The 144179-nt window shown below is 44.8% G+C and overlaps 1 protein-coding gene across 3 annotated transcripts; it reads right to left on the reverse strand.

The window, feature by feature from the left end:
- Positions 1–23976: 23976 nt before the first annotated feature.
- RABGEF1 (RAB guanine nucleotide exchange factor 1) lies at positions 23977–114233 on the reverse strand. 3 transcript variants are annotated; one of them, XM_082244956.1, is made up of 10 exons: positions 114151–114233; positions 98983–99168; positions 85563–85732; positions 73309–73428; positions 64253–64419; positions 54162–54243; positions 45970–46102; positions 43965–44056; positions 42413–42669; positions 23977–24642 (listed from the first exon to the last, which is right to left on the reverse strand). In XM_082244956.1, the coding sequence occupies exons 2-10, from the start codon at positions 99159–99161 to the stop codon at positions 24244–24246; spliced, it is 1599 nt and encodes a 532-aa protein (XP_082101082.1). In that variant the 5' UTR covers positions 99162–99168; positions 114151–114233; the 3' UTR covers positions 23977–24243. The 3 variants fall into 3 exon arrangements, with proteins under 3 accessions (XP_082101082.1, XP_082101083.1, XP_082101084.1); XM_082244957.1 differs by having other exon boundaries at positions 98983–99165; positions 114151–114222; XM_082244958.1 differs by lacking the exon at positions 73309–73428.
- Positions 114234–144179: the final 29946 nt, after the last annotated feature.

Genomic DNA, 144179 nt, shown 5'->3' on the forward strand with positions numbered 1-144179 from the left:
ATTGACCTGGCACTCCAAACATGTGAAGTCAGAAAATTAGATGCATTATTTATGATTCTTGGAAGCCCAAAGGTACTTCTTGGATTAGGAGCCCCTCTATGTATCTAGGCAGTGAAAAAGTTGTAAATGAGCTATATAAATGTGTTATCCTCATACTTGGGAGGAGTGGAGAAATGTATTTTGGGGAGGAGTGGAGAAATGTATTTTGGGGTGTAACTGCAAGTATTCTTACGCTGTGTGTGAGAAATAACCTAAAATGACAATTTTGTGAAATAAAATCAAGTTTTATTTACTTTCTTAATTTTCCAAAAAAATGCAGTAAAAATTTAAAACTTCAAAAAACTCACCATGCCTATTACTACAGTATATACCTTAGACTGTTCACTTTCAAAAAAAAAAAATGAGACAGGTAGTCAGTCAGCTGACTAATTTCACATATACAGTATATAACGGAATTTTTGTAAAATCTTACCTGTAAAATTCCTTTCTCTGAGTCCTCCGACAGTCGCCGCCTCTTCATATTCGTCACATATGGGGTATTAGACTTTGCTCCGAAGGAGTAGCTAGGCAACAGAATATGTTAACAATAAAGCTTTAACATATCCCACCCTCAAGGGGTGGTCCCCTCAGTCAATACCCTCCTACTTCCTGCAACCATATCTCAGTTTTAGTGGAATAGCAGTAGAGTATACATTCAAACCCCAAAAGAGGGGCGGGGGCGGCGACTGTCGGAGGACTCAGAGAAAGGAATTTTACAGGTAAGATTTTACAAAAATTCCGTTTTCTCTTACGTCCTCCGACAGTCGCCGCCTCTTCATATTCGTCACATATGGGGACGTCCCAAAGCAGTGCAAACATGAGGGGTGGGAAACGCATCCGCGCCGAAAGGCAACGCAGTCTCCACATCAAAGAAAGGAACCTTACCAAAGGAAGGAAACCAGCTGGGCAACAGCAAAAATAAGTGCTCAACAGGAGCAACAACCCAGGAAAAGACAAAAAACCAGGGGATACAAAACTTATCCCAACAGCCAGGAGTCCCCAACAAGGGACCCTAGGGAACAGCCGCACTAAGAACCTTGCGGCCAAAGGAAGCATCCGCCGATGCCTGAACATCTACTTTGTAGAATTTTGTGAAAGTGTGTACGGTCGACCAAGTCGCCGCCTTACACACCTGGGCTACAGAAGCCCCATGACGACAGGCCCAAGACGTACTCAGAGATCTAGTAGAGTGCGCCTTCACAGGCACAGGGGGAACCTTCCCCTGCAAGGCATAGGCCTGTTCAATGGTCTGCCTGATCCATTTGGCAATGGTAGAGGCGGAAGCCGCCATGCCCTTCCGAGGACCCTCTGGAAGAACAAACAAGGAGTCCGTCTTTCGAAAAGACTCAGTCGATTTAAGGTAAACCCTAATCGCCCGAACAACATCCAGAGAATGCAATCTCACCTCCTTTGGATGTTCAGGCTTCGTGCACAACGAAGGCAAAACAATATCCTCGTTAAGATGGAATTCCGAAACTCGTTTCGGCAGAAAAGAAGGATTAGGTCGCAAGACCACCTTATCCAAATGAACAACCAGGTACGGAGACTTGCAGGACAAAGCCGCCAGTTCCGACACTCTGCGAGCCGAAGTGATCGCCACCAAAAAGGCGACCTTTTTGGACAACATAGACAACGAGATCTCCCTGATCTGTTCAAAAGGAGCACGTTGGAACACAGATAGGACTAGATTCAAGTCCCAAGGGGGCAAAGGATCCCTCCTAGGAGGAACCAGATGCCGCACACCCTGAATAAAAGTGCCAACCAAGGAGTTGGAAGCCACGGGACGTTGAAACAGAACGGCCAGCGCAGACACCTGACCCTTTATCGTAGCCAGCGCCAAACGCTGATCGACACCCGTCTGAAGGAAAGACAGCACACGGGAAACCGAGTACGTGCGGGGTGAAAACCCCCTGGACTCACACCAGGCAAAATAGGCCTTCCAAGTACGGTAATAAACCTTTCCCGAGGAAGACTTCCTCGCGTTGATCAAGGTATGAACAACCTCTGGAGAGAGACCCTTCTCCTTCAGGACCTCGGTCTCAACAGCCAGGCCGTCAAAGCCAGCGACTGTAAAGCAGGATGGTAAATCGGTCCTTGAGACAGTAGATCGTCCCGAAGAGGCAGACGCCAGGGGGCGTCGACCGCCAGATTCACGAGGTCTGCGTACCAGGACCGGCGAGGCCAGTCCGGTGCCACAAGAATCACCGTGCTGCGTTCCGAGTGTAACCTGCGAAGGAACCGGGACAGCAACTGAATCGGTGGAAACGCGTACATCAGCCTGTACTGATGCCACGGGGCCACTAACGCGTCCGACGCGTCTGCTCGAGGGTCGCGCGTCCTTGCCACGAACCTCTTCACCTTGTAGTTGAGGCGAGACGCGAACAGGTCCACATCTGGAAGACCCCACTTCGCGCACAACATCTGGAAGACAGCCGGATGGAGAGACCATTCCCCCTGATCCAGGGTCTGGCGACTCAGATAGTCCGCCTGCCAGTTCTCCACTCCCGGAATGTGAACCGCCGTTATCGCCGGGACATGAGTCTCGGCCCAAGACAGAATGTCGGCCACTTCTCGAGCCGCTCGGGCACTCCTGGTGCCCCCTTGGTGGTTGATGTAGGCCACCGCCGTGGCATTGTCCGTCTGCACCCGAACCGGGCAGCCCTGCAGCCGGTCCGTCCAGCGATGAAGACAGAGCCTTATCGCACGCAATTCCAGAATGTTGATCGGGAGGGAAGACTCCCCCTCCGACCAGGTCCCCTGGGCGGACAGAACGCCCAGAACACCACCCCAGCCCGACAGGCTGGCATCCGTGGTGATTATCGTCCACGAGATCGGACGAAACGACTTGCCCCCGGACACCAACGGGGACTGGAGCCACCACAGAAGGTTTTCCCTGGTGCGATGACTCAACGAGATCTGAAGATCCAGAGATTGAGGACGCCCGTCCCACTTGGACAAGATCTCCGCCTGGAGACCCCGCGTGTGAAACTGCGCGAAAGGAATCGCCTCGAAAGCCGAGACCATCAATCCCAGACATCTCATACATGTCCGCAGAGACGAGTTCGGAACGTCCCTGAGGGACCTGACTTCCTCCTGAAGAGTCCTGAGTTTGTCTTCCGGCAGGAAGACCTTCGCCTGCACCGAGTCCAGTATCATTCCCAGATAGGGAAGACGAACCGACGGACTCAGTGTCGACTTTGGAACATTTATCGTCCAACCGAACTCCTGCAGAGTTTGCATCGTGACAGACAGGTCCTTCTCCAGACCCTGACTGGTCGCAGACCGAATCAGAATGTCGTCCAGATACCCCAGGACAGAAATGCCCTGGGCCCTCAATAATGCCAGAACCGGTGCAAGCACCTTGGTGAAGACCCGCGGAGCCGAGGCGAGCCCAAAGGGCAACGCCACGAACTGGTAGTGATCCTCCGCAATGGCAAATCGAAGGTATCTCTGATGACCCTCGAATATGGGGATGTGAAGATACGCATCCTTCAAATCGATGGAGGCCATGAATTCCCCCGGAACCAGGGCAGCCACCACCGAGCGCAGGGATTCCATGCGGAACTTGCGAACCCGCACAGAGCGGTTCAGAGCTTTCAAGTCCAGAATTGGACGAACCTTGCCCTCCTTTCTGGGCACGGTGAACAGATTGGAATAAAACCCCCGAAATCTGTCCCGATGAGGCACCGGAACCACCACTCCCTGAGCCCTCAGGTCCCGCACCGCCAGGTGCAGATCCCGCAGGCGCTCTGGAGACAGTTGTAGATTTGAGGGAAAAAATCTGCTCTCTGGCCGAGAGAGAAACTCGATCTTGTAACCAGATCGAACGATTTCCAGAACCCATCTGTCCCGCACACGGGCCAACCAGGGCTGAAGAAAACCGAGCAAGCGTCCCCCCACCCCAAAACTGGGTGAGGGCGCCCCTGCAGGCCGAACTGTTATGGGCCGCAGGTCCGGATTGGCCGGACTTCTGTTTCCCAGACCAGGGTTTCTTCTGAGAGCCCTGGCCTTTGAACGGTTTGCCCTTGTAGTGCGGCCGAAAGGCACGAAAGGACCCCTGAGGGGGCCGAAAATTCGCATGCTTCTTCCCAGAAGCCCCCTTAGCCTTGGGGAAATGGGGCAAGAGAGTGCTCTTACCCCCGGTGATCCCCTTAATCAACACATCCAGGGACTCCCCAAAAAGGCGAGACCCATCATAAGGCAGATTGGCTAAGGTTTTACGTGAAGATTGGTCCACCGACCAACATTTCAACCAAACCAGGCGGCGAGACAACACCGCCACGCTGTGCACACGTGCAGCCAACGGAATCAGGTCCAGGTCCGCATCACACAGATACATGACACCCTGGTGGATCTGATCCACCATGTCCAGGGTCGCCGCCGAGGCCGAATCGGCCACTAGGACGCGCCTAAGCATCTGCGTCCAACTTGCGATCGCCTGGGCCGCCATGAGAGAAGCAAATAGAGCCTTAAGCATAGAACCCGTAACAGAATAAGTATGACGGGCAAGAGACTCCAGTCTCCTATCCGTGGCATCACGGAAAACAGGGGATCCCTCTGCAGGAATCGCAGTGGCTTTGTTCAAAACCGCAATTGCATGATCCACTGGTGGAGGCTGTAAACCATGCGGCCGGAGCGGGCGCCGGTAAAATGGCGTCGTTTGGCGCCGAAACCGCCGCTCCACAGTGCATAAAAACACACACAAATTCATCCCATTATATGGATACATGTTAGATCGCCGCAGCGATCGCTGTATATGCCCCAACATGCCATTAAAAACATGCCCCACAGCACACAGCTTCCCACACTGCCCAGCCTGACACACACAGTGTCATACAGCTCCCCCCCCCCTTGCAGCCCACAGCATGCAGCCGAGAGATAGGGAGACAAGCAGTGTGATTTAAAGGCAGGTTACACAGTCCCAGACTGAGACCCCCCCCAGACAGACAGGTCCCCACATAGACACACTTACCTCATATGGCGTGGGGAACCCGCACAGGCGAACAAGCCGCTGCACATGAGGCAGGGAGAGTCGCAATTCAAGACGCACACAATGGCGGTTAAGAAACCGCACAGCGTCCGGTGAGGTAGCCACCTCACCAAAGATCCCTGCACCGAACAGGGATGGGTCGTTCACCGTGCCAGGAGCGATACCTGGCTGAACGCTCGATGGCAGACTGGGAAGCCACTGACCCACGACCTGCGATCAGGGGGATCAGCCCGAGACCCAGTCCGCATGATCCTCTTCGTCCGAAGAACTAACTAATGCTGACAAAAACAACAGCTAAGTAAAGGTAGAGAAAAAACTCAAATAAAATATTAAAAAGAAGAAAGAGTCTGGGACAAAAAGTCCCAGCACAGAGAGAGCCAGCCACTCCTGACAAGCTAGACATTAAAACTGGGATATGGTTGCAGGAAGTAGGAGGGTATTGACTGAGGGGACCACCCCTTGAGGGTGGGATATGTTAAAGCTTTATTGTTAACATATTCTGTTGCCTAGCTACTCCTTCGGAGCAAAGTCTAATACCCCATATGTGACGAATATGAAGAGGCGGCGACTGTCGGAGGACGTAAGAGAAACTAATTTTTGTAGACGCTATAACTTTCACACCGACTGAATAATTTAAACTGATTTTTTTATGTTTTACCAAAAATAGGGGCAAAATACATCTTGGCCTAAACTTAAGAAAGATTTTAAAAGTTTTATAACAGAAACAAAGAAAGCAGCTTTTTTTCAAAAATGTTGTTCTCTTTCCCTTTTATAGTAAAAAATATGGTTACATTCCATCAAAAAAAGCTGTCTCAAACTATATAAAATTTGTTTGAGTACAGTGTTGCATGGCTGAGTAATTTTCTAAGTATGACAGTGCTGAAAACTGAAAATGCCCTGGACACATTAAAGTGGAACATTACCTATAACAGTTTAATAACAGATGATGATGTTTAACTAAAGAACATACAGTCCACATTAATATTTATTGCTATCAAAATTAGAATGGGCTATAAATGGACTCTGGTGTTGCTCCTGTTTCTTCTTGCTTAAAGCCTAGTACACACGCAACGAATTTCCACCGACCGGTCGTCCATCTTTTGTCCAGAGTGGTGTTTTGTTGGTTGGAATGTGCTCTAGACTGCGCACAAATTTTGTCGACCGACAGAATTCTACTTCAGAAGTGATGTCATGTGTTGGTTTGCTTTCTTTGTGTTCTTTCTTCTCTGAGCATGCCCAGTCTTGCTCATAGGATTTTTCCCTGTCAAAATCTGTACTGACTGCAGGAAAATCGGACGTGTTTTGACAGAGGACAAAAATTTTATAGCCTGCACACCAGAATTTTTTTGGCCGAAAAGTCAGAGTCGGTTGTCGGAAGCATCATACTAACAAGCCGAAAATCGGCAGATCGGTCGTCGGACGAAAATTCCCGGCCGAATTTCGACTCGTGTGTTCGGGGCTTAAGGCTCTGTTTTGTTGAAGCCCATGGCAATCACTTCCTTATTGGAGACTCTCCTCCTCTTTTTGGTCTCGAAAACTATATGCCACTTTCTGTAATTAAAATATGTACATTTCCAGTCTTGATTGTATGTCTTGGTTTAGACAGAGAGGAAGGCTGACAGAATTTTACAGTTCACAGGCTGCCAACCAGGAAGAAAGACACTATCCTTGTAAGTTTAACTCTTTTGTGGCTCCCTGGCAGCAAAGTTTGTCCTGTCACCTCTCCTGCTTTTCTTTTTTTTCTCCCCAATCTGTGTTCCCTCTACACAGTCTGTCATTCCTGTTACTTTATTTCTCCTTCAGAACAGTAAAAATGTTAAAGCTGTCAGCTGATCTGCCTTTAGTAAAAATAAGCTGAAGAGGGCTCCTCCATCTAAAACGCAGACCTTGTAAAAATAGACATAAGAGGATAACATAATACAGTATCTCACAAAAGTGAGTACACCCCTCACATTTTTTTTGTAAATATTTTATTATATCTTTTCATGTGACAACACTGAAGAAATGACACTTTGCTACAATGTAAAGTGGTGAGTGTACAGCTTGTATAACAGTGTAAATTTGCTGTCCCCTCAAAATATCTCAACACAGCCATTAATGCCAAAACCGCTGGCAACAAAAGTGAGTACATCCCTTAATTAAAATGTCCAAATTGGGCCCAAAGTGTCAATATTTTGTATGGTCGCCATCATTTTCCAGCACTGCCTTAACCCTCTTGGGCATGGAGTTCACAGGTTGCCACTGGAGTCCTCTTCCACTCCTCCATGACATCATGGAGCTAGTGGATGTTAGAAACCTTTCACTCCTCCACCTTCCATTTGAGGATGCCCCACAGATGCTCAATAGGGTTTAGATCTGAAGACATGCTTGGCCAGCCCATCACCTTTACCTTCAGTTTCTTTAGCAAGGCAGTGGTTGTCGTGGAGGTATGTGTCTCCGAAGGGAGGGGATCATGCTCTGCTTTAGTATGTCACAGTACATGTTGGCATTCATGGTTCCCTCAATGAACTGTAGCTCCCCAGTGGCGGCAGCACTCATGCAGTCCCAGACCATGACACTCCCACCATCATGCTTGACTGTAGGCAAGACACACTTATCTCTTTACTCCTCACCTGGTTGCTGCCACACACGCTTGACACCCTCTGAACCAAATAGGTTTATCTTGCTCTCATCAGACCACAGGACATGGTTCCAGTAAGCCATGTCCTTAGTCTGCTTGTCTTCAGCAAACTGTTTGCGGGCTTTATTGAGCATCGTCTTTAGAATGGGCTTACTTCTGAGACGACAGCCATATAGACCAATTTGATGCAGTTTGTGCCGTATGGTCTGAGCACTAACAGGCTGACCCCCCCCCCCCCCACCACCCCTTCAGCCTCTGCAGCAATGCTGGCAGCACTCATACATCTATTTCCCAAAGACAACCTCTGGATATGACGCTGAACACGTGCACTCAACTTCTTTGGTCGACCATGGCAAGGCCTGTTCTGAGTGGAACCTGTCCTGGTAAACCGCTGTATGGTCTTGGCCAGCATGCTGCAGCTCAGTTTCAGAGTCTTGGCAATCTTCTTATAGCCTAGGCCATCTTTATGTAGAGCAATAATAATTTTTTTCAGATCCTCAGAGTTCTTTGCCATGAGGTGCCATGTTGAACTTCCAGTGACCAGTATGAGAGAGAGCAATAACACCAAATTTACCACACTTGCTCCCCATTCACACCTGAAACCTTGTAACACTAACGGGTCACATGACACAGGGGAGGAAAAATGGCTAATTGGGCCCAATTTGAACATTTTAACTTAGGGGTGTACTCACTTTTGTTGCCAGTGGTTTAGACATTAACGGCTGTGTTGTTATTTTGAGGGGACAGCAAATTTGCACTGTTATACAAGCTGTACACTCACTACTTTACATTGTAGCAAAGTGTCATTTCTTCAGTGTTGTCACATAAAAAGATATAATAAAATATTTACAAAAATGTGAGGGGTGTACTTACTTTTGTGAGATACTGTAAGAGATACCTGCAGCTTAAATTGGTACAAAAAACTAAATGTAAAGTTTCATATATGGTGCAGTCTGTCACTAGTGTTAACAAAGAAGTGTTTGTTTATCTGAGAGTGCCATATGTAACTGTTTTTTTTTTAATTGTGCACCCTGCTAGTTTTGAAACTTCTTTTCAAAAATGGTCTCTGTGTGCGGGAAAGTTGTGTTTACATTTGGGATTGCTTGTGATTGGACATAGTGATTACGTGGTAAAGGGCCCTTGTGAGTGGCTCTTTACCCCAATCTGTGATGGGCTGTGTCCAAAGCACATAGAAGTCACAGCGAGTTCTTGATGCATGCCCAAGGGAGCATGTTTGAAGCGCGCACACAGGATAATGTCCAAGAATGCCCTTGCAGAACTAGAGAACAGGTGTAAGGCCGTATTTCTAATATAGCATGGGCAGAAGTGGCTATTTGGCTAATGAATTGAGGAGGGGGATGGTAAGGGTGAGCATACTGAGCTCTGAAATACAGCATCACTATACTTCCAAAGCTGGACCTTCAGGGCCTAGCTTCTGTAGCTGCACCGTTGTGTGCCTGCTCCTCCTCTCCTTTTGCCCAGTCACAGGGTCCTTTATATTATGTAAACCTAAAGCCTTCTATGAATGAACAGCAGAGGGAGTGGTGGAAAGAGCAGCTGCTGTGTGGGAAAGCAGCATCACTCCTTTCACAGTGCTGGGCGATCAGTAAAATTGTCAACTGTAAGTAAGAGTCCACAAAGTGGGATGCACCGTGGTGGACTTAGCCCATAGTAATACAGCACATTTTAGAATTTGGAGATCAGCTTAAAATTGTAACTCTACAGAGAAATACAGTTATCTCCCCCGCTGAGCTGTTATGTTCTGACAGGGGGACGGCCCCATCGCCAGAACACTCCGATTAGCCTTCTCAGTCATTGGCTGAGAGAGCTGATTGGGAGTTGGTTGGCTGCTGGTTTTCCAGCATGCTCGTCGACAGATCGACATACACGCGAGCCGAATGTCTGCCATTTTTTTTTTCTTTTAAACTGACAAATGTCTCCCAACATTCAGCCCGTGTGTAGGGCTCCATTCACATCTTGTGATTTGCGATTCAAAATCGCACTATAATAGTGACAAAACAACACGTGTGTTTGGGTGCCATTCATTTTTAATGACACCTGAAATGCAGTGCGGGTTTACCATGACTATCTAGCAGCAAACCGCATAGTGCGAAGCTTGTCACCCGAAAAGGAGCAGGCAGCAAACCACACTGCATTTAAGGTGCCATTAAAAAAAAAAAATGAGACCCCAAAACGTGCTTTGTGTGTTTTGCCTCTATTGCAGTATGATTCAGAATCTTATCAGTTCAATCCATGATCCCAAATCGCCAGGTTTGAACGGGGCCTTGTGATGGCTTAATAAAAACACCAGACTTCAGACACTTATTCCCTTGATTGCAATTAAAGTAGACACAATGCTCAGCTTCTTCACCCTGTCCAGAGAACACCTTGTATTTATTGACATAAACACCAGAACCCCTGTGTTCACTATGCAGGACAGCTGTAGGACATGGAATCTAGAAGACTGGAAATTGCTGTAGAAGGGCAGACTGCTACAACAGTGATTCTCCACTTCCACAGTAGTATCACAGGTATGTACACCATATTACCAAAAGTTTTGGAATGTCTGCCTTTAGAAGCATATAAACCTTAATGGCATCCCAGTATTTGTGCGTAGGGTTCCATATTGAGTTGGCCCACCCTTCGCAGCTTTAACAGCCTAAATTCTTCTAGGAAGGCTGTCCACAAGGTTTAGGAGTGTGTCTATGGGAATGTTTGACCATTCTTCCAGAAGCCCATTTGTGTGGTCAGGTACTGATGTTGGATGAGTAGGCCTGGCTTGCAGTCTCCACTCTAGTTCATCTCAAAGGTGTTCTATTGGGCTGAGGTCAGGGCTCTGAGCAGGCCAGTCAAGTTCCCTCACCTCAATTTCGCTCATCCATGTCTTTATGGACCTTGTTTGTGCATTGGTGAGCAGTCATTTTGGAACAGGAAGGGGCCATCCCCAAAATGTTCCCACAAAGTTGGGATTATGAAATTGTCTCGGTATGCTGACGCCTTAAGATTTCCTTTCACTGGAACTAAGGGGCCAAGTCCAACCCCTCACTATAATCCCTCCTCCACCAAATTATTTGGACCAGTGCACAAAACAGGGTCCATAAAGACATAGATGAGGGAGTTTGGGGTGGAAGAACTTAACTGGCCTGCAAAGAATCCTTACTTCAACATGATAGAACACCTTTGGGATGAATTAAAGCAGAGACTGCAAGCCACGCCTTCTCATCCATATCAGTGCCTGACCTCACAAATGCGTCTCGAGTAGAATGGTGAAACATTCCCATAAACACACTCGTAAACCTTGTGGACAGCCTTCCCAGAAGAGTTGAAGCTGTTATAGCGGTAAAGGGTGGGCTAACTCAATGTTGAACTCTAAGGACTAAGACTGGAATGCCATTAAAGTTCATATGCGTGTAAAAGCAGGCTTCCCAATACTTTTGGTAATATAGTGTATATGTATACTTACTTTGGTCCAAGCTGGACCAATATGCATCTATTCAATAAACACCATACCTGGACTTCAGCTTATAGAAGAATTCCAGTCTATTTCACTGAATAAAAATATAGCCCAAGACAGTAAAGACAAATTCATATGCAAGACTTACCTTTTTAATTCTTTTTTTTTTTTTGGTACCACTTGCTGAATATCATCTATCATATGTGGTAATATATATTCTGTACTTTGAGAAACTTTCTGAGGCTGATCTCAAGCTTATAACATTGTGTTCAGTTTCAGTAAAAACAAAGAAATTAGTTAAGCACTGAGATTAAGGTTATTAACCTGAAAAAAACCCCTGTATACAGTTCATAACAGAAGTAGAATGTTTTCCACAGCATTAACATAAACAGAGGGAGGTACACAAATAGTGAACATTGCAGCTTGCTTTAGGAGGCGATATAGCATAGACTTGAATGGATGGTGTGTAGCAGGGTTGCAGTGACCCCCCTCCCCCCCCCGCTTGCTCTCCTTGCTAATGGATGACATAATTGGTGCACAGAAGAGACCCTGCTTCCTCAAGTATTGACGCTATGCTGCCATGCAGCTTTCATGCTTAAGCTGAGGGGTGTGAAAGATATGGTACTTGGACCGGTGTTAGAAGGTATTACAACCCGGTGAAGTGGTGTGTTTAGGAGCGTCAGCCATGCTCAATTGGAAGCAACCAGAACCTATCATTGTCCTTGAAGCTGACTGATAGAGAGAAAACACAGGGGTAGAGATTATCCCAGAAGTGATATCAACCAGAACGTTGCAGCTAAATCATGGGAGAATTCCAATTAGTATCCGCAACATTACGGCTTCCCCAGAGAAGATGTCAGCTCCAATGTTGCTGGGGCAAGTAAATCCAGCCACCCCAGACTCACCGTCTGATTTGGTCGGGGGAGTAAAGGATGGAATCCCTGTAGAGGAGGAGTTCTACCCAAAGAACACCCCACCGTCCCCTGAATGGAAAAATAAAGAGCCAAGATTCAGCTCCTGAGAGGGCAGAATACATTCTCCAAGAGTGAGTTTGATGTGGGGTGTACAAAAAGTGCCTTCAAGAAGACAAGTCGTTCAGGAAGAGAGTCAGACAGATTCCTTTGGGGGACTTGGAAGACCAGCGTGCACAGCTGGCAGAACTAAAGAGAGCAGGTATCATCGAAGAGTCCATATGCTTTCCCAATAGTGGTAGTGCGGAAGAAGAATGGTTCCCAGAGGTTGTACATCAGCTATCGGATGCTGAACCGAAGGACTATCCCTGACCAATATACCACCCCAAGGATAGAAGATGCCCTCCCTGGCTAATTGGTTCAGTATGCTGGGTTTGAAGAGTGGGTAATATCAAATTTTCATACACCCTGAAGATCAGAAGACAGCTTTCATTATCCCAGTGTGGGTCTTTGAATTTGACAGGATGCCCTAGGGCAGTGATGGCGAACCTTGGCACCCCAGATGTTTTGGAACTACATTTCCTATGATGCTCAGCTGCACTGCAGAGTGCATAAACATCATGGGAAATGTAGTTCCAAAACATCTGGGGTGCCAAGGTTTGCCATCACTGCCCTAGGATCTGTCTGACACTACAGCGATGTTTCAGAGGCTGATAGAGAAGACATGGGGGGACATGAACCTGATCGAGGTGTTGGTGTATCTAGATGATATGGTCTTCGGCAAGACCCTGGAAGAACCCCAAGAGCGTCTGGAGAACGTCTTGAAGAGACTGCAATGTGAGGGGTTGAAGCCATCCCTGGAGAAATGCAAGTTTTAGTGAACTTCGGTTAAATGTCTTGGTCATGTCGTCACCGCTGAAGGAGTGGCCACAGACCCCCAGAAGCTGGAAACCATCACCCCCTGGGCGTGGCCTACCAATGTGACCAAATGTAGGTCATTCCTGGGATTCTGCTCCTACTACAGGAGATTAGTCTAAGGAATTCACCAAAATAGCTGGCCCATCTAATGAGTCATTGAAGAACGAAGACCCAGACCTAACATAGCCTGCTAGACCATCCGGAGTGCAGAGGAGGCCTCAGAAGTCGATTCAAGATCAGTGGACTGACCAGTGCAAGCAAGCTTATTGGCAGCTGAAGTGGAGCCTAACAAACGATCCTGTTCTGGCCTATGCTGACCCAACAAAGCCATGTGAGCTGCATGTTGATGCCAGCCGAGATGGGTTAGGCAGGGAGCTCTACCAAGAACATGATGGGCACCTGCGGCCTGTTGCCTATGTGAGAAAAAGCTTGGCAACTGCTGAGAACTATCTAACCCACAAACTAGAATTTCTGGCTTTACAGCAGGCAGTGGTGGATAAGCTGAGGGATTACTTGTACGGCGCAGACTTTGTGGTCAAAACTGACAACAATCCACTTACATATATTCTCATCACCGCAAATTTGGATGTCACTGGTGGTTGGCCGCCCTATTTGAATTCACCTTTAGCCTAAAGTACCGTTCGGGGGTTGAGAACAAGGATGCTGATGCCCTGTCAGGAAGACCCCATGATTCAGGAGACTCCACTGAAGAATGGGTTCACTTGACACCTGAAGAGGTACGAGCCCTATGTCAGGGGGAGTATTAAACCAGAGGAGTTGAGGACATTGGGGTCTCAGCGGCCCATGTCATCAGGTGTTACTATAACCTTATCAAAGAAGTTGGGGATGAAGGCCTGAACAAGCCCTCTAAGAAGTATTTGAGAAGAGACCAGATGGAAGACCCCCTTTGCAGCTTGGTATTGAGGGCTTTGGAAAGCCAGCGCCCCGATTTACTACCTCTCGACTTCCAAAAGGAAGCCCGCCTGTTGCACAGAGAGTGGGATCGGTTGCAGTTGCACAGCGGAGTGGTCTACGGAAGGGGCCCCTCCGACGATCCTGAAGAGAGATGGCAGCTGTTCCTACCTAGAAAAACAGAGATGGTGCTGACTGCCCTACATGACAACCGTGGTGAACTAGGGCCTGAGAGGACATTCAACTTAGTGAGGGACCGTTATACTGGCCTTGCATGCGGGCTGAATTCAAGGGCTACTGTCATTCCTATATAAAGGTGCATACTGAGGAAGACTTTGCCCCACTCAGTTACCCCAATAGGCCATCTTCAGAGTCAAGGACCTATGGAGCTAGTATGAATTGACTTTCAGTGCCTGGAGCCTGACCTGAGTGGACAGGGAAATATCCTGGTGGAGACTTACCATTTTACTAGCTTTGCCCAAGCATTTCCCACAAAAGACCAACAAGCTTCCACTGTGACCAAGATCTTAGTGGAAAAGCTCTTGGTACATTATGGCCTACCTCGGCGTATCCACTTTTATCAAGTGAGAGACTTTGAAAGTAACCTCATCAAGAGGTTTCTAGACATCCAAAAATCAAGAACTACTCCCTATCCTCTTCAAGGAGACCCTCCGCCGGAGAGGTTCAATAGTACCATCTTAGATATGGTTGGGACTCTCACTTCTAAACAAAAACCAACACTGGAGTAAGCCTATCACAGTCCGTCACTGTGCATGCCTACACTCCTTCTCCTTAGGTGACAGATGCAGGAATCCTCCAGAGTTTGTCCCTCAAAGTTAATCTCTGGAAGATCTGGAAGACCCTCAAGCTTCTTTGATGGCAGGAGATTCCGAAGACTTTCACTTCTTCATAGTGGAAGGAGAAGGATCAGTTGTGGAAGAGGAACAATCAGATGTAAAGGAAGAAGTTGCTGAACATGCATAAGCTGCTAGTAAGCCTACAACACCTGAGCGCAGAGAGAGAGGTTACTCACCCACCCAAGAGACTTATGATGCTTTGAGAGAAAGTTCTGATGAAGTCATTGTCGCCTCTCAAAAGAATCTGGACATGCCTAACCTTCCCCACTACAGATTTAGTGTAGGGCGACCCCAACTCACCCCCTTGCACATCTAGGTGGGCCATCCCAATATTGGTGGCTTGTGGACAGAACAAGCTCCCCTCTTATGGCAATTGGTGGGAGGTTTCTCTGTCAACTCTGTCATGATATGAGATGATTAAACCTAAGTTCTATCTAAAGAAATGTTCTTTATGTCACACATATATAAATGTCATGCTTGCATTAATCTGTTTGCCTTCTGATGTACCTTAAAAGCATGCACCAGGTTATGGACTTTTTCCGTTCTTTGGTGGGGGAAGTGTGTAATGGGGTTGCAGTGATCCCCCACAGTAGAAGACACCCATCGGCTGTGGGGGTATCTGGGCAAACAACTCTTCATGTATGATGTACATACACCTAATGAGAGACACTGCATGCAGACACCTTTACCTCCTCTCGCCTTCACAGAAGACCCTTTGCACAAGTTACCATCTATTAGAGAGCTTCTCTGCATAAGAGATCTCTTTGTGCCTTTTAAGCAAGCTGAAGACACTGGATATCTCCACTATAAGGACTCTTGCATATCTTCTTCGACCGCGCCAAAGACTCAGTGTGAATATTGATGCTTATTGATTTTGCTGGACATACACTTTAAATGCAGAACTAAACAATCCTAGAGTAAATCCCTAATCTCTAAATGACAAATATATTTAAGAAAGAAAAACAGTTTTACTACAGACAAGTATTTAAAGATTTTAATTCCTTGTTTACATTTGAATATAGACATTCACCTGCAATTCACGTTAAGTTTTACTGCCTTCAATAACCATCATAAATAAATCTTAGGTAAGTTTTCTACTATATGTGCAAAATCATTATTCTTGGTTTAATATTAGAAGAAATATCATTCACTGATCGATCATTGCAAATGCTGACATAATCCTCCTTTTAGCATAGCTAGTCCTTTAAACATTAAACATGCTATAAATAAATTATTAATGTACCAGGATAACAAAGTAATACACTGTAACCTGTTGCTGTTCCTAAATAGGATGGAAATCACAAAAACGTCAACCGCCTGCAACAGTCTTCTTTAAGTTAACATTTTCTACAATTCTTAAAAAACCCATATGTCAACTTTTTATGGTAGAAAAATCAGGTTGTTTAATTTTAGATATCAGTTAGCCAGGAAGGTAGATTTGGACATCACAGCCCTGCAATCCTGCCAATGCGTTTAATCATTGTACACTTCGTAGAGTTTTAATCTATGCAGTCTGGAAGTTAAGCTTAAGCGCCAAATACACATACACTATATTACCAAAAGTATTGGGACATCTGCTTTGACACGCACATGAACTTCAATGGCATCACAGTCTTAATCTGTAGGGTTCAATATTGAGTTGTCCCACCCTTTGCAGCTATAACAGCTTCAACTCTTCTGGGAAGGCTGTCCACAGAAATGTTTGGCCATTACTCTAGAAGCAAATTTGTCAGGTCAGGCACTGATGTGGACGAGAAGGCCTGGCTTGCAGTCTCGGTTCTAATTCATCCCAAAGGTGTTCTATCGGGTTGAGGTCAGGACTCCATGCACCTTTAGGATGAATAAGAGCAGAGACTGTGAGCCAGGCCTTCTTGTCCATATCAGTGCCTGACTTCACAAATTTGCTTCTGGAATAATGGTCAAACATTCCCATAAACTTGTGGACAGCCTTCCTAGAAGAATTAGAGTTGTTATAGCTGTAAGGGGGGGGGGGGGGAAGAGATTCAATATTGAACCCTACAGACTCAGACTATGATGCCATTAAAGTTCATGTGCGTGTAAAGGCAGGTGTCCCAATACTTTTGGTAATATAGTGTATATGGTCAAATCTGTGACAGAGGATGTACAGTGTTTTTGTATACATTTTCTTTATGGTCGAGGCTCAAACAGGGACTGTTGTTTAACAAAATGCCCAAAAAGCTTTACTTGAAAAAGAAGAGTGAATACCAGAGTGAAGTCTTTTGGTAAACAGACACTTTCAAGGGTGGCAATCTCCTCGGTCCCCAACACTCAGAGGTTCCTGCTGCCACCCTCTACCTCACTACAAGAAGTGGAAGGCGACAAGTGTTTCTCAAAAAACTTAAGCCAGTGATTTTACTTGAACAGAGCAGCAATTGGCATCAAGAGCAGATACACTATCAAATATGAATGTTTTATATTTGCAATGTTCTAGCCAATAGGGCCACCCACAACTTGAATTTGGGCAATTCAGCAAGAATTGGTAGACGTTACAGCGATGCACAGCAGACCTAAATTTCAACTTGCGCTACTGAGAAAGAAAGCAGAATATAAGTAAAATAAATAAAATGGAGCAAAGCGCTCCAACTTCTGGCTGCAAATAAAACACAATCACATGCAATATTTCATATTTATCTGACTAAAATAAAACCATAATATGGAAAGAAAATATATACAAAACCAGTATACAATCCTTTTAAATAGGGAAGACTTGGACCTATATAGCACCTGCACAATTTTTGTTGATGACATTTGGGATGGGCAAGAAACTTCTGAGAAAATTATCTGTATTACATATTTCCTTTAGAAAACTAAGCAAATCCTGTTACACCTTTAAATTGATAAGTTGTTTCCAGCATGCTACTTCAAATAATATCTATATATGGTGGTAAAAAATACACAGGCTTATTTACTAGGGTAGTATAAAGTGCAGTAACTATGTGCAAAGCACCCTAACTTCTGCCCTCCAATGAGCTCTCAGGTTATGATTTTAATATGACTGAAAAGGATGTAATAGTACTAGCACATAATCTTTGGACTCTGCACTACTTTTAAAATAAGGCTGACAGTATTTATTGTCTGAATTTTTTATGTCACATATTTACATCTGTACATATTCTACAATCAAATCACCATAGGAAACATTTGAGAAAAAAAAAACAGTTCTACATTTAACTGTACATAAGCACTTGACAGAGATGCTCTTCATCAACCCAATAGATAAAAAAAGAGAAATCTATTTTCAGTGTTCAATAGTACCAAAAGAAATATGTTTTCACCCTGTCAGTTGTCCATGTGCAAAGGAGAACATGCACACCTATACTGCCACAAGCACATCGGTTATGATGCAAAATACTAAAACTGTTCCTCTCCCTCTAAAGTGGGATCATGGGAACAACAGAAGGTACCTTCCTATGTAGAGAAAAATCTTGGGAACTGAAAGTTGTCTTTAAAATCATACACAAAAATAAATAGTAGGCTGTCAATTAGTTGGAGCTCCCTGCCCTGTCACCATTTTTCTTTTGGTGTCAGGAAAACTTATCAGAAGTAATACATACTGATAGCAGAGGAATGAAGCAGCAGACATACATATCACTTCGTGCTCTTAACTCAGAAAACTACACACTTGTATAGGGATATGTTTGTTCATATTTCATGTCTGAGGTTTACAACCACTTTAATGAAAAGTTCAACTCTAGCCAACATTTTTTTTTCTTAGTTTTGGATAGAATAGGAAAACCAAAATATATAATATATACAGTGAAATATTCTGCAGCTTATCAGTTGCTAGATGTGCTTTCTGCATGATTAGATAACTTTTTTTTTAAACTTTACCTGGGGTCCCTGCCAGTAACATACTTCCTGGCGTAGACTGGCCATACTGTATTAAGAAAACGTTACCACCCTAGGACAGGACAACAAACACCTCCCCCTCTTCATCATAATGTAGGAGGAGGGGTTTATTTTCGCTCAGAGATAGAGAAGAGCTTGGGGTCCTCTGAACTCATCTTTATTCGTACTCTAAACTTGCCTTTTTTTCTACTCTAATGAGCCATGGGAAAAGTCATCCCTGCCCCGCTGCTCGCCTCCATTTATGTTAGCTGCAGGTGGGAATGCCCTGGTCCGCAGGTGGGAATGCCCTGGTCCGCAGGTCACTAGAATACAAAAAGAGCACAAATTCAGAGTTCAGCTAGAGAGGAGTTCAGAGGACACCAATAAGAGGACAATGGAAACAATGTAACGGATATGTGTACAGCACAGGCAGAGAGCATGAGACGTTATCTGCTACCAGGATTTCTGGCAAAATCAACAGGTATTTTTTGCACTTCCACTTTATTGAATCACTTTGCGTTTTCTGAGCACTGCGGTGCAGCTCAGGTGGGAATTCCAGGCTCAATCGCACGTGTTCAGGATTCAGTTCAGAATTTTAGCACTGATTGCTCTCCTACTACAGGAGTTCACACCCTTTATTCACTATGTATTGGCCAGCACTGAAAATGCAGGTGTGACAAAAGTCCGGTCCCTGACCCTTGCAAATTCACATCAGAACCTCATCAAATACGCACCTGAACCACTAAACAAATGCTTTTTTTTTTTTTATTTGCAGTGGAAACAGACATACAATTCGCACCGCACATGTGTAATCCCAGCCTGAGCCTTTAGAACCACTAAAGTCAGATGAATAAAGCTCTATATAGAAAAAACTACCGTTCAAAAATGTTTATACTACACTTATGCCTCGTACACACGTTCAGATAATCGGACGACTTATCGTTCGCATTTTGTTGCATGATACTAATATCGAATTCAACACTGCACATAAACGTAGGATTTTTCTCGTACGATTCCCGGAAAAGCTTCCTGCTTGCTTAGCAACATATCAGATGGTGAAAAACAAAAACAATGGCAGCCAGGCTTTTCCGTGCTATTTTAGTGTTTGATCATCCGCGGTCCTGTCGATCGATTTTTAGCGGACGCACACTGTACTGATTAAATGATTGTCATTCGCTAGGCTAGCGTACGACAGAAGTTTTTGTGTTTGTGCCTACAGATTTTGTTGGACGAACTGTCGTGATCGGCTGTCGAAAGCTGTGTACTAACAATCAGATTATCGTGCGATCAATTCGAAAGTGATTATTTTCGTACGATTATCTGAACGTGTGTACGAGGCATAAGGGTTCTATTTCTAAATGTTTTCACATAAGATTTACACATTTTCCCCCCAGGATTAACATATTTTTAATTTAATCCCATAAGAAAAAAGTGTAAATTGTGGGTGAAAGCTGTGTGAATTTTGACAAAATTAAAAAAAAAAAAAGAAAAAGACCCCTAAACCTTGCATTAGATCGTTGGAAAAAGGAAACAAATAGTTGTGAAAAAAAAAAAGCAACCAGTGTGTTTAACCACACTGCTTGCATAATTATTCTTTGAGTTCTAGTGTAAATAGGGGAGTGGCAGGGATGTGTAATTTGCCTACATATTTTTTTTTCTAAACCGTGTCCCTTTTTCATCTCAGAGATTTGGGAGGCACACACACCACCGAAGCACTGAACCACGATGCTTCATGCCGGACAGTCTGATATCCTGCCTTAGAGCACCCTTCCAGGGCTGATAGTAGCTTTGGAGTAGCAAAAGGACTAGCAGTGAAGTGCCCAATGTCCAATGGACCAATTATGGGCACATGGCAGAGAATACAAGTCTCCAGCAGGTGAAGATGGTGAGGTCATGAAAAAAACAAAAAACAAGCCTGTATTGAAGCGATACTGCAGAAACCACAAACATTGTTACAGTTTAATTTTGGTACTTATTTTGCAATGAATTCAATGCGTCTATATGTAAACCCTGTATTATTAACAGATTCATTCTCACAATGAAAATAGGAAAAAATACAACAAAATATGCACAGCGGACTTTCTCAACATGACAAATAATTTGCCTTCAACTGAAACGCTGAATAAATATTTTATAATTAGTCAAACCTCAAATACTCAGCAAGTAAGACATAGCTCCATGTATAATCATGGAAATCATGTACAATAATACATTTTACAAAATTCCATAGCTACAGATAGGGAAATGTATATGCAGTAATAATTCCTAGTGTCATCAGTTTCTAGTCAATGTTTAAGCACCTTTCTTCGGAATATTGCTCGAGTCTGCACAATGTGTTTCTCAATAATAAACTGCTGTGCTTTTAATGATGACGCATCAAGAAAATCTAAAATACATACCTGAAAACAAAAAGGCATGGTTTTAAGCAAACCATAGCTCGAGCTGCTAACCTTCTATGCTATGCCCTGTTTGTCGCACAAAAGAAGCTCATGCACCTTTTTTGGGCGACATGCTTCACAAGATTTTTAAATTTGTGTTTTACCGTGCACGACAATCGTGGCAAAAATCACACTGCATTTGGGTTGCCAGCAAAAATGAAAGGCTCCCAAATGTGCAGCAAGCAACTTGCAAGCTGGAATTTGGAATCGCTGCCAGAACTGCAGAGATTCTAAATCGCAAAGTGTGAATGGGGCCTAAGATCAAAGGCTACAACAAGTTAGCTTGTTTGTAAATTGCTGCCACCTTTATATTAAAGCGGTATTAATCTCAACACTTTTGCATTTCCCCTATACTGAAGCACTATACATGCTCTCCTTGATAGTACCTTCAAAATGCTGTAAAACTGCGCCCCTAAAGAGATATTCATGGTGGCTCCAGTTGATGACATAACTCGCACATGCGCAGTTAATTCTGCATTCATGGTACACTACCTGTGCCATGATTGCAGAGAACAATGTGCCGTGATGGTGACTCCTGTGCACATATGCAAGAAGCGATGTCATCGCAGCCCTGCCATTAAGTGCCTAGAGAGCATGAACCTGGAAGGAAGGCCAGGTTAAGATGGAAGCGCTGGGAGCAATGGCAGCTCAGCGGTGGAGGGCATAATTTCACAGAAAAGTCTGTCATAATGTGCGACTATGTGGTACATACTAGGAAAATATGGCATAAACCACCTGGGACCTGTATTTAAAAAAAAAAAAAAAAAAAAGTGTAGTTTATTGCTGCTTTAAAATGGGATTATTTCAGTGATAAAATGGGAATACCTACCACAGGTGGCGCGTAAACCCAGAGCTGTTCAGCTTTCAAAGTGCAGCTATATAAAGCTAGGGACATTATGGACTACACTTGTATTTTAGGGGCTAGAGCCACAATGAAAAAGAAAAATAACAAGACCCTTAGAAAGTTGATCTCTGCTGGTTAGCATAGTACATCCCGCCCCACCCCTCAAAATTGTGGTACTTTTTGCTACGATGATCAGTCCCAAAAAAGCATTCAGTGATTTCTGGGGCTTTCACCCAACAGCTTGTTCTATCTTTGGGGATCTAACTTAATTCTATCGGTTTTGAGTGGACTGATCCCATAATAGTTCAGCATGTTCTTTTATTAAATTATTAGAAAACTATCAAATTCATCGAATAGGGTTCCCAGAATGCTTATTGCTAAAATCAGTCTTGTGATTCTTTTTAATTATAGATAAAGTACACGGACACCCAAAACAACTCTCTCTAAGGCCCCTTTCACACTTATGCGACCTAAAAGTCGCACGATTTTGCAGCAATTTTGACTGGACTGAAGCAATGCCTGTGTAATCTTGAGGTCTACTGTCCCCAAAACGCATTATAGTCAGACCAAAGTAGTGCAGGGACTACTTTGAAGTCACACAAATATGAACGGTACTCATTGGAAATCATCAGGTACGACTGGTCATATGACTTTACAGTCCCAAGTCGCAGGACAAGTCACACAAGTGTGAAAAGGGCCCAAAAAGTTACGGTTGCTTTTGGCAATATGTACCTTAAAAAAGGCCTTAAAAAATATTCTGATAGGCAGGTGAATTATTTAGCAAGATTCATGATATGACAATATATACTATAATTAGAATACTAAAAAAAAAAGTGCTAATAAGTTAGCTGCAGTAATTATTAGTGGATAGCAGACCATTCCTTTAAGAAAAGCACAGTTTTAACTTGAGCTCAACGATAAGCAAACAATTTAAAGCAAAAAAAATAAAAAAAATACCCCTTAGCTGAAGAACCCATTGATTGCCCTGTCTGGGTGATATTGACTACAAACCAGCTTGTCAAAAACCTTGCCCCACCTTCCTTTCAAACAAATTATCAACCGCTCTGGATTTTATACACAGTGGCCATGGATTCAAACACTGCTCAAGCCCTGTTAGGGCCATACAATGTGACAAACTGAATCACATATTAATTGGGGCTTGTTCATACTTGCTGCTGAGAATGGAAGCAGTAGAAAAAAAAACAAAATAGGCAATTGAGCCGTGGTTTTATGGTTTTACCCCCCTCTCCCGCCCCCCTTAAGGTGCAAAAGCAGCTGGGTAGGGTTGCAATGCTTTGCTTCATGGCAAAAATGATACCCCATTGTGTTCTGCAGTCATTACCATCACCAAACAGGACCCTTTAATGAAAATGGGACCGCTTCACGACCACCCTGCAACTGCATGCAATGCACATGCTGGTGGTTTTGGCTTTTAGGGGTTAAAACAGCTCCGGAGGTGACATATGGTTTCCCAGACACCTGTCAGCTGCCATGTGAAAAACAATCCACGGAACACTTTTTAGAGGGGTGTTAAGGGCTGCCACAAATGTAAACAAGCCCTTAGTTATAGCACCTTATACTTAAAGGGTTACTCCACTAAAAATAACAAATAAAAAAAATATAATATAGCGTATACAAGTGCGACTCAAGTCATATTGTAATTGAATGTTATTAAAAATGACCTTTGCTTTTCAATCTGCAGTGCTGACATTTTCTGTAAAATGCAATGCAATATGGCTACCTGGAGCTGTTCTGTACACAGAATGTGTACAGATCCCCCTCAGAAACATTATTGTGTGATTGGCTCACTGATTTTCCCAGAAGTCTGCACTAAGATGCAAATCAGATTTTCGGCATTCCCTGCAACAGAAATGTCATTTTTGGCGAGATACTCCCAATAGGAAATCACATCTAAAAAGGGATGCAGACCCTACAATTTTACTCATTAGAGCCCTGCAGGTGCAGTAGCTGGTTGGTAATTAAGAAACCATTCCCATTAGATTAACTTTCCACATGGACACAGACAAACACACAAGGATTACTCCAGAATAACAAAAGGTAGGAATCTGCAACAACATTTGTTAAAATCCTTGTAATGCACATAGAGGGAATGTTTTTTTTCCTCAACAAAAGTGGAGTTTTTGCTTGAAATTGTCTGCTGCACTGCTCAAGTTTCTTTAGAAACTGCAGTTATCTTTTAAGAAAACACAAAGCAAACAAGTTTGCTTTTTGCCTTATGAAAATAGTGAAATGAAGTATGCAGTCTAGGGATTGTTTGAACCTTCAGGAAAGGAAATACACTAGATTTATAAATCATCCCCCTTCCCATGTTCCTAATAAACTGATTCAGTGCTGTCCCAAAGGGATGACCTGTTTACAGGAGTAACAGAATAGAGTTCAGGATACACAGACTATCCAGCATAGACCTGTGGCTGTAGTGGAGGGGGAAGACGGTCATCCTCTACATTTTCGGAATCAATGGATGCCAAGGCTTGAGTGCTAGATTTTATGTTCAGTGGGTATTTCTCCACAATGTCCTGCACTTCACGAGTTACGTCCTCTGTCCAGTCAATCAGATCCTTTTCTAACTTCTTGGCCTCTGTTACAATGCGCTCCTGTCTCTCAGACAGCTGCGAGAGCAAATCAAGGTTCCTGTGCATCTGTTTCACTCCTGGACATGTGTCTGCATCCCAGATGTCAGAATCATGCTTTTTTGGAGAAGCTTGGCCAGACATGTACCTGTTGAACTCTTCCTCACTTAGGTTCAACGACTGGGCATCCAGCTTCTCAATGAACGCTATTGCACAGCACTAAAAGGAGACATAAAAAATAATTAAAGCAATTTTTTTTTTTTTCATAACAAACTATAAAAAAAAAACATTTTGGTCATACGGATTTACCATACAAATGCAGATATCGTACACTGACAATTTGTTGTGCAGTTTTAAATTCAAAGTCAAATTTGCAAACAACCTCCCAAGTCTCTGGAGTACCATCAATGTATGTGTTGGTAGAGCGGAAACTCAAAGACTACTTGTTTTGTTCTATATCAGGGTTATTTCCTTAACCACTTAAGCCCCAGGCCTATTTCCGACACTTTTTGTTTACAAGTTAAAATCAGTATTTTTTCCTAGAAACCGACTTCGAACCCCCATATATATATATTTTTAGCAAATACTCTGGAGAATAAAATGGCGGTAATTGCAATATTTTTTGTCACGCGGTATTTGCGCAGCGGTCTTTAAAAACGCCATTTTTTTGGAAAAATTACGAAAAATCACATTTCACTGCATTTAAAAAAACTAAACAGAAAAGTTAGCCATTTTTTTTTTGTATATTGTGAAAGATGATGTCACGCCTAGTATATAGATACCCAACATGTTACGGTTTAAAATTGCGCACACCCGTGGAATGGCGACAAACTACGGTCAATAGTAATCTCAATAGGCGACCCTGTAACATTTTTTAATGGTTACCAGTTTAGAGTTAGAGTGTAGCTCTTTTTTTTAAAGAGCTCACGCTCAGGCAATCGCGGCGATACCTCACATGTGTGGTTTGAAAAGTGATATTTGCGGCTCGACTTCCGTATACGTTTTCTTTTGTGCGCGAGCTAACGGTGATGGGGGCGGCTACATTTTTTTTTTCCTATTTATTTTATTTTTTTAACTTTATCACAGGTTTTTTAAAAAAAGAAAAATCTGATCACTTTTATTGCTGTCACAAGCAATGTAAACATCCCTTGTGACACCAATATGCAGTGACAGGTACTCTTTATGGAGGGATCGAGGGTCTAAAAGACCCTAGACCCCTCCACTACACTTCCATGTATTCAAAACGCCGAAAACGGCATTTTTGAATACACTCGTTTTTCAAATCTGCCGCCTTTTGCAGCAGAGTAACCCGGACGCCGCCTCCGGGTTACGTCATCGGAGACCAGATCAAAGCAGCTTCCGGCTTTGATAGGGACTCCATCCAGCCGGTGGACGTGCCGGCTGGTTTCTCTGGTCCCCCGGTGGGACGGGAGACCCGGGCAAAGCCGCGGAAGGCGACGGGAGGGGGGACGTCCCGAGCCGCATCGGTCATTACCGACGGAAAGCCGACCGCCGGCTCTAAACCACGGTACCAGGATAAGCTAGAGGCATCACCCCGGTATAACACCGCAAAGTTTGCCGACGTACCCCTACATCACTTTGCGGTAAGTTGTTAAAATGTACTAATTCAGACAAATTGTAAGTAAATCGGTGGTCACAAAACCTGATGCAGACCACCCACGGAACCATAAAGAGCGGTACAAAGCAAAAAGCTCCTGTATTTGCTGGTTCGAGCCAACTGGTTAGTGAGACAACTTGGAGTTGCCAACTACACCAAGAAAAAACCCTTTTAAAAGCGTAACTACTTAAGTATTTATTAGAAGTTATTTTTTTACTAAGGGGTCTAATGAAAAAACGAAATTGTACGTTTCAACTATTTACATTAAAAAGAGAAATGTTGACTTTGACCTGTATATTCCTTAATTTTGGAGTACAGTATAGGACACAGGCTGAGTATTTATACATCATGGGTTACACGCCTGTACCTTCAGGTGATGGACTCCAGCAAAGCTTTGAGAGGACACATTCCCTGGCCACCTGCCCTATAAACCTAACCCACCACCTCATGAGTCCTCAGTTTTGAAGCAAGCAATGCAGAGTTAACCAATGAATGGAAGGGAGAATGTCCTGTACTATACTACAAAAACCGGAGTTAGATTTACTGGTAACTCTATTTCCACGAGTTTTCTAGGACAGCTGATAAGATGTAGAGCTCTTTCCATTTGAAAAGCACACACTTTACCCCTCAGAGAATAAAAGGAGGTCCTCCAGGCCCTTGCTTCACTCAGCCCAAGAACCAAAGGACGGACCTACAAAAAACATAATCACCAAAAAAAGGAAGGAATCCCACTGTTCTGGAAGACTCTTGAAAACAGTTACCAGTAAATCTAACTCTGGTTTTCCCCATGTCATCTAGGACAGCCCATGAGGTGATAAGCAAGAACTTACCAGCCTTGGGTGGGACTACCAGCCTAGAGGACCTTACAGCAGAACACCTGCTCCTGATGGCTGTCAGGGTGCCAGGAAACCAGACCACACGAAGATTCAAGTAAAATAAAGCAGTTTATCATAGCAACAATAATAAACGCACAGCAAGAGAGAGGAGCAAAATCAGGAACAGCCAGGGTAAAGTCCAGAAGCGGGTAGTCATCCAAGCCGGCATTTAGTCCGGAAGTGGGTGATCATCCAAGCTTTGGTCGAGTCCAGATGCAGGTAGACATCCTATGCGGAGATGTAAGCCGATGCGGGATCGAGAGCCAGGAAAGTGGTCAGCCAAGCCAGGTCACGCACAGAAGAAAACGGAGAACAGAGACTGCTAGTAGTGAAGCACCTGGGAGCACAAACTCAAGGGCAAGGACTGCAAGTCATCAGGCGATATAAATAGTTAGGTGTGCAGCATCATCACTGAGCGACGCCCAGGCAGCAGGCAAGTGATGATGCAAACAGAGTTTAAAAGACAGCAGTCTGCACATGTCCAAGATGGCTGCCAACAGGAAGGCAAGGTAAGACCTTTAGTACCCTCTCCTTAACAACCCCTCCTCCGAGGAGCAAAAAATGGTTTCTGAGGAAAGTGAGCATGGAAAGCAGGGAGAGTGGCGGGAGCATGAACATCAGTGGAGGGAACCCGGTAGCAATGAACATCAGTGGAGGGAACCCAGGGGCATGAACATCAGTGGAGGGAACCCGGGAGCATGAACATCAGTGGAGGGAACCCGGGAGCATGAACATCAGTGGAGGGAACCCGGGAGCATGAACATCAGTGGAGGGAACCCGGGAGCATGAACATCAGTGGAGGGAACCCGGGAGCATGAACATCAGTGGAGGGAAACCGAGAGCATGAACATCAGTGGAGTGACCCCAGGAGCACTCTTCAGGATCATAACCCTTCCAGTGCTTTAGGTATTGAACCTGACCTCGGAACAGACGAGAATTCAAGATGCTGCTAACCTCATACTCCTCTTGATTACCCACAGGTATGGGAGGAGGGCGAGGAAGTGAAGAAGTATAGCGATTGCAAACCAGTGGCTTCAGGAGTGACGCGTGAAAGACACTGGAGATACGCATGCCAGGAGAAAGATCAAGGGCATAGGCCACTGGGTTAACCTTATGGAGAATACAAAAAGGCTCAACAAAATGGGGTGCTAGTTTAGGAGTGGGCACCCTGAGGTTGAGATTATGGGTCAACAACCACACCCTCTCTCCGACCTAGTATGAGGGAGCAGATAAATGTCTGTTCTGCCTGTGCAGAGACCCGTAAGGTCTCTTGAATCTGCACCCAAGAGGAATGGAGGACAAGAAGATGATCCTCCACAGCCGTAATGTCCTGTGACGAGAACGACTCCGGGAACACAGCAGGTTGGAACTCATAATTGGCCATGAATGGAGACATTCCGGAAGACGAGTTGATGGCAGAGTTCCTGGTAAACTCTGCCCAGGGTAGCAGATCAACCCAATTGTCCTGATGGTCAGAGATATAGCAGCGGAGAAATTGCTCCAGAGCTTGGTTGGAATGCTCAGTGGCACCATTGGACTGCAGATGGTAGGCTGAGGAGGAGGAGAGTCGAATACCCAACTGGGAGCAAAAGGCACATCAGAACCTGGAGACAAACTGGCTCTCACGGTCTGAGACAATCTCCTTAGGCAATGCGTGTAAGCCGAAAACCTCCCTGACAAACACCGAGGCAAGATCCTGAGTGGTAGGCAGCTGCTTAAACGGAACACAGTAGCACATTTTGGAGAACCAATCGACAACCATGAGGATAACCGTGTAAACTCGAGATGCAGGAAGTTTCACAATTAAATCCATGGCCAGGTAAGACCAGGGATGCTCCCCATTGGGAATTGGATGCAGTAGGCCCAAAGGAAGGTTCAGCGGAGATTTGTTCTGGGCACAGACCGAACAAGCAGCCACATACGCAGCAACATCACTGCAGAGAGATGGCCACCAGAACGGACGGGAAATAGCTCAGGATGTCTGGCAGTCTTGGAATTGTGGTACGTTCGCAACAATCCAATGCAGAAACACCTCAGGTACAAAACATTTGCCAGCAGGTCTCTCTATGGGGGCATCAGGTTGGGCAGCCAAGAGCTGTTCCCCAAGAGGAGATGTTAAGTTGGTACGGATGGCAGTCAGAATATGATCCGAAGGTATGACCGGTGTCAGCACGGAGTCGTCCCTGGACAACTCAGAATACTGGCGAGACACGACATCAGCCTTAACATTATTGGAGACTGGCAAATAGGAGACCACATAGGTAAAACAAGACAAGAATAAGGCCCACCTGGCCTGAAAGAGTGTGAGCCTCTTGGCCTCTGAGAGACATGTCAGATTATTATGATTGGTGAGAATGAGAACTGGAACCACGGAACCTTTGAGCAAGTGTCTCCACTCCTTTAGTGTCAGGATAATGGCCAAGAGATCTCTGTCTCCAATCTCATAGTTGCATTCAGCTTGAGACAGTTTCTTGCAGTAGAACCAACAAGGAAGTAAGGGTCCATCAGGTGTCCAAAGCTGAGACAGGAGGGCGCCTACTCCCATCTCAGACGCATTCCACCTCTGGGACAAAAGGGAAAACCAGGATTAGGATGAGACAGAATGGGAGCCGAATTGAAAGTCGACTTGAGGGCCTTGAAAGCTTGGATGGCAGCAGGCATCCCCATTGTGGGAATCACTCAGATCTGGGATAGGTTTGGCCAAAGAGGAAAAGTTCCTGATAAATTTCCGATAGTAGTTGGCAAACTCAAGGAAACGGAGACAACTAGGGCGAGGCCATTGCAGAACAGCCGAAAACCTTCCGAGGATCTATGGAGAACCATTCAGCAGAAATGATGCAGCCCAAGAAGGTAACCTGAGACAGGTCGAATCTACTTTTCTCAGGCTTACAGAAAAGCCCATTCGCACGTAACCGTTGCAGCACCCGACTGACATCCAGGTAGTGTGATTCAATGGAGTCTGAGTAAATCAAGATGTTGTCCAAATAGGCTACCATGCACTGCTGCAACATATCGCGAAATACATCATTGATGAACTCCTGGAAGACAGTGGGGGCATTGCACAAGCCAAAGGGCATCACTAGATATTCATAATAACCAGTTCTGGTATTAAACACAGTCTTCCCCTTATCGCCCTCCTTGATCCTTTTGAGGTTTTACGCGGCCTTTAGGTCAAGCTTGGTAAAGACTGTTGCTCCCGTGAGGCGGTCAAACAATTCAGTAATCAACAGAATCGAGTATACATTCTTGACCGTGATGCGATTGAGGCCCCTATAATCAATGCAAGGTCTCAACTCACCCCCTTTCTTTATGAAGAAAAAACAGCACCCGCTGGAGAAGTGGACTTGCGAATGTGCCCCTGGGCAAGCGCATCTGCAACGTACTCCTCCATCGCCTTATTCTAAGCAACCAAGAGAGGATACACCTTGCCACAAGGGGGAATGGCACCAGGTTGTAAGTTTATGGCACAAACGTATGGACGATGAGGAGCAAGAGTACCAGCGTGCACCTTGTCAAATACATCTTGATACTCATAATATTCAGTAGGCAACACTGAATCCGAGGAGGTACAAAGTACCTTAACAGGTCCATGGATACAAACAGTGCCACACTGTGGAGCCCAAGAGAGGATCTCAACCGACTACAAATCAAAGGTTGGATTGTGTTTCTGAAGCCAAGGGTACCCCAAAACAACAGAGTAGTGTGGGGACAATATAACCTGAAAACAGATTGACTCCCTGCGAACAGCCCTTATGTCAACCGGAAAAGTCTTGTGGGTAACCTGCGCTGGTTGCAGGGGTCTGCCATCAATTGCCTCGATGACTAGTGAGAAACTAAGGCAAAGCATATTGCACACATAATTAACAATGATGGGAGGATGGTTACAGAGGACACTGAAAAAGCAACCGTGCTGAATGCTTTTTTCTCGTCAGTCTTTACACAGGAAAAGGAGGGGTACACTGACCATGACTGTATGGTTAGTAGTAATACACAGGACTTGCCACTATGGTTAAAAAAGGTGAAATCAGGGAAAGGCTGGATAAAACTTAACACAAACAAATCACCAGGACCGGATGGCGTACATCCGAGAGTACTCAAGGAACTCAGTAAAGTTATATCGAGACCACTGTTCCTGATCTTTGCTGACAGTATTAGGACAGGAGATATACCAGGGGATTGGAAGAAAGCTAACGTGATTCCAATATTCAAAAAGGGCCAGAGGCATATCCCAGGAAATTATAGGCCTGTCAGTTTTGACATCAGTAGTATGTAAACTTCTAGAGGGAATGATAAGGGACTATATCGTAGAGTTTGCTAAAGACAACAACATCAGCAGCAGTAATCAGCACGGGTTTACAAATGGGCGTTCTTGTCAAACCAATCTCCTAACATTCTACGAGGAGGTGAGCTGTGAGCTAGATAGGGGGAGACCAGTGGATGTGGTGTACTTGGATTTCGCTAAGGCGTTTGATACAGTTCCCCACAAGCGCTTAATTTATAAAATAAGGTCTGCAGGTATCGATAGCAGGGTTTGCTCTTGGATACGGAACTGGCTTAAAAGGCGTGTCCAAAGGGTAGTAATAAACAGCGCATACTCAGACTGGTCTGAGGTGGTAAGCGGGGTCCCCCAAGGCTCAGTCTTGGGACCAACCTTGTTCAATTTATTCATAAACAACATTGAGGTCGGGATCAGTAGTTCGATATCAGTTTTTGCAGATGACACAAAATTGGGCAGGGCAATAACTTCACAACATGAAGCAGATATCCTACAGAATGACCTGGACAAAATTACAGAGTGGGCAACGACATGGCAAATGAGGTTTAACGTGGAGAAGTGTAAGGTTTTGCACTTGGGGACTAAAAACATAAAAACACAATACACGTTAGGAGGGGAGCCCTTGGGGGAATCAAAAATGGAGAAGGATCTGGGAGTCTTGGTTGATGATAGATTAGGAAACAGCATGCAATGTCAAGCGGCAGCTGCCAAAGCCAGCAGAACATTAGCATGCATAAAGAAAGGGATGCATTCCAGAGATAAGACTATAATCCTTCCACTTTATAAAACTCTGGTCCGACCGCATCTGGAGTATTCCATCCAGTTCTGGTCGCCAGTCCTCAGGAGGGATGTGTTGGAGCTGGAGAGAGTCCAGAGAAGGGCAAATAAACTAATTAGGGGATTGGAGGACCTTGACTATGAAGAGCGTCTACAATCGCTCGATTTATTCTCCCTGGAGAAGAGACGTCTGAGGGGGGACATGATCGCAATTTATAAATATCTTAATGGGGATCCCAGCTTAGAAAAAAAGCTGTTCATTCGAAGGGATTGCATGAGGACTCGAGGGCATACAATGCGATTAGAGGAGAAGCGTTTTAACCTCAGGCAACGCGGGGGGTTCTTTACGGTTAGGGCAACAAAATTGTGGAATTCTCTACCACAAGAGGTGGTTTCTGCGGGTAGTATGGTGGCTTTCAAAAGACTCTTAGACTTACATCTCAAGGAACAGAACATTGAGGGGTATGTGAGATGATTACAGCCACACACACCTACACAGGTTGAACTAGATGGACTATTGTCTTTATTCAACCTCACCTACTATGTAACTATGTAACCCTCCCCTCCTCCTAAAGGCCCGCTCACCCTTGGAAAGGCGAGTGAACCCCAGCTGCATGGGTTCACAGCCAGACACACCATCCCCAGAAGGCTTGGGATGTGAGGGAGGAATGGGTGGGAAAGCAAACCTAGGAGCCAATCTGGTAGGAGGCATCCGCAGGCGCTCCTTAAATGATGGTCTCTCCCTGAGCCTGGCATCGATCAAAATCAGGAAAGAAATAAGAGACTCAAATTCGTTAGGGAGAACCTTGGCTGCAATTTCATCCTTTAATGCATCGGAGAGACCATGAGAGAAGACAGCCACCAGAGCCTCATTATTCCAGCCCACCTCTGCTGCCAGGGTTCGAAATTCAATGGTATACTCGGTAACGGTTCGCATACCCTGTTCAATGGACAAGAGCAGCTTAGCAACAGAGGCAGATCGGACGGGCACATAGAATACCCCACAGATGGAGGCAACAAAACTTAAGTATCACAGGATTATCATTCTCCCATAAGGGATTTGCCCAGGGCAAGGCCTTGTCCGCGAGCAACGAGATTAGGAAGCCCACCTCGGACCTGTCAGAGGGAAACGCCTGAGGAACCATGTCAAAATAAAATGCTCACTTGGTTAAAGAAGCCACGACACTGACTTGGTTCACCCCCATAGCGCTAGGTGAGGGGGCTGAACCAGTCATCCTTCTAGTATCAGCGACTCCAGCTGCAGGAGCGGCAAGAGGTGCAGCAGCAGGAGGAACCACCGGCCTAGCAGCACCAGGAACAAGGTGTGCTATGCGTTCAAGCAATGTCTGCAACGCCTGAGCGAACTGACCCAAAGGGTGATCTTGTTGACTGAGCCTGAAAACCAGCATGGGGAGCATTGGTGCACCTGCATTATCCGGATTCATGGCCCTTGTGTATTGTCAGGGTGCCAGGAAACCAGACCACTCAAAGATGCAAGTAAAATAATGCAGCTTATTATAGCAACAATAAACGCACAGCAAGAGAGAGGAGCGAAATCAGGAACAGCCGGGGTAAAGTCCAGGAAGTGGGTAGTCATCCAAGCCAGGATCAAGTCCGGAAGTGGGTAGTCATCCAAGCCGGGATCAAGTCCGGAAGGGGGTAGTCATCCAAGCCGGGATCAAGTCCGGAAGGGGGTAGTCATCCAAGCCGGGATCAAGTCCGGAAGGGGGTAGTCATCCAAGCCGGGATCAAGTCCGGAAGGGGGTAGTCATCCAAGCCGGGATCAAGTCCGGAAGGGGGTAGTCATCCAAGCCGGGATCAAGTCCGGAAGGGGGTAGTCATCCAAGCCGGGATCAAGTCCGGAAGGGGGTAGTCATCCAAGCCGGGATCAAGTCCGGAAGGGGGTAGTCATCCAAGCCGGGATCAAGTCCGGAAGGGGGTAGTCATCCAAGCCGGGATCAAGTCCGGAAGGGGGTAGTCATCCAAGCCGGGATCAAGTCCGGAAGGGGGTAGTCATCCAAGCCGGGATCAAGTCCGGAAGGGGGTAGTCATCCAAGCCGGGATCAAGTCCGGAAGGGGGTAGTCATCCAAGCCGGGATCAAGTCCGGAAGGGGGTAGTCATCCAAGCCGGGATCAAGTCCGGAAGGGGGTAGTCATCCAAGCCGGGATCAAGTCCGGAAGTGGGTAGTCATCCAAGCCGGGATCAAGTCCGGAAGTGGGTAGTCATCCAAGCCGGGATCAAGTCCGGAAGTGGGTAGTCATCCAAGCCGGGGTCGAGTCCAGCCTCAGGTAGTCAGCCGATGCCAGGTTGTCTGTGGATGCGGGGACGTAAGCCGGTGCAGGATCAAGAGCCAGGAAAGTCATCAGCCAAGCTAGGTCAAGCACAGAAGAACACGGAGAACAGAAGACTGCTAGCAGTGATGCACCTTGGAGCACAAACACAAGGGCAAGGACTGCAAGTCATCAGGTGATATAAATAGTCAGGTGTGCAACATCATCACTGAGCGATGCCCAGGCAGCAGGCAAGTGATAATGCAAACAGAGTTTATAAAAGACAGCAGTCTGCACATGTCCAAGATGGCTGCCAACAGGAAGGCAAGGTAAGACCTTGACAGTGGCTCAAGAGGTCCAACCAGTAACGCTTGATGACGGTCGAAAAGCTAGACCACACACCGGCCATACATATCTGTTCATAGCCTTCGATGCTTGAGCATTCTTATGGTTTCCAGCAAAAAGAATAAATATGGCATCCGACTTTCTAAATTGTTTAGTTACATCAAGGTAAAACAAAAGGCATCTCCTGATTTCCAGTAAACTGAAATGCATTCATCTTTCCCCCATTGGAGAAGCACAAAAAGTGGGCAAGACAATGTTTTGAGATCTATGAAACAATGAAGCCACTATAGGAAGAAAACCTGGGTTGGTTTTGAGGATTATTCAGTCTTTGAAAACAGTCAGAAAATGCTCCCTAATTGACAGAGCCTGCAGTCCACTTATTCTTTGGGCTGAGGTAATTTCAACCAGAAAATCTGCTTTTAAGGTCGGAAGCTTAGAGACCTCCTCTAAGGCAGCCTTTTTCAACCAGGGCAAAATGCCTAAAAATTTACCAAAAATTGTATACAAGTCAGCAGGTGGTTCAAGCCTGCTTTTAGTTACACAAAGCCACGGGTTTTCATTATGCACCATTACGACTTTCTAGACACTGGCGTCCTTACAACCAATGGCTTCATCAGTAAATAAGAAGGATGTCTGTTGACTCCAGAGCATCCTTGTTTGACCCTCCTCTGTCTCTCTCCCTTAGCACTGGGGTGACATTAGCTGACTGATGGAAAGAAATTAAGGGAGAACAGAAACATTGGAATACTTAGTCAGAAGCAGTTTGCAAAAGTGTATTTGCTTTGTAAGAATAAATCACCTCTAACATTGGGTGCCCTACGTGTGGATGTCGTCGCATTGTGTAAAGCTTTTAGAATAGTTTTTAACATTTTAGAATGGGGTGCCTCGAGACTGTCCATAATTTTAAAGGGTGCCTTTTGATTGTCTATTATTCTAAAGGGTGCCTTGGCTGAAAAAAGGTTGAGATCTAGGGGGTTGAAAGGGCTCAATATAATAGCCTGCAAGACTAATGAAAGATCCTATGTAGAACATGATTTGATTGACACAGGTTTCATGCTTGACACTACTTGAACCACTTCTGGACCGGAAGGATTTGCCGCCTTAATGACCAGGCCCTTTTTTACGATTTGGCACTATGTTACTTTGACAATTGCCCGGTCGTGCGACACTGTACCCTAATAAAACCAATGTCCTGTTTTTCCCCACAAATCGCTTTCTTTTGGTGGTATTTGATCACCTGTGCGATTTTTATTTTTTGAGCTGTAAACAAAAAAAAAAGAGAGACGATTCTGAAAAAAAAAAAAAAATTTTTGCTATATAAAACATTCCCAAAAAAAAAATTTCAAAATCTATTTTTTTTTCATCCTTTTAGGCCAATTTGTATTCTATTACCTATTTTTGGTAAAAAAATCCCAATAAGCGTATTTTGATTGGTTTGCGCAAAAGTTATCGCGTCTACAAATTAGGGGAAAGATTTATGTCATTTTTATTTATTTTTTTTACTAGTAATGGCAGCGATCTGCGATTTTTTGCGGGACTGCGACATTGCGGCGGACAGAACGCACCCCTGACATTTTTGCGGGGACCAGTGATATTACTACAGTAATAAGTGCTAAAAATATGCACTGTTACTGTAATTATGACACTGGCAGGGAGGGGGTTAACCCTATGGGTGATCAAAGGGTTAAGTGTGAGCCTAGGGGAGTGTTTTCTAACTGTATGGGGGACTTGTGAAATGAGCACAGAGACCTGTGATCCTATAAAGGAAGATCACAGGCGCTCTGTGATTATATCAGAGAGAACAACAGTCTGCTGTGCTTCTCTCTCAGCGAGGAGCGATCGCCAGTGCAGCTGGTCCCGTGGATCGGAATCCCGCTGCCCCCACCCACCCAAGAAGCGCTCCTGCGAATAGGGACCTAGGAGTGCAATCACACTGCCATGTTATTTCTGGGACCGGATGAGAAGCATTGAGATGTGGAAGCGCCACCCGATATCCCCAGTATTTGTTTGATCCAATGCCTGTTTTTTTCCTGCTAAATGTAAGTGTATCTACCTTATTTCAATAAATATTGCCTGTACGTACTTCACTATATTGGCCATTCCTTTACTTTACACTGCTGAGGAACGTGGGTCTGGCTAAGGATTTTGAAGTTATATATTATACTGGCGATTGCAAGGTGGATCCTCCAGGAGGGCTCTAATCTACTCTGGAATATTGGCTTTTGATGAATATCATTCTGCTTACACTGACCCCCTATAACTAAGGGGTCGGTGATTTCTGGTAAGCCTTTTCACACATTGGGTGTCCATGTGGTGAAGGGATTGAAGATCTGATGCATTTTAGCATCAAGTTTGACAAATTAACACTGCGAGTTGCATACATTAAAAACATAGCCCTGTTTTTAAAGCAATGGTCAGTGATACAGGGTGATTCCTGCCTTACCTCTGCACAATGGTGGACTGTAAATAAAGTCCAGGCTTTACCGTTAATAGTGGGCATACCCCCAAAGGGTGTACAAGAACTAGATTCCATAATGACACAGTCCTGGACCTGTATAGCACCCTGCGGCTGGCTCTACATACTGCACCAAGTACAAAGGTGAGTGAGTGCCCAAGCAGGATCCAGTGCTCACAGCAACATTACTGGCTGCCCCCACATCACTGGGTCTGCTACACAGCCCCCAAGGTTTTACTAAGGATGTGCCAATCTGGATACACTGTTTCTACAGTATATTGGAATTAAAAGACAGTGAGGGCTTGATTGACGAATCCAAAGATTAAAAAAAAAAAAAAAAAAGAAAATTAATAAACTAGTTAAGCGAACGGTAATTATCTCAGTAAAGAATAAACGGCCCAACACCTTCAGACACTAGCACAAAACGGGGGACTCGCATAGTTGGGTAGATTTATAGGGAAGGCACCCGGGGGGGGGGGGGGGGGGGTGTGCTCAAAAGCTTTGCCACCGTCCAACCACTTGAAGGTACACACCTATAACCCATGATGTATGATAATTCTGCCTGTGTCCTGTACTGTACGATTAAGATAATGGGATTTTTGACTTACCGTAAAATCCATTTCTCTGATGCTCCTGAGCTTTGTCCCTCAATGATCTTCTTAACCATTGGGTTATACTGCCCCCTACAGGAGTAGGACAATAGGCAGAAAAAAAGTCTGACTACTTCTATGGGCAGTCCCAGGGGGTATACTCCCTCTTCCTGCTATCAGTTTCTCAGTTTTGATACAAGCAGTGTCAGAAGAATTACAACTCCACAGAGGGGTGGGTGCTGTGTCTGTCAATGAACATCAGAGAGCAAAAACCAAAAGAAAGCATCCGCAGATGCCAACACATCCACTTTGTAGAACTTTGTGAAAGTGTGCACCGATGACCAGGTGGCCGCCTTGCAAACCTGCACCAATGGACACCTGATGACGGAAGGCCCAGGAGGCACTGAGCACCCGAGTAGAGTGCTCCTTTGAAAGGGAAAGGAGGAATCTGGCCCTTGATGGAATAGGCTTGAATCACCGTTTGTCTGATCCATCTGGAAATTGTCGCAGAGGAAACGGACAACCCTTTCCGAGGCCCATCTGGAAGCACAAATAGTGATTCTGATTTCCTAAAAGACTTTGTATCTACCAGGTACATCCTAAATCGCCCAAATCAAATCCAAGGCATGCAAAGCAATTTCCTTCAGATGTTTCGGCCTGGGACACAGGGAAGGCAACACAATGTCTTCATTCAAATGAAAATCAGAGATGACCTCTGGAAGGAATGACAGACAGGGACGAAGAACGACCTTATTTCTGTGAACCACCAAGTAAGATGAACGACAGGATAATGCCACCAATTACGACACTCTGCGAGAAGAGGTGATAGCCACCAAGAAGGCCACCTTCTGGGACAGCGTAAGCAGGGGAATCGCCTGAAGATTCTCAAAAGGAGGCTTCTGGAGGACTGAGCGCACTAAATTGAGGTCCCAAGGCGGCAACGGAGACCGCACTGAAGGGGCCGACTGCCCAACTCCCTAAAGAAAGGTAAGCACCAGGGAGTATGTGGCCAAGGGCCGTTGAAAGAAGACCGCTATGGCTGACACCTGACCCTTGATAGTACTCAAGGCCAGTTTCTGCTCAACCCCCCGTTGAAGGAAGGTCAAGATCCGAGCCACCAAGAAACAGTGAAGATGAACCCTAAGAGACTAACCACGCAAGGTACGACTTCCACGTACGATGGCAGATCTTCCCAGAAGTATATTTCCTAGCTTTTAACAGCGTTGGAATCACAGACTCAGACAAACTTCTATCCATCAGCACCTGGTATTCAACAGCCAAGCCGTCAAAGCCAGAGACTGTAAAGCAGGTTGGAGGATTGGGCCTTGGGACAGCAGATCCTCCCTGAGAGGAAGTTTCCAAGGAACGTCGGTGACCAGCCGCACCAGATGGGCTTACCAAGCCTAGCGAGGCCAGTCCGGAGCCCCTAAGATAACCAGAATCCTTTTTGCCTTGATCCTGGGTAGAAGTCTTGGCAGAAGCTGGAGAGGAGGGAAAGCGTAAATCAGATGACTGACCCCACGGGGCAACCAACGTATCTGTGGCATCCGCCAGAGGATCCCGTGACCAAGCCACAAACCTCTGCATCTTTCTGTTGAGCCGAGGCGCCAACAGATGCACCTCAGGGATTCCCCACCGGAGACACAACTGATGAAACACCTCCGAATGAAGGAACCACTCCCATTGGTCCAACGCCTGCCGAATGAGGTAATCCACCTGCCAGTTTTCCACCCTGGGAATGTGTATGGCAGAGAGGGCTGGAATGAACCGTTCTGCCCACCTTAGAATGCCAGCTACCTTCAGAGCCACCAGGACACTTCTTATGTCAATCACCAGGGGGGCACAAGTAACAGCCGTGGCATTGTCTGATTGAATGCGCACTGGGCATCCCTGAAGACAATCCATACAATGGTCTTGGCACAGTCTGATCACTTGGAGTTCCAAGACATTGATCGGTAGTCCAGACTCTCCAGTGTTCTGAAAATTCTGCTCAGGGGTTCTGGACATCTCTCCAGTCGGACAGGCTGGCATCCATGGTGACCACTGTCCAATACAATGAGAGGAAGGATTTGCCCAGCCGAAGCGCCGGAGAACGAAGCCACCATATCAGGGACTCCCTCATTCCCCGGCTTAGCCGGATCTGATTGTCCAGAGAATGCGGAGTCTTGTCCTGTTTGGCAAGAATCTCCCCTTTGCAGGGACCTCATATGGAATTGTGCAAATGGAACTGCCTCAAGGTAGACACAATCAGGACCAGCACCCGCATGCAAGTTCAGAGGGATGACCATCTGCTGGACAGCAGGAGACGAATTGCAGCCTGCAATTTATGGAGTTTGTCCGAAGGAAGGAGCACTCTGGCTAAGGCTGGCAGAGTTCAGAGTCAGACCCAGATAGTCCAGCTTGGTGGATAGAACCAGAGCAGACTTCTGAAAATGAAGAATCCAGCCAAACCCCCCCAGAGTTCGTATGGTGATTTCTGGGGTTTCTACCAGAGCAGTAGGAGACTCCGCTCGCAGTAAGAGACTCCGCTCGCAGTAGCGCGATCCCCCGTTGGCGTAACAATGTCAGCATCGGGGCTAACACTTTTGTGAAGACCCGAGGAGCAAAGGCGAGACGAAAGGGTAACACCACAAACTGATAATGCTCCTCTCCCACGGCAAAGCCGAAGAAGTGCTGGTCAGCGACTTGAGGTCCAGGACGATGAGACAGATAAGGCAGAGGGTGCTTTTTGCTAGCCCGTCGCCCAAAAGCCTGGGACACAAAGGACTCTAGGACCGCTGTCAGTGCATCGATAGATGGTTGGGACCCGGAGGGCCCCGCAGCCTCAGAATGGGGATCAGGTGGGGAGATGTGCTCCAAAGACTCCATGAGTCACCAGGGGGACCCCACAAAAAGTGTAACAATTCAAATGGACAACCCTCATCGGTTGCCAGGCACAAAGCACCAAGCGATCCTCAGCAGAGAGGGAGAGGATCCCACCAGACTCACCACCCAACAGAAACAGGCACCTGCAGCCATCAGGATAATCTGCACTCCTTACGCGGCGATCAGGAAGTGAAAAGATCCAGGAATCAGCACCAGTGGATGAGGAGGGGCTCCCACTGCCGAAATGGCCACCCACAGGCCTTCACTGTCATGGCTGTCGCTATTTTCAATGGCAAACCACCACATAATGGCCGCCGGACTACACAAACATGGCCACCATGCATTGAGCACACAGGCTACAAGACAATGGCGGCCCGTGCTGCACCACGAGGCTCCCAGGAGGGATCCTTAGACCACAAAGACAGGCCCAGGTAGGACGGGGGGCCCTGGTAGGAGCCCCCACCAGGTACAACCCTTCCCCAGCACTGCCGATTGTCCAAGCGCCGGCAGCACCCCCCCCTGCCTCATTGCCAGCATAGTACCTGCCCCCACCCCAGGAGGTTGACCAGACCACCCACACAACCCCAGCATAAGTGGAGAGGGGGGTAGGATGGGGCAACAGATAACGGGGGTGCCTGACGGGAAGGAGGGGAACCCAGGTGTCCTAGCGTGCAGCGTCAACCCCAAAACCCTCCAGGGGTGAAGGGGGGGGGGGCAGCTACTCACCATACCAGGAACCAGGTGGGCACCATTTCAGAGAAAACCTCCTCTCCATCGAAATGGGGGCCTGTCAGCCAAGAGGAACGCTGCGACTCGGGCCGAGACCCGGTCGTATGCGACCTCGCAAGGCGTCATGACCGACCCAGCGCGGAGCTGAAATCTGCGCATGCTCGCTGGCCAGACTGTGGTGACCACTGGATCTAGATTATCCAGCCCGTCGCCCAGTCTGGCAGATTGTAGATATCACAGGAAAAAACCAGAAGGAAAATTTCTATCTAAGAAGACTAGGACCAGGCCAGAACCAGAGATCCCAGCAAGGAACTAGGTCTGAGTACCTATAGCAGAGAGAGGGAGTATACCCCCTGGGACTGAACATAGGCGTAGCCAGACTTTTTTTCTGCCCAGTGTCCTACTCCTGTAGGGGGGTAGTATAACCCAATGGTTAAGAAGATCAGGAGCGGTGTTCGTCAATGAACGAAAGAGAAAGGCTGTTTTCTCCACTAGGTCTTTTCTTGAATGGGAAGGCCTGCTTCATTATAGCCATCTTCAGTGCTCTAATGAGGAAAGCTGCAGTGTCTGTATTCCTTTAGAGGTATTTAACTTTTAGGAATCTCACTAAAATTTATAATCCTATTGTACAGGATGCTAAAACGTTATCTTGTATGTTAGAGTAGACATCGGAGAAAAGCTGCACGCCAATCACAGAAGCAGAAAATAATATTTCTGGGGTTGTTCTGTACTTTCATGGATTACAGAATGCCTCCAGGTCACCAAATTGCATGCACATTATTGACAGTTTAAAAAAAATTACAGCAGCTTCAGTATGTTAGATTTTTAAATCAACATTAAATTACAAAATTTAAATGAAAATATAAAGTGCAGCGCTCCTCAAGAGTCATTGTCTTGGGGAGTGTTGCATTATTTATTTTTATTAATATTCATTTTAAAGGTGTTATGAAATCACTTCTCTGTGACAGCCTACTACTCACGGTATAGTGAAGTTGGACTGTGCGGATTGGCATTTTGGATTACATTACAAAAATGGCCTTTATGGAAATTTTATATGTTCTAATTTTTTTTTTTTTTTAAACAAAAGTGGAATTCCCCTCTATTGTGCATGGAAGGCATATCTTAAAACAAAATCATGTGAACACAGCATATGAGGCCATCAGAAAGACAGACCACTATACTATTTACCAGATTTGTGAAATAGTATCCATCTTCCCCAGTCATCAGCCGACTAGGATTGCAGAATCTAGTGATATACTGAATATTTGACTGTAGACGTGGTGGGTTCGCCTTAAGCACAATGTAGATTAAAGTAGGGAGGAAGTCATCAGCAGAAGCAGGTTCATTCTTTGTGGTTCTAATTGCATTAAAGATTTGTTTACTGCACCCAGTAATGCAAGCAAGCTTGTCCCGGGGAATCCGCTTTGAATCCATTTCTATGATATCTGCAGGCAATTAAAAAAAGCAATTCCTAATTATAGTTTCCCAAATGCAACATAAAAATAAAAAAAACACTGTATCAACTGGTATAACAATGTCAGGACTCCTACCATATTTTCAGTTATAAAGAATACATAAAATAATAAAGTAAAGTCAGCGCCTTACAAACATAGAACAGCAGCTAGCAAACAGTGTGAATATACAAACACCAAAATAACATATAAAATAAGGTTGCGGCGCTAAAAATGGTGATAAAGGTGACAAATAATCCAAAAATGTAAAATATTGTATGTGGCAATTATGTCACAAACATATGAAATAAGCTGCAGCGTTAAGTTACAGCGTTTAAACAAACAGTGATTTAAAGTGACAGAATAATAATAATTCAGTTCATAGGAAGCGTTTTAATGCGAAACGGCCGTAGAGCAGTGCTACATGACAAGAGGTCCATAGCCACCAGTTCTGTTGTGAGTCTGGTGGCTTTTCATGTAAGTGCTTTTCAGATGTTTGCACTATTTGGATCCTTATCAGACCTGATATTACACTAAAACGCAGTAGCTGTCTTAATAAGGCAGCATATCAGTCTGGTGAGTGTGCATTCCTACTTTTGGTGAAGGATCACTGGTGGAGGAGTGTTTATTTAGATATACCGGCACTGAATATCATCAGCACAATTGTGGATTTATTTCTTCTTATGGACTGAATTATCACTTTAAATCACAGTTTGTTTAAACGCTGTAACTTAACGCTGCAACTTATTTCATATGTTTGTGACATAATTGCCACATACAATATTTTACATTTTTGGATTATTTGTCACCATTTTTAGCGCTGCAACCTTATTTTATATATAAAGAATACACAATACCAAAGGTCTCTCTATGATTCATCAATTCCACAATGCTAGCATCTTCTAAAACAGTTTGAGTCTTCTGGTAAACTGCTAATGGTGTTGTTGTCATCTTTACACATCCAAGGCCCTCGGCTATATAAATACACATCTCCTTTTGCATCATCATTCACTTTTAGTAGACTTGTCATTTAAGAATTCTACCCAACTGCCGCCTGCAAAGTGATATGTTAAATACTAACCTCTTTCCCCATTACCATGGTTTTCACTTTGTGGACTTGTCCAGTGTCGCACAGCCTTTCAACCAAAAACATTTCTGTTGGCTTCTCTTGACGCGTGTCGCTGACCCATTTATTTGTTTGGGTAAGCCATATTTCTGCCATCCTGCAGCTCAGTCACCTTTGTAACCTAACCCTAAGACAGTTTAAAAATATTCATTTCAATACTAACCTGTTATAGCTTTTACAACCATATCTGACACTTCAGGAATGTCTTCATTGACTGGAACACACAGCATCTGAAGAGTGACCCAATGTAAGGCCCTGAGGAAAAGAGCACGAAAGCATAAATTTAAAGTACGGTACACTGGCACTCAGTTTTGCTTCCTGGCAGGTTGTTAATACATTATTTCCATGAACCACCAAGTGGGAAGCCCATGGAAAGACTTGCTTTACAGTACATATCTTACCAGGGTAGAATAGGGCAGGCTATTTATCAATGAGTTGTTAAACAAAATTTACAGTGGATTTGGTTATATTTTATTATATAAAAAGTTACAGTAAAAAGTTTTATTTTTTGCCATGTATACATATAAAGCTCACATTTACTCACAGGCATGAGTAGGTCATCTCACTCTGAATAGGCAAGTAGGTAGGACCTTTATGTCCCTTTCACAAGGATGGACCAATATTGTCCACCTGTCAGTATTTTTAGGCGGACCTGATCAGACCCTCCCTTTCCCTGTATGGAGCACCAGATAAAAACGGACATGTCTGTTTACACCCGCTGACATCCGATCCTATCCAGTAAAAACAGACGGATAGGGGACCTGTTCCCCATCCGTCTGGCGGACCAGATGACAGTCGGATGTAAACAGACAGGCGGTCCATTTCCAGCCGACCACCCACAGAGGAAAGCGGGTTGTTTCCGTGTATGCTCTGCATAAGCTGAGAGGACACAGACCTGTCATCTGCCTGCTCAGGAGGGATCAGCGAACAGATACTCTGCTGGGCAAGCAGATCTGCTGGCGGAATTCGCACATCTGAAAGAGCCCTTACTTTCCAGCAGTAGCAAGAACCAAGGCATTTTCAAGATATGTCTATTTGTGTGTGTGTGTATATATATATATATATATATATATATATATATATATATATACACACACACACACACACCACATACACACAGTGCTTTGCGAAAGTATTCGGCCCCCTTGAACTTTGTGACCTTTTGCCACATTTCAGGTTTCAAACAAAGATATAAAACTGTAATTTTTGTGAAGAATCAACAAGTGGGACACAATCATGAAGTGGAACGAAATTTATTGGATATTTCAAACTTTTTTAACAAATAAAAAACTGAAAAATTGGGCATGCAAAATTATTCAGCCCCCTTAAGTTAATACTTTGTAGTGCCACCTTTTGCTGCGATTAGCCATCAGTCTTCTCCTTGTATGAGCTGAAAGTTTAGAGGGACGTCCAGGTCTTTGTAGATTTGCAGTGGTCTGATACTCCTTCCATTTCAATATTATCGCTTGCACAGTGCTCCTTGGGATGTTTAAAGCTTGGGAAATCTTTTTGTATCCAAATCCGGCTTTAAACTTCTCCACAACAGTATCTCGGACCTGCCTGGTGTGTTCCTTGTTCTTCATGATGCTCTCTGCGCTTTAAACGGACCTCTGAGACTATCACAGTGCAGGTGCATTTATACGGAGACTTGATTACACACAGGTGGATTCTATTTATCATCATTAGTCATTTAGGTCAACATTGGATCATTTAGAGATCCTCACTGAACTTCTGGAGAGAGTTTGCTGCACTGAAAGTAAAGGGGCTGAATAATTTTGCACGCCCAATTTTTCAGTTTTTTTTATTTGTTAACAAAGTTTGAAATATCCAATAAATTTCGTTCCACTTCATGATTGTGTCCCACTTGTTGATGCTTCACAAAAATTTATTATATCTTTATGTTTGAAGCCTCAAATGTGACAAAAGGTCGCAAAGTTCAAAGGGGCCGAATACTTTCGCAAGGCACTGTATATATAAAGGCTTGTATACATGTAAAAAAATAATTAAAAAAAAAGTTTACAGTCTTAAAACAAAAATAAACTGAATTCTCTGTTGCTGTGGGAGGGAATAGGCAACATTCAGCTTTGTGACCAGCACTGGGGCACACCAGAATATGGATTGAACACTATCTCTATCCCACAAAATTGAATTCTTGATTTCCCCCTTACCTGATTCTCTTTTGTACAGCCAAATCTTTCTTCTCATCGTCTGTGGTTTCTGGACAGAACACATGCTTGTATAAGCGTGTCATGATAAACTTCTCAATTTGGTCCATGGCTTCCTCCACTTTATTAGGCGGGACTATTTTTAAAAGTAATCAGAGCAATGAGGAAAACTTCTAAAAATAATAACACCACTACAAGTCTAGAGCAAAAAAATACCAAGAACTTTGTAAAAAAAAAAAAAAACACAAAAACAAAAAGGATCTCTATCTCACTCAAACACACAGTACAGAAAAATATATACATACACAGTGCTAAATGAGTAAACCTTTGAAAAGTAATATTTTAATCAATATCTCAATGAACACAAGAACGATTTCCAAAATTTTGACAAAATTAGTTTTATACATTATTTGTTTAGCTCATTACATTAAAGTAAGGTTAATATAACTTAGATTAGAAAATCTGCAGTTTTGCACAAATTAGATGATGCAAAAATGAATACACCCCCACAAAAAAAGCTACTACATCTAGTATTTTATATGACCTCCATGATTTGTAAGGACAGCCCAAAGTCTTCTAGGCATGGGATGAACAGGTTGGTGACATATTACAACATCTATCGTTTTCCATCCTGCAAGAATGACCTCTTTTAGAGCCTGGATGCTGGATAGAGAGTGATGCTCAACTTGTCTCTTCAGAATTCCCCATAGGTGTTCAATTAGGTTCAGATCAGGAGACCTACTTGGCCACTGAATCACTTTCACCCTGTTCATCTTCAGAAATTCAACAGTGGCCTATGATGTGGGTTTTGGATCATTGTCATGTTGGAAAATTGCACGGCGACCCAGGGTACGAATAATGGTAGCATCTTCCCTTTCAATATACATCTGTGAATTCAAGATGCCATCAATGAAATGCACCTCCCCGACACCAGCAGCACTCATGCAGCCACAGGACACTGCCACCACCAGGTTTCACTGTAGGCACCATGCATTTTTCTTTGTACTCCTCACCTTTGCAATGCCATACCGTTTTGAAGCCATCAGTTCCAAAAACATATTTTTTTTATGTTGGTCTCATCACTCCAGAGTACAGAGTCCCAGCAGTCTTCTCGTTTTGCAGCATGGGCCCCTGGCAAATTCTAGATGGGCTTTTTTGTGCATGGGCTTTAGGAGAGGCTTCCTTCATGGAACTCATCCATGCATGCCATTCCACTGCAGTGTATGCCGTATTGTGACATGGGAAACAATCACCCCAGTTTGGCTTTTTATTTCTTTAACCATAGTGAATTTGCATGGCGTTTTTCTTCAACTCTTATTAGAATAAGCTCCTGTCCAGGTGTTAACTTCTGTGGATGACCTGGACATCTCTGTTGTAGTTCCACCTTTGTTACATTTTTGTATCACTTTTGCTACAGTATTCTGACTGATAAGTAAAGCTTTGCTGATCCTGTAGCCTTCATCTTTCTTGTATAAAGACATTTTATTTCTCAGGCCTTGTGACATTTCTCTTCCACGTGGTGCTATTGCTGACAGCATTAAATGGGAAGAGGTTTTCTTTGTTAATCACTTTCCGTCCGCGCTATAGCTGAAAGACAGCTACAGCGCAGGCTTCCAGTGCCTGGAAGGGGTCCATAGACATCCTCCCGTGGCGTGCTGTGATCGAGTCCTTCGGACTCGGCTGATCACAGAACAGGGTAAAGGGGCTGATCACAGTGGCACTTTACCATGTGATCAGCTGTAAGCCCTTTTATAATCAACTGTCTGTTGACATCTGTTTAATGAATAATTAGACATGTAGTTGAATTCTTGTTAATTAGGAATTTGTTGCCTAAGACTTTCATTGGGGTGTATTCATTAGTGCAACATAGTCTTGAATAATTTTATTAGTTTGCACACACAAAAAAGTATTTTTCCAAACAAATATTGGTTGCAATCAATGGTCCACATTTGGGGGAGTATTTTGTAAAATGTTGATTCTGAAAGGAAAGTAAAGGTTTTCTGACAAATCTGTTGGGATGTACTCATTTACGTGAGATACTATACATCTACATTTCTTACTATACATATTTCACTGTATGCAGTGGAAGTGTATAGGATAATATACATGCAGATCATTAGCTGATTTTCAACATAACCTTCCTATAAGATCAGAAATGTTTTACAACTTCTAATTTCAGCCATAGGAAGAAGCAGGGGAGGCTGCTTACCTATATGTATATTAAAGAAACTGAACTACCCAAATAGTGCCATCATCCAAAGTAATATAGAAATGGGAATTTGTGGGGAGTCTTTGGGCTGGAAAACCAGAACCCAAAAAAGAGTTACAATAAAATATTTGAGAGGACAGAGTGTCCCAACAAAACATGTAAGACATGTGTGAAGACAGTGAATTATTTAAAAACGAGCCCAAGACTATTTTAACCCATATAATCTCCAATGAGAATGGGAAAATAGTGTGGGTTATTAAAGGTTCACAAAGTTATTTGAAATAACATCATAAGATATATAGTCCCATCTGACATTTGGGTCTACGCATTTCGCAGCGTGCTTCTTCAGGACCGTATTTATATATCAGAAGTTTCTGTACTAGAGTGTAGCCAACGTCTCTCAGGCGAGCATAGAGGACGCCGAAAACCCAAGGGTCTTGGTTTGTGCGTATATAGTATAGATCTTTTTTAGGCTAGACCCTTACCATATACGAATATATATATATAGGTAGGGTAGAGTAGACTCCGGATTGGTAAATCCTGGGGTCAAGTCAACCCTCGAGATTTCTGGGATTGTAGAATGATAGACGGCGGGACAAAGTGTATATTATATATTAACCAGAGCGGGAGAGGAGTGGAGTGATATATCTTTTCAAGGTAGTTGATGGTCGTTGGCGGCAGGACATGCGGCAAACACCAAACATACCAGCTTGGGGCCTTCAGTGTTGATCCCTAAAGAGCCTTTGGAGGACCATTGCTGGTTTTTTTGAGTGGAATTATTCAGTTTCCATGAATGCGATCCAAACAAATATTGCTAACCCATAACTTGGGTGAATTACTAGGATGATTCTGGTTGACTTTACTCTAAGACTTAAACTATTTAAATACACTTTCCTTCGACCATCAACTACCTTCAAAAGATATATCACTCCACTCCTCTCCCGCTCTGGTTAATATATAATATACACTTTGTCCCGCCGTCTATCATTCTACAATCCCAGAAATCTCGAGGGTTGACTTGACCCCAGGATTTACCAATCCGGAGTCTACTCTACCTTACCTATATATATTCGTATATGGGTAAGGGTCTAGCCTAAAAAGATCTATACTATATACGCACAAACCAAGACCCTTGGGTTTTCGGCATCCTCTATGCTCGCCTGGGAGACGTTGGCTACACTCTAGTACAGAAACTTCTGATATATAAATACGGTCCTGAAGAAGCACACTGCGAAACGTGTAGACCCAAATGTCAGATGTGACTATATATCTTATGATATTATTTCAAATAACTTTGTGAACCTTTAATAACCCACACTATTTTCCCATTCTCATTGGAGATTATATGGGTTAAAATAGTCTTGGGCTATTCGTTTTTAAATAATTCACTGTCTACACACATGTCTTACATGTTTTGTTGGGACACTCTGTCCTCTCAAATATTTTATTGCAACTCTTTTTTGTAATAAAATTATGTTTAAAAAGAATTTGTGAGTCGCTACGATTCATTTTATGATGTGCCTTAGAAAGTCCAGTTCTCTGTCTTTGTGACGAATCAATTTGGGTTCTGGTTTTCCAGCCCAAAGACTCCCCACAAATTCCCATTTCTGCTTACCTATATGGTTTGTGCATGCTGAGATCAGGGCACAGTGTTACACAAGATAAACATGCAGCCAAAATGTTTGCTGAATTTACACTTGCCAGCATCAAAATCTTTGCTGATGTCAGGCCACAGCCAAACTAAGGGCCGGTTCACACTAGTGCAATGCCTGACATTGCATGTGATTCACACTGCATTGCTTTGCAGATCACATGAGATGTCTGTGTGTTGCAAATTCAGCCAAACTGTATGGCTGAATTTGCATCGCATTCGGAAAAAACTCATGCAGGACCCTTTTTTGCCCCTGCACTGGAATCGAATCACATGGGTGTATACACCAATGCGATCAGATTCTGCAAATCACTCTTCGTTGTGTCGTTATCATGCACTCCACAATTAGTTTGCATGAACACGTTGCATTTTAATGCAGTGAGGATTTGCAGCAAATTTGCACCGCATTTAGTGTGAACCAGGCCTAACTCCTCAACTCAATTGCAAATAAAACGTAACTAGGAATTAATATGAATATTACATAGATATAATGCTTCTTCAGGCAAATCTATTTATTATTAGAGCCCTTTACCACATGAAGACCAGCATGTTAAAGTATAACTAAAGCAAAACTTTTTGTTTTAGATAAAGTGGAGATTGATTAGAACACTTGTCAGGTATTTATTGCTGTCTATGTCCCTGGGTCACTGTTGCTGGCTTACACTGGTCTGGTGACAATATGACTGCTGTGGCAGTGATTAGGAACACTGGCTGCGCTGGTCAGACAACACTGTGGCACTGCCCCCTGTGACGTCATGCTGGGTCGATGACTTCACAGGGGGCAGTGCCACCAGTTGCGGTTGCCGGGTGGCCCTGCCCCTTACCTATTTAAGAATTGTTACATGGTAGAGCAGGCCGACGGCGGGAGCCTTCGGCATGAGTGGAGATTTTTTTTCTTTTTTCGAGGCAGTGATGGCAGCAGGATTGACAATGGATCTACACCGGGGGACATTGTTTTTTTATTTTTAATAAGGGATTGTCAAAAACTGTCTGTGTTTTTATTTCTTTATTTCAATATACCCCTACTCATTCACTTGGGGGGGGGGGGGTGGGTGGGATCTGAAGGTCCCCTTGTTGAAGAGGGCTTCCAGATTCCAAAAAGCCCTCTGCCTGCAGACTCCCACCACCGGCCAGGGTTGTGGGGGAAGAAGCCCTTGTCCCCAACTACATAGGGATAAGGTGCTTTGGGACCCACCCCCCCTCCATGTTGAGAGTATGTGGCCCGGTATGGGTCAGGAGGGGCGCTTGCTTGTCCCCCCCCCTCTCTTTCCTGGCCTGGCAGGCTGCATGCTCGGAAAAGGGTATTGTATGGATTTTGGGGGGACTCCCAAGCTATTTTTTCTTTACTTTTGGCGTGGGGGTTCCTCTCAAAATCCATACTAGACCTAAGTGTCTGGTATGGATTGGGGGGGGGGGGGGGGGGCAACTTTTTTTTCACATTCTGGCCAAAGGGCCTGGTATGGATTGGACAGCAAACGCTGTTTTTTTTTTCGGATTAAATTTGTGTTAAAAACTGATCAGGTGTGCGATTCAGATACGTTCCCATAGAAGGCAATGACAATGGAATTCACATCTGAACTGCACCGAATTGCTCAGAAAACGCACAGGACTCTTTTTAAATTTGCAGCGAATTTGCCACTGCACCGCATATATGTGAACAGGCTCCATAGAGAGCCAGTTTGATTCACATGTCATGTGAATCGGATGCGGTTCAAAACGCATCCAATTTGCATATATGTGAACAGAGCCTAATGCATAGAATGCATTAAAACTGCAGTAAACCAACTTTTTTTTTTTTTTTTACCTGCAATTTAAAGCCGTAATGTGCTACTATGCATCACACCTTACCTAGGTGGATGCAGCATTGGTTCGATTCTGCATCTGTCCCCTGACCCCTCTAAAATTGAGAACCAAGCAATCGAACACTGCCAATCACTTAGTTCTCAGTGCTCCCCGACCAGAGAGCTGCTGTCAGTCACCACTCTCTGCTCTACCCCCTCGTTGCTCAATGGAGTGCTGGGCTGTGGAGGAGGCGATAGCCATGTGGGCAGATCCCGACTCCATCGTCATGATCTTTCCTGAGCCTGGACCGGCTCTGTGACGCCAGCAGACAGCGGACTTCAGCCAGCTGTCTGCTAAAAACGGGTCACGGGAGTGCAGAATGAACTGCACTCCTGTGATCCACAAGAGAAGTACAGACAAACAAGTTCCCGAAACATGGCTAATGTGTAAGGAAAAGTCCACAGGCTTGGTAAAATCACTCTGTAAATGGATAAAAAACTGCCTAAAAGACCAAGTTCAGAGTAGTGGTTAACGGTTCTTGGCCCAAATGTTCTAAGGTGATAAGTGGTGTACCCCAAGGTTCAGTGTTGGGACTCTTAGTTTTTAAATATCTTTATAAATGATATAGGGTCTGGGATTAAAAGTACCATTTCAGTATTTCCAGATGACACCAAGCTATGCAGTGGAAAAACGTCCTTTCAGGATATCTCCAATTTACAAGCCAACCTCATTGCACTGTTTATTTGGGCAACTGTGTGGCAAATGAGGTTTAAAGTGGTTGTAAAGGAAGAAGGTTTTTTTTATTTTAATGCATTCTATGCAAGAGGAGGATCTGGGCTGCTGTGTGCAAAACCTCTGCCCAGAGTAGGTAAGTAGAACAGGTTTATTATTTTTAAACAAAAAAAAATCCTGGGACTTTAGTATCACTTTAATGTTGATAAATGTCAAGTTATGCACCGGGTGGCTAGGAATATGCATGCACCATACATACTAGGGGGAGTAAAACTGGGGGAATCAATGATGGAGAAGGATCTGGGTGTTCTGGGAAATCGCAAGGCTTAATAGCAGCATACTTTGCCAAGCTGCGGTTTCCAAAGTGAGAAAAATACTTTGTATTGAGAGGTATAGACAGCAGAGAGATGTAATTTTACCCTTGTACAAATCATTAGTAAGACCTTATCTGGAATATGTATGTAGTTCAGTTTTGGGCACCAGGTTACAAAAAGAATACCGGGGGACTGGAGAAAATGTAGAGAAGGGCATCCAAAGTGATAAGAGGCATGGAGGACCTCAGCTATGAGGAAAGATTAGAGAAACGGAATTTATTCTCTCTTGAGAAGAGAATGAAAATGAACAACATGTATAAATACATAAGTGGTCTATATAGTGAACTTGGTGGTGAATTATTCACTCTAAAGCAGAGCTTCACCCGAAAGTGGAAGCTCCGTTTATGCGCCACCCCCCCCCCCCTCAGGTACCCGCTCCCACTTTCGGGTGATTTTGCCATGGCCCCCCTCCTCCTCCCCCCACTGCCGGGCCAGTCACAAAGCACAGTAGGGAACCGGCTGTGCAGTTTCACTGCCGGTTTCCCTTACAAGCAATGGCAGCAGCAGCACCCGAGAGCCGTTGGAAAAATCGGCTGGAGTGAGGACACTGCAGGATCCCTGGACAGGTAAGTGTCCTAATAATAAAAGTCAGCAGCAACAGGATTTTTTCTGAAGGAGCCTGGAGCTCCTCTTTAAGGTCCTCACGGAGGACAAGAGGGCACTCTTTACATCTGGAGGAAAAGAGATTTAATCTCCATATACGGAAAGGTTTCTTCACAGAAAGAGCTGAAACGATGTGGCCAGCTCAATTGATTGCTTTAAAAAAGGCCTGGATTCTTTACTAAAAGTACATAATATAACTGGATACTAACATTTATAGGAAAAGTTGATCCAGGAAATATGTGATTGCCTCTTGGGGGATCAGGAAGGAATTTATTTCCCCTGCTGGGGCAAATTAGATTGTGCTTTGCTGGGGTTTTTGCCTTCCTCTGGATCAACTGTGGGTAAAGGATTGTGTAAATAAGACTGATTCCCCCCCCCCTTTTTATTGGTTGAACTAGATGGACTTCTCAACCAGTCTAACTATGTAACTACAGTATGTTGTGAAAAAAAAACAGAAAACAAAAAATACACAGGATTGGTTTAGGAATTTTTACATATATTACAGAGGAATCTCGATAACGGTTTCAATATTTCATATAACCAAATCTGCAGAATAGAATGTTCAGCCTTTAAAAATAGGAAGCAAAATGTATTTTAGGTTTAGAAGCTCCAGAGTAAATAAACATGGAACAATCAATGGTGACAAAATTGTGATTATTAAACAAAGAAAACCTATACTGTCTTGCACAAATTAAGTTGTCTTAATTAATGTATGAATAAATTGTAGATGAGCCATGAAAAAACATTATCTAGTTTAAAAGGGAGAAAATAATTCAATGGGCTACAGCTTAAGTAAATGGTGAGTAATGGTTTGTTTAGTTAACATCTGAAAGGACGGGGTTACCTTTCCAATACATCTGCAATTTGTCTGCCGTGTTCTGGTAAAAATCTTGAGTGTATTCTGACAATTCTTCAATATTTGACTCCTGGGGAGACAGCAAGAGAAACAATCAACATGTTTCCACATTAGAATCAACTTCAATTTCTCATGACACATCTCAGAGATGATGGAGCTATTGATTATTGGATACACAAAAAATGAGCATTAAACAACATTTCTGAAGCAGAAAACAGATTTTAATACAATGGCACCACCTTGTGTCTTATGTGGTAGTAACACATGTATATTAAAAGTGGTTCTAAAGGCAGAAGGTTTTTACCTTAATGCACAGGTGTCAAACACGTGGCCCCCCAGGCCATTTCATGTGGCCCTCACACCACTCCTGCAGCTGTGGTATCCCCCTTGTCTCTGCCCTCTGCCCCCACCTTGTCTCTGTAGTCGGCAGCAGAGAGGACAGAACTCCTTTGCCAGATCCTGCACTCCTCTGTGCAGCTGCTCATCTTTGCCCCCCCAGCAGTCCACAGCAGAGAGGAGGGCAGAACTCCTCCTTCAGATCCTGCACCTCTCTGTGCAGCCCCAATACCCTCTTGCCTCTGCCTCCCCTGGTCTCAGCATTCAGCAGACTCTGGAAGCTGACTCCAGCTCTCCTCTGTCCTCGGTCTCCTTCAGACCCTGCACTTCTTCCCAGATCCACCCGCATCTTCTTCCTGGCAGCAGCACAAGGTAAGGGGTGCATTGTGATGTAAGGAAGGGTGAGTGATTCTTGATTGCTGATGGTAGGGGGTTCTTGACATCCCATGTAAGGGTGTAAGGGGGCATGGGGTATTCTGGACATCTAATCCTACAGATATAACTGGCCCTTTGAGGGCAACCATAATGCTAATGCTGCCTGCGTTGGAATTTAGTTTGACACCGCTGCCTTAATGCATTGATAAAAGATAAAAAATCCTCTGGGTGCAGCTCCCCTTAGCCCCCCCCCCCCCATATACCTACCTGAGCCCCATCTCAAATGCAGCGAAGTGCATGAGAGCAGCGGCTCTCCCAGGTCTCTCTCTCCTCATTAGCTCACACAGCAGTGGAAGCCATTGGCTCCTGCTGCTTTCAATCATAACCAGTGAGCTAATGAGAGAGAGTAGGCGGCAGGGATGAGCCACGCTCTGTGTGTTAAGTGGACACTGTCCATTCACAGGAGCGTGGCTCGGGAGCGAGCCTGCTTGAGTGCCCACATAGCAAGAGGCTTGATATCGGGGGCACTCAACAGAGGGGAGGAGCCAGGACCCCCAGCAAAAGAAGATTATCAGGGCTGCTCTTTTTAAAACCATTTCACAGAGCAGGTAAGTAGAACACACACACACACATACATATATACACACACACATATATATATATACACACACACAAAACACACACCTTTAAACCTGTGTAACACTGAGGGCAAAACTTTTTTTTTTTGTTTTGGATAGAGTGGAGAGGGATTAGAATATCTCTCAATTGTTATGTGTTTGCAATTTACTGACGCCACTGACCGTGGTGATACAGCAGGGTTCCCTATCTTTGGAAGCATTTCCTCTCAAATCCTGTTTTGACTGTGGGAAGGGAAATCTCCCCAATGGGACACAAACGGCAAAAACCCCCAAAAAAACTGACAGGTTATAATCCTCCCATAGTCTATTCAAAATAAAAAAAAAAAATTGGATTTTTGACTTACCTTAAAATCCATTTCTCTGATGTTCATAGACGGACACAGCTCCTGACATTCATAACCTTTGGGTTATACTGCCCCTACAGGAGTAGGACACTGAGCAGAAAATAATTCTGGCTACACCCAGGGGCAGTCCCCAGGGGGAATACTCCCTTCTCTTTGCTATAGCCACTCAAGTTTAGTTACAAGCAGTGTCAGGAGAATTATAACTCCATAGAGGGGTGGGTGCTGTGTCCGTCAACGAACATCAGGGAAATGGATTTTACGGTAAGTCAAAAATCCCATTATCTCTTTTGTTCATTGACGGACACAGCTCCTGATATTCATAACCATTGGGAACAAAAAAATTCCCAAGGCTAAACATTAACCAACCAGGCAACAGGAGCTCAACCAAACAACTGGAGCCCACCTGAAAAAAAACAACACACCCTCAAAGAGGATCAGGTCCTCAAACAGCAGCCTGCAAAACCTTGCAGGCAAAAGAAGCATCCGCAGATGCCAACTTATCCACTTTATAAAACTTTGTAAAAGTGTGCACCGACGACAAGGTGGCCCCCTTGCAAACCAGCGTCACTTACGCCTGACGACGGAAAGCCCAGGAGGCATAAGCGCCCTAAGTAGAGTGCGCCTTGACAGGGAAAGGGGGAACCTGACCCCTGATGGAATAGGCCTGAACCACCGTCTGTCTGATCCATGTGGAAATGATCGCAGAGGAAGCGGACAACCCTTTTTGAGGTCCATTCATGAGCACAAAGCGAGTGCCTGACTTCCTGAAAGACTCTGTAGCTCCTTGAAGGAACAGGTCTTGTACCACCCCAAACAGACCCTGTAAGTGGTCTTGGGACAGGCGCAAGTTGGGAGGAAAAAACCTTCCCGGGGGACAAGAGCGAAACTTGATCTTGTACCTGGACCGAAGTCCACGGGTCCGGAAACCAGTGAAAGACGTTCCCCCGACCCAGGTGAGGGCACACCGTCATGCAGAAGGAGCCTTGTCCACAGGTCTGGAGAAGCCTGATCTTGGCCTGCCAGACCAGGTTCGTTTGGATCCTCCAGAATAGGCCCTGAAAGGCTTCGAGCCCTTGTCAGTCGACCCTGAGGGACAAAAACTCTTATGAGCTGAGAAGGAAGGCCCACGTCTAGGACGAGGTTCTTTGCCCTTAGTAGCCTGCGGAAGAAAAGTACTCTTCCCCCCTTTGAGACTTTTAATGATGTCATCCAGGGTAGCTCCAAACAGGCATCTCCTTGAAAAGGAAGATCAGTCAAGGCCTTTTTCTTAAGTCTGATCCGCAGACCAGCACTTGAGCCAAAAAACACACCTAAGGACCACTACGAAAAAAGAAGCAAGCCATCAGGGGAGCCGCATCCAAAGAGGTATCACGGATAAAATGCAGTCCCTGAACCAGCTGGTCCGCCAGCTCGGCAAAGGCAAGGGGGAGCTGTTCCTCCTCCAGGTCACGGTGTAGTAACTTAGCCTACTCGATCAGTTTGTGACACTAGGGCAATGGTGAATACCGGCCTCATTGCCGAACCAGCCAGATCCTTAAAGGTCGGGGACTCTTCAACCGGAATCATGGTTGCCTTGTTTAATCTGGAAACTGGAGGGTCCACCACCGGTGGCACAGTCCACTTCTTAAGAAGGGACTCCTCATAGGTGTAACGCCTATGGGGACGCTTTGATTGTCCCCACTCTTTAGCGACAATTCTGTCAAAATAGGCAGGAAAAGGAAACCCCTTTGCCACTCTGGATGGCTTGTGAGTGCCAAAGGGCACCTGCACCTCTGTTCAGCTCAGCTTCAGCTGCATCCTTCATCTTTAGGGTCGGATGTACAGATACAATCAGTGCATCCACTAGCACCTTTTCTTGCGTGGTCGCAGACGTGGAGGAATCATCCTCACTATCAGAGGATTCCAGGTGCGTGGTGGCACACCCAGCAGGGTGACCCACGTCAGCGGCTGCCGAATCAGATTCAGGATCTGATGAGAAAGATGAGGCAGGGGAAGGCGGAGAGCGCTTTTTGCTAGCCCGTCGCCCGCAAGCCACCTCCACATGGGATGAAAGGGACTCCAGGACCGCCGTCATTGCAAGGATGAATGGTTGGGACCCGGAGGGCCCCCACAGCCTCAGAGAGGGGATCTAAAAAAATAAAAAAAAAAAAAAAAAAAAAAAACAACTTTGCTAGGTCCAAAGATCCCAGCAAGGAAATAGGTCCTTACTCTTGACTAGGCAGAAAAAAAAAACTGAGTGACTATAGAGAGGAAGTACACCCCATGGACTGCCCATGGGTGTAGCCAGACTTCTTTTTGGTTTAGTGTCCTACTTCTGAAGGGGGCAGTATAACTCAATGGTTATGAATATCAGGAGCTGTGTCCGTCAATGAACGAAAGAGAAAATAAGTTTTGCCTCTTTTTGCACTTTAATTGTTGGTGTTTAAAATGTTTTGACTAAAGTGGAAGTGTTATAGTCCCTGCCAGGTTTTTGTATTGCTACACATGCTCCACATTTTGGGGGGGGGGTCACATTCTCTATTTGTCATGGTGAGCATTGTTATTGGTACAGGAAGTGACGGGAAATCAAAAGTATATGGCTGTCAATGCAACAAGAGTTAACCGCTTGCCGGCTGCGCACAGTATATTTACTGCGGCAGTCAGCCCCGGCCAGGCAGAGTGACGTAGATCTACGTCGCTAGCCTGTCACCGGGTTTTGAGCCAATAGCGGGCGCGCGCCCGCCTCGGCTTGTTCACAGAGGAGTCCGGGACCCGATGCCCGCCGGTCACACTACGATCGTCGGTAGAGCGGGAGAAAGGCGGGCGGTTTATGTAAACAAGCCGCCTGTCATTCTCCCCTGTGTAAAAATGGAGATCAGACGGTTCTACTATGTAGAACCGTTGATCTCTGTTTTTACAATAGGAGACATGTCCCATCACAGTTAGAAACACGCCCCTAGGACACACTTAACCCCTGCCTCTCCAATACAGTTAACCCCTTCCCTGCCAGTGTCATTTTTACAGTAACAGTGCATATGTATAGCACTGATTACTGCAGTAATGTCACTGGTACCCCCAAAAGTGTCAAAAATGTCAGTCAAGGGTCCGATCTGTCCGCCGCAATGTCGCAGTACTGAAAAAAAAAAATTGCAGATCGCCGCCATTACGCGTTAAAAAAAAAAAAAAGACAAAAATCTTTCCCTTTGTTAGTAAACGCGATAACTTTTGCGCAAACCAATCAAAATAGGCTTTTTGCAATTTTTTTTTACCAAACATATGTAGCATAAAACAAATTGGCCGAAAATGTTAAAAAATTTTGATTTTTACATTTTTTTTTTAGGGGAATTTCATATAAAAAAAAAGTGAAAAATATTGTTATTTTTCCAAAAATTTACGCTCTTTGTTTATAGCGCATGATCAAAAAAAAAAAATAAATAAATCGCACAGGTGATCAAATACCACCAAAAGAAAGCTCTGTTTGTGGGAAAAAAAGGATGTGAAATTCGTTTAGGTACAGCGTCGCACGACCGTGCAATTGTCCGTTAAAGTCACGCAGTAAAAAAAAAAAATTGCAAAAAAACCACTGGTCAGGAAGGGGGTAAAATCTTCCGGGGCTTAAGTGGTTAAAGGAAAATCTTTCATTTGAACACCTACTCTGGTGATAACTTTCCTTCAGTCTGCAGATTTAACCACTTCCTACTATATGCAAAGAAAAAAAAAAAAAAGAAAAACTGGCTAGAAATACACATTTGCATAATTTGTCTTCATACTAATCTCCTGGAATCCTTTACATTACAATTTAGCCTGGGAGAAGAGGGAACACTTAGCAGGCCAGGCTTAAAAGTATAACTTCAATCTTTCAATCAACACAAACTAGGTTTAAAGTGGTTCCTAAAGGCTGAAGGTTTTGTACCTCCATGCATTCAATGCATGAAGGTAAAAAAAACTTCAGCGTGCAGCTTCCCCCTCAGCCCCCTAATACTCACCTGAGCCTGATCCTGATCCAGCAATGTGCATGAGAGCAGAAGCTCTCCAGGGTCTCTGCCTCCTCACAGCCAGTGAGCAGAGAGTGAGTAATGGAGCCAAGACACGCTCCAGGTCTCTCAGACACAGATGTGGCTCGGGAGCAAGCAAGCACGAGTGCCCCCAGAGCAAGCAGCTTGCTATGGGGGCACTCAGCAGGGAGGGAGGGGCCACGAGCGCCGGCGGGGGACCCGAGGAGTGGAGGATCAGGGCTGTTCTGTGCAAAACCATTACTCAGAGAAGGTAAATATGACATGTTTGTCATTAAAAAAATAAATAAATAAAATCGGAACCTCTACAAATGCTTTAAAGCGGAGTTCCAGCCACAAAATCGACATAGTCGATTTTGGGCCATCCGCTTGCCTTTGGTCACCTGTAAAATAAATGGATAGTTACGATTTTTTTTTTGTTTACTTACCTTGTTTTTGAAGAAAAATATACTCCCCCTTCCTTCCACTTCCTCCCTCGTTGGCCGCGGCCTGCGCCGTCACTTCCTCTTTGCGATGATTCCTGGGAGCTGAACGTCATCGCTCCCAGGAATCAATGCGCCGGCCCCGCTCGTCACTTCCGGTGCGTCGCCGCATTCCCTGCTAAACAGCTTCTGGGCATGCCCAGAAGCTATGGAGTAATGCGGCGCTGCACCGGAAGTGACCAGCGGGGCCGGTGCAGGCACATTCTGGGAGAAGAGGACACGGAAGAGGACGCGCTGGCTTCAGCTGCCCACATCCGAGATGGCAGCACTGGAGAAGAAATTTTAAAAAGGTAAGTATTTCTTCTTGCAGGTAAGTGCGACCTGGGACAGTTCAGAGGCTATCCATTATGGAATGTACTAGCAATACCAAGGGATGGGGGGAGGAACACCAGGAAATCAACTCAGAGCCCCTAAATCTAAGGGCAAGAGGATGTGACACACTTAATTTTGATACATCATTACACTACCCAACGGTATATGTCCGGTGAGCCAAGCAACTAAGACAGTAATTTAACAAAAGAAAGAAAAGAAGTTGCAAATATGGCTCAAACAAGGGTGTGATGTAGATAAAATTGGTACTTTATTAAGGCAAACAAAGACAGATAAAATATCAAAAACAAAAATGATTATAGAAAATGCTCACGGACATCCAGATAAAACCATTCAAGAAGAGGTCCTTACTCTCAAATCACGCTGATGTCGCCAAAATGGGCTCCACCCCCCACCCCACCTACAAGCCAACAACCCGATAACTCAGTGACTGCTTCTATTTCCATTAATGAAATCCTAAGAATGATATGGGATTCAGCAGTAAGTAATAAGTATCAAACGGTGCAAACAGGAAAATAGAGGGAAGCAGGCTTCGGGCACAGGGGTGCCCACTGGGTGATGCTCCTGAAGCAAATGTCACTCCTGTGGTGATCAAAGGAAGCGGCTTGAAGGCTCAAACACTAGTAATTCTGGCATACAGGCATTTAGTTCCAGATGTAGATCCTCCGTAGGTGCAAAGTCCTGTGAAAGCAGGATGGTTTTATCTGGATGTCCATGAGCATTTTCTATAATCATTTTTGTTTTTGATATTTTATCTGTCTTTGTTTGCCTTAATAAAGTACCAATTTTATCTACATCACACCCTTGTTTGAGCCATATTTGCAACTTCTTTTCTTTCTTTTGTTAAATGGAATGTACTAGCCCTGACTGTCCCGGGGGTATTTTTATTGAAAAATGTCTTTCGTGGCCGGAACTCCACTTTAATCCTTACATGGCTAGCATTAGTAAATAGATGAGAAAGTATTTCATGTTTACTTGTTTTAAACTTTTTTTTTTTTTACATTTCTTCAGTTACTTCCAGGTTTTCAGGCCTAGGCCAAAATGTCATACATCCCAGGAGATTTCCGGAAATGTTTTTTTTTTTTTAAGGTTAAGCAGACTCTCCTGCCTGCATGACTGAGCTAAGGGCAGATGGATTCTAGGAAGTAAATGCTACATGAATCATTGGCCCTAACTGAAGATGGCCACAGACAGAAATGCTAGGGGGTTGTTTTTCAATGTGAATTCTCAGCAAAATAAAGCATGGAGACATGAATGGATGGGGGGGAGTTTGCTTTAAATATTAAAAATGAATTAAACTGCATTTTTTTGTTTGTGGTACTCAGATGCAGTGTAGTTCCGCTTTAAAGGTAGAATTTAACCAAAAAACGGCCTATGAAGGTTAAGGATACCTGCAGATAGAAAAAAAAAACTTTGTGTAGCTTTGACCAAGCTGAATAATGCCCTTTTCTTTAGTTGTAGGCCAATTATCTGTGTATACCACCTGAAGCCTGACTGAAAAACACCCAGGGTTGGCATCCCCTGTTCTTCCCTGTTGCTAGAATGTTGCTAAAAGAGACTCCTAGCTATTACTGTTCACCTCCACGATCACAGGAGCAAGCTCTTTCTCCAATTCAAACCCCCTCACAGGCACATTCTCCCCCCCTGACGTGGTAGCTCTCAGCTCATCATTTAAGATTTCACTCCTGTGATGGTGGAGCAGGACAGTTAGGAGTCTTCAGGCAATGTCCTAGCAACAAGGTAGGATAGGATGATAGGATCTCTGGGAGATTTTCCGTCAGGCTTCAGGAGGTATGTACATGGCGTACACTTAAAACAAGGGCATTATTTACATTTGATCAAAGCTGCAGTTTGTTTTTATCTACAAGTGCCCCCAACCTGCATAGGTCTATCTTTTATATAATGTGAACTATGCCTTTAACTAGAATGCACAGTGCTGGGAATCTAGCAATTAGAAGATAGGAGAGGGCTGACCTCATAAGTGAGCTTCTGTTCATTTACTATTCAATAACAGTCTTGAACCAGCTGTATTGATTTGATTACAGTAGAGAGATCACAACTAGGTATTTTAACTGGGTATTCCATTGTTTGGCCTCTTGCACACTGGACGTTATAAAAACGCCAGTAGCTTTGTAGTGAATTTATCAGCTTTTTTTGCATTGGTGTTTAACGTTTTTCAGCTTTTTTTTAGCGTTTTTTTTAGAATTTTGTTTTGGCGTTCGCGTTTATTGGGGTTTTTAGCTAAAAGACACCTCGCTGCTATTTTAGTAACTCCCACTTTCCCACAATGTAATGTTTGCCAGACAATGCTTTCCAGAATTGCATGGAATGGGTGTAAGAGAAGATTTAGGGGTGGGAAAAAAGGGTCAGACAACATTTTGGTGCAAATGTGGACCCTTTTTTCCCCGCATCAAAATCGCATTCTGTCAACCTCACTGCATTTTGCAATCTGTTTTAGGGTGTCGTTGATGGAACACTGAGCCCCCAATCACATCGGTCAGATTTCACATGCAATGACATGTCAAATCGCATGCCAAATCAGAGCCTATTGCCAGCAACGTACTGTCTGAATTGGTGAAACCCTGACTTTACTGCGCCGCACCGATTCCCAAAAGTAGTTTCTGCACTACTTTTGGAGACTTCAGGGCGATTCCAATAGACATCTGTGCATGAACCTGTACAGATGTCTGTCAAAATCGCCCCCGAACTCGCACTGACATGCGTGTTTGAAATCGTGTGCGTTCAGCTGAATGATTTGAAACCCGCCCTCTATGTGGACCGGTGCTGGCAATAGGCTCAAATTTGACATGCGATTCGACATGACAAATCGCATGTCAAACCGGCACAATGTCAACGGGGGCTTCATGTTCCATGAACGATACCCCAAAACAGATTGCAAAATGCAGTGCGCTTGTCAGAATCGCATCACATGGGTGTTCATGTTCACCCATGCAATGCGATTAGGTGTGGAGAAGAAAAAAAAAAAGGGTCCTACATCATTTTGGTGCAAATGTGATGCAATTTGAGCCATACAAAATATATGGCTCAAATCGCATCGCACAGACACCACATGTGATGTTCACAGGAATGCGGTGCATTTTTGGTGCAAATCACATCTGGCACCAGTGTGAACCCAGGCTATGTTCTATGAACGATACCTCGAAACAGAACCCAGGCTTAAAAAAGCAATGGAATCAGAAACGTCAAAAAATGCTAGGTAGCACAGTTTTTTTGGCGTTTATCGAAGTTAGAGCGTTTTTATAGCTGAAAAACGCCACTCTAAACTCAATCGTTTTCAATTTTGTTTACAGACAGAAACTGCCCCTGACAAAAACTGCTAATAACAGCCTATGTGTGCATGGACATGTAGGATAACTTGCTGGGGAGTTTATTGGCTGCAGAAAAAAAAAGTCTGATGCCAAAAACCGCAGCTGTAAAAAAGTGCAGTGCTCATGAGGCCTTTGACTTCACATACACTTAAATGTCAATACAATCTTAGCTATCACTGTGACATTTGTTTAGGAAAACATAGGAACATAAATGCATGACAGAACTACAAGAAAATAAAAAAAGTTTACAGACCTTTTTGTGCTGCACAGCTTCCAGGAAGATTTTACACTGCTTATACACGTCATGTCCCGCTTTATGATAGGTCTTCAAAAACTCAATAAATTCCTTGGACACACGATCGGTCTCAATGCTGTACTGACGAGTGAGAGAAGGACTAGGAGCTTTCGGTTCTTTCATATCTAATGTCAACACAAAAAATACAGACATTAAAAAAAGTACACCTGTCATGCAACTTTTACTAAATGCCATTGCACTAGCACAGATAGAAGAACACCCTTTTTCAATTTGGTATAGTTTACATAATGAAAGCGAGTTACGATACTTTGCCTATACATGGTCTCTCGCAAATGGCCCAGACTTTATTAAAATAGGGAGAGGTACCACCAATCTCACATAGCCATCCATTTAATCATCCCTTAGGAGCAAGCAAGTGACAACCTCACAAGAATATTTCCAAAGGCACAGTAAACATATCACTGCTGCTTAAATGTAGAACTTCACTCTCCAAATCAACATTGGATTATTTTTAATCCTCATACTGCTAGCATTAGTAAATAGATAAGTGTGCTTCCCTTTTTTCTTTTTGCCCCCATACTTATCACTTCCCCTCTAACTACACACTTGTGAGAAGCCCAGATTGTCATAGGAGATAGCTCACCCAAAGTGTTATTAGTAAAGTGTAAGACCGTTTTACTTCAGCGATTTTTTGTTGTCTAGTGTTATCTGTTAGTATAGATGGGTTGAGTCTCCAAGTGCCTACCATGGTGCACGTTGCTGGTGTATGTGTGTATAATACTGGTGCGTAGTCCGAAAAGGTTCTGATACCTATTTTAGCATCTGACATGAGTGGTAAGTCTCTCTGTGAGAGAAAAATATAATCAATTCTGGTGAATTTATTATGGAGTGGAGAAAAGTAAGTATAGTCTATCTGAAGGATTAGCTGATCGCTATGTGTCTACCAGTGTGAGGTTGGCTAGGAGAGATTTTATTTTGCGCAATTTCTTGTGGAGTAAGCTAGATTTACCATTAGATGTGTCATGCAATGGATTTAATGGTACATTAAAATCCCCTTACCAATAATATGCACCCAGAAGCGATTCCTTTCAACTCCTCAACAGTATGCCGACAGAAAGTATTATGGGCTGGGAAATAAACATTTGCCAATGCGATGGGTATCCCTGCCTATTGTCTTTTGAGGAAGAGAAATCTTCAATTTGGATCAGCATATTGTTGGGTAATTTCCAGGCCGGCATCTTTATTAAGGAGAATAGTCACTCCTTTGGATTTGAAGGTTTGGTTGGTTGAATGATAAGCCTATGGGTAATGTTTGCTATACTTGTAAAAACACAACTGTAGGTTTCACCTTAGCTAGCTTCCTCAACAATGAGACCCTCTTCTCTGGGATATTTAGGCCCCTTATGTTTTGGGATGCCAAAAAAGGTTGTTTAGCTAGTAAAGAGTAGGACATAATTAATCAAAGATTATAATATGTATATATCCAATGTGTGAGTGGACTTTCGAACAGGGAAAGCCCATGAAAAAGTAGTCAGAAAGAAGATGAAAAGGACAGAAAGAAAAGAATTAGTAATAAAGAAGAGACTAACTCCAGCTAATGAATCAGTTCTCAAAAAAACTTTCAGTTAATGCAAAGAAACGAGCTTGTGTTCCTTACCTATCAACAGAAGTTCTGATGGGGGTGTGAGATACAGGTAAATGTCTACAACTGGTAACCAGAGGAGAGTAACAGGAGGTAGATTGTCCAACTGAAAAGGGTGGGCAAAAAAGCTACTGGTGGAGGTAGTGGGAGGAAAGGAGTATGGAAACTTCTAGAAGAATAAACTGTATGTATCGCCATACTGACACTGTCAAAGGACACACATCACCACCCGCGGCCTCTGCAAATAAAGTATCCCAGATGGGATTTATTCCTATGCATATCTTCCAGCCTATAGGCGATAGGTTTTCATTAAGCAGAATACGAAGGTGGGTAAATAAATGGGCAGTAGCTTATAGTTAATGAAAAAATCAAAAAGAGAGAAAATAAAACCTAATAAACTAAAGAACGTAGTGGCATATTGAGTAATCTGAGCTCAATTAGTCTTCTGATTAGAAAAGGTATGTAGAAAGTAGTGCTATAGAACATAACATTTTTAGCATACAAAAAACTGTAAAAGCATAAGCAACGTTATCGTCATGGGTAAGACCTCTAATGGTATAGCATTACCAAGCACTATCAGCCCTTGCCCAAGGGTTTGAAGGTGAGATATTGTAGGACATTTTTCTATCTCATAGAACAGATAGCTGTTCTGACTCTTGACTGGACTGATGCCTTAAAAAAATGCTATTGGAAAAACTGCTAAACTATAACAGGTGATCTATGGAAACGACAGTTCAAAAGATATATTTCGTAAATGGTGCATGACTCAGCAGGAACTAAAGCCTGGTAATAAGGCTACTGTGGCTGTAGTAGGGGATATAGCCTCTGGATCAGTGATGGCAAACCTTGACACCCCAGATGTTTTGGAACTACATTTCCCATGATGCTAATGCACTCTGCAGTGTAGTTGAGCATTATGGGAAATGTAGTTCCAAAACATCTGGGGTGCCAAGGTTCGCCATTACTGCTCTAGATGATGTCCTCAAAGTGGAACTCCATTGCAGAAACCAAGTGTGCTTGTGAGACATCAGCTTGTAATTAAGAGGTTATATGAACTGTCATTTGATGTCTTACCAGTAGATAGCACCAGAGGAACAGAAATTAAGTGTATATACTAGAAGTCCTAAAGAATGAGAAGGCTAAAACTTCTCTATAAGACCCCACATCTCTACTCTAGGCTGGAAAGACTGGAAAAAAAAAAAAAAAAAGAAATCTTAGCCTTTACAGTCGAGTACACAGCAGTGTTTACATCTGCCGGGTCGGACGTGACATCATAATGTCACGCCAGGACCTCCGAAGGTCAAAGAGACTGCCGGGGACCATCTGGTCCACGGTATTTTCTATGATAAACTTCTGCCGCAATGATTGTTTTTACGGTGCAGGGAATCGCCGGCAGAATAGAATATCTTATTGATGCCTGTAGCTGCAGGTATCATTCAGATATCTCTACTCAAATTCCAGGACGTCAAATGATTGCCTTGGGCTGGAAGTGGTTAAAAAAAAGCTTGATGCATTCCTAAATGCACAAAATGTAACTGGATATTAATATTTATGAGTTTTTAAGACCGGAGATTGTTGCCAATAGGTAACAGATTGCCTTAGGTAATTAAGAATGATTACTTTTTCCTCTGTTGGTGCAACCATGTATTAGGCCTGGTTCACACCTTTGCAATTTTCAGTACGTTTTCGGTTTTGCAGAAAAGCACTACAGTATATTTACCATGGTTTTCTATGGTCATGTCAGGGGTCTTTTTTTCCCAGCAGCAGGTTGTGTTTTTGGTTCCATAGGCTTCAATGACAATCTGCATCTGCTGCATTTTTGCTGGTTTCCCGCATGACAACAGACACCTTCCAAAAACGCATTAAAAAAGAATGTATAAAATTGCAAAATGCACCAGGAAAATGCATCAACAGCAACCCGCATATGTCTGAACCTAGTCTTATAAGGGCTTTGCCTTCTTGTGGATAAAATAAAGGCATTGGGTTAGGCTCTTTTCACATGGGGCAAACAGGGGATCTGTATACTGATCAGAAAAGAGAAAGCGGATGACAGGTCCATGACAGGTCTACTGTATGTGCGGCCAGGTGTAAATGGACTCCGCTGTCCATTCACATTTCACACCCGCCTGTCCATAAGGGTGAATGGACGTCTGATTAGGTCTGCCTAAAAAACTGACAGGCGGACCTGATGGGACCCTTCGTGTGAAAAGGGCCTTTTGTTTATGATGCTTATGATTTATTGAACTCAGTGGACATTTTTTAACCTATCTAGGCATTTCTCCGGGTATTTTAACTCAGGCTAGAAAACATTTTACAGTAAATGAACAGCAGAGGGTAAATGTTCCCATCATGAATGGTAAGAGTAGGGGTGGATAGAGTTATGGAGCATCTGTTGTGGTAAGTATCTGCAGCTTACTCTTCCTCCATTCATAGAAAGTTTGAGAAGGAGTGTGCATTTCCTTTGATGAGACAATCCTCTCTTTTTTGTGAGTACTGGTTGTCTCCTTACACATTTATATGTGTGTTTCCCTAACCTTCCACAGAATCTTTCCATGCCAAGAATTTAGAATAAGCTTTCTGTAAATATGGCAATATGTATCTGAAAAAGGAGCACTCTGCATTCTCCAAAAGAGTTAATTACCCCCTTACACCTCAAAAATAAAAGTTCACTGCTTTAGAGGCATACAGAACGCCATCTATAAGATATCTAGTGATCTGGAAAGGCGACATATATATCTTGGTTGTTGGAGAGGGGAGAGAACGTTATCCAAAAAAGATTTGATATCCAGTGATCTGGAAAGGCGATTTAAGTCCCAGTGGCCTTGGATAATCTGGTGAGCATTGAAGTGTGGATTGGCTCACGTAGGAGATTGGAATATATCATTATTTTTCCTGTTGGAATTTTTGCACATTTACGGATGCTTATAAGCAAACAGCGCCTTACTGTTAATATTTTTTCCATAGACAATGGGCCCCTTAAAGATTTTTTTTATTTATTTCTAAAACAAAACTAAATATACAGTAGTAAAATCTATGTAGGTAGAATAGAGTTATACAACTTTATTTTCAGTGAAACTTATAGTTAAATTTTTATTAAAAGTTAAGAATTTGTTGATGCTACTACTGGAAGCCGGAAAAGGTTCATTAGTCACACATACAGGAACAGTACTGTAATTAAGAAAAATAATGACTTGTGTCTTCCTTGAAGCAGTGCTATTTACATGATTTTCTGGGCCCCCACCAGAGGGAGCTGGAGGCAAGAAGAGACATTTATATTCGGATAACTAAGAAATGCATCTCTTTTTGCTCCCTCTAGTGGTGGTTGAGAGTGGCTGCTTTAGGTAGAGAAGATTGTATATACTGCTACCAGGATGAAACAAAGTATAACTAAAGACAAAATGTTTTTTTTTAGTTTTGGATAGAGTGGAGAGGGATTAGAACGCCTGTCAGGTTTTATTGCTGCCTGTGCCCCCATTAAGGAGATTCACCCTCTCTATTTGTCCCATTTACCATTATGATTGAAAGTGAAAGTAAAGGAAAATCCCAAATTTTGGGTTGCTTACAGAAAAGTAATAGAGGAGGAATATTACAATGGGGAAACTAGTTCTGGTGACCTGGGGGTCCCCAAGAAATTCCCTTAATTTGGAGTTATTTTTTATCACTTCCTGTTTGACTATGGGACAGAAAGTAAAGGGAAATATCTGCAATGATACACAGATGGCGAAAAAAAAAAAAAATCTGACAGATGTTATAACCCTCCCTTATTTTATCCAAAATAAAAAAAAAAAAAGTTTTGATTCTAGTTCTACTTTAACATTATCAGCATAAGACATTCCCTTTAAATGTATGCAAGTTGCAGAGAGAAGAGACAAAGGAAAAATACTAAAAGTGCTAATTTCCATTACATATGCCGGCTCTATGTATTGATTGTGACAAATACAAATAAGTGAAAGAATTACACCAATTACAATTACATAAATGCAAAAACACACAGGTAAATGGAACACATAGAAGGAATGATGCACCCACCTCTTAGCTTGTCACAAAGCACTTGCAAACCAGTAGAGGCAAAATGAAGTTAAATATGACAATGAACGCATTTAAAAACATACAAAATGGTTAGAACAAAAAAATGATTTGATGAAGTAAAATGAAAACACTACAATGAAAGTAGACAATACGAGGTTGGAAACACACATGCAACAAATACAGCACACAGTAAAGGCAGAGCCAAAAAACACCATTCTTACTGTATGGCATAGGAAAGTATACACACCTCATTTTACATAGGTTAAAATGAGCAGAGCAGTCACGGCACCTTACCTGTGACTAATTTAACAATTCACTTGGTACCTCAGACCACAGCCATTAGATAGAAGTCAGCTACTCACTAACAATCCAAAGGGATTTTGTCTTCACCAGTAGTGCACACAAGCACACACACCTGTGTCCCATGAGCAAAACATTCTAAGGCTCCATTCACACCTGAGCGTATCATTTTCAGACGTTTCTTTGGGCGTTTTTTTTTCAGGAATTTTTCAGGCATTTTTTGCAGGTGTTTGGAGACAGGCATTAACATCTAACAAAAACGCTTGTGATCTGCCAAAAAAAAAGAAGATCATGTACTTTTTTGAGCTTCAGGCAACAGAATGCTCAGGGGCCATTGAAATTAAAAGGATTTTGCTTGTTTGGCGTTTTGAGACTTCAGAGATGAGTGTTTTAGGAGCTGAAAAACGCTCAGGTGTGAACAGGGCCTAAATGTGCTGCAGACATCTCCAGTACTGCTATGGTCTCAGTACACTATCAGTTTACAAATCCAACCAGGCAAATGGGCACCCTCTATACCACGTCATACAGAGGGTTATCTTTAAAGTGGAACTTTCGATCATCTGCCCCCCTCTGGTGCCACATTTGGCACCTTTCAGGGGAGGGGGAGGGGACGGGTACCTGTTTTTGACAGGTACCCTTCCCCACTTCTGGGAGACAGCACTGCGGCGCTGTCCCTCAGAAGTTGCGTCCCCCTACTCCTTGTCCCGCCACCGAGCAAATTAGAATGCGCAGCATGCTTCGCGCATGCACAGTAGGGAACAAAGGCTCCATTGCTGGTTTCCCTTAGAACGAATGGCAGCAGCAGCACCTGACAACCCAACTGAAAATCGGCTGGGGTGCTGACATCGCAGGCTGCCTGGACAGGTAAGTGTCTATATATTAAAAGTTAGCAGCTACAGTATTTGTAGATGCTAACTTTTAATTTTTAAAGCGCTTTAAAGCATTACTATAACCTGTACAAAAGCCGCCTTTTGTAATGCTTTTAGCTGTCTAGGACCTTGGGGTTCAATGTTACAGCTGTTCTGAGAACTATAGTCAATGTGGGTAGTAATGGTGACACCAGCATGAAGTAATAGGTTGGTATTTTTTCCTGGTGTGTCCCTAAAATTAATCTTCCTTTTTCCCATCTGCTCATTCCTAATTTGCACAGTGAAGTCTGTTGCTTGCAGCATTCACCTCCTAAGACCAAAGTCTAATATAGATTTTCTCAGCTTTTTTACCCCAAAGGAACCCTTGAAATAACTTTCAGTTCTCAGAGAACTCCCGCTAAAATGAATTGGGGTTCACTGGAAGAATGTCATGCAAAGTGGTGGTGATTGGAATAATGGAACTCTTAAAGAGTTAGTTTACCTTTCAGAAAATCAGAAAAACTGAAAAGGTGAACACTATACCCTTCCCCACCCCCAGACCCTACTGTACGGACCTCCTTGGGTGCAGAGCTGTTGGTGCCCATGCAGCCTATGTAGCAGTCCATGTTAAAATCCACGCTCTTCTCCCTCTTCTCTGTGCAGCACTTCTGGGACAGATCAGAGAGTTTCTGATTGGCCAGCAGCAGCAGAGAGCATCACTCTTCTACATCCCTAAAGCGCCGCACAGAGAAGAGAAGAGCGTGGATTTCAAATCCCTAGACTGCTAGCTACATGGGTTGCATGGGCATCGACAGCTCAGCACTCATGGAGGTTAAGTACAGTGGAGCCTGGGGGTGGTGTAGTGTTCACCCTTTCATTTTTTTCTAAAAAAGTGAACTAAATCTTTAGGAAATGCATTATTCCCACTGACCACCAATCTGCATGACATTCATTCCAATGGTGCCCAATTAATTCATTTTAGCAGGGGTACAGCGGGGACCAGGGGGTGAAAAGTTAACCCGAACCTTTTAAGACTGCTAAGAAAAAGATAATCAATAATGTCATGTTGCTTGCCATGCCAAGGTAGCTGAGAGGTCAAGCAGCCACAGCTCAAGGAACCCCTAGCAACCTCTGGAGGAAACCTAGGGTTACACGGAATTTTCTGGAGCTACATTTGTTGGTCTCTGAAGATCGAGCCAACATATTTTTTGGATCTTGGAAATTTTTTTGAGCCAGCAACCATGGCATCTGACTGAAACCTGAGAGGGGAGAACTGAACTCTTGTGAAAAATCAGTAAATCACAAAGAAGGAACACACTTGGAACAAACACACACAAAAGGATGGATTAGGGTTAAATGTAGATTAGTTATTGACGTCTCTAGCTACTGAGAAGGACTTGAGCTGAAAGCTCCATGCACACTGGCTTACAAATTGCTGCTTCTACAGGTGTTTTTTGATCTGCCTGTAGAAGCAGCTCAATGTTATGCCTGTAATTGTCTAACTGCATGGACACAGGATATTTTGAGTTCAACGTTAGAAGGCAGAAAAAAAAAAAAAAATAAATAAAAAAATAAAAACCTTTCTGGTTTGCGTTCCTGATTGGAGTTTACTGGCAGAAAAAAAAACGCAAAACTCTTCTAAGCTCGTCTAAACTCTAAATGAGTGTTTTCTTCTGCCAGAACTTTCGTTTTTTTTAAGCCCAGTGTGCATGAAGCCTAAAACGACTAAAAGCAGTTACAGCTGATCACATACAGCCCACTACTATTCCAGATCAACAGGAGATCCTAGCTCAGTGATGGAGAACCTTGGCACCCCAGACGTTTTGGAACTACATTTCCCATGATGCTTCACTACACTGCAGAGTGCATGAGCATCATGGGAAATGTAGTTCCAAAACATCTGGGGTGCCAAGGTTCCCCATCACTGTCCTAGCTTAATAATAAAGCAACAGCAGAGATCAAACATTGACTCTTCACCTCAGTGTAGCTCTGTTCCACATAATTAAGAAAAACAGAGAGAAGAATACCCTAGAGAGGTTTTAACAATTACAGGAATCATCATACGAATACTAAAGATGCTTAATTCAGATTCCCCTGTGTTATAAAGCAAAACAGAATCACTGCTGCTTAGTACAGAGAGAAGAGTTGAGCATATCACAGACAGACTCCAGTCTAGAGTATAACAGGCAAGGATGTACTGAAGCAAGCAGACGGTACTGACTAAGCTGTGTTACCTTCAGCCGGGGAGGCCAGCTCCCAGGGAGGGACAAAAAGACCCTTCAAGTCCCTGAGAATATCAGAACTGCGCTCCCTCCCTCCTGCCTGCGCCGGTTTAACAGACCTTTCTTCAATGTCTGAGGAATATTCAGCAGAAACCAGGTGGCAAATTGGGTTGAAAAAAAAAAAAGGTAGAAATAAGGAAAAAAAATATCAGAACGAATTATTAAATAGGGTCAATTTAAAAAGCTTGAAATGGACAGTAAACTCTCTTTAGCAGTAAGCATAGCATGCAAAAACTTCAAAGGTCTGCTACCTTCAGATTATTTTGTTAGTGTATATGAACTCTCCTGCAATGTTCATTAAGGCACACCTGCAGTATAGTAGTGAACATGAAGCTGCGTGAAGCGGGTCAAAAGGAAAGAAATGCTGTGCTGCTTCTTTTAATGAAGATACAGAGTACTTTTGATGTATTGTGTTGAAACCCAGCTCTAATACTGTGTGCCTCCCTAATATTTAAAGGGTAACTCCACTTTCAGGGGGAAATAAAATGGCAAAGAAAAAACAATACAGCGTATACAATTGCGACAAGTCATATTGTAATTGAATGTTATTAAAAATGACCTTTCCTTTTCAATCTGCAGCGGTCGTCATTTTCTGAAAATACTATGGCTACCTATCTGTACACAAAGTGTTTACTAACCACACCCCAGAAACATTTCCTGCTCGTGTGATTGGCTCACCAATTTTCCCAGAAGTCTGCCTAAGATACAAGTCAAATTTCTGGCATCCTCTGCAACAAAAATGTCATTTTTGGTGAGATAGTCCCAATAGGAACACGTCTAAAAAGGGATGCAGGCCCAGCAGATTTCCTCAGAGCTCTGCAGCTGCCACAGCCGATAGATAACCCATTTGACCCACTCTGCACAGAGGAACAAACAATGATTTCTTCAGAATAACAAAAAGGTAGGAATCTGCAACAGTTTGTTAAAATTCTTGTAATGAACATAGATTACCCAGAGGGGGAATGTTTTTCTCTCAACAAAAGTGGAGATACGCAACAGTACCCTCAGAACCTGACCAATTTGGAGCTGCCATGGTAAAAATGCACATAAAACCAGGGCAAACAACACAGCATTTAAAGTATAGTTCCATTTTTACAGTCACATTTGAGAAAACCCCACTATACTATGTCTCTGTTACAAGTACTCATCTACTCAGCATACCTAAATATACCTTTTTAAATATTTCTTCTCAATGAACCCAAGAGAAAAAGGATTTTACGGTAAGTCAAAAATCCAGTTTTCTCTATCGTTCATTGACAGACGCAGTCCTCTGATGCATATCAGTAGGGACGTCCCAAACAAGTACCGAAATGAGGGGTGGGAACAACAGAACAAAGAAAAAACAGTCCCCAAGGCCAACACAGGACACCTCAGAACAACCAGATGAGGTCCACCTGAAAACAAACAGAAAAAACACCCTCAAGGAAGGCCAAGAGGCCCCCTAAACCGAAGCCTGCAAAACCTTGCAGCCAAAGAAGGCATCCGCAGATGCCATCACATCCACCTTATAAAGTTTGGTAAAGGTGTGAACAGATGACCAAGTCGCCGCCTTGCACACCTGAAGCACAGACACCTGATGGCGAAAAGCCCAAGAAACACCCAAGTGCCTGAGCAGAGTGCGCCTTGACAGAGAAGGGCGGAACCTGGCCCCTAATGGAAATAAGCCTGCACCACTGTCTGTCTGATCCATCTGGAAATAGTCACAGCAGACACAGGCAGCCCCTTCTTTGGGCCATCCATGAGCACAAAGAGTGAGTCAGACTTGCGAAAAGACTCAGTAGATGCCAAATACACCTTGAGCGCCCAAACAACGTCCAGGGTATGCAGGGCAAATTCCTTAGGATGCTTAGGACATAAAGGAAGGTAAACACGATGTCCTCATTTAAGTGAAGACTGGAAACCCCCTTCAGCGGGAAGGATGGATCTGGCCAAAAGTACCACCTTGTCCCTGTGAGCCACCAGATAGGGAGAACGACAGGACAGCGCCGCCAGTTCCAACACCCTGCGCGCAGAAGTGATGGCCACCTTCTGAGACAAGGTCAGCAGGGGGACCTCCCGAATATTCTGAAAGGGAGGCCTCTGGAGAACCGACAGCACCAAATTACGATCCCATGGCGGTAGCGGAGGTCGCACCGGAGGTACTAAGTGTCGCACCCCCTGGATGAAACTACGCACCAGGGAATGGGCTGATAATGGCATCTGGAAGAAAATAGCCAAGGCCGAGACCTGACCCTTGATAGTACTCAAGGCCAACTTTTGATCAACTCCCCGTTGAAGGAAAGCCAAGATCCGAGCCACCGAATAGGAGCGAGGGTGGGTCCCAAGGGACTCACACGACGCAATGTACGACTTCTACGTACGATGATAAATCTTCCTGAAAGTCGCCTTCCTCGCTTTTAGCAGAGTGGGAATCACTGAAGCAGATGAACCCCTGTCCTTCAGCACCTGGCTTTCAACAGCCAAGCCGTCAAAGCCAGCGACTGTAAAGGAGGATGGAAGATTGGCCCCTGAGAGAGCAGATCCACCCTGAGAGGAAGTCTCCACGGGGCGTCTGTGACAAGCCTGACCAGGTCGAGGTCGACGTACCAGGCGCGACGAGGCCAGTCCGGAGCCACAAGAATGACCGGAATCCCTTCCGCCTCTATCCTGCGAAGAAGTCTCGGCAGCAACTTTAGAGGAGGAAAGGCATATCAGCCGGAACTGGCCTCAAGGGGCCACCAGCGCGTCTGCCAGAGGGTCCTGGGAGTGGGCCACAAACCTCTGTACCTTTCTGTTTATTTAAGATGCCAACAGATCTGTTGAAACACCTCCGGATGCAGGGACCACTCCCGTGCATCCAAGGCCTGGCGGCTGAGGTAATCTGCCTGCCAAATTTTCCACTCCCGGAATGTGGACCGCGGAGAGAGCCCGAACATGGCACTCCGCCCAACGTAGAATGTCCACCACTTCGAGGGCCGCAAGGACATTTTTGGTGCCCCCTTGGTGATTGACGTAAGCCACAGCTGTGTTATTGTCCGATGTGTCTACAGTTCATTAATAATTAAATAAAGCATGTAAGGGCAATATGTTTATTTGCTGTTGTTGATGGGGGGGGGGGGGGGGGGGGTAAGAGATGGCATGTGAAGATTGCAGCCACAGTCAGGAAAACTGGATTTTTTTTTGTTACTCACCGTAAAATCTTTCAGTTCATTGACGGACACAGCTGCTTTTTTATTTATGACAAAACAGGGTTATTTAGCCCCACCTACAGAACTAGGACACCAGGCAGAAAAAAAAAAAAGGACTCGGCAACTCCTATGGGCAATCCTCTGGGCATAAAACCCCCTTTCTGCAATAGGTCTCCAGTCAGTCACAAGCAGTGTCAAAAGAAGAAATCCCATAGAGAGGAGGGTGCTGTGTCCATCAATGAACTCAGAGAAAGTGATTTCATGGCGAGTAACAAAACAATTCCATTTTCTCTTAGGTTCACTGACGGACACAGCTGCTGCTTCTTTATCCATGACAAAACAGGAATGTACCCGAGCAGTGCCACGATGAGGGATGGGAATACCAACTAATGGAGAGATAAAACCTAGAGCAAAATGCCAACACTCCGAACCACCCCAAGGGGTGCCTGAGAATTCTAATCAACCGCCTGCAATACCTTGCAGCCAAAACTAGCATCAGAGGACACCAAGAGAGTTTTTTTTTTTTTTTACAGTTAGTAAAGTGTGCACAGACAACCAGACTTGAGAATCAGATACCTGCTGATGGAATGCCCAGGAAGCCCTAACCATCCTGATGGAGGGCTCAATAACAGGGAAGGGAGGTTCCCGCCCCTAATAGCATATGCCTACACAATCCACTGCCAAATCAAAATGGCAAATGCCAAGCCTTTCACTGAACCAATCCGTGAGCACAGAGAAAAAAATGGACCTCTGAAAAGCAGCTGTCACTGAAAAGTACACGCAAATCGCACAATCCACATCCAAGAAGTGTAAGGCCACCTCCCCAGGATGTGACGGCGGAGAACAAAAAGAAAGAACAATGTCCTTCAAGTAAAACTCTGACACCCCTTCGGCAGAAAGGAAGGGGAAAGTTGAAGCACCACCCTTGTCCATACACAAAATCAGAAAAGGAGGCTTACAGGACAAAGCCGCCAACTCCGACACTCTCCGAAGTGATAGCGACTAGAAAGGCAACTTATTGTGAAAGCAGGGGAATATCCCAGATGCTCTCACGGGTAGGCTTCTGCAGAGCCGATAACACCAAATTTATGGCCCACGGTGGCAAAGAATGCACAGAGGGCACCACATGACGACCCCCCCCCCCCCCGCATGAAAGTGTGGACCAAAGAGTGTGTGGCAAAAGAATGCTGAAGAAAACAGCCAGAGACTTTGATAGGGCTCAAAGCAAGCTTCTGATCTACGCCATGTTGCAGTAAGGCCAACACCTGAGCCACCAAGAAGGAGCAAGGATGGAACCCCAGGGGCTTCCCCCCAAAGGATATAGGCTCTCCAGGTGCGATTATAAATCTTCTGTGAGGTAGACTTTAGAGTCTTCAACAGAGGCGATATCGCCAAAGCAGACAACTCCCTGTCCTTCAGAACCTGGCTTTCAACAGTCACCCCATCAGAGCCAGCGACAGTAAAGCAGGATGGAACAATGGCCCCTGAGACAGCAGGTCTTTGACGGCTGAGGTAATCCGCTTACCAGATTTTGACACCTGGAGTGTACACGTAGGACAGAGCCGGAACAAACCTTTCTGCCCATTGAAGGATGTGAGATGCCGCTGCGCTCCTTGAGCCTTCCTGATAATGGACATATACTATCGCGGTGGCAGTGTCCGATCAAATCCTGGTCGACAGGCCCTTTAGACGATTTGTCCCATGCATCAGCGAAAAAAACGCTTCCCTGAAGCTCCAGGACACAGATTGGCAGACGAGCGTCCTTCAGGGTCCAGAAACCCTGAGCCGAGTTTGATCACAGGGATCCTTTCCAGCATGAGAGGCTGGCCTCTGTTGTGACCACAGACCAGTGAAAAGAAAAAGAAGTAGAGAAGCGCTTGTTGACCGCTCCAGGTGAATCCGAATGACCAAGGAAGCGGGAGACCTGTTCCATTTGGAAAATATTGCCTTCTGCAGTGTCCTTGTATAGAACTGCGCATACGGAACTGCATTGAAGGTAGCCATCGTCAGGCCTAAAACCTGCATGCAAAAATGCAGGGAGGGACACCTGCAAGCCAAGAGCTGCCGGACGGCAGGCCGGAGCTTCTGGAGGTTTTTTTTTGTAAGAAGAACTTCTTGGCCTGCTTCGAATTGGGAATAAGCCCCAGATACTCCAAGCGCTTGGATGGCGTCAACACAGACTTCCTGAGGCTTAGGAACCACCCAAGGTCCTTGAGGGAACGCATAGTGATCTCCATGCTGTCCAACAGGGATGATAGAGTCCCTGCCTGCATGAGCAAGCTGTCCAGGTAACCAATCACAGCAAACCCCCATTGTCTCAGGAAGGCCACGTCTGAGAGCAAAACCATGGGAAAGACCTGGGGAGCAGAAGCCAGACAAAAGGGCAGCGCCACAAAAGGATAATGTGCTTCCCAGACAGCAATGTGTAGAGATACTGATGTCCCTCATAGATAGGAATGTACAGGTAGGTGTCCCTGACATCCATGGATGCCCAACATCCATGGATGCCCAAAAAAAAAAAAAAAAATCGCCTTAGTGAAGGAAGGCCACCACTGAGTGAATAGATTCCACCTTTTAGACCCACACAAAGACACTCCGGACCTTTAGACCTGGGATCAAGCAAACTCTGTCGGTCTTGGGGACTGTGACAGATTGGAATAAAATCCCCGTAACCACTCGGGCACCAAAACCAGTACTCCTCAAAGGATCAATTCTGCACAGCCCTGTACAGAGCCAGAAGATGGTCTGGCGAGAGCCGTAGATTAGAGGGAAAAAACTGGTGGAAAGAAATGATGGCTGCATGCATTTTCTATTTTAGGCATACTTTCATTTTTATCTAGTAATCTGGTCAGTAAGTCTGTTGTTTTTCAACAGAACAAGCTCTATAGCAGAATGTATCAGTTACAAAGATGAGACAACCCATTCAACACTAGCAGGGGTGCTTACAACGATCAGCTTTTTCTTTTTTTAAAAAGGTAAAACCTTTATTCCAAAAGAAAAAAAAAATGTTTGCTGTAAAGTATCAGCTAGAGTTTGGCTTCAATTTGTTAGTATATTTAAATCTCCTAATATATCTCCTAATATATCTAACACTTCCCTCCCCCCAGACTGACAATGCTGCTGTTCGAAGATGCCCCCTCTTCTCCTTCATCCAGAGTGGGGGCACTTTAATAAAGGAGGTGTGTGCCTCTACTGGCTAGATCATCAGATAAAAATAGAGGGAAAAAAAGCCTAAAAAAAGAAAACGAATGCAGCCACCACATTTAATGATTGGTAAGTGAAAATATACTACATTTATGGTTTTGGCTTTAATACCCCTTTAATTCTAACCTCTATGATTAGGGCACCAGGACAGAACTCTGGGCACATCATTCACAACTTTTAATCAGTAAGAGATCGAGTCATTTATAACCACTCTCTAAACCCATTCATGTAACCAGTTTCCTATCAGGTACATACAATTTCAACAACTCTAATAGGCCTGATTTTAGAGAGTAAATGTTTACAAGGTACAATATCAAATGCTTTAGTAAAATCTAGATCAAATATGCTTCATTATCCAATTTCTAACTTACTTTCTCATAGAACGAATCCAGGTTGGTCTGACAAGAACAGTCTTTTATAAATCCATGCTAGCTGTCAGTTATGACACTTTTATCACAGACAAACTTCTCAATAGTGTCCTTTACCATCTCTTCAAAAACCGTACATACTATGATATATACTACAATGGCAGCTACAAGAGAGTTAAGGTGTGACAATACAGATGTAACTAGGGTTCCACCGATTCTGTTTGTTACCAGCAAGTATGAGTACTGTTACCTTTGGTCAAGTAAACGCTGATAGCGAGTCTTGATACCTTTGCAGTACGATTTGAGCCCATACAAAATGAACAGGCTCAAATCGCACTGCAAAAAATAGCATGCAATTTGAACAGGAATGTGGGGCTAATCCTGTCTGAATCACATGGTTTCCAGCACCGCTCCTGGGTGAACCTAGGCTGAAATCACTATGACAAGCCTGTTCACACAGGAGCAGTGCAGGGGAAACTGCATCAAAATTAAAAGAAAGAAATGCTTGAAATAAATCACTGTGTGTAATGAATCTGATAGATAGATAAGATAGATACGATAGATAGACATGCATACACACAGTATATCACAAAAGTGAGTACACATTCACACTTTATAAAATATTTTATTATATCTTTTCATATGACAACACTGAAGGAATGACACTTTGCTACAATGTAAAGTAGTGAGTGTACAGCTTGTATAACTGTAAATTTGCTGTCCCCTCAAAATAACTCAACACAAAAGCCATTAATGTCTAAACCGCTGGCAACAAAAGTGAGTACACCCCTAAAAGAAAATGTCCAAATTGGGCCGAATTAACCATTTTCCTTCCCTGGTGTCATGTGACTTGTTAGTGTTACAAGGTCTCGGGTGTGAATGGTGAGCAGGTGTGTTAAATTTAGTGTTATTGCTCTCACTCTCTCATACTGGTCACCGGAAGTTCAACATGGCACCTCATGGCAAAGAACTCTCTGAGGATCTAAAAAAGAATTGTTGTCCTACATAAAGATGGCCTAGACTATAAGAAGATTGCCAAGACCCTGAAACTGAGCTGCAGCATGGTGGCCAAGACCATACAGATGTTTAACAGGACAGGTTCCACTTACAACAGGCCTCGCCAAGGTCAACCAAAGAAGTTGAGTGCACATGCTCAGCATCATAGCCAGAGGTTGTCTTTTGGAAAAAGATGTATGAGTGCTGCCAGCAATGCTGCAGAGGTTGAAGCGGGGGGGGGGGGGGGGGTCAGCCTGTCAGTGCTCAGACCATATGCCGCACACTGCATCAAATTGGTCTGCATGGCTGTCGTCCCAATAGGAAGCCTCTTGTAAAGATGATGCACAAAAAAGCCCACAAACAGTTTGCTGAAGAAAACGGACTAAGGACATGGATTACTGAAACCATGCCCTATGGTCTGAGGAGACCAAGATAAACTTATTTGGTTCAGATGGTGTCAAACGTGTGTGGCGGCAACCAGGTGGGGAGTACAAAGACAAGTGTGTCTTGTCTACAGTCAAGCATAGTGGTGGGAGTGTCATGGTCTTGGGCTGCATGAGCGTTGCCAGCACAGGGGAGCTACCATTAATTAAGGGAACTATAAATGCCAACATGTACTGTGACATACTGAAGCAGAGCATGATCCCCTCCCTTCAGAGACTGGGCCGCAGGGCAGTATTCCGACATAACGACCCCAAACACATCTCCAAGAAGACCACTGCCTTGCTAAAGAAGCTGAGGGTAAAGGTGATGGACTGGCCAAGCATGTCTCCAGACTTAAACCGTATTGAGCATCTGTGGGGCATCCTCAAACGGAAGGTGGAGGAGCGCAAGGTCTCTAACATCCACCAGCTCCATGATGTCCTCATGGAGGAGTGGAAGAGGAATCCAGTGGCAACCTGTAAAGCTCTGGTGAACTCCATGCCCAAGAGGGTTAAGGCAGCGCTGGAAAATAATGGTGACCACACAAAATATTGACACTTTGGGCCCAATTTGGACACAGGGTGTACTCACATTTGTTGCCAGCGGTTTAGACATTAATGGCTGTGTTGAGGTATTTTGAGGGGACAGCAAATTTACAGTTATACAAGCTGTACACTCAATACTTTACATTGTAGCAAAGTGTAATTTCTTCAGTGTTGTCACATGAAAAGATATCATAAAATATTTACCAAAATGTGAGGGGTGTACTCACTTTTGTGATATACTGTATAAACACTACTCAAAAAAATTAAAGGAACACTTTGAAAACACATCGGATCTCATTGGGAAAAATATGCTGGATATCCATACTGATATGGACTGGGTAATGTGTTAGGAACGAAAGGATACCACTTTGTTTGATGGAAATGAACATTATCAACCTACAAAGGGCTGAATTCAAAAACACCCCAAGACTCAACGTGAAAAAATGATACAGCAAGCTAGTCCATTTTGCTGCAATTTCATTACAGCAACTCAAAATGGTACTCAGTAATTTGTATGGCCCCCACGTGCTTGTATGCATGCCTGACAATGTCAGGGCATGCTCCTAATGAGGCGACGGATGGTGTCCTGGTGCATTTCCTCCCAGATCTGGACCAGGGCATGATTGTGCTCCTAAACAGACTGAGGTGCAACCTGACAGCATTGGACGAACCAAAACATAATGTCCCAGAGGTGTTCAATTGGATTTTGGTCAGGTGAGCATGGGGGCCATTCAATGGGATCATTCCTTCATCCTCCAGGAACTGGCTGCATACTCTCGCCACATGAGGCAGGGCATTGTCGGCACAGGAGGAACCACTGTACCAAAGTAGGGTCTGACAATGGATCCAAGGATTTCATCCAAATACCTAATGGCAGGCAGAGTGCCATTGTCCAGCCTGTAGAGGTCTGTGCATCCCTTCATGGATATGCCTCCCCAGACCATCACTGACCCACGACCAAACTGGTCATGCTGAATGATGTTACACATCCACAGCTTCTCCAGACCCTTTCACGTCTGTCCCATGTGCTCACGGTGAACCTGCTCTCATCTGTGAAAAGCACATGGTGCCAGTTGCGGACCAGTCTATTCTGGTGTTCAATGGCAAATACCAATCGAGCTTTACAGTGCCGGGCAGTGAGCACAGGGCCCATTAGTGGACGTCGGGCCCTCAGACCACCCTCGTGAAGTCTGTTTCTGATTGTTTGGTCAGAGACATTCCCACCAGTGGCCTGTTAAAGGTCATTTTGAAGGGCTCTGGCAGTGCTCATTCTTGCACAAAGGAGCAGATTCCGATCCTGCCAATGGGTTAAGGACCTTCCACAGCTCTCTCCGACTCTTCTAGAGTAACTGCCTGTCTCCTGGAATCTACTCCATGCTCTTGAGACTGCGCTGGGTGACGCATCAAACCTTCTGACAATGGCACGTATTGATGTGCCATCCTGGAGGAGTTGGACTGCCTGTGCAACCTCTATACTGTCCAGGTATTGCCTCATGCTACCAGTAGTGACACTAACCCTAGCCAAATGTAAAACTAGTGAAAACCAGTCAGAAAAGAGTAGGGAAAAAAAATGTCAGTGGCCTCCACCTGTAAAACTATTCATGTTTTGAAGGTTATCTGATTGTTATCCATCTAGTGCACCTGTTAATTTTATAAACACCAAAACAGCTGAAACTGATTAACAACCCCCTCTGCTACTTAACTGACCAGATCAATATCCCAGGGGTTTACTTGACTTGATGCTATGCTGTGATTACAAAGTGTTCCTTAAATATTTTTAGCAGTGTGTGAATATATAGTTATATATATTTCTCTGATTTTTATTCAGACTTAATATAAAGAATCTGTTTAGTAGTTTGTCTTAGAGACAGATATCATGTTTGTTTAAGGGGATACTTAAACAAATGCTGTTGGAAACAATGGGAACTTATATACCACTGTTGTATTTCAATTGACAGTTGGAGCAGTCTGTTGTTCTGTAACTATGGTAAACAAGTTTGTAACCGTAGTCGACAAAAGCTTGACAACCTGAAACTTTCCAAAAAAGTCATCAGGACTCCATAATGCCGTAACACCAAGGAAGGTCTGCAAGAAGCAATACCCGAAGATGCTTTTGCCTGATCTCCAGCAACTGCTTAAAGCATTACTAAACCCACAATAGTAAAATCAGTCTGTATATGCAGTAAAGCATGCTCGTTACACTCACTGTGGAACCTAAGCGGTAAATCCTCTGCATTATGTATAAAGGCTGTGTGATCCTGTCTCTCTGATCCTCCTCTTCTTTAACTGACTCCAATCCATCTCGTGATAGAGCAGTGCATTAGGAGTCAGGCTGCACATGCTCAGTTTGGTGTGTATTGCTAGAGAGTTTTTCTTTTTTATTGGGAGAGTATATGTGATCAGCACAGGGCCAATCAGCACTGTCCAGACAGAGGATCAGGGATGAAAACTCCTCCTACAAGCTTTGCTAGGAACCGATACAAGTCACAAGGCTGCTATATACTGCTGATGAGAAAAGATATTTAGCAGTTTATATTTACTAAAATAATTTTATTTCCATGTTCTGTGTACTGTGGGAAACCAGATATAATGAATGCAGGTTCTGGGTTTAACACTTTAAAACCATGGGTCCTCGTTATCTACAGATTTCATGAACATACAGTAACTGGAGTTAAGTAACTTTTAAGCGTATTTCTACTGGTTTACAGACCATAGGCTACCTATTTCTAGGAAGTAGGTAGCATTTTGCTTGTTCTAGGTATATCTGTCAGTCTTGTATTATATTCTTAATATTTTATTACTTTTGTATGTACAGCATTTTTGTTTAGTAAAAACACCTTAATACACTGCAGAGGTCTGAGCTTCCATGCTTATACTGCAAAGTAACTTTACTAAATAGACGAAGGCAAAACATTAATCACCATACTTACATACCACCAAAAATGATATAAGAACGGGGGGCATGATTGTTATGGCAAGGAAGGTAAGGAGATTTGTAAATTTGGTATCGTTGCATATGTAGATGCTTGTTGAGGGAAGGTTTTTCATATAAGAACTGTGTATATGGTTGCTATAGAAAAGGGTGAAGGCAACAGAATCAAAGGCTCCTGGTAAAGATGGCGATCAAATCAAAGCTGAAGTTTACCTAATGTGTGCTTCTGGCCCCTAGATTTTGACTAGATTGCCTAGTCAAGACAGTCAATGGTGTGTACTAGAAGGCTTGCACAGAGCATTTGTGCATGTTACATTATTTCTCCTACCACTGTTTACCTGAGGCTACAAGAAAGACTAACGTAAAAATCAAAAGCTCTTTAGAGATTTTCTTACCATTCCTTACTAGACTTGTCTCATTTAAAGTCCTATCCAATATCTACCACTCACCCCTTTCTTCACATCATTATGTTTACTACCAAGTTACAGGTATGCTTTAATCTTTTTCTATCAGCAAAATCAAAGAAAAACACGTTTAATTATCATATGATACATGGAATGTAAAATATTACCTTTCTTCTGCACACTTTTGGATGAGGCAGTGAAGAACTTTTTTACTGTCGTAACCTTTCGTGTCTTTTCATTAGATTTCTTTTCTTCAAACTTGGCAAAGCCAAGTGAAGGCTGACCTCCCTGGGCACCCTGGCTGCTGGCATAAGCCTCCTCTTCTTCCCGCTGCAAGCTATAGGAGACACCAAATATCATAAAAGGTCACTCAGGCTTTAACAGCAACATTGTGCAGGGTTTGCTAAAATAACATTGACTTATGGACGGTAATTCAAGCATCAGCTCAAATACTGGCAAATCGATCAACATGCTTGAATGAAGGTCAAGATGACTTTTAAAGTTTACTTTTGAACGGTGAAAGAAAATGATAGAACCAATTTTGCGAAACACAGCATGGTGGTTAGAAATTGGGTCTATAAAGGCCTAAGCTGAACATTAAAAATTTGATTTTTTTTTTCTATATACTTACCTGTAAAATGTATTTCTTGGAGTACATCACAGGACACAGAGCAGACTGTAATCATGACTATACGAGTTACGTATGACGAAACCGGTCGGGCGGTACTGGACGCACAACGGTCACGCCCCCCTAGACGCCGGCTTTTTCCATACACGGGGACGCCGCGGTCTGCCTTGTCTTTGATGTGCCTCATTACAAGTCGACTCATTGTAAGTGCAACTTTAAATAAATTTTCTTGTGCGTTACTAAACAGGATTACGCTATGTGCATTTCATTTCCCTTCATACACATCTGATAACATTCCCGGAGTTTTAAAGTCTCGTATGGTGTAGTGGAGCATACCTGCCTTCCTGGTTCCTGAAGGATGCAATGCTGTTGGATTTAAATCTAAGCGTGTGTGGCCGTTCCATTAAGTTGGAGGCCTCAGCTTCTGGTAAGCTGCCACTTTTGATATATCCATCACGGGTGTATTCCTGCCTTCATCTTGGGATTCAAGCCTCCCGCTCTGACACCAATTTTCTGGGGCCTGTACACTTTTTGTTGGATTCACATTCATTGCTTAATGGACTTTTTATTCACTTCATGTTCAAAATTCAGTTCTCTTAACACTTAGCTTTATCATATTTATTATTTTATATGTGTATGGGTTGCACCATATTTGATAGCGCTGCACTATTTCTTGCTTTTTATATGAGTTATATGCCACCTATAGGTGAATGAACACTGGCAAATAAATCGAAAAGGAAGTCCTCCACTTTATAACCCAATCTACACAGAAAGCACTTCAGTTTTGTAGCAAGCAATGAAACTCCAGAAAGAGGGGAGGGACCTATGTGTCCCGTGATGTACCCCAGGTAAGTATGAAGTATTACAGGTAAGTATGAAGAAAAAAAATCAAATTTTCACTATCGTACATCACGGAACACAGAGCAGGCTATAATCATGACTTAGTGGGATGTCCCAAAGCAATCAAATCTGAGAGGTGGGGGGGGACCAAACAATAACCACCACCATTAATCCAAAGGAACCACTCTGCCGTTCGTTATAAGTTGCGGCCAAAGGCAGTATCCTCGGACATCCATCTGGTAAAACCTTGTGAATGTATGTATCGAAGACCATGTAGCTGCCTTGCAAACCTGAGCCATTGACGCCTGATGGCAGATAGCCCAATACACCCTCCCACTCCTGGTAGAGTGTGCTTTTGCCCGAAACCATAGGCTTGAATGATTAACTGATGTATCCAATGAGAAATCGTTTTGGATGCCGTCTGCCCTTTCCTGGAGCCATCTAGCAGAACAAACAAGGAATCTGTCTTTCTAATTTGTGCCATCATTCTCAAGAAGATTCCGATAGCCCGTACCACATCAGGGCATGTAGAGATCTTTCCCTTGCTGACTGAGGCCTAGGGAAACAACAAAGGCATGTCCTGATTCAAATGGAAACTAGAAACTACTTTTGGCAAAAGGAGGATTCGGCCGCAAACACCACCTTATCCTTATCCAAAACCAAGAAAAAAAATAGGATTCTTGTACTTATCGTAATTATTCATTGACGGACACATCGCTCCATATTCAGAACTATGGGGTTATATTGCCCCCTACAGGAGTAAGACACTAGGCAGAAAAAAGACTTGGCTACACCTATGGGTAGTCCTAGCTGGTATACATTCCCCTCTGCTATAGGCCTTCAGTTTAGTAACAAGCTGTGTCAGAAGTATTAAAACGCCATAGAGGGGTGGGTCTGTGTCCGTCAAACTCAGAGAAATGGATTTTACGGTAAGTACAAAAATCCTATTTTCTTTCTCGTTTATTGACGGACACAGTGTTCCATATTCAGAACCATAGGGACGTCCCCAAGCAGTGCCAAACATAAAGGGTGGGACAACAAAAAAAAATCAAGGCTAAACACAAGAGTCAACCAGGTAAAAGGAGCTCAACAAAAAAACTGGTGCCCAACCTGAACAATACACCCCCAAAGAGGAACAGACCCTCTAAACAGAAGCCTGCAAAACCTTGCAGCCAAAGGAAGCATCCGCAGATGCCAACACATCCACTTTGTAGAATTCAGTGAAATTGTGCCCCGACGACCAGGTGGGGTGGCCGCCTTGCAAACCTGCGCCACTGACGCCTGATGATGGAAGGCCCAAGAAGCACTAAAGGCCGGAGTAGAGTGCGCCATTACAGGGAAAAGAGGAACCTGACCCTTGATAGAATAGGACTGATCCATCTGGAAATGGTCGCAGAAGAAGCGGACAGTCCTTTTCTTGGCTCGTCCAAGATTACAAACAGTGAGTCTGAGCTCCGAAAAGACTCTGTGGTTGTCAGAGACACCCAAATTGCTCAAACCACATCCAAGGCATTCAATGCAAATTTCTTGGGATGTCTTCATTCAAATGGAAGTCAGAGACTACCTTAGGTAGGAACTACAGGAGTGGACGAAGAACCACCTTATCTTTGTGGAGCAGCAGATAGGGGGTACAACAACAAGAACACGCCGCCAGTTCTGACACCTTGCGAGCAGAGGTGAAAGCCACTAAAAAGGCTATCTTTTGAGACAGGGTAAGCAGCGGAATCTCCTGAATATTTTCAAAAGGAGACTTTGGGAGAACTGAGAGCACCAAGTTCAAATCCCACAGCAGTAAAGCAGACTGCACCGGTGGAGTCAGGTGTCTAACCCCTTGAATAAAAGAACACACCAATGAACGCGTGGCTAGGGGGGGGGGTCACTAAAAGAAGACCGCCAAGGCAGACACCTGTCGGTTGATGGTACTCAAGGCCAACTTTTGCTCAACACCTCATTGAAGGAAGGTCAAAATCCAAGCCACCGAAAAGAAGCAAGGGTGAACACCAATTGACTCACACCACGAAATGTAAGCTTTCCACATACGATGGTGAATCTTTCTAGAGGTAGACTTCTGAGCCTTCAGCAGTGTCGGGATTACCGACCCAGGCAAGCCTCTCTACTGCAGCAAATGTCTTTCAAATGCCAGGCCGTCAAAGCCAGTGACTGTAAAGCAGGGTGAAGATCGGCCCTTGGGACAGCAGGTCCTACCTGAGAGGTAGTCTCCAAGAGACGTCGGCGACCAATCGCACCAAGTCGGCGTACCAACACTGGTGAGGCCAGTCCAGAGCCACCAGAATGACCGGAATCCCCTCGATCCTGCATAGAAGCCGCGGAAGGCGCTTGAGAGGAGGGAAGGCATAAATCAGACGATACTGGCCGTACGGGGCCACCAGAGCATCTGTAGCGCCTGCAGAAGATCCTGTGACCTTACCACAAACCTCAGTACCCTTCTGTTGAGCCGAGATGCCAACAGAGCCATCATGGGGGTGCCCCAAGGCAGACATATCAGATGAAACTCATTCGGATGAAGGAACCACTCCCCTTGGTCTAACGCCTGCCGACAGAGTCTGCGTGCCAGTTTCTCACTCCTGGAATGTGTACGGCGGAGAGGGCCGGAACGAAGCGTTCTGCCACCGGAGAATGCCGGCTACTTCCAGAGCCGCTAACACACTTTTTGTTCCGCCTTGGTGATTGACATAAGCCACCGCTGTGGTATTGTCTGACTGCATCTGTACCAGCAGCCCCCGGACCTGATCTGTGCAGTGATCCAGGCACAGCTTGATTGCCCGAAGTTTCAAGACATTGATTGGTAGTCTGGATTCCTCCAGCGTCCAACAACCTTGAGTGGAGCTCAGTCCAAGGACATCTCCCCACCCGGACAGACTGACATCCGTAGTGACTACTGTCCAATACAAGAGGAGAAAAGTCTTGCCATGCCGAAGAGTCAGAGAGCTAAGCCACTAGACCAGGGAATCCCTGGTTTCTGGGGTCAGTCGAATCTGATTGTCCAGACACTTTGGACACTTGTCCCATTTTACCAGGATCTCGGTTTTTGGAGGGACCTCATATGGAACTGTGCAAACAGAACCGCCTCGAAGGTAGACAAAATCAGGCCCAGCACCCGCATGCAAGTCTTGAGGGGGAACCACCTGCTAGACAGCAATATATGAACCACAGCATGCAACTTGAGTTTTTCCAGAGGAAGGAGCACTCTGGCTAGAACTGAATCCAGAGCCAAACCCAGGTAAACCAATTTCCTGGATGGAATCAGAGCAGACTTCTGGTAGTTTAGAAGCCAATCAAACTCTTCCAGAGTCAGTATAATGACCTCCACGTCGACCATTAAGGCAGAAGAAGAGGACTCGTCATGGTAGCCCAGTACCGCAATCCCCCACTGACATAGCAACGCCAGAACCGAGGCCAACACTTTTGTGAAAACCGGAGCAGCCAAGGCAAGACTAAAGGGTAATGCCATGAACTGATAGTGTTCCTCTGCAAGTAAGCATCCTTGATGTCAATACAGGCTAGAAAATTCCCCTGATGTAGGGATGCCACTACCGTGGACTCCACTCTGAATTTCTGTACCCGCACAAAACTGTTCAGGGCCTTGAGGTCCAGAATTGGACGGACCTTGCCCTCTTTTTTTTGGGGGAACCGTAAACAGATTTGTATAAAAACCTTAAAACTGGAACCGGGACAATCACTCCCTGAAGTAACAGGTCTTGCACCATACAAAATAGAGCTTGCAAGTGGTCCAGGAAAAGGAATACAATAGAAGGGAAAAAAACTTTCCGGAGGTCAAGAACAAAATTCTATCTTGTACCCAGACAGAATAACTTTGTGGACCCATTTGTCCTTTACCAAGGAAATCCACGGGCCCGGAAATCAACAAAGACATCTCCCCACCCCAGGCACAGTTGAGGGCGCACCTTCATGCTGAAGGAGCCTTGTCCGTGGGTCTAGGAAATCCCGCTCTCGGCTTGCTTGCCAGACCAGGGCCGCTTGAAACCTCTCGAGGAGGCCCTGAAAGGTTTTAAACCCTTGTCAGTGGACCCTGAGGGAAAAAAAAAAAAAAAAAAAGTGTGTGCCGAGAAAGAAGGGCCCCTGTCTGCGATGAGGTTCTTTGCCCTTCCCAGACTGTGGAAGAAAGGTACTCCCTCCCCGGCCGTGAGACTCTTAATGCTGTCATCCAGGGTAGCCCCAAACAGGCAATCGCCTTGAAAAAGGTAAATTAGTCAGAGCATTTTTTTTTTTTTTTTTTTTTTTTAGAAGTCTGGTCCACAGACCAACAATTAAGCAATGAAACACGCCAAAGCACCACTGCCGAAACAGCGTAGCAATCAAGGGAGCCACGTCCAAAGAGGCATCGCACACAAACTGCAGCCCCTGGACCAATTGGTTCGCCAACTCAGCAAAGGCAGGAGGAATCTGCTCGCCCCCCAGATAATGGCGCAAAAGTTTTGCCCATTCAGTTAGTGTTGGCGACAGCAGGGCTATGGCCAGGACCGGCCTCAGCAACGAACCAGCAATAGTGAACATATTGCAGGCGACAGACTCCACTTTTCTGTCTGCCGGATCCTTAAAGGCCAAAGATTTCTCTATCGGAATCATGATGGCCTTGTTCAACCTGGAAACAGGGGGGTCCACTACTGGTGGGACAGTTCACTTCTTAAGGAGTAACTCTTCAAAGGAGTATCTCACCGCATAGCATTTATGAACCACAAAAGGGGCATTTTAGATGCTCCCAATTCTTACAGACAAACCAACCCAGACAAACACACCTTTGCCGCGCAAGACGGCTTATGGGTGCCAAAGGGGAAAGCCACCTCCACAGCAGCTTCAGCTGCATCCCCCCATTTTCAAAGTTTCCCTGCACTGATGTAATCAGTGTGTCAACCAGCACCTTCTCATGTGCAGCTACAGGAGCGAAGGAATCATTCTCACTATATGATAGATCAGGGAGCGTGGCTACAGGCCCCACAGGTTGGTGATCTACATCCGTGGTGGCCAAGCCAGATTCAGAATCAGACGAGACAAATGAAGCAGGGGAGGCCAGGGAAACAAACCTCCAGAACTGCCGTCAGGGCATCAATGGAGAGCTGGGACCCCAAGGGACCCGCTGCCTTCGAGACGGGGTCAGGTGGGGAAACATGAACCTGAGACTCCGTAAGGTAAAGGGGGAACCCAACAGCAAAAAACATCTAGCACCACTAGGGGACTCACACACCTAAGGCACCACACCTGTATCAATACAGAAGCACCCGAAATCAGGAGCACCCCACAACCTGCAGCAGAGAGGGTAGGACCTCACCAGAATTCACTACCCCACCAGTGTAGCACCAGTATGCACCAGAGAGAGCCTGTATCCAAGTGCGGCGTCAAGGGAAAAAGGGAAACCCAGGAGTCAGCACCAGGGGAAAAGGAGGAGCCCCCACAGCCATATTTGCCGCCCAGAGGCTCTACTGTCATGGCCGTTGCTCCTAATGCACGCCGGACCAACCAAAAATGGCTTCTGCTGGCCATTGAGAAGCACACAGGCTCCAATGCAATGTCGCTGCCACGCGCAGCGTCCAAGAAGCTTCCAGGGACCTCTGGAGCCCAGGCCACATCCGAAAAGGAGGGCGGGGGGGGGGGGGGATCTGGGCACAGGACCACCATAACAGCCAGCGCCCACCCCAGCTGGGAAGACCGTTCTGCCAGCGGCATGCCACATGTAAAGGGAGCACGAGATGGAGGCTTCGGAAGGCACATGATAAAAAAAACATCTCCCAGGCAGTCTCCAGGTCTACTCTCAGGCAGACTACTCTCAGGAAGCGTTACGCAAAAGAAAGGCGTTTATACCCATCTGCTCAGCTCTGCACCTCAGGGGTGTTAAATTAACAGTGGCTTACCAGGCTACTCTCCGGCTTACCGACCAGTCAGGGAAATCCAAATCTTTGACTCGGCATTTTGACCACTGTCCCTCTCTCCGGTAACGCAGTCAATATGTTGGTGAGATACGTGTGGAAGAAAGTGAAGTCCAGGCTTGTCTCTAGCTGTGAGTTAATTTGATTTCTCTCTATACTTTGTCCCAAAAGGTTCTCCCCCCCTCCCATCCCTTGCCCCCCCTCCTCTAATGCTGGCTGGCTGACCCTACAAATTCAATCCAGAACATCTGCTAAACCGGCTACATATTTGCACCTCACAGCCCACTCCCCACACTCTGCAGGGGAAATCACCTCATGGAACATCAAGAGACTTTGTTCCCCCCATAAACGAATGGCGGTGCTCCGACATTTAAAAAGACTAAAATCCGATATTACCCTCCTACAAGAGACACATCTCTCTATGGAAGATTTCCTGCGCATGCGCAAACTATGGGTAGGGATAATGTATGGCTCAGCATTGGTTAAAGGCAAGGCAGGGGTCTTGATTCTTATTCACAAAAATTTCCCCTGCGAAGTAGTATCTATGGTAAACGGGACGCATTCTGACCTTCACCTATGTATCGTGACCAGAGACTCAACAGTGACCAATGTCTATGCCCCTAACTGCCACCAAATTCTTTTTCCAATCAGTCTCTACCCATTTGGCTCAGTTCCAGCACTTACCCTTTGTGATAGGCAGCAACTTCAATATAGTTATGGATGTGCAGGAAGACAAGTCCATGGCAAAACCCCTGCCCCACCCTCCCCAACAAATTCTGGCCACTGCCAAATTTTCTTTTGCTGAAGCCCTACAACTCATTGACCCACGGCGATTAGCACACCACAAGGGCAAAGAATTTACCTTCTACTCACCCCCTCATCACACTTTATCCAGGATTGACTAACTGTGAACTTATGTGTACCTATGGTTTTCTACCCCGCGCCCCATCCCCCCCACCCCCCCGGTACCCCTTCGCTTTTCTTACAATAATTTTTTTATTTGCTGTAAATGGGTTTTTCTACTAGCCCCAATACATTCATTGTCTCCATTCTCAGGGCTTCACTATCTCTTATCCATCTTTCACTGCTATCCCGGCATGCCATGTCTTTGGAGCCAACACTCCTCATCAGTTGTATCAGCCCCCCCCCGGCGCCTCTCCACCATTCGGTGCTTGATACGGGGCGAAGCATGGCAATGCTTGAGGGGAAAAAGAGGTACACTTACAGTCTGTTCCAGGTTTCAGACAAAATTACTCTATGAACCCTATTATTTCTGGTCCAAGTCATGTTACTTGCTGTTCATTTATCGCCTGTGAATTAATATTTGGTTTTGTTTAGACTCCTGACTGTAACCAGGGAGAGACTCGTATGGTTTATCTACTTCTGTACCCGTTCTTTTGTTGGAAAACCCAATAAGTTTTACATGATTATATAAAAAAAAAAAAAAAAAGGACGTATGGACTGTAGAGAGACATAATTTTGCCACTGTACAAATTATTAGTAGGCCCTCCTCTAGAATATGCAGTTCAGTTTTGGGCACTAGTTCTCAAAAAGGACTTCGGGGTACTAGAGAAAGTGCAGAGAAGGGCAACCAAACTGATAAGAGGCATGGAGGAGTTCAGCTATGAGGATAGATTAGAGGAACTGAAGTTATTCTCTCTTGAGAAGAGGAGATTATTGGGGAATATGATCAACATGTACAAACACATAAAGGGTTCATATAGTGAATTTGGTGTTGAGTTATTCACTTTAAGGTCATCACAGAGGACAAGGGGGCACTCTTTACATCTAGAGGAAAAAAGATTTACTCTCCAAATATGGAAAGGTTTCTTCACAGTAAGAGCGGTGAAAATGAGGAATAGACCCTCAAGAGCTGGTTCTGGCCAGCTCAGTAGATTGCTTTAAAAAAGGCCTAGATTCTTTCCTAAATGTACATTACATTAGGGCTGCAACGAACGATTTATTTTCATAAATGATTAGTTGGCCGATTGTTGTTTCGATTATTCGGATAACCTTAAAAAAAGTGTGGTGTATAATAGATATCTAGAGTAGTGATCGACTATATAGTTTTTTTATGCCGATACAGATACTGATGTTTTGGTCATCGGATATCGGTATCGGCCAATATTTTCTCCTTGTGGAGGGATCTGGGGGTCTAAAAGACCCCAAACCCCTCCTCGGCACTGAAAAGCATTCAAAACGCCAAGTTTGGCTGTTTTGAATGCTGTCAGGTTTTTGAATTCGGCAACATCACTTCTGGGTTTTTTACATGGAGACCTGATCAGAGCCGAATGCGGCTTTGATCGGGTCTTCTCTTCGGCGGCGGTGGAGGTAGGATGCCCGGGTCTCCCTAATCTAGAGGCAGAGGCCTGTGCTTGGCAAAATGACTGGCAGATGAGGAACTCAAAACCGAAGTGTCCGATCCCTTAAAGAGGTTGTAAACCCCCCCCCCCCCAAAAAAAAACCCCCCCCTTAAGACAAAGGCATAATGAGCTAGTATGCATCACATACTAGCTCCGGCAGTGCCGCCCGCTCTTGCGCGTGGGAGCCGCCATTCGCGACACAGGGCTCTGAAGGAACGGCCACCCGCATGTGCCGATGACGTCATCGGTTGCATTGCAAGTAAATATCTCCAAAACGGTGCAACTTTAGGAGATATTTACAGTAGCTATAGGTAAGCCTTATTAAAGGCTTACCTATAGGTACAAGTTATAAGAGAGTGTTTACAACCTCTTTAAAGGTTGGGCACTTAGATTTCCTCTTAAAAAGGTAAAAGTGAACTCTTCCCCCCTGAGATTTTTTTGGATATATATTCATCCAAATCTTTGCCAAACAGCCGCTGCACATAAAATAGAAAGCTGGCCAATAGCTTACTGCACTGCCAGCAGCCACTGCAATATCCAAAGTACAAAATTCAGCCTAGCGCTCACTCTGAAGGGGAAGACTGGCATGCTGCTCTCCTCAGGCAGGGAACTCCAACATGGGTACATGGAAAAAAAGAGAGAAGGAGGCGCAAACACCTAGTGCATTACCCGTAGTCACTGTTTGCAAAATTTTAATAACTGATACAATTAAAGCTGTTATATATAGGTTTGATCTGCTTTTGGTAAGACCAGCTCTGAAGAAGGGGGCTTGACCCCAGAAACGCGTTAGCGGTTCTGATTGAAGGACTTGTTCTGGTTCACATATGGTGGATGCTTGTAACACGATTTTATCATCTTTTTTGTCTGTGAGTATGCATTTGGCATTTTATTAAAATTTTGCAAACAGTGACCACGGGTAATGCACTAGGTGTTTCTGCCAGCAGCCACTGCCTACTCTTCAGTTACAAAACTTTGTGCATGTGTACTGACAAAAGAGCCAAGCGAGAGATCATCTGAATTGAATCCTTAAGGGCATCAACAAAGACACGTGGCAAATCCAACAAATCCTCAAGCAGAATCATCCCCCTGACCTGGAGGTCTTCTAACTAACCGCTTAACACGGTCTTTCAGACTCTGACAAATGCCAAAAGCAGCCACTGCCAGCTGCGTGGCCGACCCTGCCAGAGAAAAAAAGAGGCTTTAAGCAGTGATTCTCATTTCTTATCTCTTGGATCTTTAAAAATGTGGCTATTGTTCACAAGTCAAAAACTTTTTCAGGGAAGAAACCAGCGGTGTCAACTACCACCATGCCCCAATTTTTAACAAACATCTCCCCCATGGGGTATGAGAGGGATAACCTTTTAGGTGGGACAAAAACCCTGTCTGGATGATCACAGTCAGCATACATACCATGTTCCAGGAGAGGGTGTAATGGAAATGCATGAGCACTCTGCTGTGGTTTTAATGAACCCAAAAAGGAGTAAGTGACCTTAGAGGTTTCCATCGGTGGGTAGTCTGAAACCTGAACCGACCATATCAGTAAGACCCTAAACTAATATGCTTTGCAATTAAGAAGCAGAGACTGATTGCTTGCTGCTCTTCAGGCTCTGACACCTATGAATCAGAATCCACTGCCTGACCATCCACTGTTCTTCAACTGCCTCCTCATCCTTGGATTTCACCCACTCTTGATCAAAAACCGGTGGATCAGGAGATGGGGATCTTTCCTGCTTCTTACCCCTTGCACTCTGTGTTTGATTGGGAAGATTTCCCTTCACCTCTTCCAGGGACAAAATAAGTGAAAGGAAAGGTCTTCAAATTTAGGGGAAATACTCTTTAAAAGATTTTGAAAAAATTTGCATCACCCATCACATTCGGCTAAAAATGGTCATATAGTACTGTCAAAAAAAAGAAAAAAAGTGGTCATATAGAGAGGTTGAATCTCCCCTATCGGGGTCACAGGCAGTGATTTAAAGCGGATGTAAAGGTTTAAGGTTTTTTACCTTCATGCATTCTACGCATGAAGGTAAAAAAAAAACCTTCTCTATGCAGCCGAACCCTCTAATACTTCTCTGAGTTTCATTGCAATCCAGCAAAGTGCACAAGAGCCTCAGCTCTTCGGAGACTCAGCATTTGTGGAGACAGCATTAGCTCCAGCTGCTGTCAATCACATTCAGTGAGCCAATGAGGAGGGAGAGGGGGCAGGGCCAAGCCGTGGCGCTATATGTGAATAGACACACAAAGCAGTGGCTCGGGAGCGAACCTGCATGTTGCTTGCTCTGGGACACTCAGCAAAAGGGAGGGGCCAGGAGCACCAGTGGGGGACCTGAGAAAGGGAGGATCGGGGCTGCTCTGTGCAAAACCACTGCATAGAGCAGGTGGCCATGTTTTTTAATTGCTTTTAAAATAACCTGACACAGATTCTAAGCATTCTATGCTTTGTTTAAAAACTAAAAGTTTAGTTTTATATGCATTTTTCATTTTGCTATAACAGATCTGTAATAATTATTGTTTACTGTCCTGTTGTATAAATTTCTGTAGCTGTATTTGTCATTCCCCTCTATACATATTTATCCACTGGTCCTTCACGGTCACTCAAGACCCCAAGTAAGGATATTGATTACCACCAGCTGAATGGCTTTGAGGATACAGTATGTTCTTTGGATATTCTAGATATAACCTACAGGGTACAGAACACAAAACTGCTGCATCACATCCCCTATAGCGGACTTCACAGAACAACATTCAAATCTCATTGCATCATATGCAGCTGGAAAAGAAGAGCTTGGCTTGTAATAGTCATGGCAGGAAAAACTCTTGTTTTATCATAGACAGCAACTATGACATAGCGAAGGAAAAAATTCTGCCCGACTCCATTAAATATAAAAACAAAAAAACTAGGTGGAGTTCCACATAAAAATAGAGATACTCGAAAAGGGTAGTAGTAGTTGTCTCAGCAACAGGAAAAAACATATTCAGGTACATCTTTTAAAAACATGAAAATTTTCCCATGTTTTGTAAACTTTAAATATTTCCATTAGGTACAATAAAATACCCGTTTATTCTGCTAGAAATCCAGTGAGCGGACAACTCTGCCACACTGAATCCAAGCAGTATTATCAGCCCAGCTTAGTTACCCTCTGTGGACTAAAGAACACATTCTCCATGTGGACTACAGACTGCCTCCCCCCTTCCCCCATGCATTGTGGAAATAAGAGGGGTGGGGTGGAGTCTTGCATTCCAAAAACTTCCTGACCAAAGTTGACAACTCTGCTCCAAAGATACAGTACAGTGAGTGAGTCTTGTTACTTTAGGATAGAAAGTGTTTATTAGCGGCATAACCAGGTAAAAGAAAAAAAAAAAAAAAAAGAAAACCACCATATCCAAGGACCGGTAAGCTGCAATACATTCCATTTTTATTCTTGGGTCTGGATACAGTAAATTGTTAATATTTCTAAGCCAAAGATGCACACGACAGATCTTAAAACTTGAATTCACCCAAATGACTTAGGGCGGCCACAGACAAATCTAGACCTATTTAGCAGGAACCAGCCAAGATTCGAAGTGTGTGTGGGCCGACTGAACGTATAAATCGCAAGTAAATCTGGCAGGCTGGTTGTACCCAAGTTAATTGATCGATCTACTTGGGTACAACCAGCCTGCCGGATTCACTTGCGATTACCACTAGTGGCTGCTACAGCCGCTAGAAATAATCACAATCTTCTCTTGGCTGGGGGGGGTGGGCGGAGCAAGCAACTCGCGGATGCAGGAAAGAAGTTTGCAACATCTATGGCCTGCCTTAGTGGAGCAAATTAAACAGAGAAAAACAAACTGATAACAGAGAGAATGATACCGTTCTGCAAGCTCCCAGTCCTCTTGAATTTGTTTCTGTCGTGCTTTCTGATATTCCTCCCTCCAACATTTTGAGCAAAACCCTTGCCATGCTGGATTGCCATAGTAGCCGCATCCTTTCTTGCAGAGGAGTTCTGACTGATCCACATGGATGGCCCTTCGCTCCGATTTGAGGCTCATCTTTCTGCTGGAGGAAAACAAATTGATTTTGGATTTTAAAGGACACAATATTTTACACCTGCACACAAAAAGTTGAGGTAAACTTGTTTACTGACTGAAATATTTAAGGTATAACTAAAGGAATTTTTTTTTTTTTTAGTTTTGTACAGAGTGGAGAGGGATTAGAACACCTGTCAGTTTTTATTGCCGTTTGTGCCCCTGTTCTGTCAGAATACCATACCCTATCAGAATTCCATACCTCCGTCATTTCCGGTTGCGGATCAGCTGTGGCTTCGTCATGAATCAGCTGTAGCCGCGTCACAAGTCCTATTACACATGCGCAGAATAGGTAGGGCATTTTGATATCATCGTAAGGGGTCAGGCAAAAGTCCTAGTGTGCATGCACACAACGGGTCGGGCAGCGGGGTCTCTGATAACAAATCTCCGATCTCCATGGCCCACAGTGCGCCGATCCAACACTGCACAGACACGACAATCTGATCTCCATGCCCCACACTGCACCGACCCGACAATGAGACAGTGGCTGTGCGCGTGTGGGAATAGGATTGTCTCATTGTTGGCTGGGCGCAGTGTATGCCATGGAGATCGGATGGATGTTTGTTATAAGAGTTGCCGCTACCCGATCCGTTGGTGCGCATGCGCCCACTCATGCGCAGTAGGACTTTTGCCTCAACCCCTTACGATGTTATCAAAATTCCCTACCTATTCCGCACATGCACAGTAGGATGTGTGACGCGGCTACAGCTGTTGCATGACGAACCTGCACCAGAAATGACGGAGGTATGGAAATCTGATGGGGTAGGGTTTTCTGACAGAACACCCCCGTTAAATTGATTCACCTTCTCTATTTATCCTGTTTACCAAAAATCACTGAAAGTGAAAGCAAAAGAAAAACCCATATTTTGAGTTGTCTCCAGAAAAGTAATAAAGGGGAAATCTTCCAATGTGTACACTAGTTCTGGTAACCTGGGGGTCCCCAAGGAATGTCCTTTTTTTAATGAATCTTTATTTAGTGTACAAGAGAACAGACAAAAATGAGACATCAACAAAATTACAGAGTAAGGGAGGCAGCATAACTTTGCAGTACCCCAGGGGGCATAAAAGTGCAATACGGTACAGAACATATTGAGAAAACAGTAGTGTGCGTCAGCACATCATAGTGCAAACCGTCATGTAGCTGAACAGATAAGAGGGCGGCCTGCCGGGCATCACGCGTCTTGGTCAGCCACAGACGTCTGTGGGTCCCAGAGGGTGCAATAGCAAGCCCGAGGGAGCTCCAGACGGAAGCGCGCCGCCGAGGGTGGGGGGCATCAGCCTCCATCAAACTACCCCCAGTGCAACGACCCCAGCCGGCACCCCCCCAGGCTACCCAAACCCCCAACTAAGCGTGGGGGTACAGTAGACGACTGGGAGGAACCACACAGAAGGGCTGTGCCGACCTAGGGCCAGCTCCGCAGGCGGAGGGGCCAGAGGTAAGAAAGACGCTTCGTGTCTAGCATCGGCAGACCCTCCAAAACATTAACCATAATCGCCCACTTGAGGTGGATGGGGCAGCATGTAGGGAAGAAGAGCGAGAAAGAAATCTAGAAACAGGGATATCGGAAAGAGGAAACCAGAGGGAAAGGTGAGGAGAGGGAGAGAAGGAAAGGAGCCTAGGGAAGAAGAAGGAGGAAGGGAGAGAGAAGAGCATACCTGCCGGAATCCGGAGCACTGCCAACGCCACGCCCCCGTGGGATCCTCCAGTCCTCCTGAGGGCCAAGGACAGCCAATGGGAAGGGATTTAAGGGCTGGGAAGGGTCGGCCAACACCAGCAAGGCATGATCCAGGCTCGAGGGCAGCGCGGACAGACCACCGGAGTGATCAGTCCACGGCTGCCACCTCGAGTCATTGCGCTCCCGTGTCCCACAACATCTAGCGACCCAGTCCTCCGCATCTCGGATAGTGTCCACCATCCGCCGCCACTCCGCCCTGCGGCCGCTTCCAATAAATCGGGATCAGTCTCCTCGCAGCATTGAGGAGATGGGGTAGCAAGCTACGTCTATAGTGGCTGAGCGGCATGCAGGGCACGTGCAGGAGAAAATGGAGGGGGCTAAATGGCACATCCAGATCCAGGATAGTTTTGACCTGGTCTCGCATGTCGTGCCAAAAAGGGGCGATCACCGGGCACTCCCACCACAGATGCAGCAGGGTACCGGTACCGCCGCAGTTTCGCCAACATGCGGAGGAAGCCAAGGGGTAGATGCGTGCCAAGTCCGCCGACACTCGGTACCAGCGTGTCAGGAGCTTATAATTTGTTTCTTTCATCTTAGAGTCCGCTGAACTCGAGTGGGTCAGTTGGTAAAGGCCAGAAAGCTAGGCGGCAGTAAATTGCATTCCCAGGTCCCGCTCCCAAAGCCTAGTACATATGGGAGCAGAATCGGAGGATGCAGCTCCCAATAGTCGGTACAACTCAGAAACCATGTGAGGGATAGGGTCGTCCTGAATGAACAAACGTTCGAAGGGTGTAAGAGATGTCTGAGGACGAATCGCCGGGCCGTGGACAGCGAAAAAGTGGTGAAGCTGCCCCAAGGAATGTCCTTTAATTTACAGGGATTTCCTCTCCCTTCCTGTTTGGCTGTGGGACAGGAAGTGAAGGGAAATCTCTGCAATTTGAAACAGATCACGAAAAAAACCTGACAGGGGTTATAACCCTCCCTTACTCTATCCAAAATAAAAAAAAAAAAAAAGAAGGTTTGCCTATATTTCTACTTTAAAGCTGAATTCCAGAGCACAAAAAATATATTCCTTAATTGCCCTAAAGCAGTGGTCTTCAACTCCGGTCCTCAGGGCCCACTAACAGGCCAGATTTTAAGTATTACCTTGGGGAGATGCAGACTAGAGCACTGCAATCACTGAGCAGCAAATTATATCACCTGGGATGAATTTCAGTTATCTAGCAAACCTGGCCTGTTAGTGGGCCCTGAGGACCAGGGTTGAGGACCACTGCCCTAAAGAGTATAAATCTGCAGTGTGTGTACCAAATGCCCTAGCAAAACCCAGTTATCACCTTGTAAAAGTAGAAGCATTGTGCTGTACATAGCATGTGTAGAACAACAGACCTGTGGAGGGACCCAGCATTATTTCCCAACGCAGGCTCCCTGCAAAAATTTACAGGAGTGAGTGGATACCAAACCAGTCACCCTGAACAGCAGTGACCGACCTATATTACAGGAAGCTCCTGCACAGATCTGGAAGAAATACTCAAAAGGTCCCCAAAATTCAAGAACACACAAGCGTCTCATATTTAAACAATTGTTACTTGATTGTAAAGTCTCTTTTTTTTTTATATAAAAATAACAAACATGTTATACTTACCTGCTCTGTGCAGTGGTTTTCCACAGGGCAGCCCGGATTCTCCTTTTCTCGGGTCCCTGGCTTGAGCTCCTGGCTCCTCGCGCCTGTTGAGTGCCCCCACAGCAAGCAGCTTGCTATTTGGGCATCTGAGCCGAGCCGCAGCTTTGTGTATCCATTCAGACATGGTGCCTGGGTTTGGCTCCACCCCTCTCTCTTCTCATTGGCTTACTGAGTTTGATTGACAGCAGTGGGAGGCAATGGTGCCACTGCTGAGTCTCAGTCAGGAGGGAGAGTCCCGGAAGGCCGTGGCACTCATGGACAGGAGGAAGGGTGTGTCTCCTTGGCAACCATTAACGCCGTAATCAGATCATAGGCAGAGTTACAATAATATAAGCTAGATCCGGTGTAAGTTTCCTTATCCCGCTGACGAAGTCCCACCCACACAGGACGTAAAGCGTACGGGGGAAACAATGTGACCTGTGGCCATCTTGGTACACCAGGAACACACAGATGCACACCCTGTCTGCTACATGCTTGATTCTTATCATCCTAATGCAAGTGCACTGGTTTTACTGCAATAAAATTCCTTTTAACCTTAGGGAGAGCACTAGATTCTTGCTTACTTTCCCCCTACATGTGTAAAATTGTGGAAGAGGTCCAGAATAGCCATCTTTGAGTGTCAGAAGATTGCAGTTTTCAGGTTTTTGTTTTCATGCCGTTTGACCCTGCAGGGTCTGGGTCTGGAGGTGAGAGGCCAATAATGCCTTGGTGATGGGAATGTAGGAGCACTTAAGGAGTCATCATATACATTGATATCAGCACTCTGATACTCATTTGTCAAACAAGTTGTCACTAAGGCAGAGAAGAAGTCTCTCTAGGAGAGTCCCTACATATCAGTATAAACCAGGAAGAGGGTCTAACCCCCCCCCCCACCTATATTCAAGACACAAAAAAAAAAAATCTTTGCCTGAACATAAACTAGAATTCTACTTTCAATCTTAGTAACAACCAGCATATATACTGCACTTAAAGTTTCTACAGAGAATATAGCCTCGTCGTGTAGATCTTCCCTAGGAGACACACTCTCCATTTTCTCAACTGGATGAGTAGTGTTAGAATTATACGAAAAATATTACCGTAAAAAGTAGGCCACACCCCTGTATAATTCACACAAAAAAAAAGAAAAAGAGAAAAATGGGGTTTTGTTGGCCAAGATGAGATGGTCAGAATATGGTACAACACAGCAGATTTGTTGAAAACGCATGTTTATTGATACTTCCTCATAAAAAAGCATGTGTAAGCATGCTCTGAGGACATACATACATACATACATACAACATATAGTAACATGAAAACAAAAACACGAATTGAGATAACCAAGTGGTGGGTCTCAACAAAAGAGATGGAAATGATCCCTGCGTGGCTGTGCAGCGACCATTTCCATCTCTTTTGTTGAGACCCGCCACTTGGTTATCTCAATTTGCGTTTTTGTTTTTATGTTACTATATGTTGTATGTATGTATGTATGTCCTCAGAGCATGCTTAGTCCCCGTTCACACTAAGGCGACCTGTGAGGCGACCTGGTCGCCTCACAGGTCGCCATAGGTCGCCTCCCATAGGGAAGCTGCGGACCCGTTCTAATAGGAGCGACACAAGACGCTCCGACTTAGAAAAAGGGTCCGGAGCTTCTTTGGGGCGACCTGGAGGCGACCGCCATAGACTTCAATGTTATGAAGCCCGTGGCGGCCGCTCCGAGGTCACGGCGTGCTGCTCGCACCGCGACCTCAGAGGTCACGGTGCGAAGTAGCGTAGTTTGTATGAACGGGGGCTCACACATGCTTTTTTATGAGAAAGTATCAATAAACATGCGTTTTCAACAAATCTGCTGTGTTGTACCATATTCTGACCATCTCATCTTGGCCTACAAAACCCCACTTTTCTCTTTTTCTTCATTTTTTGTGTTAGAATTATCTAAAGCTGACACTTCTTTCTCATGCTTTAAATAAGGTTAACCTGCCCTACATACAAATGGCAGCAGCACTCAGGTTGATTTCTTTTAGTCAGCCTTTATACAGGAGACAAATTAACAGAAGCATTAACCACTTTAAGACTGCATGGATTTGCCCTCTTAATGACCAGGCCCTATTTTGCGATTCGGCCATGCGTTACTTTAACGGACAATTGCGCGGTCGTGCGACACTGTACCTAAATAAAATTGACGTCCTTTTTTCCCACAAGTAGAGCTTTCTTTTGGTGGTATTTGATCACCTGTGCGATTTTTATTTTTTGCACTATAAACAAAAAAAGAGCGACAATTATAAAATAAAAAAAATAAAATGTTTTCACATTCTGCTATATGACATTCTCAAAAAAAGTTTAAAAATCAAAATTTTTTAACATTTTAGGCCAAATTTGTTTTCTGCTACATATTTTTTTTTTTTTTTTACCAAAAATCGCAATAAGCGTATATGCGATCTCAACTGGGGGTGTCGTTAACTTTTAATTGACATTACCATATGACAATTCCATATCGCATATGGCAGTGTGAACTGCCAAAGGGTGCGGATGCGATGTGGGAACACCCTGCATATTCGAAGCATTCCCGCATCGCAGAAATGTGAACCGGCACTGAATCATGGTGTGTTTAGTGTACTGTATTCCTTCCTTAACGCCTCTGTGCAGGAGCTTCCTGTAATACTGACCAATTTCTGGTGCGCTCTCCCCTTGTGTAGGTCTTGCATCCTCCCCCTCCAGTATTCTGCAGGCAGTGTGCAGTAGGTGGGCCAACTGGGCCCACTTCACAGGTCTGCCCTTTGCACAGGCTCTGTACATCTTAGTGATGTCTTTGCTACTTTTACAAGGTAATATCTTGCTTTGCAAAGGCATTTAGTACACACAAGGTGGATTTATATCCTTTATTGCCATTTTAAAAAGGTATATATTTATATGAACATTTGTGTGACCGAGTTCAGCTTTGGGCATACTATGCATTCAACAGTCAACTGTAAGAGTAAGCTAGCATTGGACTTCATTTTCAATAAGCTCTTAACTCTTCTTAGCCAGTGAAAAAACAAACATCTAGGTGTGGTATGATGACCAAATTTTATTTGCATAACTCACATCAGACATCCTATACAAATGGTGTTTACACAGTGCTTCAAGCTAATTTTAACATCTATGAGGGCTAAAGCACAAAAACAAGCCAGGCAGAAAGACAGACGAGAAAGACAGGAAGAAGCTGGCAAGCTGATGAGCCATCACTATACTAATGATAATTCATCACTGACGGTTACAGAACTGGAGTCACAAGACATTACAGCTGCCCCCACCTAAATATATCCCAACTGCTACAGAAAATCTTTTAGCATAGTATTGTGTTCTATGGATTATTTGTGAATACTCAATAGTCAGCAGAGCCCATTGCCTGAAATACTCTCCAAGGGCCGGTTTAAACCACATGCAGTCCAGTGTGTTTTTTTCCTGCATCAAAAATGCATGGATAGTAGATTGTATGGTTTCCAATGGCATAGTTCACATCAGGTGCCATCAGTCCCAGTGCATTCCCCCCCCCCCCAAAAAAAGTACAACATGCTGCATTTTTTCTGCACTAATCTGTACAGGATTGTGCTAAAATGCATCAAACACACACCGGAACGCAACTCTTAGGTCTTGTGTGAATTTTAGGGCCCCCCACTCCATGCAGAAAAAAACCCAGCATGTGGTTCCACCACACTGGGCCACGTGCCCTTAACAAGGGGGGGGTTGAGATAACATCACCGAGTGATCCAGTCCCTCTGCTTACTCTAGCAGTGGGGACCCAAAGATGTCATTCGGGCACACAGAAAGCAACAGAATCAGATGCAGCTTGGTGGGCGTCAGGTTTTTTTCTTTTGGCGGGTCAGTGGGCATTTTGCATTGTTTGATTGTGACCGACTTGACTGACATGGATCTGCATCATTAGAAGACATGACAGAAGGTGGAGCAACATATTTTTTGTGAATAAGTAAAGGTAATACTAGGGATGCACCGAAATGAAATTCTTGGCCGAAGCCGAATAATAATGAAATGTTTGGCCGAAGGCCGAATACCGAACGCGGTGTTTCGCATTTTTTCCATTTATTTTGCCAATTTTTTGTCCTCTCTCTTGTCCTCTCATGTCTCTCTCTCTCTTGTCCTCTCATGTCTCTCTCTCTCTCTCTCTTGTCCTCTCATGTCTTTCTCCCTAAATGTTACTGTAGGGAATGGGATTCAGTGCACACTGCAGCCTTGTACCATAGGGTTAATGTTAGTGACACTGTAGGGATTGGGAAGGATGCTGGGAATGGAAATCAGGAAGCATGCAGGCAGCCTTGTAAATTTTAATTGCAGATACAGGGCACTGGGCAGGTCAGGGTTAATGTGGTAACATCAATTACTCAGTGACAGTCAGTCAGTGTCAGTGTGGACTCGATCAGATTATACCGTGACAGACAGTCTCTCATAGTGGTGGTAGTAGGAGGCTGGAGGTGGACTAGTAGGAGCCTGGAAAGGAGCACAGCCGCATACATACATTACTCACTCGTGCACTGCAGCCCGCCCCACACATTCAGTGAGTCATACAATCCTCCCTAGTTTTTTCAATGGCACATTCAGGAAGCCAATCACGCCGTGAGTAGCGGCACAGCGGAACCAATCAGGTGTGCAGGCACGCGTGATTGGTTCGCTGTGCAGCTAATCACGGCGTGATTGGCTTCCTGAATGTGCCATTGAAAAAACTAGGGAGGAGAGTAAGGCTGGCCATACACTATACAATTTTCTTGTTCAACTTTCCTTTAGATTTACCAAAACCATGTAATTTAGGGTCAAACCTAAACACTTTCAATTTGTATGCAGTCAGGCAGGCCCTTGCACTACATAGTTTAAGGTAAATCTAAAGGAAATTGAATAAGAAAATTGTATAGTGTATGGCCAGCCTAAGACTCACTGAATGTGTGGGGCGGGCTGCAGTGCACGAGTGAGTAATGTATGTATGCTCACCGCTGAAGTGTCCCGGCTTCCCCTGCCTAACACGGAAGTCTGTGAGTCCTCCTGTCCTCCTCCGAGTCCCTTCCCCCTGTAAATATCGTGACCTCGGCGATATGAATATCGCCTACGGCCACAGAACGATAGTCGATATCATATCGACTATCGTTCAGCCCTATTGTTCGGCACAAAATTATTCGGCCTTTTGACTTATTCGGCCGAACACCGAAAGTGCTATTTTTTCTATTTTCGGCCGAATAATGTTCGGCCGCCGAATATTCGGTGCATCCCTAGGTAATACGTACCCTTTCGGCTGGCCATAGATGGATTGAAATTCAGCTGGTTCAGCAGGAACCCTGCAGGCCCCCACAACCACCAGGCTAAGGTTGTGGTGAAGAGGCCCTTGTCCTAATCAACATAAGCAAAAGGTGGTTTGCCTGGCAGGACACCCTCCAATAGTAAAGTGGTTGTAAAAGCTAAAGGATTTTTTACTACCATTCATGGTAAAAAAAACCTTCAAAGGGGGGGGGGGGGAGCTCTCCCCTCAGCCCCCCCCCCCCCACCTTATGCTTACCAGAGCCTGATCCAGACCCAGTGGTGTTCACAAGAGCAGAAGCTCTCCCAGGTCTCTCCCTCCTCATTGGCTGAGACACAGCAGCCGAAGCCTTTGGCTCCCACTGCTGTCAATCACAGCCAATAAGGATGGAACTAATGATTCACAGCACAATAGCAATGCAGCACAAAGTGGAAAAAGGAACCATACAGAGAGTGACTCAAATAGTGTGGAGCACTGAGCACGACTTGGACATTGTATTTGGACTATTTAAAGGGTTTAGCAAAACATGTGTTGATTGAATTCACTAAGTTTCTGTGGATTGAGATGTCACATTGTTTTTGCACTGGTCACTTTATATTGAGTGTATAAGCTAAAATAGAGGGTGTTACCGTACATGTGCTTAAAGCGATAGTAAAGTCTGCTATGTGACTTTTACCTACAAGTAAGCTTATATTAAGGCCTATGTGTAGGTAAAATAAATATCTCCTAAACATGCATCACATGCGCAGGAGTGACGTAATCGCGGCACTGTGACAGTGCAACGATGGAGGGCTTCGGTCTAAGGTACGTTTTCAATATTGTGCTACTATGGGGTAAAAAGGATTTTTTTTTTCTCTTTAGACTGCCACGGTTTACAACCACTTTTTAAATGTTGCACTTTTAATATTTTTATCAATGCATAGTGCTGTATATTATAAAACTTCCTTTTATACAAGATATCAGGGGAATCTCTCATACAGCATTTTTTGGCTTGTTTGATATAGAGGAGCGCAGGCATTTCATTTAAATTATTTCAAGAAACACAAAGCCTTCCATTATTGGACAAGAGGAGAGAAGGGGCAGGCAAAGAAGCTGCTGTACTCCCCAATGTTTATTAAAAATGTAAAAGCTGACATACACCTCACTGGACTTACCCCACTAGAAGCCAGAACATTTTAAATAGTGACTTCTTCTTTAAAGGAACTCTGGGTATTTTCAAGGTATTTGGGAGGACAGGGAGCATAGTTGACAGACACATATGCAGCTGGAGCCCGCTTCCATAAGATGCACATTGGATACTTAGCAGAGCTGCCTTAGGACAAATGGGAGCAGTGATCTCCATGTCTAAAGACTCCGAGGTTAGTGGGGATTACTGTTGTAGCAGAGCTCCAATACTCAGCCTAGGTATCTCCGCTGTATAATCCTTGAAGCTAAGTACCAACATATCCAAGGCAAAATCCCCTCCAGTAACTGGACGACACACAGTTCTGGGAGTCAACAACTTTTATTCATCCACAACTGGCTTTTATATGATTCCCCATGCAAGGGGTTTCTTAAATCATTTTCCAGGGGCATTCCCAGCGGAACCTTATGAGGGGACAAGTAAACATTTCACAGACTCAACCAACACAAACAGTATTTTACTTTCCCACCAGCAACTAATAGATAATTGGTTCAGGTTGATTGAATCACTGTTAACTAGCAGACTTGCCATCATCGGGCTCCTGAAGTACAATACACATTATTATAAAGTGTAAACACATCCCAACAGTAGACAATAGGTGAGTAAATCAGCGTAATCAACAATGTGTGGAAGACAGGTGGAAGAGCTGATGATATAAGCATCTGCTATGAGTCTGACTGTGTGGAGCAGTATTCTATTGGTAATAGGCAGCTAGGCCTTTAACATGGATCCTTGAGATATATTGTTGACAAATATTACTGTCCCATTTGAAGTAATCCAAACCATATTCTCAGTGTCCATTCCTCTACAACTTTAGTAGCGACAACTACTACAGTGATTTGACGCTTCCACAGGTATAGCACATGCATACTTAAATTGATCCAAGCTGGACCAATGTAACTATGCAATAAAATGATTACCTGCCCTTAGCGAACTAGGAGTGTAGAGAGAGAGCATGTGGAGGTGGATCACACAAATCCTGATGTGCAGGCGTTTATTGAGAAATGTAAGGGCACAAAAGGAGTGGCAAAGACACAGTACACCGAGATAGTTCACCGGGTGTGATCCAACACCACACAGAGTTGCCCAGCAATGAGGGGGTCCAATACACAGGACAGGGGGGTCCAAGCGGATCGGGGTATGTCCAGCACACAGGGAGAAGATCCGGGTAGGAAGGGCTATTCCAACACACAAGGCAGGGATCCGGGCACACAGGGCAATGATCCAGGTAGGAAAGGGTTAATCTAGAACACATGGCACGTAGAGTAGGTCCGGCACACAGTGCAAAGATTTGGAGAGGAAAGGGTTTATCTAGCACACAGGGACCAGATCCAGACACTCAGGGTAAGTCCAGCACACAGAGCAAAGATCCAGGTAGGAGAGGGTTGATCCAGCACACAAGGCAAAGATCTGGGCAAGAAAGGGTAATCCGGTACACAGGGCATGGATCCAGGCATGCAGGGTAGGTCCAGCACATGGGGTAAAGTGGGGGTAAGGCCTCAGCAAAGGGACACAGCGAGGCTTATGGATTCCATGACAGGGTACTGTGGGGTCTGGCCGCAGTTTAGGACCACACACAGCACCACAGTACAGTGAGGGCGACAGACAGCAAGGAGACTTCTCTCACCCCTGGGCCCTGCCCTGGCATTTTAGAACTGCAGTTGGGTGCATTGTTATTGCCCAGGTAACCCGAGATTCGTAATCCAGTTACTGTAGCTCCGCGTCCGCTAGAAACAAAGGCCGCGCTATCTGTGCAGGGCCAGAGCAGCCTTTGTCTATAGCGGCCACAGAGCCCACTGAGACAGAGGAGGGGAAACAGGTCTGTAGCATGCATGTGGGAATCCACATTCAGACACAGAGGGGGGCAGACTACCTGGCACTTGGCCAGCAAAATAACAGGAAATCCTCAGCAGGGGGCAGCTCCCTGGCGCCCAGCACGGAGACTATGTGGTCTGCTTGTGGGGCTTGGGGCTCAGAATGGCAGGGGAAGCAATGGCTATTGGGTATTGGGGTAGGGGAAAAGAGCACGAGAGGGTTAGGGGCCTGTGAGACTGCCACTAACTGTCACAATTGCTTTTGCTCTCAAAAGAAGTGTCAAGCCATCCAATAACTGATCACATGTTCGGGAAAATGGAAAATGCAGATCATCATCAGACCGAGGCTAAGATGGCAGCTTCCTTGTGTTTAGTACTGCTTTAAAGCAGAACTGCTTATTTACATCTCCCCCTCCCCTGCCTTCTCTGCCACATTTGGCACTTTTTGGGAGGGAAGGGGGTACTTGGTTTTGACAGGTGCAGGTACCTGCTCCCACTTGCAGTCAGATCTCTGCGGCGATTCAAGCAGAAGTTCGGCCCTCCCCTCCTTCCCCCTCAGCCTTCTGGGACAAATCAAAGGTCCTGGAAGACTGCGGGACCATTCACAAAGTGCAGCATGGCTTGAGCATGCGCAGTGGGAAACCAGTTGTGAAGCCACAAGTCTTCACTGCCGGTTTCCCTTAGTCAAGATGCTGGGCTGTGGCCCCGATGTGGATTGAAGAATAAACTTGGATGAGGACAACGCTAGATTCTTGAACAGTTAGGTGTTCTTGTATAAAAAAATCAGCATCTACAATATTTATAACTGCTGACTTTTTTTTTTTGGAGGGAGACCAGAGCTCCTACAGCAGGAGAGAATGCGGCACATCCAGGAATGTAGAAAAATCTGGGTTTATTCGTCCATTGTAGAATCAAAGGCTTAAAACATGACACACAAAAGGATCCACAACGCTCAGCAGACGCGTTTCACACAAAGTGCTTATCCATTGCTGACCAGAGCGCCTCTTTAACTTTTGTTAATGTTTTTTATTTTCTTTACTGGTTTCTTGCATCCAGCAACCAATGAAGAAAAGGCACACAGACAATGGGCGGAGTTTCCCATCAAGCTCTGCCCTCCTTGAGATTGACAGCTGAAGATGGCACTCCTAAAAGAGTATGGGTTTCCTTTATTTGCTTTATGTTAATCCTTATGAGCGGTTAGTGCATACAAATCTTCCCTGCCCTCTTACAAGTGCACACTTCGTCCCGGTTCACACTACTGCGACTTGTCAGGCGACTTGGTCCATTCAATGCTATGGGAACCATTCTAATAGGAGCGACTCAAGTCGCTCCGACTTAGAAAAAAGTTCCTGCACTACTTTTGACCAAAGTCGGAGCGACTTGCATTGACTTCCATTATGTGAAGTCCGTGCACAGCGACTTCACTTTTCGCCCCCGAAGTTGGATCGCCATAGTGTGAACCAACACTTACTGTTAAAGAAGAGTTAATCTGTAGGAGGGGCTACAGTCTTTTATGGAGTGTCATGCCGACAATCTGGTCCGAATCTGCCCACCTTCCTTCTCTCTACTCACTCCTGAGAGTCCACACAACACTGAAAGCTCCTCTCACTTCTAGGCAGATGATCCTGTGTCCATCCTGAGGATTGTAAGCATGAGAAGCTCATTGACACTCTTCCCAGCACCCCAACAACCCAAACTCTCTCCTCCAGCTGGCAATGGCTGGAGAAGCTGACACCGTCTTTTAATGTCACTGAGGTGACATTAAGGGAGGGGGATCAGATCTCACAGAGGATCAGAGGAGTACACAAGCTGCAGGTGAAGTGCAGCCGACAACACAGAACGGGAGAGCTGCTGGAGGTATGAAGAGTGCACAGCTTCTTACACTGCCTCTGATTCCTGGTTTTAGTGTGATGACAGGTTGTTATGGAAGTGGAGGCACATGAAAAGCAAATTCCAGCTTGCTGCGGAGGTGTGTGTGCCCGTTCCCCAAGGGCGGCCACATGTCCGAGGGAAAAAAAAGGGACTGAAAGAGGGGGTGGATTGCAGGAGTTTTATCCACCCTTCCTAAACTTTTAAACACAGAATGGACCGTTACTGACCCCTTCCTAACACTTTAAGCACCCACACTGCAAAAATAAAGGAAAGAAGGAAAAGGCATGGAAGCAATAAGGTAATATATACTAGATATTTTTGCTTTCCCATACTTCTCCTTGAATACATTTCAGTGAATGGGTTTTGTATTTTTTTCCATTGGTTACTAGGATGCAGGTTGCCAGTATCCTAGCAAGCAATGATGTGGGGCGGAACTTTCATGGTGGGCGGAGCCTGACAGGGCTGCTGAGAGACTCCTTCCACATCCAGTTGACAGCAGGACATGGATTCCATAGTCACTATTGGGCTAACAGCTATGGAATCTGCCCACTGTCCATCCCAGCGCAAGTCGATCTGATGGGGAACTATTCTCTCAAAGTCCTCCATCATGCTCTGCCCACCCACAACAAAACTCCTCATCTGATTGCCCCATCTGTGTGAGAGGTGCACTGGCAGCAGAGGAAGCTCGGTAATGCGGTACGAGTTTTTACGCATGTAAAAGGTGCTGTTCTCTGAAGATGCTATTATTTTACAATAACACCTTAACGCAGTGATGGCGAACCTTGGCCCCCCTGGATGTTTTGGAACTACATTTCCCATGATGCTCCACTACACTGCAGAGTGCATTAGCATCATAGGAAACGTAGTTCCAAAACATCTGGGGTGCCAAGGTTCACCATCACTGCCCTAACGCATCTAACAAACAAGGGTGCATTCGCAGCCACTCAAAGGCATTGGTACCACAGAATCGTTCGGTTTGGTGCAATTTATAAAATCATGCCTGCAGAACGTTTTGTGTGTTCCTGTTTATTTGGCAGCCCATTGGAATGAATAGGCACCGTACGGAAACTTGCCTTTATGTTGTGCCCTGCCCTCAGCGCTGGGCATCTCCTGCCACCAATCTGTGTTCCTGACATGTACAGAAATCCAGCAACAATTGGGGTGCACAGGCCCTAACAGAGTTCTAATCAGTGACTACCACACTCTTTATGAATTGCACTGACTCTATACTGTCCGCAGGACACAAACATCCTTCACTCCAAACCTGAGACACCAACTGCTACTGGGAAGTGGGGGCTTCACACATGATGGATAAAGCCCTCAGCCTGGTGCTGCACTTCTGGGTTATCAGCAGACATGCCCCTCTGACCGGCACGGAAACCACTGTATATGTTAATTATTCGTTGTCACACATGTCCTCCCGCCTCACAATAACAAGACCCCCCCGCCCCGTATCTTCCGGGCTCTTACCTTTGTTCGTCCCAGGTAATTTGAGTTCCTGTGACCCTCCTGCCTCTCACCCCAGAGCGACACGCAGGCCAGGCCCGGCGTAATGACGTTGCATGCGCTGCGTTCCAAGCCTCGCTGTGGACGGACACTTCCGGGTATGAGTGGGCAGTTCGAAAAAAAGAGCGTTTCAGTGTCACTGTCCGACTTTATTTTTCCATTAACGACTCATTTTAGGAATTAATTTAAATGTCAATAATGCGCATGAATACATGTTTCTCCTGGTATGTTGCTGCTGAGCAGAAGCGGTGATGTGGTGGAACTGGCATTGGCACCATTAGACGGTAGCGCCCCCTAACGAACTATGAGAGATATACAGTCCACTCTTATATGATATTCAGTACATCAGTGGCAGTGTTAAAGCGGTTGTAAACTCTATAAAAAAAAAACCTGCAAGACAAAGGCAAAATGAGCTAGTATGCATCGCATACTAGCCCATTATGTGTAACTTACCTTAAAACGAAGCCCCGCCACGGACCCCCGGACATCGCTGCGGGCGCTGCCATGATCCCTCGCAGTCTCTTCCGGGTTCGGCGGCTCCGTCGCGCTGATTGGCCGGAAGAGACGGCTCCGGCGCGATGATTGGCTGGAGCCGCGATGACGTCACTCCCGCGCATGCGCGCAGGAGTGATTTTTCCGGCGAGCTCCGGCAAACTAATTGAAGGTCCCCCCCGGACCTTCAGAGCGCATGCGCCGCTCGCGCGAGCGGCTGCATGCACTGTAAATAGGTTTAGGAGATATTATTTGTACCTACAGGTAAGCCTTATTATAGGCTTACCTGTAGGTAAAAGTGTCAAAAAGCGGGATACTACCGCTTTAAAGCTGAGTTCCACCCTCAAAATGAACTTTTCCCCGTCCGCTTGCTCTAAATTACCTGAAAAAGAATCGGATAATTAAATTTTTTTTTTTTTATTCACTTACCTTGTTTTTAAAGAAAATATACTTAAAGCGGAGTTCCACCCAAAAGTGGAACTTCCGCTTTAGGGAGTCCTGACCCCCCGACATGCCACATTTGGCATGTCATTTTTTGGGGGGGGGAGCGGGTACCTAGTTTTGACAGGTACCCGCTCCCACTTCCGCTCGGAGCGCCGCGGCGCCCTGAGCGGAAGTTCTCCTCTCCCCCTCCCTCCCTGCAATCTTCTGGGACACGTCAGAGGTCCCAGAAGATTGCCGGCCAATCACGGCGCGCAGCGCGACTCGCGCATGCGCAGTGGGTACCCGGCTGTGAAGCCGCAAACTGTAACAGCCGGGTGCCCACAGCAGTGATGCCGGCGCCGAGGGAGAGGATCGAGGCTTCCGGCGGCCGCATCGCTGGACCGTTGGACAGGTGAGTAAATGGCTGGAACTCCGCTTTAACTTTCTTCCTCCCTCTTCTGGCCCGCGCGATCTCTTCCTCCTTGCATTGACTCCTGGGAGATGAACGTCATCGCTCCCAGGAGTCAATGCGCCTGCACCGGCCCTGCTCGCCACTTCAGGTGCAGGCGCGTCATTTCCTGCTGAACAGCTTCTGGGCATGCTCAGAAGCATACTTGCCAACTGTCCCTTTTTTCCTGGGACAGTCCCTGCAAATAGGAGCCTGTCCCAGGTCATTTATATTGTCCCTGGAAGCGCCTGTTAATCAGGCTGCCCATAAATGTTACGCAGAAGTAGTGCAGCTGAATGGGAGAATTATTCCATCTCTGCTCCTGTGGCCTTAAGTTTGAAATTCCCTTTTTTAATTTCCTGTAATTTTCTCTATATTGAGTAGACTCTATAATCTGATAAGTAGGCGAGATTAATTATGCAGAGTGAGCGGAGCTTCAGGGACGTGGGTGTGGTAATTGATAGCTGTGCTGCAAAGTGTCAGTTGAATTTTTTTTTAAATGTTGGCAACTATGCCAGAAGCTGTGCAGGGATGACGCCCCTGCACCGGAAGTGACGAGCAGGACCGGTGCAGGGCATTCTGGGACTCCGACGTCACCGAAGAGGACACCAAAGAGCAGTGGCGTACCAAGGGGGGGGGGGGTGAGCACTGAGCAGCCTCCTGTGTGTGTGTGTGACTGGATAGGATAAGGGATGGGACAGCTGCATGTAGAGGAATTCATCTTTCCGTATTCCTCCTGCTGCCGTTCAATGGCTGATTCTCCTCTCCCTCCTGCAGTCATTCAGCGGCTGCAGGAGGAATTTGTAAAGATCAAATCATCTATATGCAGCTGTCCCATAACCTCTCCTATACAACTTGCTGGCCCGTGGCCCCCTAGTGCTCTCCAGCCCCCCTCCCCATGCTCTTAACACCCCCCAGTGCTATTAACACCCCCCTAGTGCTCTTAAAACCCCCCTGCTCTTAACACCCCCCAGTGCTCTTAAAATCCCCCTGCTCTTATGTAACGCTCCAGCGTTTTTATTGTAAGCTGGATTTGCAGCTGCAGAATCTCCACTCAGTAGTCATGTAGAGATGTGTTGGAATACCAGATCCAACTCTCCAGACTCATCACTGTGGGCCTGTCTGCTTCAGCATACAGATATACACACACTCAATAAGATGTTCCTGGAGTGATAGGATGTATATGATAGTATGGAGGTGATGTGCTGAAGGGACAGGTGTGAGCAGTGACAGAAATGGTAAGCACTTGATAGTAATGTTCAGGAGAGTAGTAGATGGTAATAGGTAGAATGCAGATAGGTTAGTAATCATGTATAGTAACAGGTGGTAAGGACAGCAGATGACATAGACAGGATAGACTAACCCAGTGCAAGGATAGATGGTAGTAGACTCAAGAGCTAGCAATCTATGTAACAGTGCAGATGGTAGAATTAGTATACATAGATAGTAACAGTCCTTAATGTGCAGAAGATGATAGTGTAAGTTAGTTATGGAGGATTCCCCTGTGGGGTACTTATCACTAGTAAGGTTTAGTAAGTAGAGGGGTCCAGTAGTGAGGGAGTGATCCGGTAGCGAGATACGGGATCAGATGCGAGGTTCCGGTCTGTTCCAGGTAAAGGCGAATAGCTGGAGGTTCCGACAGCAAGACAAGGCTTGTGAGCATGTAGACACACATTGAACGAACAACGTGAGAGAGAATGCTGGCGATTGAAATAGCCGCTCAGCGGCGCTCAGCGATGACGTCATCCGTCTTAAAGGTGTATGCGTTCCACCTAACTAGAAAGGTGGGACGCAATGTTTTGAAAGGAAAATGGTAAATAAGGGTACCAAAGGTACCAGAATCTTACAGTACCCCCCCTTAAGGCCGGCTCCGGAAGGCCTATAGCACTGGTTTCTCCGGGTATTTCGAGTGAAACCTTCATATAAACCTAGGTGCGTGAACATCAGAGGTATCCAACCAGGTGTCGTCTTGGGGTCCATAGTTCTTCCATCTTATGAGATATTGGAGTCTTCCTCTGTGGATACGAGAATCCAAAATCTCCTTAATCTCATATTCTTCTCCGCCTTCAACTTGTACTGGAGGTGGAGGCGAGATGGTAGGCCTTATTCCTTGATTAGGAACATGTGGCTTCAGTAGCGACACATGAAAGATGGGATGTATTTTGAGATCTGCCGGTAAGGTGAGTTGCACTGCAGCTTTTCCAATGAGTTTCTTAATTGGGAAGGGTCCCAGAAATAAAGGTCCAAGCTTTTTGCTAGGGATCTTTAATCTTACATTTTTTGTCGATAGCCAAACGAGGTCCCCAATAGCATATTGCGGAGAAGGTCTTCTACGAAGGTCGTAGTACCTTTTTTGTTGACTATGAGCGTGTGTGATGGTGGTATTAAGTAAACCCAGAGAGTCTTTTATTTGGGTAAGATAATCTGAGGCTACTGGGTTACTTGATGGTAGAATGCGTGGTGGAAGAAGTGTGGGATGAAACCCATAGTTCAAGTAGAACGGACTTTGCTTAGTAGTACTGTGGGTTGCGTTGTTATAAGCAAATTCCGCCAGAGGGAGGAGGTCCACCCAATCATCCTGTAGGTATGATGTGTAGCAACGCAGATATTGTTCTATACACTGGTTGACTCTTTCAGTCTGTCCGTTGGTCTGAGGGTGGTAGGGAGAAGTGAGCTTTCGCTCAATCCGTAGTATTTGACATAGAGCTTGCCAAAATTTGGAGATGAACTGTGAACCACGGTCGGATAAAAGAGTCTTTGGAATTCCATGTAATTTGAACACATGTTTCATTAGTAGTTCCGCTGTTTGTTTAGATGAAGGTAGTCTGCGAATAGCAATGAAATGTGCCATCTTTGTCAGATGGTCCACTGACACTAGAATGTTATTAAATCCTTTGGAAGGTGGTAGTTCTACTATAAAGTCTAAGGACACAACTTCCCATGGAACCTGGGGTATTGGTAGACTGCAGAGTAGACCAGATGGTTTTGTAGTGTCAATTTTGGACCTTGCACAGATGTCACATGAAGAAACAAATTTTTGTACAGACGTCTTCATATCAGGCCACCAAAACTGCCTGGTAAGCAAATTAAGGGTTTTCGTCATACCCATATGTCCTGCCATGGGCACATCATGTGATAATTCCAAGATCTTGGTGCGCATAGTAGGGGGTATGTAGAGTTTGTCGTTGTAATAGAGGAAGCCTTCTGCATCAGTACTTAGTTGTGGTGGAGGTGAATCCAGTCCTATACTGTGCAAAATCTCATCCTTCAGGGAACGAACAACACCAATAATACATTCATAGGGTATTATAGGAATAGAAGGGATTTCGGCGCAGTTATCTTCATTTAATCGTGATAGCGCATCCGCTTTTTTATTTTTGTCTGCAGGCGTGTAGGTCACTAGAAAGTTGAATCTTAGGAAGAATAATGACCATCGTACCTGTCGGTGGGAAAGAGTTTTGTTAGTCTGGAGTTATTGAAGGTTTTTATGATCTGTATATATGAGTATTGGTAATTGGGTACCTTCAAGTAGATGTCGCCAATTCTCCAGTGCCAGTTTTATGGCAAGCAACTCCTTTTCACCCACTGGGTAATTCACCTCTGGGCTGCTTAGTGATTTTGAGAAGAAAGCAACTGGGTGGAGTGGTGAAGTATTTGTTGGTCGTTGGGAGAGAACTGCTCCTACTGCCATATTTGATGCATCTACCTCCAGAGAATATTGGAGGGATGGGTCTGGATGGCGTAGTATGGGAGCAGAAGTAAAGCTTGTTTTTAACAAGCGGAAAGCTCCATTTGCTTCTTCTGACCATTGGAATGGTTTCTTTATACTTGTAAGTTGTGTGAGAGGTCTCACAATAGCAGAGAAGTTCTTGATGAACTTCCTATAGAAGTTTGAAAATCCAAGGAATCGCTGTAATGCCTTACGAGTTGTTGGTATAGGCCAATCCAGAATACAGGATATCTTGCTCATATCCATCTTGATTCCGGTTTTGGATATGATGTATCCTAAGAATAATATTTCTTCTTTATGGAATAGGCATTTTTTTAATTTCACGTATAGATTGTGTGCGAGTAGTCTGGATAACACAAGTCTTACATGTTTTATATGTTCAGACAGAGATCGAGAATAGATAAGTATATCGTCCAGATATACCACAACACAGACATCAAGTAAGTCTCTAAAGATGTCGTTTATGAACCTTTGAAAAGCTGCGGGAGCATTACACAACCTGAATGGCATCACAAGATATTCGAATAATCCGTATCTGGTTCTGAATGCTGTTTTCCACTCATCTCCGTCACGGATTCGGATTAGGTTGTATGCCCCTTTTAGGTCCAATTTAGAGAAGTAAGTAGCCCCACGCACTTGTTCAATGAGTTCAGGGATGAGCGGTAAAGGATAGCGATCCTTTATTGTAATGGTATTTAATTGCCTATAATCGATAATAGGCCTAAGACTTAAATCCTTATTGCGGACAAAGAAAAGTCCTGCAGCTGTGGAAGAAGTAGAGGGTCTGATGAACCCTTTTGTCAAATTCTCATCCAAGTATTCCTTGAGATGAGAGAGTTCATCCTGCGAAAGAGGATTAACATGACAGAAAGGCAATTTGCTGTTAGGGAGTAGATCGATAGTGCAATCATAATCCCTATGGGGAGGCAACACTTGAGCATTTTTCTCAAGGAATACTTCGGACAGATCCTGATAGCATAGTGGTGCAATCTCGTCTGACACCACAGACAGGATCTTTCCATAAGATGGGAGGTTACACGTAATCTCACAATAGTGAGAAGGGAAAGTTAAAGTCCGTCTTTTCCAATCTATGATTGGTTGATGTGTGTGTAACCAGGGGAGTCCCAAAATAATGGGAAAATGGGGTGAAGGTAGTATATCAAAGGAGGTGGTCTCCATATGAGACTCGTTAGCAGTGACAAGGAGTGCTTGTGTCTGATTGGTGATTGGACCAGAAGATAGCGGGATACCGTTAATGAAACTAACAGAAACAGGTTTAGGTTTTGAAATAATAGGTATTTTATTTAAGGTAACAAAATGTGTATCGATATAGTTCACACAAGATCCTGTGTCGATCATAGCCTTGGTAGTAATCCTAGTCTGGTCCCACTGTAATGTCAAATGAACAAAGAGATAAGGTTTAGAAAAGGAAGTCGTTAATCCCCCTAGCAAGACATGTGAACACCCACCCTCTTTTTTGCGGACAAGGGGACAGACGCTTATCGAATTAACCCGGGGATGCGCAGTACATGCAGAGATTACTGGATCTTCTCCTGGCTCGTTCAGTAGTTGATAAAGGTGGGCGTATGGTTCCTACCTCCATAGGAGTAGGGTCAACGGCCGAAATCCGAGAAGGACTAGACAATGGCATTCCCATTTTCTCAGCCTTTCTTTCTCGCAGTCGCCTGTCAATGTTGATACTGAGTTGTATTAAGGCATCCAAAGTGCCAGGTAAATCCGCTCGGGCGAGCTCGTCTTTAACGGCCTCTGACAACCCGAGTCTGAACTGAGTTCACAGAGATGTATCATTCCACCCTGAGTCAAGGGTCCATCTTTTGAACTCTGCTACAAAGTCTTCTACAGGTCTCCTTCCTTGTTTTAAAGCCCTCAATTGGATATTAGCAGTACTCTGCCTATTGGGGTCATCATATAAACTAGCGAGTTCCGCTAGGAATAAAGGATAGGAGTTGAGAAGCTTATCATTTTTCTCAAAGAGAGAGTCTGCCCAGACCCGTGGATCACCCGTTAAGTATGAAATGACGGTACAGACTTTAATTTGATCAGTAGGGTAAGTACGAGGTTTTAGCAAAAAAAGCAATTGACATGCGTTTTTGAATTCACGAAATTTTTTCCGATCACCTGTAAACACTAGAGGAGGGTTTATTTTGGGTTCAGGGGGCTGAGCAGCAGTAAGCTGGGAAAGGCGGGTTACCTGCTGTCTCAGAGTCTGATTGTCTTCTTTTACTTCAGTAAGAGCAAGTATTAGTGCATTTACTTGTTGTGTTAATTGTGTCACTTGAGTGGGTAATTCTGCTGAATCCATTTTTTTTATGGTTCGTTCAATCTGTAACGCTCCTGCGTTTTTATTGTAAGCTGGATTTGCAGCTGCAGAATCTCCACTCAGTAGTCATGTAGAGATGTGTTGGAATACCAGATCCAACTCTCCAGACTCATCACTGTGGGCCTGTCTGCTTCAGCATACAGATATACACACACTCAATAAGATGTTCCTGGAGTGATAGGATGTATATGATAGTATGGAGGTGATGTGCTGAAGGGACAGGTGTGAGCAGTGACAGAAATGGTAAGCACTTGATAGTAATGTTCAGGAGAGTAGTAGATGGTAATAGGTAGAATGCAGATAGGTTAGTAATCATGTATAGTAACAGGTGGTAAGGACAGCAAATGGCATAGACAGGATAGACTAACCCAGTGCAAGGATAGATGGTAGTAGACTCAAGAGCTAGCAATCTATGTAACAGTGCAGATGGTAGAATTAGTATACATAGATAGTAACAGTCCTTAATGTGCAGAAGATGATAGTGTAAGTTAGTTATGGAGGATTCCCCTGTGGGGTACTTATCACTAGTAAGGTTTAGTAAGTAGAGGGGTCCAGTAGTGAGGGAGTGATCCGGTAGTGAGATACGGGATCAGATGCGAGGTTCCGGTCTGTTCCAGATAAAGGCGAATAGCTGGAGGTTCCGACAGCAAGACAAGGCGTGAGCCTTGTGAGCATGTAGACACACATTGAACGAACAACGTGAGAGAGAATGCTGGCGATTGAAATAGCCGCTCAGCGGCGCTCAGCGATGACGTCATCTGTCTTAAAGGTGTATGCGTTCCACCTAACTAGAAAGGTGGGACGCAATGTTTTGAAAGGAAAATGGTAAATAAGGGTACCAAAGATACCAGAATCTTACATCTTAACACCTCACCCCCAGTGCTCTTAACACCCCCCTGCTCCTAACATCCCCCCCAGTGCTCTTAAACCCCCCCTGCTCTTAACGCCCCCCTGCTCTTAACATCCCCCCAGTGCTCTTAACACCCCCCTTGCTCTTAACACCCCCCCCAGTGCTCTTAACACCCCCTGCTCTTAACCCCCCCCATGCTCTTAACCCCCCAGCGCTCCTTAGCCCCCCAGTCCTCTTCAGCTCCCCACAGTGCTTTTCATCTCCCCCCTATGCTCTCTGGGTCCCCCAGTGCTCTCCACCCCCCTGTGCTCCCTGGCTCCCCCCTCAGTGAGTTCCACTTCCCCCCATGCTCTCCATCCCCCTAGTTTTCCCTGTCCCCCCCAGTGCTCTCCACCCCCTGCACCTTCCAACCCCCCTACAATGCTTTTCCAACCCCTCTTAATTCTCTCCAGTCCCCCCCCACCCCCGCGCCCTTCAGCTCCTCCAGTGCTCTCTGCTTGCCCTGTGCTCTCCGGCCCCCCCCCTAGTGCTCTTCTATCTTCTATCATGTCTGCAGTCTCTGACCTTCTTTTGTATCATGCCTGCAGTCTCTGACCATCTCTTGTATCATGTCCTCAGTCTCTGACCATCTCTTGTATCATGTCCTCAGTCTCTGACCATCTCTTGCATCATGTCCTCAGTCTCTGACCATCTCTTGCATCATGTCCTCAGTCTCTGACCATCTCTTGCATCATGTTCTCGGTCTCTGACCATCTCTTGTATCATGTCCTCAGTCTCTGACCATCTCTTGTATCATGTCCACAGTCTCTGATCATCTCTTGTATTATGTCCGCAGACTCTGACCATCTCTTTTATCACATCTGCAGTGTCTGACTATCTACTGCATCATGTCCACAGTCTCTGACCATCTCTTGTATCATGTCTGTAGTCTCTGACCATCTCCTGTATCATGTCTGCAGTCTCTGACCATCTCCTTTATCATGTCCTCAGTCTCTGACCATCTCTTATATCATGTCCTCAGTCTCTCACCATCTCTTGTATCATGTCCTCAGTCTCTGACCAACCATCGCCTGTATCATGTCCTCAGTCTCTGATCATCTCTTGGATCATGTCCTCAGTCTCTGATCATCTCTTGGATCATGTCCTCAGTCTCTGACCATCTCTTGGATCATGTCCTTAGTCTCTGACCATCTCTTGGATCATGTCCACAGTCTCGGATCATCTCTTGTATCATGTCTGCAGTCTCTGATCATCTCTTGTATCACGTCCGCAGACTCTGACCATCTCTTTTATCACATCTGCAGTGTCTGACCATCTACTGTATCATGTCCACAGTCTCTGACCATCAGTTGGATCATGTCCACAGTCTCGGATCATCTCTTGTATCATGTCCGCAGTCTCTGATCATCTCTTGTATCACGTCCGCAGACTCTGACCATCTCTTTTATCACATCTGCAGTGTCTGACCATCTACTGTATCATGTCCACAGTCTCTGACCATCTCTTGTATCATGTCCACAGTCTCTGACCATCTCCTGTATCATGTCTGAAGTCTCTGATCATCTCTTGTATCACGTCCGCAGACTCTGACCATCTCTTTTATCACATCTGCAGTGTCTGACCATCTACTGTATCATGTCCACAGTCTCTGACCATCTCTTGTATCATGTCCACAGTCTCTGACCATCTCCTGTATCATGTCTGCAGTCTCTTACCATCTCCTGTATCATGTCCTCAGTCTCTGACCATCTCTTGTATCATGTCCACAGTCTCTGACCATCTCCTGTATCATGTCTGCAGCCTCTGACCATCTCCTGTATCATGTCCTCAGTCTCTGATCATCTCTTGGATCATGTCCTCAGTCTCTGACCATCTCCTGTATCATGTCCTCAGTCTCTGGCCATCTCTTATATTATGTCCTCAGTCTCTCACCATCTCTTGTATCATGTCCTCAGTCTCTGATCAACCATCTCCTGTATCATGTCCTCAGTCTCTGACCATCTCATGTATCATGTCCTCAGTCTCTGACCATCTCCTGTATCATGTCTGAAGTCTCTGATCATCTCTTGTATCACGTCCGCAGACTCTGACCATCTCTTTTATCACATCTGCAGTGTCTGACCATCTACTGTATCATGTCCACAGTCTCTGACCATCTCTTGTATCATGTCCACAGTCTCTGACCATCTCCTGTATCATGTCTGCAGTCTCTGACCATCTCCTGTATCATGTCCTCAGTCTCTGACCATCTCTTGTATCGTGTCCTCAGTCTCTGATCAACCATCTCCTGTATCATGTCTGCAGCCTCTGACCATCTCCTGTATCATGTCCTCAGTCTCTGACCATCTCCTGTATCATGTCCTCAGTCTCTGACCATCTCTTGTATCATGTCCTCAGTCTCTGACTATCTCCTGTACCATGTCCGTTGTCTCTGACCATCTCTTGTATCATGTCCTCAGTCTCTGATTTCTCTTGTATTAGGTCCGTAGTCTCTGACCATCTCTTGTATCATGTCCTCAGTCTCTGACTATCTCCTTTAGCATGTCTCCAATCTCTTGCTCAAACTTAAACACATTGATAATAGTATTAGCTGTTTATGCCAAAGGCAGGGGAGGCAGAGAGTGCAAAAGGGGGAACTGTGATTAGAGAGACAGGGGGGCAGACTGCAAAGGGCACTGTGATAGGGGGGCTGTGAAATTTGTGCAATAAATATTCTTGGAGACATTACGGGTGTTTTTACATTTTAAAGTGGGGGGGGGGGGTGCCAGATATAGGATCCACCCTGGGTGCCAAATGCTCTAGGTACGCCACTGCCAAAGACTACTACAGGTAAGTGAAACAGGGGACAGTTCAGAGGCTATTGTTGCTTAAATGCACTAGCCCTGACTGTCCCGGAGTATTTTTATCTAAAACAATGTTTTCAGGGTGGAACTCTGCTTTAATTGTGGCAGCGAATTTCGATTTAGTTTTAGGGACAGTTCACACCACATACAGTCCAGTGCTTTTTCTGCATCAGAAACGCAAAGAAAGTAGGTTATATGGTTTTTAATGGCATAGTTCACAGAAGGGCTTGCAGTTCCAGTGCTTTCCAGTCCCAGAAAAAAAAGTAGAACATCCTGCATTTTTCCTGCACTGGACTGTACTGGAACAGACCAAAAACACACTGGAACACACATGTCCTTAGTTAAGGTTAAGAAAAAAGAAAGGGGAAAAATGCACTGGACTGCATAAAAAACGCACTGGAACGCATCGAAAACGTATCAAAAACACGCAAGCAGAAAAGCATCTGGAACAAATCCAGACTGTGTTTCTTTGGTGTGAACTGGCCCTTAGTCTTAAGCCTCGTACACGCGCAACGAATTTCCGCCGACCGGTCGTCCGTCTTTTGTCCAGAGTCGTGTCTGTTGGTTGGAATGTGCTCTAGACTGCACACGAATTTTCCCGCACGACAGAATTCTACTTCAGAAGTGATGTCATGTGTTGGATTGCTTTGTATGTGTTCTTTCATCTCTGAGCATGCCTAGTCTTACTCATAAGATTTTTCCCCATCGAAATCTGTACTAATGAGACGAAAATCGGACGTGTTTTGATGGTCGACAAAAATTTTATAGCCTGCACACCAGGATTTTTTTGGCCGAAAAGTCGGAGTCGGTTGTCGGAAGCATCATACTAACAAGCCGAAAATCGGCAGATCGGTCGTCGGACGAAAATTCCTGGCCGAATTTCCACTCGTGTGTACGGGCCTTTAGGCTGGCAATACATGTTCAATTTTCTGTTAGATTTACCACAAACCACATAATATGAGGTCAAAGCTAAACAACACTTTCACTTGAATCAAATTAGGTAGGCCTTTGTACTACATAAAGTATATGTAGTGGGTGGAACCCATATACAAGACGTTTTAAAGTACCAACATCCCAAATAAAGATTGTAGAGCAAGTATAGGAACTGGGGACTCTATGGGTGCAAAAGACCCATAAATGCCCGTAGCAGGAAAAAAGTGCCCGTTAAAACGATGGCTGCGGCGAGACAATCTGACTGCGCATGCGCGGCATGCGCCTCGGTTTCGTCGCCGGACACTCACAGTCAGTCAGTCACTCTCCTCATAATCTCCTCCGAGTCCTCCCCCGCCTGACCGCCTCCGCCTGTGCCCTGCCCATGGCCCGCCCAGAATTTTCCCACCACTGCTGCCGCGGCCGCTACCTCCCCCAGCCTGAGCCTATAGGAGCCTGTTGCCGGCCGGGGGGGTGACCGTGGAGACCGCGTGTGGAGAGATGGAGACCCGACCAGCTCAGGACAGGACTGTCTGCAGCAGTGCCACCAGCCAGCTGAGCTCCAGTCCCACCACGCCGGCGTCCCCCCACCACGACGAGGACGAGGATCCATCCATCTCTGCCTGGGCTGGCCTGGCACAGACACCACCACCATCGGCCATCCACTGTCTCCACTCTCTCCAGTGAGATCTTCTACTCCAGAGACCGTGAGTAGTACTCCTCCTAGGGCTAGGCTCCTACTAGTCTCCTCTCCTCGCTCCCAGACCCAGTCCCCCCCAGCCTCAGGCCCCACCTGCAACCTCTCTGACCCCCAGGCCCCAGCCCTGGATTGAGCCCTGGGCAGGGCCAGGGCGGCTGCTGAGTGCTGAAGCAGGATCCATCCATGAAAAATTGAGGATTCCATCCATCCATGGCCTCTCCTCGACCTCGCTCCCAGTCCCCCCCAGGCCCCACCACCTGCTGCCACCTCTGACCCCTTCAACCCTGGCCTGAGCCCAGGGCAGGGCTGCTGAAGGATCCATCCATCCAGGAAATAGGATTCAATTTCCATCCGTGGCCTCTCCTCGCTCCCAGTCCCACCCAGGCCCCACCTGCCACCTCTGACCCCCTCAGCCCTGGCCTGAGCCCAGGCCAGGGCTGCTGAAGAATCCATCCATCCAGGATTACATCCATGGCCTCTCCTCGCTCCCAGTCCCCCCCAGGCCCCACCTGCCAGTGCCACCTCTGACTCCCTCAGCCCTGGCCTGAGCCCAGGGCAGGGCTGCTGAAGGATCCATTCATCCAGGATTCCATCCATGGCCTGTCCTCGCTCCCAGTCCCCCCCCGGGCCCCACCTGCCACCTCTGACCACCTCCTGTACCATGTCTGCAGTCTCTAACCATCTCTTGTCTTTTATCATGTCTGCAGGGGAGTCTGGACTCTGGAGAGGAGTCAAGAGTGAGAGCGCCGCCGGGATGGGGGTCACGGGAGAAGTCAGATGTGTGGGACCTGCAGAGTGGAGACCAGAGCCATCTGACTGAGCCCTGCACAGTGCACCTGAGAGGAGGTCAGTGACAGCGCCGCCAGACCAGTCTGATGGGGGGTCACTGATGTAAGGGGGCACTGATATAAAGATCCCTCTATATTAGTAACCCCCCCCCATATCTTAATGTACTTACTCTGTGGAAGGTGATCTCTCGTCACCAGATTGCCCCCCACAGCAGAGTTGCTGGCGTTCCCCTTTACATCAGAGTCTGCAGGATTCTCCCCTTACAGTGCGAAGGGGGAACTCTGCGGACCCTGATGTAAAAGGGAACTCTGATGTAAAGAGCAATGCAGTAGACTCTGATATAAGGTGGTTTCTGGTCACCAGAGCACCCACTTAAATCAGAGTTCCCCCTTAAATCAAGATCTGCAGCATTCCTCTTTATGTCAGAGTTACACTGTAAGGGAAATCCTGCACACTCTGATATATGGGGGAACACTGTGCTGGCTGGGTTATATTAATCTGATCTTCATGTAAATGGAGAAATATGTTTTTTGACTTTTGTTTAACCTAAACACATTGCTAATAGCACTATCTACATGTTTATAGTTTAAGTATTGATATTTGCACGGTTTAGCACTGAAAACAGCCTGTTTATGTACATTTTTGCAATGCCATTAAAAAAGTGGTGCCGTTCGTAAATTTTGGACGTTCTGCCAGTAAATTTCCCTCCGGGAGTTGGCAACACTGCCCTCCCCCCACACACGTCAGTATGCATGAGGCATACATTTAACCCCTTGATCACCAATAACGTTAACCCCTTCCCTGCCAGTGTCATTATTACAGTAACAGTGCATATTTATAGCACTGATTACTGTAGTAATGTCACTGGTCCCCCCAAAAGTGTCAAAAATGTCAGTTAGGGGTCCGATCTGTCCGCCGCAATGTCGCAGTCCTGCAAAAAAAATCGCAGATCTCCGCCATTACTAGTAAAAAAAAATAAACAATAAAAATGACAAATCTTTCCGGTAGTTAGTAAACGCGATAACTTTTGCACAAACCAATCAAAATACGCTTTTTGTGATTTGTTTTTTACCAAAAATATGTAGCAGAAAACAAATTGGCCTAAAATGTTAAAAAATGTTGATTTATAAATTTTTTGGGGGAATGTTATATATCAGAATGTATATTTTCAAAATTGTAGTTCTTTTTTTCAAAAATTAAAAATCGCACAGGTGATCAAATACCACCAAAAGAAAGCTCTATTTGTGGGGAAAAAAAGGACATACATTTAATTTGGGTACAGCGTTGCACGACTGCGCAATTGTCCGTTAAAGTAACGCAGTGCCGAATCGCAAAATATGGCCTGGTCAGGAATGGGGTAAAATCTTCCGGTCTTAAAGTGGTTAAAAATACGCTCATTGAGGATTTTTTTGTCAGACATGTAGCTAAATACATTTTGGCCTAAATATATGACAAAAATTTAATATATTGGATATTTTTTGACTGTCAAAGTAGAAAATGTCAATTTTTTCGCAAAATTTTCGCTCTTTTTTTATTAGTATCGCAAAAAATGAAAAGCTCAGAGGTGATCAAATACCACCAAAAGAAAGCTCTGTTTGTGGGAAAAAAAGGACGTAAATTTTGTTTGGGTACAGGGTTGCATGACTGCGCAATTGTCAGTTAAATTCACGCAGTGCCAAGTTGCAAAAAGTGGCCTGGACGTTAAGCATGAAAATCCTCCGGTGGTAAAGTGGTTAAAAAAAAAAAGAAAAAAAATGTTTATTTAAAAAAAAAAAAATGTTTATTAAAAAAAAAATGACTAAAGGGAAATTGCAGAGTCTTCAATCCAAGATGGTTCAGTTTATTTGGGGCACCAGAGGTCCCCGACTCCCGCGGAGGGTCCTCTTCAGAAGCCGCTTACAGGGGGGCCTAGGGGTCCCCCTGCTTTGGAGATACTACCAGGCAGCCCAACTGGCACAATTCTCGGTGGTATATGCTATGGGGGGCAGACCGGATTGGGTTGATATGGAACGACAATCGGTCCCTAATCACACCATAGATTACTTGGTTTGGGCTCCTCCAAGTAGGAGACCTCCTGTATTGGCACCTTCCCTCTCTCACTCATTAGCGCTGTGCGATAGACTATATACACATCCTACACTTATCTCGGCTCACAAACCCCTGACACATATTTTTAACAATCCGGACTTTGTTCCGGGACTAAACATAAGGGCTTTTCGACGGTGGACCAACAAGGGACTATTCAGGATAGGACACTTCCTCTCACCTCAGGGCCCCTTGTCAGTCGCACACTGTACGAGTAAGCTGGATATGCCTTCCTCAGAAAAATTTAGGTTGCACCAGATTAGACATTTCCTATCATCTATGGTCGCAGGTTCAGATGTTGAACCCCGGGCCACTTCATATGAATGCTGGTGTGCACAAGCTCAAGTCCAGAGGGGAGGTATTTCGTTGATTTACAGGGCTTTGATCGACTCACCTGACAAGCCTGGTTACGCCCTTTCCTGGGAAAGGGATCTGGAGCTATCGTGGGAACCGGACACCTGGAACTCCATTTTCCGGTGGGCTTTTAAAGGTATCTTGAATATGTCTCTAGTTGAAGCTAATGTTAAGATTATTACGCGTTGGTACCTTGTTCCCACCTGTCTAGCCAGAATGTACCCGGGGACTGATCCTCTTTGCTTTCGCGAGTGCGGACATCAGGGTTCCTTGCTCCATATTTGGTGGGAATGCCCGCGGATCCGTAGTTTTTGGAATAAATTGTTTAGTCTGATCCGCAAAGTTACTGGGCTTCCGGCTCCCAGGACCCCGGAAGTAGCGCTGCTTCTTGGCTCTGGTGTAAAAGGGCCCAGAACCAGTTTGAAGCTCATGCATTTCATGTTGTTGGGGGGGGAAGCTTACCTTGGCTCGGGCTTGGAAGTCCCCCTCGGTCTCAATGGGGGCGACCAAACGCAAAATCTCTTGGATCATGACCCAGGAGAAGATGGTCAGCATCTTCCGTGACAAGCAAGCGGAATTTGAAGCAGTATGGGAACCCTGGCGTCTGTACATCTCACCTCCCTCATCCTAATTGTCTGTGTTTTGTATTTTCTCCACCCGATCCCTTCTTGCATCCACTCCAGCATCTCCATCCTTTCTCCTATCCCCTTTCTCTTCTTGTGTTCTTTCCTTCTTTTCCTTTCCTTTTCTTCCTTTCGGATATTCCATACTTCCTCCTTTCTTGTGGCTTATAGGGTATCTACCTCTCTCAGGACCTATATCTTCAGAGGGTGATTATATGCAACCCCAGTTGGTTTACAGAGGGCGTTTGTAACTTACATGGAGGTCCACGGTTATATTTTTCTGTGCTTTGCTTGCGGGCTGGGATTCTGTTCTGATCCTCAGACGTTTTAGTAATACTGTTTTAGTAACCATGCCTATCTCGTATTGCATTGTTGCCATTGTTATCATTACAAAGTCCCTTCCCGAGTGGGCTCTGTATATGACACATTGTATACCTTTCTTATGCAATATTTCCTGAGATTGTATGTTATTAATCTACATATGTCTTACAAAATAAAAAACTTTTGCAAGTAAAAAAAAAATAAAAAAAATGTTTATTTAAAAAAAAGAAAAAAAATGTTTATTTAAAACAGAAAAAAAATGTTTATTTTAAAAAAGAAAAGAAATGTTTAAGTCCCCGTTCACACTAAGGCGACCTGTGAGGCGACCTGGTCGCCTCACAGGTCGCCGTAGGTCGCCTTCCATAGGGAAGCTACGGACCCGTTCTAATCGGAGCGACACAAGTCGCTCCGACTTAGAAAAAGGGTCGGGAGCTTCTTTGGGGCGACCCGGAGGCGACCGCCATAGACTTCAATGTTATGAAGTCCGTGGCGGCCGCTCCGAGGTCGCGGCGTGCTGCTCGCACCGCGACCTCGGAGGTCGCCCCCCCAAGTCGGATTGCGGCAATGTGAACGGGGCGTAAAACATTTTTTATTTAAAACAAATGTTTATTTAAAAAAAAGAAAAAAAATAATGTTTATTTAAAAAAATTTTATTAAAAAAAAGTTTATTTAAAAAAAAGAAAAAAATGTTTATTTAAAAAAGAAAAAAAATGTTTATTTAAAAAAAGAAAATGAATGTTTAAAAAAAATTTTATTTAAAAAAAACGTTTATTTTCGCTAAGGTTTGGGGTGTATGGTTGGACAGTCCGGGCATGGCCCCTGATGATCTAGTTCTGGACCGTTTGTTATTGTAACATTTTTTTTTTTTTTTTTGGGAGGTACTCCTGCTAACTCTTGGTTTGCATGGGGGAGGGGGGGGGGGGGAGTTTCTTGCATTTGCATATGTTATGTTCTTTTTAAAGTGCATCGAACTGTACTTATATGTGATAACCTTGGGGGGGATTGTGACATGGCATGGACTATGTACTGTATGTGGCTTGATGTTGCCATCCGACAGTTTTTTCTTGTTTTTGTTTTTTTTGTCTGCATGTAATGGTGTGAATTTTTCTCAATAAAGTTTTTTTCTTGATTTAAAAAAAAAAAAAACGTTTATTTAAAAAATAAAAAAAATAATGTTTATTTAAAAATTTTTTTATTAAAAAAAATGTTTATTTAACCACTTACCCACCAGGCCTATTTCGGACACTTTTTGTTTACAAGTTAAAATCAGTATTTTTTCCTAGAAAACTACTTAGAACCCCCAAACATTATATATTTTTTTAGCAAAGACTCTGGAGAATCAAATGGCGGTCATTGCAATATTTTTTGTCACGCGGTATTTGCGCAGTGGTCTTTAAAACGCCTTTTTTTGGAAAAATTTTGAAAAATCACATTTCACTGCATTTAAAAAATACTAAACAGTAAAGTTAGCCCATTTTTTTTGTATATTGTGAAAGATGATGTCACGCCGAGTAAATAGATACCCAACATGTTACGGTTTAAAATTGCTCCCCCCCGTGGGATGGCGACAAACTACGGTCAATAGAGATCTCAATAGGCGACGCTTTAAATTTATTTAACGGTTACCAGTTTAGAGTTAGAGTGTAGCTCTTTTTTTTAAATTATTGCTCACGCCCTGGCGATCACGGCGATACCACACATGTGTGGTTTGAACAGCGATTTAATTTGCGGCTCGACTTCCGTATACGTTTTTTTTTGTGCGCGAGCTAACGGTGACGGGGGCGGCTAAATTTTTTTTTCCCATTTATTTTATATATTTTTTGAACTTTATTACAGTTTTTTAAAAAAAAAAAATATCTGATCACTTTTATTGCTGTCACAAGCAATGTAAACATCCCTTGTGACAGCAATATGCATTGACAGGTACACTTTATGGAGGGATCGAGGGTCTAAAAGACCCTAGACCCCTCCACTACACTTCCCTGTATGCAAAACGCCAAAAACAGCGTTTTTGCATACAGCCGTTTTTCAAATTTGCTGCCTCTTTGCAGCACACTAACCCGGAAGTGACGTAATGGACGCCGCCTACGGGTTACGTCATCGGAGACACAATCGAAGCCGTTTCCGGGTTTGATCGGGACTCCATCCAGCCGGCGGACACACCGGCTGGGTGCTCGGGGCTCCCAGTGGGACGGGAGCCCCGGTAAAAGCCATGGAAGGCGGCGGGAGGGGGGGGACGTCCCCTCCCGCCCCCCGGGTAACGATCGAGCGGCTCTCGAGCCGCATCGGTCGGTACCGACGGAAAGCCAACCGCCGGCTCTAAACCATGGTACCGAGATGATGCCTCTAGCTAGAGGCATCATCCCGGTATACCCCCGCAAAGTTTACGGACGTCATATGACGTCCACCCAGGGAGAAGTGGTTAAAAAAAAATAAAAAAAATGTTTATTTAAAAAAAAATGTTTATTTAAAAAAAATGTTTATTTTTTAAAAAAATAAAAAAAAAACATGTTTATTTAAAAAATTTTTATGTAAAAAAAATGTTTATTTAAAAAAAATAAAAAAAGTGTTTATTTTAAAAAAGAAAAAAAAGTTTATTTAAAAAAAAATGTTTATTTGAAAAAATAAAAAAACATGTTTATTTAAAAAAAAATTTATTTAAAATTTTTTTTAAAAAAATGTTTATTTAAAAAAAATTTAAAAAATGTTTATTTAAAAAAAATTTAAAAAAAGGTCCAGTCTGCGGTGTCTTGCAGATGATTAGGTGCATCTGGAAATGGTCGGGGTATCTGATTAACTGTTTAATTAGGAGAATACGGGACTTAGTACGGGTACATGTAAGTTTGCCTGGTCTTAAGAACCCATAGAAGGCCAAATATAGGGCTGCCTTGAGGACCAGGCTAGGTAGTAGCCCGAAGGGGGACCTAGTAAGCATATCGGACACGTCGCGGAATATATGCCCAGTAATAGGGAGCCTATTGGCCGTGGCAGGGGTACTACTCCTCTAAATTACCTTTAATATGGCCTTAATGGGATGTGCCGAAAGAAATAGAGGGCCTATCGGGGTGCAGTAAGAACGCAAAGTGTTGAATTTCTGCCAATATAATGGTGTTGTGAGAAAGTTTAAGCTGGGAGTAGCAGTAGGCCACGAAAGCCAGCAGGTATTGAAAGTCTGCAACAGTGATGAATCCAAAAAAATATATACAGTAAAATCTTGGATTGCGATCATAATTCGTTCAGGAAACATGCTTGTAACCCAAAGCACTCTTATATCAAAGCGCATTTCCTCATAAGAAATAATGGAAACTCAGATGATTCATTCCACAACCATTTATTCACAAGTCCTTCAGTTTATAGTCCATATAAAAAGATTATAGCCATGTAATAGGTTGTATAACTATAAAATATCCAGCCACAAATGGCGGCCTCCACAAGGGGATTAGAAGCAAAATCCAGCAGTGGCTACAGAGTATAAAAGAAAAGAGAGGCACTTCTAAGACTCTATTTACACTTGAGAGTATAGTTTACAGGTGTTTTATGGGCAATTTTCAGGCGGTTTTTTTGCTGGTGTTTGGAGGCAGGTATTGACATTCAACAAAAACACTTGTAATCTGCCAAAAAAGAAGCTCTTGTGCTTTTTTGAGCTTCAGTTCATATGTGAACAGGGGCCATTGTAATTAATGGGATTTTTCTTGTTGGGGGTTTTGAGACTTCAGAGATGAGCGTTTTACAAGCTGAAAAACACTCAGGTGTAAGCAGGGCCTTAGTGTGGCAACATGGTTACATTTACTGAAGGTACAGCATTTAGCAACTCACATGGTTCATGATTAAAAGAGCAACATCTAAGTATGCAGGCGTCAGATCGGGGGTAAAGCTGTCCACATAGACCATCCTCCGCACCACCGGCTCTCACAGCTGTCAGTCTGAAATTGTGACCGGGAAGACTATCCTGCAGTAGAGCAATCTGAAAGTGAGGCTTGAAGCGCTCGTGGAGCGCAGTGTGGAAGGGATGATGCCGATTGCAGTGCGGAGGATGCTCTATGTGGACAGCTTTACCCAGAATGCCTGCATACTTAGATGTGCCTCTTTTATTCATCAACAATGTGAGTTACTAAATGTTGTACCTTCAATAAACATAACCATATGGCTACGCTTAGAGGCGCCTCTCTTCTCTTTTATACTTGTATACTTGTATATCAAGACTTCGCTTGTTTATCAAGTCAAAGTTTATAAAAAAAATGTTTCTTGTCTTGAAAAACACTCTCAATCCAAGGTTTTACTGTATGTACAGTATCTCACAAAAGTGAGTACACCCCCTCCCCTTTTTTAAATATTTTATTATATCTTTTCATGTGACAACACTGAAGAAATGACACTTTGCTACAATGTAAAGTAGTGCGTGTACAGCTGGTATAACAGTTTACATTTTCTGTCCCCTCAAAATAACTCAACACACAGCGATTACACCTGAGACCTTGTAACACTAATGAGTCACATGACACCGGGGAGGGAAAATGGTTAATTTGGCCCAATTTGGACATTTTTACTTAGGGGTGTACTCACTTTTGTTGCCAGCGGTTTAGACATTAATGGCTGTGTGTTGAGTTGTTTTGAGGGGACAGCAAATTTACACTGTTATACAAGCTGTACACTCACTACTTTACATTGTAGCAAAGTGTCATTTCTTCAGTGTTGTCACATGAAAAGATATAATAATTTCCAGAGGTCGGGCAATGCCAAACCCCCCATCGTCCGGGACCGGAGCAGGGTTGCTGTGGGGCAACGATATCCCGTTTTACCCCAGACGAAACGGACAATCTGGGATTGTAGCGATTTAAGGTGACCTTTGGGGACCGCCACGGGAAGAGACCTGAAAAGGTATAGTAAGCGAGGTAGGAGCGTCATTTTTACAGAATTAATCCTGCCTATCCAGGAAAGATTATGTGGATTCCAGGAGGTCAAGTCAGCTTTCAGTTTGCGGAACTGGCGTGGGTAATTGACCTGTAGTGATGTCGCGAACATAAAATTTAATGTTCGCGAACGCGAACATCGGCAAATGTTCGCGAACTGGCGAACATTGCAAACCGCCATAGACTTCAATAGGCTGGCGAATTTTAAAACCCACAGGGACTCTTTCTGGCCACAATAGTGATGGAAAAGTTGTTTCAAGGGGACTAACACCTGGACTGTGGCATGCCGGAGGGGGATCCATGGCAAAACTCCCATGGAAAATTACGTAGTTGACGCAGAGTCGGGTTTTAATCCATAAAGGGCATAAATCACCTAACATTCCTAAATTGTTTGGAATAACGTGCTTTAAAACATCCAGTGTGTGTATACGATCAGGTATGATGTTGTATCGATCAGGTAGTGTAAGGGTTACGCCCGCTTCACAGTGACAGACCAAACTCTGACAGACCAAACTCCCCGTTTAACGCACCGCAAACATCCGCAAACAGACCACAACCGACCAAAATGGGACAGGAACTGGGCTTTAAGGGTTAGGGTTAGGGTTAGGTTTAGTGTTAGGGGATAGGGTTAGGGTTATGGTGAGATACTTAGGGTTAGAGTTAGTAACCCTACCCCTACCCCTATGCCTCTAACCCTAACCCTCTAACCCTAAACACTAAAAATAACCCTAACCCTAGCCCTAACCCTAATTCTATTTTTTGTTCTGGTTCTGGACATGCTACAGAGCTGAAACTTCACAGGTACACTTTTTAGACCCCCCAGACACCAAATCACACAAAAAAAGTTCTTAAAAATTGTCATTTTTTGATAGAGAGCCAATTATTGGAAAAATTAAAAAAAAAATAAAAATAAAGAAAAATAAAAAATGTATTTGGATTTAGTGTCTGGGGGGTCTAAAAAGTGTACCTGTGAAGTTTCAGCTCTGTAGCATGTCCAGAACCAGAAAAAAAATAGAATTAGGGTTAGGGCTAGGGTTAGGGTTAGGGCTAGGGTTAGGGGGTTAAGGTTAGAGGGTTAGGATTAGGGTTAGGGCTAGGGTTAGGTTTAGGGTTATTTTTATGGCTAGGTTTAGGGGGTTAGGGTTAAGGTTAGAGGGATAGGGTTATGGTTAGAGGGTTAGGGTTAGGTTTAGTGTTAGAGGATAGGGTTAGGGTTACGGTGAGATACTTAGGGTTAGAGTTAGTAACCCTACCCCTCTAACCCTAACCCTCTAACCCTAACCACTAAAAATAACCCTAACCTTAGCGCTGACCCTAACCCTAGCCCAAACCCTAACCCTAAAAGTTCTTAAAAATTGTTATTTTTGATAGAGAGACAATTATTGGAAAAATTAAAAAAAAAATAAAAATAAAGAAAAATAAAAAATGTATTTGGATTTAGTGTCTGGGGGGTCTAAAAAGTGTACATGTGAAGTTTCAGCTCTGCAGCATGCCCAGAACCAGAAAAAAAATACGAATTAGGGTTAGGGCTAGGGTTAGGGCTAGGGTTAGGGCTAGGGTTAGGGCTAGGGTTAGGGGGTTAATTTTTAGGTTAGAGGGTTAGGGTTAGGGCTAGGGTTAGGTTTAGGGTTAGGGTTATTTTTATGGCTAGGCTTAGAGGTTTAGGGTTAAGGTTAGAGGGTTAGGGTTATGGTTAGAGGGTTAGGGTTAGGTTTAGTGTTAGGGGATAGGGTTAGGGTTACAGTGAGATACTTAGGGTTAGAGTTAGTAACCCTACCCCTACCCCTCTAACCCTAAACACTAAAAATAACCCTAACCTTAGCCCTGACCCTAACCCTAGCACTAACCCTAACCCTAGCCCTAAACCTAATTCTATTTTTTTTTCTGGTTCTGGACATGCTACAGAGCTGAAACTTCACAGGTACACTTTTTAGACCCCCCCCCCCCCGACAATAAATCCAAAGAAATTTTTTTTTAAATTTTTTTTAAATTTTTCCAATAATTGGCTCTCTATCAAAAATGACAATTTTTAAGAACTTTTTTTTTGTGTGATTTAGTGTCTGGGGGGGGGGGTCTAAAAAGTGTACCTGTGAAATTTCAGCTCTGTAGCATGTCCAGAACCAGAAAAAAAAGATCATTTTTCAGTAGAGCAGGGATGGTGGGAACCCTCATTTTACACCTATATGATCTTTTTTTCTGGTTCTAGACATGCTACAGAGCTGAAACTTCACAGGTACACTTTTTAGACCCCCCCCAGACAATAAATCCAAATAATGTTTTTTTTTTTTTTTTTAATTTTTACAATAATTGGCTCTCTATCAAAAATGACAATTTTTAAGAACTTATTTATGTGTGATTTAGTGTCTGGGGGTCTAAAAAGTGTACCTGTGAAGTTTCAGCTCTGTAGCATGTCCAGAACCAGAAAAAAGGATCATATAGGTGTAAAAGGAGGGTTCCCACCATCCCTGCTCTACTGAAAAATCATCTTTTTTTCTGGTTCTGGACATGCTACAGAGCTGAAACTTCACAGGTACACTTTTTAGACCCCCCAGACACTAAATCACACACAAAAAAAGTTCTTAAAAATTGTCATTTTTGATAGAGAGCCAATTATTGGAAAAATTAAAAAAAAAAAAAAAAAAAAAAAAATTTCTTTGGATTTATTGTCTGGGGGGTCTAAAAAGTGTACCTGTGAAGCTTCAGCTCTGTAGCATGTCCAGAACCAGAAAATAAATTAGAATAAGGGTTAGGGCTAGGGTTAGGGTCAGGGCTAATGTTAGGGTTATTTTTAGTGTTTAGGGTTAGAGGGGTAGGGGTAGGGTTACTAACTCTAACCCTAAGTATCTCACCATAACCCTAACCCTATCCCCTAACACTAAACCTAACCCTAACCCTCTAACCTTAACCCTAACCCTCTAAGCCTAGCCATAAAAATAACCCTAAACCTAACCCTAGCCCTAACCCTAACCCTCTAACCTTAAAATTAACCCCCTAACCCTAACCCTAATTGTGAGGGGTGTACTCACTTTTAGGAGATACTGTATGTATCCCAAATTAAGCAAATAAAGTATTTCAATCAATATGAACAACCACCGTGCTCTTCACTCTTCTTATTGTAAAATCAAAACGCAATCCCACCACTAGAGATGTACCGAACTGTTCACCGGAGGACAGTTCACGGCGAACATCGCTTGTTCGTGTCCGCCGCTGCGGGCGAACATATGCGATGTTCAGTCCGCCCCCTATAATTCATCATTGAGACAAACTTTGACCCTGAACCTCACAGTCAGCAGACACATTCCAGCCAATCAGCATACCTCCCTCCCACACCCTCCCACCTCCTATAAAAAAGCAAGGGCAGCATCCATCTTAGATCATTCTGAAGCAGTGTGTTAGTGAGAGCAGGGAGAGTGCTGCTGCTGTTAATAGCTAGGGACAGTTGTTAGTCAGTGTTCTCGGTCCACTCCTGCTGTAAGGACAGCATCCTGACAGCACCCCAAAAAGCCCTTCTTAGGGCTGGTATTTGAGTAATTTTATATATATATATATATTTTGTGCAGTTGCCTGCCCGCTGTGTGTGAGAGGCCACAGACCCACCACAGACTGTACTGTGTGCACACCACACTCATTTGGGGTGGCACAGGTACAGTACCTTGCAGTTTAAAAAATATTTTTTTTTTTTCCTCTGTCATAATTGCAGTGAGTGTCAGGTCCACAGAGTGTACTGTGCCCACTGCAGTGCCCACCACTGATATATATACGGTGGCACAGCAGCTTGTTGCAAATTGAAAAAAAAATATTTTTTATAATTGCAGTTGCCTGGGCTGCCAGTGACTGTCAGGTCCACAGAGTGTACTGTGCCCACTGCAGTGCCACTGCCCACCACTGATATATACGGTGGCACAGCGGCTTGCAAATTAAAAATATATATCTTTTTTTATAATTGCAGTTGCCTGGGCTTCCAGTGACTGTCAGGTCCACAGAGTGTACTGTGCCCACTGCAGTGCCACTGCCCACCACTGATATATACGGTGGCACAGCAGCTTGCAAATTAAAAATATGTATATTTTTTTATAATTGCAGTTGCCTGGGCTGCCAGTGACTGTCAGGTCCACAGAGTGTACTGTGCCCACTGCAGTGCCACTGCCCACCACTGATATATACGGTGGCACAGCAGCTTGCAAATTAAAAATATATATATTTTTTTATAATTGCAGTTGCCTGGGCTGCCAGTGACTGTCAGGTCCACAGAGTGTACTGTGCCCACTGCAGTGCCACTGCCCACCACTGATATATACGGTGGCACAGCGGCTTGCAAATTAAAAATATATATATTTTTTAATAATTGCAGTTGCCTGGGCTGCCAGTGACTGTCAGGTCCACAGAGTGTACTGTGCCCACTGCAGTGCCACTGCCCACCACTGATATATATGGTGGCACAGCATCTTGCAAATTAAAAATATATATTTTTTTTATAATTGCAGTTGCCTGGGCTGCCAGTGACTGTCAGGTCCACAGAGTGTACTGTGCCCACTGCAGTGCCACTGCCCACCACTGATATATACGGTGGCACAGCAGCTTGCAAATTAAAAATATATATATTTTTTTATAATTGCAGTTGCCTGGGCTGCCAGTGACTGTCAGGTCCACACAGTGTACTGTGCCCACTGCAGTGCCACTGCCCACCACTGATATATACGGTGGCACAGCAGCTTGCAAATTAAAAATATATATATTTTTTTATAATTGCAGTTGCCTGGGCTGCCAGTGACTGTCAGGTCCACAGAGTGTACTGTGCCCACTGCAGTGCCACTGCCCACCACTGATATATATGGTGGCACAGCATCTTGCAAATTAAAAATATATATATTTTTTTTATAATTGCAGTTGCCTGGGCTGCCAGTGACTGTCAGGTCCACAGAGTGTACTGTGCCCACTGCAGTGCCACTGCCCACCACTGATATATACGGTGGCACAGCAGCTTGCAAATTAAAAATATATATATTTTTTATAATTGCAGTTGCCTGGGCTGCCAGTGACTGTCAGGTCCACACAGTGTACTGTGCCCACTGCAGTGCCACTGCCCACCACTGATATATACGGTGGCACAGCAGCTTGCAAATTAAAAATATATATATTTTTTTATAATTGCAGTTGCCTGGGCTGCCAGTGACTGTCAGGTCCACAGAGTGTACTGTACCCACTGCCCAACACTCCTATAGGGTGGCACAGCACCTTGCACTCATAGTACCACAAATCTAAAAAAAAATGACAGGCAGAGGCAGGCCACCCCGCAAGGGCCGTCGTGGTCGTGGTGCTGTGATTTCCTTTGGCCCTAGAATAATGCCCAGTGTTCAGAAGCCACAGACCCTGAACTCAAAAAATTCTAAGGCCATAGTTGACTGGCTTACACAGGACACCCAATATTCTACAGCTTCCGCTCGGAACCTTGATGCACCATCCTCCTCCAGCTCAGCTTTGGGCACCTCTCAATTTACCACTCGCCTGCCCTTAGGCACCACCACCAACACTAGCACCACAGCCGCTTCACTTGATCTGTCAGAGGAGTTATTTACACATGAGTTGGAATAAATAAGTGATGCGCAACCATTAGTGCCAGAGGATGAAGATAACGGGGATATGTCTCAGTCAGGCAGCATTATACACATGGACGTACATTGTGATGATGATGATGATGTTGTACCTGCTGCTGCTGCTGCCTTTGCTGAGTTGTCAAGTGAAGCGGCTGATGATGACGATGTGTCAGTGGATGTCACCTGGGTGCCTGCTCGAAGAGCAGAAGAAGAGGGGGAAAGTTCAGATGGGGAGACAGAGAGGAGGAGGAGACGAGTTGGAAGCAGGGGGAGGTCATCGCAAGGAGCTAGTGGCACAGTCAGACAGCATGTATCGGCACCCGGGGTCAGCCAGACAGCACGCCAATCAACGCAAGCTGTTGCCACCACCAGAATGCCGTCATTGCAAAGCTCAGCAGTGTGGCATTTTTTTTGTGTGTCTGTCTCTGATAGCAGTGATGCCATTTGTAACCTGTGCCAAAAGAAACTGAGTCGTGGGAAGTCCAACACCCACCTAGGTACAACTGCTTTGCGAAGGCACATGATCTCACATCACAAACGCCTATGGGATCAACACATGAGTAAAAGCAGCACACAAACTCAAAGCCACCATCCTCCTCCTGGTCCAGCATCTTCAGCCACATCAACCACTGCTGTCCTCCTTGCCCCCTATCAACAACAACCCGCCCCTCCGCCTCTCACCTTCAGCAGTTCCTGCTCATCTGCCCACAGTCAGGTGTCTGTCAAGGAAATGTTTGAGCGTAAGAAGCCAATGTCACAGAGTCACCCCCTTGCCCGGCGTCTGACAGCTGGCTTGTCGGAACTTTTAGCCCGCCAGCTTTTACCATATAAGCTGGTGGAGTCTGAGGCCTTCAAAAAATTTGTCGCTATTGGGACACCGCAGTGGAAGGTACCCGGCCGAAATTTTTTTTCACAAAAGGCAATTCCCCAACCTGTACTCTATTGTGGAAAAGTAAGTCATGTCATGTCTGGCACACAGTGTTGGGGCAAGGGTCCATCTGACCACTGATAGCTGGTCTGCAAAGCACGGTCAGGGCAGGTATATCACTTACACTGCGCATTGGGTAAACCTGCTGGCGGCTGCCAAGCATGGAATGCGTGGCTCTGCAGCAGAGGTGTTGGTGACACCGCCACGACTTGCAGGCAGGCCTGCTGCCACCTCCTTTACTCCTCCTACTCCATCCTCTTTGCTAACCTCCTCGGCTGAGTCCTCTTCTACTGTTGCATCTTGCTCCACACCAACTGCACCCCCCCAGCTCCCCAGGGGCTATTCCACATGCCGGATACGACAGTGTCACGCTGTCTTGGGGTTGACTTGCCTGAAAGCAGAGAGTCACACCGGACCAGCACTACTGTCCGCCCTGAACGCACAGGTGGATCAGTGGCTGACCCCGCACCAACTGGAGATCGGCAAAGTGGTGTGTGACAACGGAAGCAATTTGTTGGCGGCATTGAATTTGGGCAAGTTGACACATGTGCCGTGCATGGCACATGTGTTGAATCTGATTGTACAACGCTTTGTGCAGAAGTACCCAGGCTTACAGGACGTCCTCAAGCAGGCCAGGAAGGTGTGTGGCCATTTCAGGTGTTCCTACACGGCCATGGTGCACTTTTCAGATATTCAGCGGCGAAACAACATGCCAGTGAGGCGCTTGATTTGCGACAGCCCGACACGTTGGAATTCAACACTGCTAATGTTCGACCGCCTGCTCCAAAAAGAAAAAGCGGTCAACGAGTATTTGTATGACCGGGGTGCTAGGACAGCCTCTGCGGAGCTGGGTATTTTTTTGCCACGTTACTGGACTCTCATGAGCAATGTCTGTAGGCTCATGTGTCCTTTTGAGGAGGTGACAAACCTAGTCAGTCGCACCGAAGGCACCATCAGCGACATCATCCCGCCGCTAAGTTTAAAAAGTGAGACTAACGTTTAAAAGAACTCGTAATGACATGTTCTGACACATGAAAACATCTATACACACACACATGCACAGTATATATACATATATACATACAGTATATATATATATATATATATATATATATATATATATATATATATATACCAGTACATACAGTATATATATATATATATATATATATATATATACAGTGGGTACGGAAAGTATTCAGACCCCCTTAAATTTTTCACGCTATATTGCAGCCATTTGCTAAAATCATTTAGGTTCATTCTTCTTCCTCATGAATGTACACATAGCACCCCATACTGACAGAAAAACACAGAATTGTTGATATTGTTGCAGATTTATTAAAAAAGAAAAACTGAAATATCACATGGTCCTAAGTATTCAGACCCTTTGCTGTGACTCTCATATATTTAACTCAGGTGCTTTCCATTTCTTCTGATCATCCTTGAGATGGTTCTACACCTTCATTTGAGTCCAGCTGTGTTTGATTATACTGATTGGACTTGATTAGGAAAGCCACACACCTGTCTATATAAGACCTTCCAGATCACAATGCATGTCAGAGCAAATGAGAATCATGAGGTCAAAGGAACTGCCTGAAGAGCTCAGAGACAGAATTGTGGCAAGGCACAGAT

Source organism: Pelophylax lessonae, assembly GCF_965119305.1.
Source record: "Pelophylax lessonae genome assembly, chromosome: 2".
In the NCBI taxonomy this organism is placed as follows: Eukaryota; Metazoa; Chordata; class Amphibia; order Anura; family Ranidae; genus Pelophylax; species Pelophylax lessonae.

What these genes read in the sequence shown, in the direction of transcription:
- RABGEF1 (XM_082244956.1), bottom strand. Translation starts at nt 99,161, where the DNA reads ATGAGCCTCAAATCGGAGCGAAGGGCCATCCATGTGGATCAGTCAGAA. An exon ending in GCTGGCCTCCCCGGCTGAAG is followed by an intron (nt 64,420 to 73,308) that starts GTAACACAGCTT and finishes TGTTGACATTAG; the next exon opens with ATATGAAAGAACCGAAAGCT. An exon ending in GGTTGTAAAAGCTATAACAG is followed by an intron (nt 42,670 to 43,964) that starts GTTAGTATTGAA and finishes AATTGCCTGCAG; the next exon opens with ATATCATAGAAATGGATTCA.